This window comes from Mixophyes fleayi, chromosome 9 (genome assembly GCF_038048845.1).
Source record: "Mixophyes fleayi isolate aMixFle1 chromosome 9, aMixFle1.hap1, whole genome shotgun sequence".
NCBI classification, from domain to species: domain Eukaryota; kingdom Metazoa; phylum Chordata; class Amphibia; order Anura; family Limnodynastidae; genus Mixophyes; species Mixophyes fleayi.
In genome coordinates, this window is record NC_134410.1 from 6,894,023 (window position 1) to 6,995,346 (window position 101,324).

A 101,324-nucleotide genomic window follows, 5' to 3' on the forward strand; every position below is an offset into this window, starting at 1 on the left:
ACTGTCATGTTTGGGTGATTGATCTCAGGAAAAAATCTTATGACCGTTATGGTGACAGGAAACATTAATTTTTTTACTTAAAAGAGCTTAGAATTGGCGACTGTCTTTGTACAGGGTTGTTCTGCTTTCTTCTGGCTCTACAGAGAACTTATAAATGTAAAACTTGATAGACTTTGACGGTGTCTGTTTTCAGTCCCAATATCAATGGAAGATTTAGTGCTTCACAAACTGTTACGTTGACCTTCATTTTCGATGAGGCCCAATTGTCTCTATTAGATATACACCTAGGGGTAAATGTATCAATGTCCGGATTCTTCCACTCCGGCGAGATCGGCGTCTTCAGCGCTTAAATTTAAAGCGGCGCTGCCTTGTAGAGGGAAGTTTCCCTTTACAAGGCAGCGCTGCTTTAAATTTAAGCGCTGAAGACGCCGATCTCGCCGGAGTTGAAGAATCCGGACATTGATACATTTACCCCCTAGTTGTCAAAACTCCCTGAAAGTGCAGGAGGCTCAGGAATTAGGGGGGAGACCTCCTGGATTCCTGAGAGAGGTTTGGGGAGAACTTGCCTGCTTCGTAGTGGTTGCATGGCCATCACGCAATGGTGTCATTATGCTCTTGAAGTGGCGTGCTTGATAACATGATTGCAAAATCAAGGAATCCCTTTTCTTACCTTGCCTCCGGCTCACCTGGAATGAAGGTTCGCTTCCCATCTCTACAAATACTACAAATATTTCACCCAAACGAATCCTATATTTTTTGGGACCCATTAATAAAATTGTTGAAAAGAGGACAATTAGCTGGTTGCAAAACAGATTAGCATATCAGCACACATCTTTAAGTGATGTCACTGGGAAGGGGCGTTTTGGCAAGGAAAGAAAAAGTTTAAAACAGCATTAAAACACCCTGCAAATTGGTAGTTTTTGTGGATCAGTCGGCTACTGAGAAGTTTTCCAGACCTTCTAGCCGCTGGTGGTACTCAGCCTTCCCTTAGAGGTATTTTACGCCAGTGAGTACGAAGTGTAGCTCTTCTGTCTTTCTTTGTTTTCTTTTTAAGATACTGTTTTGCTTTTATATGTATGTCAGCTTATCACTATTTTTATTAAAATTTTTTTATGTGACTGTTGTCATATCCCATTTATTAATGATCTGTCTGTGTTTTTAACAAATCTGTGTGCGTTTTAAGTCAAGGAGTAACTGAATGCTTCTTAAGAGTGTCAGCTCTTGAAACAAATTTTAGCAGTGGCAGGATATTTTGTTGAATAGTGTGTGAGATATATATTTAGGGGTTTTAGGCAGACAGGTTTGACCTTGTTTGAGCCATTTTGCACATGTGCAAACCAGCTCAAATTTCTTTGAGATTACATTGTTAAGATTTTTAACTATTTTTTATTTGGAGACCGACAAACTTGTAATGCTAATTTCAAACACCGAATTCTTTCCATTTTGCATTGCAGTAATTTTTTAAAACATTTAAAAACATCTTAGTGCAAATGGCGAACTTCAACTGCAAACCTCAAACAGCGAACCACAAATTTCTAACAACAAATTCGAAAAAGCATATATAGATGATTCTACTATGGATATGTTTGGGGTCTCAAAAGTGTGAGATTTGATCGAATTTTAAACCAGTTTGAGATTGTTGAGCATTACAAATATTCAATGTTGAGTTTTATTCTGATTCATACATACAAACTGATTCTCGTACCATTAACCTTTTCTTATACAGCCCAGTTCAATAAATTTGGGTGTGTTATTCTACAATTATTTGAGCCACGGGGGATTTGTGGGGTGTAATACTCGAGCTATTTGCTGCCTAGTACATATACATACATAACTTATTTTTGGGTAGGATCCCAAAATTTTACCTTGCCATTGTTCTAGAACACCAAAAGAAGTGTTTCCCAAGAGAATTTAATAAAAACCACCGACCCCAAAACAGTTGGGGAAACATTCTCACAGATTTTGCAACTCTGATGTCACCGTCCGTAAATATCACATGAATAACTGCAAAAATGAACTTGTTTATTGAACTAAAATATCAAATACACACAAAACATTAGAGAGCCCCATCAGGTTGGATTTGTTAGCATATTAGGAGAAGTGGATCTTTAATGTTAACACTTTCACCATATTAGTTTCTGCATAATACAATGCTCCCTCTTTAGGAGACCAGAGAGGGGTGTTATAATCGAGGGTGAGTTTATAAAGAGGGTGATGTATAATGGAATACATCATAATGTACATTTATACAGTTATTATACTTGGTGGTAAGTGTGGCATTATAAAGACAGAGCAGCTTAATAAAATTTTAACAATACCATTACAAAATGACGTTCGAATGTAAAAAATATTGTGCAGTATAAAACCGCACTTATTGCATGACTAGTTTAATCACAAAAGTAAATTATAAATCTATTTATTTTTTATTATTACTTAATGTAACTGTGTGTATTCCAACTTAGCAGATCTTAATTTGCATAACAGTCACTTTATTTCCTTATTACAAGAAAACTCTCCAGTAAAAAGTTTTGCTTTAAGAACAATTGACAATTCTAAGCTTTTCTTTAAGCAGAAAATGACAATAGAACGGTGGGGAAGGGATGGGGTAGAGGTGCATTTTTTGACATCATGTCAATTGTTTCAATTACATCATGGGAACTAGTTTAGAACTTTACAGCTTGATCCTTAAATACAGTAATCTGATTTGTCTAACAAAATTCTGGAAGGTAAAAAAAAATAAAAAAATTAACACTATTATCCACAGAGTTAACAGTTGCAGATTAACCTTATAGAAGTCACATATACCTGTATGACGGGTTCAGTCCATGCCGATATTCTCTCTCTCGTGGCTGAAAGATACGTCTATAAGAGGAGATCCTATTAAGGCTCATGCTCCCTGTAGGAATCTGGATGTTGACATCGGCAGCGATATTACATATTTATATCTCAGCCAGAGAATCTAGCGTACCTGCGAGACAATTCTCACCCTGCTACTGAGAGGTGCTGAGAATTCCTTTGGTCTTACGCCTCTTCCAATCTAAAAAAAAACAACATTTGCCATTCCAACTAATGTACTATTATATAATAAAACGTGGAATTACGGTGATCTACTTTGACACCATGAGGCTCTTAAGTGATATTATGAAAGCAGTTTAATTGACGGCAACCCATTGCAAATTCTCTGATAATAACAAGAGCATACCTGACATCTCTATCTCTGTTGATAACATGACCATAAATCCCAACCCACAAGCTCACTGCCTAGGTGTAATCCTTGACTCACACCTATCCGTTGTTCCGCACATTGACTCTAGATCTAAATCATGTTACATACATCTAAAGAACATTTCCAGAATTCGCACATATCTCACACCAGACACTGCAAAAACCTTAATTCATGCACTTATCTCCCACATTGACTATTGCAATTCCCTCCTTACTGGTCTTCCCCAAGCAGACTCAAACTCCTACAGTCTATTTTGCATGCTGCGGCAAGATTGATTTTCCTTGCAAATCGTTATTCCTCTGTTGAATCACTGTCAGTCTCTACACTGGCTGCCTGTTTTCTACAGAATCCAATAAATAATACTTCTACTAACATACAAGGTCATCAACAAAGCTGCACCAACATACATCTCCTCACTTGTCTCAAAATATCTCATAACTCGGCAACTCCGTTCTGCACAAGATCTGCGTCTCTCATCCACCCTCATCACATCCTTCCATTCCCGGTGACAGGACTTTTTTCGGGCTGCACCCACTCTATGGAATTCTCTCCCTCGCACAGTAATATTCTTCTCTGGTCTATAAACTTTCAAGCGTTCTCTGAAAACCCACCTCTTCAGACAAGCTTATAATATTGCTCAACTACCCTCTTAACCTCACTACATTACCCTATTACCACCCGTTACACAATTTCGCACAAGACAACTACCCCCTGACCAAATTGTTGTGTGACAGGATCATTTAGCTTATGAGTCATTTTTACCTTTGTAGTCTAGCTGGGCCGAAATGCAAAATGTAGACTTAACCATATGTATCAAACTCCCATTGTCCCATAGATTATAAGCTTGCGAGCAGGGCCTTCTCACCTGTCTGTTTTACCCTGTTTATCAGTTTACTGTGTTTGTCCCCATTTGTAAAGCGCTACGGAATATGTTGGCGCTATATAAATAAATTGATGATGATAATAGCTTTGAACCATATATTAAAGTACACAAATACAAGGTAATGTGTGCTGTGGTGATTTATAGCATAATTGCAGTATTTACAACAGGTGGTAAAAGAAGCCTTTACTGTGATTTCGGAACTACAAGTCCCAGCATGCTTTGCCAGCCTTTGCAATTTCTACACCGCTAGGCTCAACATTGCTCAGTAAGTAGAACTTACATAGAGGTGGGCAGAAGACAGTGGAAACAAAGTACTGTCTAGTTGAAGTATTATAGTACTGGGAATGCTAATTGCCAGACCATGTCCCAGGCAAATGGTAGCTGTGTGGGATTTAATTTTTCCAAAACGTTTGTCTATGCTTAATGCTAAATTAATAAAAAAACGATTTCCTCTGGCGAGAGGTCCTCTTTAAGGGCAATTAAGATTGCGGAGGCAACAGAGTACGGCATGAACAAACCAATCTAAATATTGCTCTGCCACCAGGATCATTGATCTCAACCCTCCACCACCGGAAACCACGAGCTGCCACCAAATGTCAAATATTGAGAATGCACAAAGACGCCATAGCCAAAAACATTTATATACACACTCTTAGTGTAAAGGTGTGTATCTTGCTCTTTTGCTTTTAACGAGTGAAAGCTATGAAAAATAGCAAATTATAGCTACCATTCATTTCTTTTCCTTGATTTACTCCATTACTACAGTCATGACCAAAAGTTTTGAGAACGACACAAATATTATCTTTCACAAAGTCTGCTGCCTCAGTTTTTATGATGGCAATTTGCATATACTCCAGAATGTCATGAAGAGTGATCAGATGAATTGCAATTAATTTCAAAGTCCCTCTTTGCCATGACAATGACCTTTATCCCAAAAACAACATTTCCACTGCATTTCAGCCCTGCCACAAAACAACCAGCTGACATCAGGTCAGTGAGTCTCTCGTTAACACAGGTGTGTTGTCGAGGACAAGGTAGAGATCACTCTGTCATACTGATTGAGTTAGAATAACAGACTCAAAGCTTTAAAAGGAGGGTGATGCTTGAAATCATTGTTCTTCCACTGCTAAACATGGTTATCTGCAAGGAAACATGTGCGGTCATCATTGCTTTGCACAAAAAGGGCTTTACAGGCAAGAATATTGCTGATAGTAATAGATATTGCACCTAAATCAACCATTTATTGGATCATCAAGAACTTCACAGAGAGAGGTTCAATAGCTGTGAAGGCTTCAGGGCGCCCAAGAACATCCAAGCAAGCGCCAGGACCATCTACTAAAGTTGATTCAGATGCGGGATCGGGGCACCACCAGTGCAGAGCTTGCTCAGGAATGACAGCAGGCAGGTGTGAGTGCATCAGAAGACTTTTGGAGGATTGCCTGGTGTCAAGAAGGCCAGCAAAGAAGCCACCTCTCTCCAGGAAAAACATTAAGGACAGACTAATATTCTACAAAATGTACAAGGATTGGACTGCTGATGACTGGGGTAAAGTCATTTTTCTGATTAATCCCCTTTCAAATTGTTTGGGGCATCTGAGAAGGAAAGGTGAGCGCTACCATCAGTCCTGTGTCTTGCCAACAGAAAAGCATCCTGAGACCATTCATGTGGGGGGTTGCTTCTCAGCCAAGGGAGTGGGCTCACTAACAATTTTGCTTAAGAACACAGCCATGAATAAAGAATGGTACCAAAACATCCTCCAAGAGCAACTTCTCCCAACCATCCAACAACAGTTTGGTTACGAACAATGCCTTTTCCAGCAAGATGGAGCTCCTTGCCATAAGGCAAAAGTAACTTCAATAAAATAATTCTCTGATCCATCTGGAAATTACTTGTTTAAAATGAGCATAACCTTTCCGAGGAATAACAAGAGGTTATGCCGTTCTAAATCCTTCTGTTCTGGATATATGGAAATTTCTCCAACCAAGTCCAATTAATTAAGTTACCTTTCCTATCCGCATCAGGTTGTGAGCAAGAGGACGGCAGTAAGACCACCCGATTAATGTAGATACCACTTTTGGCAGAAAAAATGGATTGGCTCTGAGTGCCTCTTTATCTGCATATTCTGAGTGTTCCCAAGCACAATAATGCTCATAATTCTCCAACCTCTACTAGAAACACCACCTTTTTCAAAATGGGTCAGATAGAGTTTTGATTACAACATTGAGGTCCCATGGAACCCCAAGTAACCAGAGAGATATGTATCCACTTCACTGCTTGGAATAATCAAATAATTCATCTGAAGCTAATTTGGTATCTAGAAAGATACTCCATGCCAATACTTGTACCTTGAGTGTAGATAAGGCAAAACCCTTACTGAATCTGTTCTACAGGATCTCAAGGATTTGCGAAACAGTCACAGCAATTTGATTGAATTTAGGGGGAGTCATTCGCCACAAGCAATCTTTATGTGACTGGGCAGTTCCAGATTGCTAGGGAGAATACTAAGCTAATTTTAGTGAGTTGATGTTGTGGTTTGAGCCACAGTAAGGTAGAGGCGAAGAAACGGTTTAGTAGTATACATTGGGTAATATGCGTTGCTCTATAGTATTTGATAAAATTGGGCATGCAGTGTCCCCCCAAACCAGAATGGGCTTATAGACAGGGTCCACATGGAGTCTAGTGGCTTTTTCCTGGAACATTTTGAAGTTATTCACAGGCACTCTGGAGGGGAGTTCTATCCATTTCTTACAATGTACAAAATCCATCGATCTGTAATAAAGTGGATCCATATTTCTAAATATTGTGTGATTCTGCCCATACTAGTGTCAAAGGGGACTGCTATTTGCAATGCTCATTGTGAAGTCTTATGACTTGTCCATCTCTCCTTACGTCTGAATACTCAAAAGGACTGTTTGGATGTAGTAGGAGCAATCTGCCTGGTGCACGATCTCATGTCTTTGAAATGTTGACAGGATGAGGAAGAGGGAAAGTATTTTGCTCTCCAATCCTGAGGCATGCAGTTAGATTTACCCCTAGAAGACTTCTTTCTCAGTGTGTCTAAGTTATATCCAAAGAGTAGGGACTATTCAAACAGAATATTGACTATTTTTTGACTGAGAATCTGCTACCCATGAGTCTTATCCACTGCTGCTGACGATACTGTACTTGCTGAAATAGAAATATTGTCCAAAGATGCTTTGCACATAAATTCTGCGCCTTTCTGCATAACTGCAGCACATTTCACTAAATGCTTGTGCACCTCATCTTGGACATCTGCAATGTACCTCTCCACATATTCGGCACTCTGAAATCCGGTGTGGCCATGGCCTCAGAAGCCAATGTTGTTCCAGATGATACAAGAAGCTTTTTAAAACAACTCCATCTTTTTATGCATTGGTCCATAATCTTCAAACGTGCAATAATTGTGTCGACTTTTGAAATCAAGCTCCACTTCTGTGGCTCTTCATCAGTGAATGGATACATATGTTCTAATCTCTGAGTTAGACTGGTGCATTTCCATCTCTGCCCATTTCTTATGGATCTGTTCTTTCACTACTTGATGTACAGGAAACACTCTACCCTTTTTACTGCTATCATCACAGAGGGATTCATGAGCCACTATGGCGTTGCGTCTTCAACCATAGCCATAGCCTTGTATATATGCTTGAGCAAAATTTCCACATTATCTAGATCATCCTAGTTCAGGGTTTTCCAAACCCAGTCCTCAGGGCTCCCCAACAGTGCAGGTTTTCTGGATCACATGTGACATAATTAGGACCACCTGTGGATCTGTTACAATGTGTCAGTCAGTAATGAATACACCTGTGCTCCAGTAAGGAGATATGGAAAACCTGCCCTGTTGGTGAGCCCTGAGGAGTGGGTTTGGGAAACCCTTTCCTAGGTGTTTATTTAACATCTTCAGATTCATTTCTAAACAAGTATTCTAAATTACCTTTTTTTTGCCTTGCATAGCACACAAATCATCCTTGATCAGAAAACATTCATCCAGATTATAAATTACTTAAACTGCTGAGGGGGCTGCCTTTATCCTTTCGTTTGAGAACTATAAGATGTCTTCAAATTCTGTTGTTAAAAATTTATCACAGGCTCCACAAACTCTATGCTGTTGTAAATTTGCTCTCCTTCCCTTACAAGAGTAATGAAAAGACAGACTATTACCAACATCAAGCTACAAGAGTAATGCAGGAACAATATAGAACCTCTTAGGATCTTCCCTACAACGGTTGCTCTTCGAATGTTTTGTTTTGGACTCAGACTCCATCCTGCACCAGGTATTAAGCTGTTGCACACCAAAACACAGTGAGGGTAACAGCGTTCCCTGTAATTGAAGAAAGCAGTTCCTAGTTCTAAACCAGCTTGGTCGTCCATCATGGTGCCGTGTAACCGTGACACGGTGCGCATGTGCAGAACCCCGATGTCAGAGAACTGGCACACAGTTTGAATTACAAACTAGACCTCCCCTTGGGGGAGCAGACTGGCATTCCCCGCAAGCCAACCCAGTCTATAGCTTACATCACAGATGGTGGGTCGCTGGGACGTACAAAGCAGGTAAGCCCCCACAAAAATAACAAACACTATATGACATACCTAACTAGAGACAAGAAAAGATATAGAAGCTGCATTATATACTGTCTGGGGGTGTTTCTGTTATTTGTTATGGCTGCCATGAAGGATTGAAGAGGAAAAAATATTAAAGACAGGTTAATATATGTTGGCAATATTGCATTCATATTCTTTATTCAAAATTGACTTCCATCGAGGAATTGTTATTGTGGTTCAGGTTTATACTCAATATTTATCTGTATTTAATAAGAGGTAATTATAGGCCCTCTCCAGCATCTCTAAAATGTAGCCCCATATATCAAAATCTCAGTTTTAAGGTCTTTCTCCCTGTTTGAAAATCACAGAGAAGAACAATTCCATCTTTAACTGTCCCGCTGAGAACCAATTTTGTTTTTTTTGGGGTGATCAGCAGTTGCGTACATAAAAATTACTTGCTGAGGGCAATACATTTAGGGATGTGCCCTGGGAACGATTAGTGCCCTGGGGAGGTAAATTTTGACCTCAGGGAAGTTAGGAAGGCTCCACTAGTTGGAAGGTGGGGGGGACGGGGTACCTGCGCAAAGAAATAGAGACTAAAACAATCAACATGCAGCAACACATGCATGTAGTACACACATTCATACACAGATAACATTCCTGAACACTCGAATGGCTTAACAAACCGCCAACATTCCAAAGGAACAATCATGAAGATGTCCTTTACAAAAAAACAACAAAAAAAGAGACACTAAAAATCAACCACACATACTGCAATGACATAAAAGTACTTTATTCATTACACAATGCCTTTAAATTTGTCTATACATTTTCTGTACCAAATAAATTAACTACATATAAAAATAATCAGTGACCCAAAAGATACATAAAGTTTCCACTAGCCTGTACAAAGGATGCTCATGTAGAGAGACAGAAAGCCATAAATAGCACGTACCGAGGAAGCTTGTGTTTGGGGAGGTGCACAAAAACCTAAAGAAATATTACAGACAACCAGGGATCTATATGCAGGGTTATAAAAGTATTACCAACCACGTGTTAATAAAATCGCACCGACAACACGGAGGACATGACACCGAATGTGACGTGAAAAACATCAACCTTAACAAAGGGATAATGTACAATTTACCAGGACCAAAAGTCTGACGAGTTATTAGTCTAACACTGGAACTTGCAGCTGTTATCACTGTAGATGTTCTCCCTCAGTAACTGAGAGTAGTCTACAGCAATGGATCCCACAACAAGGTCGAGTGAACGGAGCCGATGAGTAACGTGTGGGTCTTCTAGATATATAATCGTTGTACACTACACACTACCAGGTATGTCAAAGTAAAGAACATGAAAAACTTCTTATGATCTATATGTGGTGGCTTATTTAATGAGTACCTACTGACAGGCAGCAGGAATATAACAATATATAGGTTTCCTGACCTTATGGTAATGCTTTCTACAGCCTTGTGTAGAATAAAAACACTTGACACATTTGTAGTCCGGCTACAAAGACTCGGGAAACCATTATAAACCAGAAATCTGAAATACTACAAATTCTAGGACAGCGGATTGTTACAATTTCATAAGATTACATTACTTTTGGATGCATCGTGTTTCCTGGACTGCGTAAATAAAGACAAACCATAAGTAAAAATGCCGCAACAAAAAAATGCACCTATTGTTTCGCTACAAATGGATGGTAAATTTGACTCCTGTTCTGAAACACTAGACAGATACAAACACAATTTTCTATGCTACAGGTCAATAACCAAAGAACAGGAGCCATCAACAGGGAAAGGGCTATTTTTAAAAATTTATACAGTTTAAAGTCCATGTCTACATCAGGAAAACTTAAACAATCAATGTTTTTTTGTTTACTGCCGATGCTATATTCTCCAACATAATTATTAAAGGATATGGGGTTTCCCTATGGCCAGACCTTGCAGTATAATCATGAGGTGCAGTCTTTGGAGAGTTTGAACTACAGAGAGGTGAAGCACTTTGGTAATGATTGTGGCATTTTTTTAAAAAAAACATTCTGATTTTAAGAGAAAGTCAAAGTAAAACAAGTTGAGACGCATCTAATCATTTACATGATTGTGACATGGTTTGACTAGATTTAGGAAATATGGCACTAGTTTTAAACAAAGACTCTCAGTAACTGGAAAGTAAAGACTCTGTCTTTGGGATGGGGGTATATATGCACTTTGATACTTGCCGCTGTATCAAGCCATGTTTTCAGAAGTTATCAGTGGATAACATGCCCACGGAGATGGATATGTACTTGGTCTGCTCCACTGAGGAGAAACGCGTCACTTTCCAGATACTGTTAGATACCGCCTTCTAGAAAATGCATCTAACAAAAGATCAAAGATAGGCAAGGACTATAAATTAGAATCACAATCCTTTGGAACATTGGACTGCTTCTATAATTTCTTTGGGCAACCGGTTTAAATCTAATATTACAGTTATTTTAGTACACTAGATAAATGAGTTATATTACAACATCTAACTGAACAGAAAACCTATTAAAACTGCGTATTCAGACACTGCATGGAAGAGAAGTCAGAGGTCTCTTCAAGAGACAGCAGAAAGCAGAGCTCTCCAACCGAACCGTTTAGGCAGTAACCAAGCAAATATTCGTTTTGGCAAAATATTGGTGACAAAGACTAAAAGTGCACAGCGTTCAATATAAAACAGAAGGGCATCACTCAATCAGGGTATGACCTGGGAGTGTAATAATCATTAGACTAAAAACCTAATACAATTCAGTTTCCAATCGCACTATAGAGCTCTCCCTTTCTATAGGCTGAGCGTGACACGATATCCATGGCGTAGAAGAAAAGACCGTTGACATTTGCTGACCTGCTGCATAATGAAAAGCGCTAATTATTCTCTTTCATCACATGGTAAGAATCACTTCCGAGAAATCCTGCTATTAAGGGTTCCCGTCACCTACACACAATAGAAGCAGCCCAATTAACCACATTGTGGTCTAAGACATAAGTTGATGCGAGCGATTCCTAGTAATTTGATAGGCTGCATTTTAATGAATGTTGGTTTAACCCCTAAAAAATGTCTGGATCCGCTGTACGTGTGTAATTGGAAGTTGGACTTTAAAGTAGCCAATATACTGAGCTCTCCTAGAAGATGTTGTACGGTAGGATTTCTACACCACATACAATGTTAGGTGAGCGACATGAGAATCAAATATAAATATAAATATTATATATATATATATAGAAAAGAAAAGGGCTACTGAGTGTCGGAAAGCAAAACAAGCCACTAAAATACATATTTAGAACACCCCCATTATCCTTTTCCTACTGTACAACTATTAACCACACGTGGACACTGCGTATGGTGAGATAATATCCAGACTTTAATCCGACATTTTCAAAGTACCAAGGCTGCAATTACAAAACGGGGTGGATGAAATGTGGGCCTGTCCCAAGCAGCCAAACTCAAGCAAACCCCACCTCCATGGGTAGGTTGAGGGGTGCTCTTTGAAAATACTTATTTAGCGATCGATTTTCAGCCCAGGAAAGTGAGGATTTGCTCAGTCAGCGTGTCATGTAAGTGCCTGGGAAATGATGTCCTGTCACTCCGAAGAGATTGCTGCATGCAGAGCTTGATAAATTAATCTGTTTGGTGTCACATGAGCAAGCATTACCCATTCACTTTCATTATATGCTGACTCAGCTTTTCCTGGTCTGAAAGACATGCCGTGAAGAGGACCAATACAACACTGCTTTAGAGCGGCTGGTCGTCAGACACTAAACTCAGTCGCTAGGATTAAGGTCAGTCTATTTGTGTTTTGTTAAAGAGGGGGACAATCTTATCCTTTTTGAGACCATAGGGCAGGTTCAATTCGTTGTGCGATGTCGCAATGTGTCTCAAAGAACAGTCCACGGAGACGTACCGCGCTGATATGAAACTCAACTCATTTTTTCCTTGCGCCCTAAAGACATGCGAGGGAAAATGAGCAGAGATTCCTTACTGCAATGGCAGGCAATGTGCGCAACCAGACATCGCGGCCAATTTAACCCGCCCCTAAGTGTCAGAAAAAGGCAACTATATGGTTGCATTCAAACTGGGGAACATCCCTCCAATCTTGTGGATCTTACTAGGTGATATATGGCATGATCAGTCAGTGGTGTACCAGGATTGGGTTGACTTACTGTACATTGACATCATCACTGTACTGACTTGGCTAAAACAATAATTAGGATCTGTCAGGGGTGAGGAAGTTAATGAGAAAATGAACCAGTCAAACATTGGTGAATTAAGTAATGTGCATTTAAGAAAACCATCCACAAAATCTAGATGTAAGCTCGATTTTTAAGTTAGGGGGAATGATCACCCATTGATATTTACAGTAACTGCTCCCAAAAAACAGGTCATAGAAGTCAACTTTCAGTTCGGTTCCCCTCCATTTTATATCTAGGATCCAATACTTCTTTAAACAAGCAACAGACATGAACATGGAGAACTTTAGAACGTTTCTTATTACAAGCATCCAATAAGATTTTTTTGCATTTCTTATTCCTTATGAAATGATTAACGCATTGAAATGCTTCAACATTTTTAATTCTTTAAACTAGAAAAATAAATAAGAACCTAAATAAAATACCTTTAAAAAGCATCTATCACGTATGACAAGCAAAACAATGACACAAGTTCAGTTTGTTTCTTTACATAAATCTGCTACAGTGACACTTACATCATATTCTGCTTCAACTCCTGGAACTGTTATGTATCAGTAACGACAGGTGAAATAGATGTACCGTAATGAGAAATATTTTAAAATGGAACTAGAGGTTCAGTAACTTTACCCGACACAGTATAGGCAGTAATATCGTGTGCTGAACCAAAGACACACGGCAATGCAGGTTTAACAATGCACCAGGAACCAGTGATATCACTGAGGCACAGGGCACTTCGATGCCTCAGTGAGGTCACTAATTCCCAACGCACAGACAGACTGAATTGTCATAAACATTGGTTCATTACACCAAATGGTTGCTCCCGTTATAATTGACAGATGCAGTTTAAAATGGAAAATCAACTTGGCACGTAGCTAGGGCTTATTGTGATTTTGCGGAACATAATTCCCAGACAAAAAAAAAATAAAAAACAAAAAACCGTTTGATAAGTTTTATACATACTCCCATGTAGTTTTTTGGAAGTCACGTCATGTAGTGTTTTCAACACAGCCTAAAAGTTTTTTTTTCCCCAGAAATATAAAGAACGCATGATGCTAGTGATAATTGATTTTTCTTACATGAATCGGCAGAAAACAGAAATTTAAGACACAGTAGTCGTTGCTCGGAATGAAACAAAAAAAAAAAAGAAGAAAATGAACGTGAGCAATTAATCTGTATTCTTGGGAAAAAGCAGCACATTTACACTATAAAGGGGCAGGCGGTGATTCACATAATTGCCGTGTGCTTTTATAGGTAAACTACATTAAGCGAACTGCAACAGAGACTAGGCGGAGGGCGTATTACAGTAATCTTGTTTCCTGCTTCCAAAGAATGTCTTAACCACACAGAACACGAGAAGGAGCGAGAGGGAGTGCTGCTAGTGTTGTAATTGATTGTGTCAAACGGGATGGAGATTGCAAATAAAATGGAGAGAAAAAAATGTAAAGCATGGTATGTCACAAGCACAGACGATGACCAAAGACATCTGACAAATATTATATATACTGTAGTCTTCATCACTTCTCTAAGCGAGAAACGAGTGCAAACTCAATGAAACGCGACGGGACAATAGTCACTTCAAATGTACTGGGAGATACGTCTGCAGAACGGGGCAAAGGGCACTTTAATTGAACTGTGTCGCACATGAAACGAACATAGGCTATGGCACCAGTGTTAAGAGCGGACAAAAGTTGAGGATCAAAATGTTCAAGGTAACGTAAGAAGCGACCCGTGTTTCACATGGACCAGACAAGATCCCTGCAAACTGTTCTGCACCATTATAATATCACAGCCTCTAACGGAGAAGACATTGAACGGGTTTTTGCTCCTGTGGGATTATTCAGGGAACGGTATCACGGATGACTTTTGTCGGGTCTTCCTCTGGACTCTGTTACATCCTCGTACAGAGCTTCAGAGTCACAGTTTTGTGCCGTTTATTTCATTTATTTGCCGGAACGCCTAACAGCCCTCATTCCTCGTCACCTGCCAGCAGGAACCCCAGGATAAAAGTGCTCCCTCGCTGTCGCTCACTTGCAGTCTGTTTCCCCACGAGGTTTGGTGGAGGTCGGAGAAGGAGACTGGTGAAAACAGTAGCTGTATGCAAAAAGAAATAAGTTAAATAGACTTCAGATAAAAATGATGTTATATACACAGGTTAAACATCAATATCAAATATCAAAATCCAGCTATACAAGGTCCATCACAGAATTAAAAGTATTACTTGCTAACACTCGGTGTGCTACTAAAACACAGTCATGTACAGTGATGGAAAGCTGCGGTGGAACAACTAGTCCCAGCATGCAAATGACAAATGTTGCCTGACTGTGTGGGACTTGTAGTTTCATAGGCAGGGAATAGTTTTGAAACATGGGGAGAAAATATAAGTGTCCTCATTATACTAAACATGACAGCAGGGCCCACAGAGGAGCGAGACTTGGCGTTCAGTAACGGAAGCCTCGAGAAACCTGTACGGCCCAATCCAGTGTACAATCCTTACCAATCAGGCTGGCGCTCAGGTTGTTATCACCAGTGAACTTCAGCAGCTCTCGCAGAAACGCCATTAAATAACGGAACACATTTCGGTGACATCGTGGAAGTTGAGAAATCACCTAAATATGGAGGGGGTGGGAACATAGCAATTGTAATGACACACACAATAAAAGGAAAGACAACACACACAATGAACTGAAAGAGATGGACTTTATTAAAGGCACACATACTGTGTTACCAAAAAAACGTATGCATTGTTTTATACTAGCCCCCTGTTCAGGCTATGAGCAAATTCACTGCTTCCTCTACGCCTGATCCACGCCATTTGTAATAACTCCACCCACACCAGTCCTCACCCCAAAATACACAATATGACACCCTCTGCCCAAGGCCTTTTAACCCAATTTAGTGCAAGAGGACTGTAACACATGAATAAAGAGGAGGAGGGTTGTGTATGGATTATGGGACAGAGACAAAAACAATGGCACTCTATGCAATATAAACTCTACAAGCTAACACCGTAAAACATTTACAAAAGGGTAAGGTTATTCCTCAAGCATTAATATTGTGCTTTTATTAATAGGTACATTAGGAAAACAGTGAGTAAAGAAAGAAAAGGTACTAGGTTACTGTGCTCTTAACGCAAGGTAGCTCAATATAAATATATATCAAGCCGCACTCTAATACTATACTCTCGACATTTCCATTTTACATTCCCTGCACCTCCTACCATTTCTTCCCCATCATATGTATATATATATATTCCACACATCTTCATGAATGTGCTAACATGCGTTCAGTCTACCACTATGTTGTTCTTCCTTTTCAAGCCCCATTTCCACCCGCAGCTCTTCAAACAACTACTAGAGATTACTTCTAATCTCCCCCTGCCTCCCAGTATCACATCTGACAGCCGCTCACTATATCACCAACCATCCCCTACACACCCCATCTTGGAGAGAGTATCATCCTAATATTAATGTTCATCTCCCAATGTCACTGCGGGGAGGTTAGACATTCATACAGACCTGGCGGCAGAGCCGTGTGTCGTGCGAGCAGTCAATGCACCGTTGGTACAACTCATAGCAGATCACGGGCTCTGGCAGTGCTTCCAGGAAGATCAGCAAGGCCTCGGCTACAGAATGGTTGCTGCCAGCTGGGGAGCGGTGTCAAGGTAAAATTTAATATTTTATCACTCAATAAAGAAAACCGTACACTCCACATATAAAGAGTTAAAAACCAAGCAAAGCCACTATTTACTTTGGTATATATTGTGCTACATCTGTCAAACGTGTTAACTTTACCTTCCCTTGATGAAAGCTTAAATATTAACACTGTGACAAGAGGACAATAACCTATATCTGATCTATGTAGCATCGCTCTGGAGAGGCCAAGGAGGGGGACACTGGTCCGCAACTGAATAATTGCAGTTCACTAGGTAACAATATCCTGTACATTATTGTGGATTCACAAACAGAGACAGGGCCAGTGATGCCACTACAACTTTGAAGGATTACAACTGACATGCTGTGCTTGGCCAGTTGAGCTTTTTTTTTTTTTTTTTTTTTTTAAACTACAAAAGCCACTGGCCAGGAACCGTGGAATAGGTCATTTGAATTTTGTGTGATGGGCAGGGAGTAGGAGAAGTTCATCAAAGTTTATGGTGTACAAAAGCAATAATGAGAAACATAGAGTGCATTGACGTTTCTGCATGTCTGTGGACATCATCCAGATGCCCCAACCTCTGGAAAGGCCCGTTTTGGTTTCTGGTCTTATAACTGAAGTTTCACTATGTACCACACCTGCTACTCTACTACTTTACTGGGATCCCAAACTCTAAGTAGATCAATTTTCTGTTCGCATGCCGGCAGGTAATAGGCAGCGTGTAAATAACCATCACCCGCATCATTCTGCTATTTTCTTTGCATTAGCTCGCAGTGTAAAGCTCATTGTAGTTGTCAAGGATACGGATGGTGTCTGGAATGCTGGTGTCTAAACAGTCGATGATTTGCTGCAGTTCTTCCTGTTTTCCCGGAGTTTGGAAAAGATCTTCCTGCAAGAGAAACGTTGTACCTTAAACACTGGAACACGCAATATAAACAGTCAGATGGGCTAGAATGGCGAGCAAACTAAACATCTCCTTGTGTATGATAGAAGTATGTTACGATTTGAGCACATATATAATTTAAACGTCATGTGTGTTTTGCAACGAGACATGAACGGGGGCATGGTCACATTTGTAGGTGCATACAAACCTGGCGACAGGCGCTCTTATACAAGTGATCCACTAAGAGCCAGATCTCTTTCGGGACTTTCAGGGGTTTGTCAGTAGTCCCGTCAGTATCTTCAGGCAACATCTGCATAACCGCCTTCTCCTGGGGAATAAATAGGCGGAAAAACAAAAATGAAGATGTGTGAAGATCGCCAAGGTGTACATTAAAGAGTAGAAGTGACTTCTAGAAGAATAACAGCAACCCCAAGTCATATAAATCACATGTCAGATAGAATGTAGGCCAGACAATAAGAAAAAAATTTCCTTCATTATATGACAGCACTGAGTCTATACCAAGCCATTTAAACTAGTAATATCTCTCATCTATCCATCAACACACTCCACCTTCTGAAAAGCGCCTTAAAGTGGTCTCAACTCTGGGCCAAACATAATGTACATCTGTGCTCATCCGCCTCATGTTTATTCCATTTGATTTTTAAATGCTGGACTGAGGGTAAAAAGGCGCAGAGTGATTCTTAGGAAGCAATACACAGCGTACAGTCATGGGCAAAAGTTTTGATATTTTTCACAACGTCTGTTGTCTCAGATTTTATGATGGCAATTTTCATATATTCTCCAGAATGTCATGAGGAGTGATCAGATGAATTTCAAAGTCCCTCTTTGCCATGACAATGAAGTTCATCCCAAAAACAACATTTCCACTGCATTTCAGCCCTGCCACAAAAGGAGCAGCTGACATCAGGTCAGTGATTCTCTCGTTAACACAGGTGAGAGTGTTGACGAGGACAAGGCTGGAGATCACTCTGTCATGCTGAATGAATTAGAATAAAAGACTGGCAGCTTTAAAAGGAGGGTGGTGCTTGAAATCATTGTTCTTCCTCTGTTAACCATGGTTACCTGCAAGGAAACACGTGCAGTCATGATTGCTTTACACAAAAAGGGCTTTAGCAGCAAAGGATATTGCCGCTAGTAAAATTGCACTTAAATCAACCAATGATCGGATCATCAATAACTTCAAGGAGAGAGGTTCAATAGTTGTGAAAAAGGCTTCAGGGCGCCCAAGAACATCCAGCAAGCACCAGGACCATCTCCTAAAGTTGATTCAGCTGCAGGATCGGGGCACCACCAGTGCAGAGCTTGCTCGGGAACGGCAGCAGGCAGGTGTGAGTGCATCTGCACGCACAGAGAGGCGAAGACTTTTGGAGGATGACCTGGTGTCAAGAAGGCCAGCAAAGAAGCCACTTCTCTCAGGGAAAACATTAGGGACAGACTAATATTCTGCAAAAGGTACAGGGATTGGACTGCTGAGGACTGGGGTAAAGTCATTTTCTCTGATGAATCTCCTCTCAGATTGTTTGGGGCATCTGGAAAAATGCTTGTCGGAGAAGGAAAGATGAGCGCTACCATCAGCCCTGTGTCATGGAAACAGTAAAGCATCCTGAGACCATTCATGTGTGGGGTTGCTCCTCAGCCAAGGGAGTGAGCTCACTCACAATTTTGCCTAAGAACACAGCCATGAATAAAGAATGGTACCAAAATATCCTCCAAGAGCAACTTCTCCCAACCATCCAACAACAGTTTGGTGATGAACAATGTCTTTACCAGAGGGAGCAGCTTGCCATAAGGCAAAAGTGATAACTAAGTGGCTCGGGGATCAAAACATCAACATTTTTGGTCTATGGCCAGGAAACTCCCCAGATCTTAATCCCATTGAGAAATTGTGGTCAATCCACAAGAGGCGGGTAGACAAACAAAAACCCACAAATTCTGACAAACCCCAAGCATTGATTAGGCAAGAATGAGGGACCATCAGTCAGTATGTGGCCCAGTAGTTGATTGACAGCATGCCAGGGCGAATTACAGAGATCTTCAAAAAGAAGGGTCAACACTGCAAATATTTACTCTTTGCATAAACTTAATGTAGTTGTCAATAAAAGCCTTTGACACTTATGAAATGCTGGTAATGTTACCTCAGTATAACATAGCAACATCTGACAAAAAGGTCTAAAAACACTGAAGCAGCAAACTTTGTGAAAACCAATACTTGTGTCATTCTCAAAACGTTTAGCCATGACTGTACACCCACAGGCTCCCTAGCTAAACAAGAATACCAGAAGAGGAGAAATATTACAAAAGTATTTTGCAGTCTTGTGTAAAACTTAATAAGCAATAAAAAATATGGAAAAAAACAAACCACGTGCTACATTTTCTTAGTGTTGTGTTCTAACGCGCCTATGGTGTCTAATATGTCAATTGTCATGTTACAACAGGTCATTACAGCTGTCAGCCACAGGTTATAAACACAGACAGTGAACTAATATCATATAGAGAAACTGTATTTATAATGAAATAAAATTCCCCAACTGCAGTTGCATGGAACGGACTCCGTGTAAGCACACATACGTGTTTGGTAGCTGAATTAAGTAGCGGATTAAGTTCATGGAGAGACATGAAAGGTATACAAGATGTTACTACGATTTCAACGCCTAAAAATAAGCCTTGCATTAAGAGTCAAATGGAACACAAATTACATTTAAAACTCAATGAAAAAAATCCATCAATGCTGCATCAGGAAGCAAGAATGCATCTTGAACTAACAAAAACATACTAACAATATTGTAACAACAACTTGTACTCTTTTGCACGCATTTATTTCCTACATGAGTTAGTCAATTTCCAAGAGGATTCTCATATACCTGTTACAGCCTACAAGTGATATTTAAATGACAGCCAATAGTAGAGATATATTTACTCCTCTGGTATAATTTTAAGAATGGTCACTAAAACACAAGTTGATTCACACACTATACACATAACTATGACAAAATAAAGATTTGCTTGTAAATAAATACAGACGTGACATCTAGCTGAGATATAGTCATCATCTGTACTCATCGGCCCGAGTCATTAAGGAAAACAAAGCAAAAAAAAAGGAGTAACTTTGCACCTTGGCAAAACCATGTTGCATTGGAGGGAGAGATAAATTTAAAATGAGGGGACAGATTTATAGTTGGGGTAGGGCATGTCCTAGATCAACTTTAAATTTCAGAGTAAACATAAAGCTATCAAGTATTTATGTGCTCCATGAAAGAAAGCCAGTATTTAACTTGTATGCAAAATAATAAACTAATTTGCACCCCTTGCATTGTAACATGGTTTGTCCAGGATCAAATTTACTCCTTTTTTGTTTGTGCCTTGCTCTCCTTAATGACGCAGGCCCATCATGTTTAGGCTCCAAGTTGCTCCCTTCAGTATCCTCCAATTTAATGTCTATCTTGAAATTTGTTCCCAAAAATGTACCCACACACTTGTAAACGTTACCCTCTTTTATACAAATCAACTTGTATTTTAACTTTTGTGGCCTTTTCTTGTTTTGACGTTAAAAAGACAAATAAAATACGACCTAATGACAGAAATATATTTTGTTAATAACAGTGTTATGAACACAAAACACACAGCAAGTCAAAACGCCAAAGATTATTTTTGGATCACACAGGAGTACAGGACGGCTGTACCCCCTTCTGATGCTCTTTGGGGTGTCCGTCCTTTGTGCAGATCAGCAGAAATTTACATAATTGACACGTTTACACCAATCCGCTCAAGACGTCACTTTCCTACAAGAGCTTTGACTGAAGGACTTAAAGAGCAAGGAAAGTCATAATCTATATCGGAGCCTTATTGGTCATTGGTAAACAAAGGATGTATTGATTCTTATTTTGATGGTGGTGGGAGAGAATACATCATACTTTTCTTAAACAACAAAGCTTTAGTGGAGTAACAGCATTTTACCTGCACGTATCAACAGTTCAATACATTAATATTTATGCTTCATAACTATACAGGTAAAGCTCCATAGCTTTGTAACGTTAAAGTTGCAGATATTACATATTATAATAATGCTGACACTTCAGTCAAAACTGTCCAGGAAATGCAGACAGCAGCAGCGGGGGTTAATAGAGAATTAACCAAGCAGGAATAAGACCGCCTGGGCAATGACAGCACACCAGCCCCGGAAGGGTTAAATTTCACACACAGCAAATCACATTACAGACAACAAAGGACCCACAAAGCCACAAGGAAAGAAGCAGCTCCTAAATCTGGAGATTGTTTTACCTTCTCTGAGAAGCTGTCTTCTCCCTATGAGCAGAGTGGAAGTGGAGGAAGGAAAAGATCAATGAGATGTTAATAGATAGAAAGCAGAAGACAGAGCAGAGATCAATTCCCTCATGTTTATCTCACAGTGATGAGTTAGTGGACAGTTCAATAACCGTCACCTTTACCTAAACACTGTCAATAAGCAGCCTATCTGCTAACCTGGTTTACAGATTATGGAGAAAAGTTTTTGGTGTAGTTCTGGCACATTTTATAATTTGATTTGATTTTATAAACAGACTAAAAATCTTGTACAACATTGATACGATGTCGTTCAAATCCTGCAGTGTATACGTACTCAGGACCGGCAGTGTCCATAGATCTCTATGGAGTGTGCAGAGTCACCATCTTTTCAGCCGATGGTTATGACAGCTGAAGATCACAGATCTGACTGTAAAACGTGTACAATGTGTACACAGGAATGAGCGTGCTGATCGGGACCTTCAGTTAAATATATCGCATCCGGAGAAATATTCTATAGTGTGTACCCAGTCTTACACTGCAATCAAACACTTTCAAAGCAAAACCAGACAGGCTTATCGTTAGTGGCGGTAATTACGGAGCAGAGTTGTATAAAGGTGTCCATGCAAAGCTGCAATTTTCACTGCTAATTGGGTCATTCTACAACCAACTAAATATGAGCATGTAAGAGCCAATGCCGCCAATCCAATCAATCTCTTGCAGATGTTGATCAGGACAGGCGGAAAACATGGCAGAATGACAACCATATCTTACTATATGTGTCCTGTAAGTTCATCTCAACTGCTGAATATTTAGACACCGATCCGGTAACATTTTCCTGTGCTCATTACTCTGCTTAAAATTCACCATACACTCGACTTCTTGTGCAGACACACTAAACTACAACTGTCCTATAGCTGAACTAGGTTTGGACAGAGACCGTAGACTATAAACGGTGCCAGGGGCAAACACAGGATTTGTAGAGGGGGTTTTCCACACCAGACGTCGCCAGTGGGCGTGACCAGCATGCATGGGGGTGTGCCTATAATTGTAGACAGTGCTTGGCTGCTCTCCAACTCTTCCTATCCCTATAATATACATGGGCAATGCTGCGTGCACTACTGTTAGGTGCATGCAGCTCTCCCTTTTCAAGCAGAGCCGTGGTGAAGCGGGGGCAGGGTCCAGCCACTTCAGTTATACAGTTCCTTATGGTTGGAGGGGGGTTTCCAGGCACTCGGTTTGCCTATGGGTGCAGCTGAGGACTGACAGACTAGTGTTAAAGTATAGGCAGCGAGATTTCAAACTGTTTGGTTCTGGTGACACTGAGCACATATTTAATGGAGACCTTGCAATGTGTGTACACGGAATCATTCGCTCTTAGATTGTAACCTCATTTGGGCAGAGTAACTTTTACCTTCTATTTCACGTTTATGTATGTTATTTGTATCCTCAATTTATAGCGCTACGTAGTAAGTTGGCGCTTTATAAAGGATAAGAAACAATAATAATAGCTATGTGAATGAGGACAGAAGTTAGGCTACTGGTTTTATAGGTTTCCTGTTCTTAGGTACAGCAGCCTTCTGATAATTCATCATGGTCACTTTAATATCCTGGCTGTGCTGAAGGTTTATCACAATGTCAATGGGAAAAAGCGTTTTCATGTAGTTGTACATACTTCTATGTTACCACTTAACTAAGCAAATGTCACATCTGCAGTTATAAGGAATCCGGGACATGGCTCTGAGATCTGACATTTAAACTGCAGTAGAGAACTTTAAAGACTCTGGACTGAGCTGTTACAGGGAAAAGTACAAAGTAAAATGTGTGATATTTTTACAAATATGTTCTTTAGATTTTATACCTGTAACTATTTTGATATTAAAACAATTCCAGAGAGATTCGTATCCATAAACTGTTTCTTATGAAATGCGAACATTCTATTCGCTGCAACAAGTTGCATCTAATCCTCAATCCTACAGATGCATGATACGCAGGGCTTGCATAAGACCATATATTTAATGAATGAATGTACTGACTAAACCTATAAAAACCCTTAAACAGCATTTATGTAGGTTCTCAGGTGAGAGAAGGGGTCAATACGACTTGTCTTATCTTTCCTATCCCATGACATAAGAAAACGCTTTTTCCTCACCAGGTCAATGAGTTTGGTAACCGGGATTTCACGGATCGGCCTCTTCATTCGGCACAAGGCTTCCAAGGACGTGCCGAAGGAGCTGGCTAGATAACTGCCACAGATGGTTAGGAAGTAATCCTTGCCGCGGTCCAGGTGAAGGACTAATATATCTTCAATGCTGTCCTGACCAGAGTTGAGTAAGGTGACGGAGTCTTTACTGACATAAACATCCAGACTGATCTCCACGGATTCATCTGAGGAAACAAAGTTGCCAGGAAATAGGAGTGAAACATATACAAAGCATATTTCACTTATAGATCAGCCAAACAGTAGACAAGTCCTCATCGATAAGATGCGTGTCGTAAAATAACTATTGCATCGCCAACAAATCTAATATTTGTAAACACCATGTCTAATTTTATGTCATTAACTCAATAAAACAACCTTTGGGATTCCGTTGTAAACCGAACTAAATATTCTGTAAAATGTAAACTGAGATGAGATGGTAAATTAATATAGTAGATGTGTTTTTTTTATTGGTGACAAATATATGTCTGTGTCCCTCAGATGGCTAATACTAACTAATGGGGACAGTCCCAATGGATTTGGAGAAGAAAAGGAATTTAAAAGTAACACCACAAAAAAAAAAAAAAAAAGTTCTCGTCTCAAAAAGATGTAATGAGGTAATCCGATTTAAATGCACATTAATCCAGTTTTGCAATGCTTTCTTCTATGATCGCTCTAAGAGAATTAAAAAGAGAGATATATATATATATATATATATATATATATATATATATATATATATATATATATATATATATATATATATATATCTATCTATCTCATCATTTATTTATATAGCGCCAAAAAATCTGCAGCGCTGTACAGAGAACTCACTCACATCAGTCCCTGCCCCATTGGAGCTTACAGTCCAAATTCCCTAACATACACACAGACACAGACACACAGACACACACACAGACAGACAGAGAGAGAAAGAGAGAGAGAGACAAGGGTCAATTTGATAGCAGCCAATTAACCTACCAGTATGTCTTTGGAGTGTGGGAGGAAACCGGAGCACCCGGAGGAAACCGGAGCACCCGGAGGAAACCCACGCAAACACGGGGAGAACACACAAACTCCACACAGATAAGGCCATGGTCAGGACTTGAACTTATGACCCCAGTGCTGTGAGGCAGAAGTGCTAGCACTAAGCCACCGTGCTGCCCTGTAAATATATATATGTAAAAATAGGTACAGAAAAATGCTTAGATAGATTATGGGACAGTGTCTGCTACAATCTACAAGCAGTATCATTATTCTTATTGTCGTTCCAGATAACACCTCCGCCTGTGTGAGGTACCATCTCCCACCTCCATATCCATCTATCCCCTTCCCCAACAGCAGACAGCTGTACTTTACGTTCTTATCACACTTTCGTCTAGAGGGGAAGGAGGAGGAACATGAGCAGTACATACATGGACATTACGTATATATTGCCTTGAGAAAGGCTCTAGAGGAGCCGAAACGCGTTGGCTGACGGGAGATTTGTAACGTCAGACGTGAGACCTGCAGTGAGAGGTGTTCCTGCTTCCGTTGATCGAGTGGTGATTACTGGCAGAACGGAGCTTTGTAGTGAGTTTCCCGGGACTAGACTCATTACATTGAGACACGCTTTTTGCCCTTCTGAGCACGGTAAGGGTCCATCTATCCCTACTGATCAGGTCCCGCCTGACGTTTTATTTATTTGTTCATCTGTAATTGTCTGTAATAAATTACCCATATGTTGTCACACTATGGAGCATTTTTCCTTTTTTGGAGTCCAATTTAATTGAAGGAAGCTCTGCATTGCTGGATCGATGTTTGTGGGGAGCTACATCTTGGACATAATCTGATTGCGCTGCCTGTCCGTTATTGTCGAGTGATATTGTGGATTGGAGGACCGACGAGCCTGGGGAGTTCTATCTTATGTACAGGCTTGTTTTTATTATACTATTTGGTATGACCTATGAGGAATATTGGAACACTTGACTTGATCAGAAGATTCCATTACTGTGCCTTTTGGAACATAGGACTTCCTCTACATTTATACATATATTTTTCTGGACTTTTTTGATTCTATATATTTTGGTGAACTTACAGATGATTGGCGCCTGTTTGCAAATTTGCTGTGTGTATATATATATTTGATAGGGATTGGTGTTTCCTATATAGTTTGCTACAGGCTGCCTTTCGGATTTGATACATTGTTTTGCGCCGTGGACTTAGTCATTTTTTGATTTGTTGATTACGTATATATTACATAAGGATATCTGGAAAGCTTAGGAAGAGATGGGGTTAAAAGAAACCAAAAATTCCATTAATACTGTAATGGAAGTTTCAGTGATATTTTGGGATTCTGTGCACCTTTTATTAACCCCAAGTTGTCTAACAGAATGTAAGCGCTACAATAAAAGGAAACGCGGATACTTACTTGGCTCCAGGTATCCCTCGCAGGGCTCAGCGCGCAGCCAGGGCTTACAGTACTGCATGTCGTTCAGTTTGGGGATGAAGGAGAAGTGACACGGAACCTGTCCGTCATTCTGGATGGCAAATTTCTCTTTATGTAATTGCCGAAATCTCACCCTTTCAAACTTGAACTGTGAAACAAAATAAAACGCATCAGTAATAATACTGCATACAGAAGATACACATGTAATACCAGTTACACTGTACACAATCTGTCAGGCTCATCGGCAACACCCAATCAAGTTACTTTTTTTTGCAGGGTACCTGAGATACAGCGAGAAAAGATTTGAACAAATTAACAAGTAGCTGACACCGGGATTCAAACTGGTTTCTAACAGCTCCCTTAGTACTAATGTAAGTTAATGTATTGAAGCAGTGAGTTACTCCTCCAACTGTAATATATCTGTATATCGTTATACACTGCTTGGTGTTCAGCTCTCTTAACTGTTTTGGACCTTCCCATACTCACATATAGTAAGTTTAAGGCACTGTGAGAAAGGAGAATGATTTGCAATAAAGGTATGGTAGTGGGAGAAGTCTTTATCCCTACAGAATGATTGCAGCAGGACCCCGAGGAAGCATTTTGGGAGGAAATCATTTTGAGACATACCGTTACAATTTGCATTTTTTCAATTCCTCATTTTTTATTTTAGATAGACCTGTTAACTGCATTTATCTATTAATTTATTTGGGAAGAAGGGGGGCTATTAAATGACTCAAAGGTTTTTTTGTAAATATAATCTGTACCCTGAAGCTAATCTTTTGTTAGATACACTCTCTAGCAGGGTTGTACTACTCACTCTTTTCATTCTAATTGTTTATTAGTAAGGAGCCATAGAACTCTGCAGCGGCGGACGGTATGACAAATCATACAACACACAAATCCTACATAAACATAAAACAAGCACATCCGAGGACGAGGAAAGAGGAGCAGACGTGAGACAGAGGGCCCTGCTCCAGAGAGCTTACAGTCTAGTTTTACTGACTGTTACTTTACTATATATGTTTGCATGTCTGTGTCTGCTGAGGAGGGTTTAGAACTATCCAATAAAGCGACCAATTAAAAGAGGAGCTGTCAGCAGAACAGCAGCGATTTATAACTGGACAGATAAAAGGGGCTTATTATATTAGTGTACATCCAAACGCAAGATGAACACAGTAACCTACATATTGTAAGAGCCGCTGCAGAGATGTCTGTAAGTGTATTTATGATGCTAAAACATCTTTGTAACCACTGCACGTGTACTTTAAATACAGCTGAATAAAATAATCTAGAACTCACATCTCTCCTGCTGAGATTTAAGGAAGGAAGGAAATCATTCTCCATTCTGTCCATCATCCTCACAATGTCCTCAAACGCTTTTCTGTACCTGCGCTCGACCACAACCTTCACCTGCAGAAGTAACAGTTCGGTTAGGTAGAAAACACAGAACAATCATGAAACGGACTGTACGTCTGTATTTACATCACAGCAAAGCTTCATTTGTTCTGTCTTTTTTATGGGATATCTATTTGCCTTGTATACTCTGCCACCTGGAGGTGATGCAGATGGGGACTACTCACTATATGTACAGTATTATGAGACGTAGTCTGCATTTGCGCTTCTGCAGGAAAGCACATTAGTAGAGCATGGTGGACATATTTCATTAACATAACCCCCTTTAGTTACTTCGGGTATAGTTTTCAGCTCCGTATACACAGCCTTTGATATACATGTCAAATAAGTGCTTTATGTGTTCTTTAATGGGTACCACCACTTAAAGATGTTCCTTAAAAAGTAGCATTCTACAATGTACTACAATATGCTGGAATAATGTTCCATATGTGCAACAGGACTTCTGCTTGAAATGTCCTGTTAAAGACTCAAAATAACACTGCTGCCTCCATTTAAATGATAGGTTGTGAATAGGCCACCTTCCTAAGCAATAGCTGTAACCATGGAAACAACTTTTGGACTGGACTGATGGTTTCCATAGCTACAGATAAGTGAGGTCAGTTATTCACAACTTGTCAACAGGCAATTTCAGGCCAAAGTCCTACTTCAAGCACCAAGAGTTATTTCAACAGGTTGTAGTACTCGGCAAAATGATTTTAATTAGGGAATTAGAATTTTGAGGAGGGTTATCCTTTAACTTACATTTTCTGCCTTACTGATTGGTTTGTTAGATAAAACAAAACAGAACTCAGACTCGTGCACCAGGAACGTCCTGCAAGTGACACATTAATTTAATGTTATTAGAAAGGTAGTAGATATACGTGAGGATTACCCCGATGCAGAACAGCGAGCTGACAGGCTTGTGATCGCTGGTTTTAAGCTCCATGTGGCTGCGGTATTTTACTTGCTTTATATTGGTTCCTCTCCACAGTACGCGGTCACACCAGGCCGGCACCCGACACTTCCCACTACGAGGACAGAAGAGAGACATCTGTACAAACCGACTGCAGATGGAGCAGGCTGTGTTGCACTGGTCATTGCAGCGGCTCAGATTAAGCCCTGTGCTTCTATGGGTAATGCACTGTATGCTCCGACTTATCAGTGTGGTAGGAAATTCATTTAAGGGAACAGCATCCAAAAAATGTGCTGTACAGCCACCGTCACTAATTTAATAGATTATTGTGTACATTTTGCAGCCCTGAAGCTTTAGATTGATGATTGCAAGATTCTTATTTATAGGTTAAACAAACAGTACTTCATCCTATTACTGACACAATTTCCAGATAAATCCACATTGGTACCGACGTTAAATGCATAAACATTTCTAATATTTTAATCATCTCCTTAAAGCTACAGTGTCCTATTATGTTCAATCAGAATGCCTAGTGCATACAATGTCATAATAACCAGCGACAAATCTACTTTTAGATTTTAAAAAACAATAAAAACAAAAAACACAACATCATCATAGCTAATAAGATTTACTGCCGTGTGCAGTACACAACGTTTAAAGTCCAGAGTGCAGGAGATAAGTATTTATAAAAGGTGATTATTTCCGCAGTGTGTAAAACAGAATAGAACTAGACACAGGCACAGCTTTGATATTGCAGCATTCTGCATTCCTTCTTGTGTAACATTGGTCTGTAAAGGGCGACATGCAGAAGTCAGCGTTTCTAGCGTCTAAATATCTAACAATTTCCACAGACAGCAGCATAAAAAGCAGGAAGCATCAACGTAACCAAAGCTATGCATGTCTCTCTTACAGAATAAACTGCAGATCATTGTAACATTAATATGCATGTTATACAACGCTGAGATCCCGACAATGGTTTTCACATAAAAAGAGCGAGCAGGGCTTGTAAGCTGAATGCACTTGGATTTTATTTGTATCAGTCTGGTCTTCAACCTGAATCTAGATATGTTTCAAAGGGTTGAACCCACTCAGTTTAGCACACAGCACCACGAGATACCATGTGTCTTATTAGCTGATGTGCTGCACGCAGCACTGGATTATGGGATCACAAATAATTATAATACACATTTAGTTGTAAGTGGTTAGCACTTCTGCCTCACAGCACTGGGGTCATGAGTTCAATTCCCGATCATGGCCTTATCTGTGAGGAGTTTGTATGTTCTCCCCGTGTTTGCGTGGGTTTCCTCCAGGTGCTCCGGTTTCCTCCCACACTCCAAACACATACTGGTAGGTTAATTGGCTGCTAACAAAATTGACCCTAGCCTGTGTGTGTGTGTGTGTGTGTGTGTGTGTGTTAGGGAATTTAGACTGTAAGCCCCAATGGGGCAGGAACTGATGTGAGTGAGTTCTCTGTACAGTGATGTGGAATTAGTGGTGCTATATAAATAGCTGCTGCTAATGATTAGGACGAGTAGCCGGATCACAGACAATCTGTATCTCCAAAATGTTTATGTAATGCAGCCTCTACTTTCTATGTAGTAAGATATATATGAATAGGATGACCGTTCATGATTTGTCATTTGCAAGTTTTTATTACAGTTTGCTTTGTGTATCTGTTATGGTGTGATTGTACAGGTTGCTTCTTTTAGTGGCGCTATATAAATAAATGGCAACAATAATAATTTGTAGAGAGGAAGTCAGATGCGTGAGGCTTGGAGAGGCCATGTAAGTAGGGTAGACCACAGGGGGGAGACAGAGATCGGGTGAGCACAATATATGTTTGAGGATGTGATTAAAGCATACTGCTCCTGTGTAATAATGGATATAATTAGTGTAGAAAATGTCAAAACCAAAAATGTTTGTGGTCAAATATAACATGAAAGGAGATGAGAGGCAGGAAGGTGGATATTGCGTAACTAACAGCCATAACTGGAGCGGAGATGTCCGATGTAAGACAAGGATTGTACTCACGACACTATAACCATGCCCAGTGTGACAGGCTCTGTACGGATCAAAGGCTTCTCTCATGTGACTGGTATGCAGCTAACATGCGTGTAGCAAAGCATTCCCAGTAAGAATTCCAATGCTTGGTCATGCCACAAGAGTGGGCACACATGATCTCCTTTAATACCCCAACACTTCCAATAAAAACACACACTTTGGACCTGCCGTCCGTCAGCTGTTGCAGAGTTTGGGGCCCGACTTTAGAAGTAAGATCACCCTCCAAACCTCAGCATCGGTTAAATAGCCATTCTGGGTGTATAACAATGATTGATCCTCATAACAAAGTAGGTCTTGTGCAGAGAGAACAGATGGGAAACCAGTGCTTAGTAACATGATAAAGTAATACCTTGTTGGTCTGTTTAAAAGAGAAAACAGGTTGTGTTTACCTTGAATCCCAGCGATCTGTTTTAGGGTCAAACTTGTATGTTGGGATAAAATTGACGGTGCCCTCCGTAAAATCGGAGAAGACGTTTTTCAGGTCCCTCTGGATATTTAGCTAAAAGGGAACAGGCAATTATGAGAGAGGTTAATACTCTTATATAAATCTGTGGCATAGCAGTAATGGAGAGCGACTATACCATAGTGATTTGGGATCTCAGGGTATAGACAGGATTTGAAATGCTCAGTAACTGATATTAACATAGAAATGTTCTGTGTACCTGGTCGAACTTCAGTAGGGTGCTGATGTCATTCCTGGAGATCATGCTTTTGACTTCAGTGGCATCATATTTGCACAGTCTGTAGTTCAAGTCTCCCAACCAAATAACAACACTGCAGAGAGGAATATGAACAATACACCAATTACAGAAAATGTACATAGCAGTTTATTAGAATGCGTCATTTACACGAAGAATAGACTATACAAAGCAATACATGAATCATTCTACATTATATGGTTTTATAATTATCAAGGACATTTGCCTTCATTAGTCTCTCTTGCAAACTGAACGCTCAAAACTAATATCCGATCTGTTCCCCAACTCTGTGGCTCTTCAGGAAGTTGAAGGGTTATATTTACTAAACTGTGGGTTTGAAAAAGTGGAGATGTTGCCTATAGCAACCAATCAGATTCTAACTGTCATTTTGTAGAATGCACTAAATAAATGAAAGCTAGAATCTGATTGGCTGCTATAGGCAACATCTGCACTTTTTTAAACCCACAGTTTAGTAAATATAGCCCCAGGTAAGTCTACCATGTCCTGTATTTAAGGGTGAGTCAATGGTCGGGTAACACTGGGTTGAGGGCAAATTTACGTGATCAACCCCATGTTAAAGTATTTAAATGTGACATCACAAAAAGTCCAACTACACAGAAGCCAATATATCTGTTCTGTCAGACGATGTCTAATAGCAGATTTATCTACCATACTTTCGCTAGCTGCACAATCTGTTTACACTAAACAGCTATGACAACATACAAACAAACCCAGACAACCCCCCTCAGTCTCAGCAGACTCTTCTCGTCCACCATGGTTATGTGACATGATAGTGACTCACTCATGCTTCATGATGTTTAAGGTAGGTATATTTCGGTCCGGGAGGTAGAAGTTCAGCCGGGCACAAATATCCTTGTAGTCCTGATTCCTTCTCTCAAAATCTTCCACGTGCGCAGCCAAATGGGAGTTGACGAAACAGAAGGACGTGTTGTGGAAGGCAAACCTGACAGCCACCCCGCCCTTGTTACCCTAAAGGGGGTGGAGACCACGAGAGCTTAACAATATAGGTTTTAATGACGTGACTTTTTCCAGAGCTGAAAATCAGCGATAATCCCAATGTGATTCTATCGTAACCGTCCTAATTATTCTTATCCGGAAACACCAGAGGCCGCTGGACGCAAAATTACTCTAATACTGACATTCCTAATGGAGGAAACTATGGAGAACTTTGAATTTTGTTTTGTTTTGTCTTCTACTTTTCATTTCTGGTTTGCATTTATAGCCTCAGAGTCAAATGACTAGTGCAAGTATATACCGCACCAAAGAACTTCAGACCAAGTTATATTGTACTTTAGTGTGCTTAGAAACCATATACATACATGTGTGTGTATGTATATATGTAATATATATTATATATATATATATATGCATATATACACACACACACACAAAAAACACAATGTATTTGATACATAAGCATACAGATAACCAGGCCATGTCTAGTGATTCCTGTGCAATACTGAAGAGATTTTACTAGGACCCTAAAATATTTAAGATTCACATCCCACTGACTCAAACTCTAAACGTAGTTTTCTACAGCGCAAAAAAAAAAGAAAGGAAACTCTACATGAAATATATTATTACATCACTGCACCACTGTACAATGTCTCCACCGATAGACATTCTGAAACTAGAACAAGCTGATACAAGAGGCAAACCAGTCTGTCTTTCTGCAAAACACATTTTCATGGGAAAAGCTGAATGTTACCTAAAGGACTATGAGAACATATATAACTGGATGGTAAATTTCAGCAATACATAAAGGTGGAGAAAGTCTTTTATATCCCGCAGGAAGGTAACTTACAGGTCTGTTCTCTGTGCCCTATTGGCTCTTATGAATATAGTATTAAATTAACCAAGATTGATAGAACTATTTTTGTCAATTAACTATTAAGACATTGTCGAATGACTTATCTGTAATTGTATCTGTTGGAAGCGATAAATATACATGTCCTGCATAATACAATAGCAGAAAAACATTCATAATACAAGTAAACAGACTTATTCACCCCCGATATTTATGTAACGACAGCTCTACCTGTATTTTAGATTCAGTCACCAAAATAATACACTATATTAGTTGGATACAGGAATCTCCTATTCTGTAAGCTCAGTAAAATGTCATTTTAGAAGCGGCTGACCATACTTTTATAAGCACAACTTAACAGCCCGGCCTTATCTAGCAGGATGGTCAGTTATGTGATAACAAAACTCAGCCTATATAAGCCCGTATTCTCCAGGTAAAGCAACTGGGACTTAATGTTCCCCAGGCTTTGTACCTGGAGAAGACCCTTGTTCCTGGGCTTTGTTAGACTCCTGTTAGGCAGTGGATAAGGCTACAGACGAAATTAAGAAAGTGTCAGGTCTTCCAAGTTACACAGGACTGGATAAGAAGAGACATTTATCGTTAGTAAGGCGTTTCGAGAACGCTGAAGAACATTTACCATTTTCCCCATGATACCGGTTCCCACAGAATCAGACGCCACCTCCTGGATGTGTTTGAAATGTTCCTTCTTGGCGAACACCAGCAGCATCATACCCACGAGTCTGATCAGGCGGATCTAAAAGGTGCAATATACAGGACTGTGGTATGTGTAAACAATGCCAACACTGCCAGTAAGCTAAAATCAGACAATGAATGGAACAACACTGTATCCCTACAAGAGTCCTGCACAGTAGTCAGTCTCTTCCTCTATTCACTAAAACAGTCTCTCACGCTGACCATAAACACTGCACAGTCAGCAAAGTGTTACAGTAATATCACCACGTACGGTATGTGACCTAAAACTGATCCCACACCCCCAAAATCAAATAATTTTTGGGCACACTCATAACCGGTCGGCAGATGGCCACAATCAACCTACAGAGCACACACGTTGGCCGCTGTGTAATCCGGCTGTGTACAGTGAGGTGAAGTTGGAATCTGATACAGTCGCTGCCACGTGTGTGACGGGTTTTAGCTACAGATAAACACACATAATCACAGAGGTCCCAAACACGCTTGTAGGCTGATTAGACTTCTGATTGGCAGATCAGTTGTTTTGGTTCTCGGATGCAATAATTTCAGTTCAATTTAACAGAAACTGGTAAAGTGCCATGCTTTTATGTGTATATCTATGTGTAAATAAAGATATAGATTATATATATATATTTTTTTTTTCTCCCCTCGCTCTGTAGGGAAAAAGCTGATCTTTAAATACCCACTTATACTAAATGGTGGTGTGTGTGTAACCTGAAGTAGGAGGATAATATTGCAACATAAATTAAATATTTACATAACGATATGTTGCATGTATTGTGTAACTTTGTAAAATATTTCAATGATGCACTGTATATAATCTCCATTCCTCCATTCCTGGCCATCTACCCTGTATACCACATGACACTATGTATTAAGGCAGATAAATTAATACAATTCTTAAAACAGTGAAAATAGTAATTATAATTATGAGACGGGCCAAGTCGGACAGATGGACCTGTTCTACGGTAAGCTAACAAACAGGTTGTTAAAGTGCGCTCCTTGCTCCCTCTCTTCTGATTGGTAGACTCCCTCAAACAGGAGCATAAGGAGGTCACCGGCAAGACCACCTGGTCCACGGTTTACTACCAATATTCAATATTACCGTACACTCCTAAGGTCTACTGATATCCCCCATATGCGCAATCAAGTCTGATCCAAATGAATTGCATTTTGGCAGATTAAATGTTTATGAAAACCCAACACATGGCGTAACATTTGGTCAACCTGGTTGTATTGGCCAACCATAATGACCGCTTGTGAGGAAGGAGACACAGTTCTTATTTGGCAAAACTGGTAACCTACAGTTCTGTAAAAGAGAGACTAAAGTTCCATACATAAAGTGTTGTATTATTTCACTGCGTTATGTGCTTATAAATAAATGTGTTTGCCAGATCCATTGTTTCAAAAAATAAATAAATAAAATTGCAGGTTCTATGACAAGGTCCCTGTCGGTCAAAAAGTAATTGTTCGTTAACTCACTTTCTTATATTTAGCCTTCAGGTGGAGGCTCCTCTCCACAGCCTCCAGCCACTCCTGTTCCTTTCCTGAATCAAAGTAGAAGAAGGCTTCTGTGCTGAGGTCCAACTCCTGGAACCTGGAAGAGAAGTCAACATGGCTGGAGAGGACATGGACAATAACCCCTGTGCACCTTCTGACTGCACCATCCTCCTGCGCGCACACACTGGGAAGAACTAAATTATACATCAAGAGGACATGGAGAAGGTTCCGTACAATTACCCAGAGAATCAGATTGTTCTAGCTGAAACATTCTTAATTAGGATTATTTTAGGGATTCAGACACATCTGCGTCACCAAGGCTTTAACGAGGAATGTCCTGGGATAGAACAATCCTTAACTATTTGCTTCATATAACCTAAAGCATTTCTGTAGTAAATAGTCCTTCTATTGATAAGAATGAACAGGCTGAGGCCTAGAGATCCACAAGCTCACAATGAGATACAGTTCTCGACTACAGAGAAATTAGGGGCATGCCCGGGGAAGGGAGGCCGTACGCTGCCTCTAAAGAAAATATTTGAAAGCTTCTAGACAAACTATATAATGTGTGGACTAATGAAGTGCGTAGTGTTATCTATGCTAACTAGACGATACATTTGAAATCTGGAATGTGTATATATTTATAGTCATGGGACAGAAAAATCAAAGACTCTGTTGTGTGCAAACAGAGAAACAAAAAGGGGAAAGGGGGAGGGGCGGATTACAACTTTCAGAATGTTTTACACACATCAGACACAATTGTGTCCTCTACTGACCTTAAATAAACCATGGCAAGAGATATGTGAGGACATTTGTGTAGAATCTTATAGCTTGTAATGTACAGCTGCAGAAACACAAGTACTACTACAGTAATGCAGTACCCATGTATGATGCATGGACGTGGGACCACCATGCGTGTCAGCAACATTCTACTCAGTTAGAAGTGGATAGAAATAACGTATTCTTTAAGAATATAAGATATGATGCGGGATGATACATTCATACATTTAAACTAACTTGTTAAAAGAACACAAATACAAAAACTTCTAGGAAATGACATTAAAAGGGGCTACTGTCTGCACAGATTTTACATTAAAACTTTCCAATAGAAAACAGAACATTTCTGCATTATTTTATTAAGCACAAAAATCAAACCTGGCAGCCGAGATATAAAAAGCAGCAATCCAGCAGCGGCTCTGACAGTTCACCTGACTACAGTCTCTGGACAGCCAATCACAATACAGCAAGGAAGGGGGAGCGCTAACAGCTAGGACATGGACAGCCAATCATAATACCGCAGGAAGAGGAACACGCTAATAGCCATGACATGGACAGCCAATCATAATACAGCAGGAAGAGGAGTATGCTAATGACTACGACATGGGCAGCCAATCATAGTACCGCAGGAAGAGGATCATGCTAATTGCTATGACATGGACAAACAATCATACTACCACAGGAAGAGTAGCACGCTAATAGCTATGACAAGGGCAGCCAATCAAAATATAGCAGCTAATGACACAGATGATTAGTATGAAAATGCTGAGCTGTAGGGCAGGGTTTTCATAAAAATGAAAGGTTTGCAGTTTATCCACACGCAGACAACTTTAATTATTTTGTACATGCCCTCCTATAACGTTTGCTAAATACGTTGCTTTAAGTTACTGGTTTATTTTAGTGTGCTTTAGCATCACCTTTCCACATTCCAGGCAGGTTTACTTTTGTCACCCTTGGATACAACACATTAAAGTCTGCAGAGCGGTTCTTTGCCATATCCAAGGACAATAAAAACAACTCTAACTATCAGATGACATACAATAAGCCCCCTCTCCTTGGTAATGGGAGGGGGGGCAGACATTTTATATTAGAAAACAAATTAAACAAAAAAAAATCCCATGTTCCCTCTTGGTGACAGGATCACTTTAAATGTGTTTCGTAACAACACATTACTAAAAGCTTTGCATACATATTTATGAATGTGCAGCACCTCCTCTATGTAAAGCAGCTTGTAAAAGATTTTGAATTTACTATCTTGGGTGAAAAAAACCCCACAAAAACACATTAAACAAAATCTAAATCCCCAAAATTTAATTTTCAGATATGAACCATGTGGGTAAATTACAATGTTGAGAATTACTCAGACATCAAACTACAGCTCTGTTAAAAACTAAAGTATTACGTTCTCACGCCTTAATTAGATCTCATATTGACCAAAAGCTGAGACTGCAGCAATTTAAGCTACTGTGACATCATTAGCCAAGCCCCTTTGTGTGAATCCAACAATTCAAACAATGCATTTGTGCAGAGCATGTCTGCAAATCTGTCAGTCACTCTGTCTGCTTAGATACCAAACCCCCCTACATTCTAACATGGCAATCTGCTGCAGACGAGTAAAAAAAAATTAGCGTACTGGACTGAATTACATTAACACTCCAGTTTTGACATGTATATTATTCAGTCTTTGCTATATATTAATGACAAATCGTGTCTTTACTGGATTGAGATATATGTGCACACTTACCCAATAACATACACATCAGGAGGCTCCACATCTGCGTGCAGCCATGCCTCTAGGCCCCCATCTGGAGACTGGCCATTTACATTCCAGGTTCCTATAAAAAACCTATAAAACAGAAGCAGAGATTCCTCAGGCCCCTTATATGGGGGCAGCGCAGTGACAGCTGCATTATTTAGCAACATCGAGGGACATTTATAAACAAGCTGCAGTCACGTAAAAAAGAGCAGTAACAGCCTCCAATCCCAATTTTAAAATTTATCACAACAAAAACCATTGGCAAAGAAATGTAGTAACTTTCAGCAGAATATTTGGGAATAGATTTTGGTCTGGGTTAAGGCGCTTAGCTGAGATGCGAGTACCTATTGCACTTGTGTTTATTAGGTGATGTCTGTGTGTGGGCACAAATGTTTCTGAACTGGGAGAGGCTAAAAACAAACTTTTGCCAATCAGAGCACTAGAATGTTCAGCAGAGATAGAGCAACCGGAAGCCAATTAATGTTTATAAGAGACCAAAATAATACACATCTTTGTAAACAGTAAACTACAGACTCTGTGCATTCTTTTATTTATTTCTTAAGTTGTGGTTTATAGACTATGTGCTTGATATGTATATTAGCTATCAACAGTTGACTGATAGTTACCATAATGCTGCTAAGTACATGATAATTACTTTAATGAGCTCCATTTGTGTGTGTTATTGGACATTCATTGAACAGAACATGTGTACAATTAATTACCACTAACTCTGTGCCGGCCGCAGAACCTCAATTATGTCACAATCGAGATCACAGCAATGACTACAGTCCACTTACTGTCTAAACCAATGATAGGTGTCTATTTCAGGTTGCCTATCTGTAATCACATACCAGCAGACACCACTGATGCAATTATCATCTCCAGTAGGGTAACATAAAGATGAGAGTAAAGAACTAGGACTTCCATTTGCACATTGGTTTGTAATAAAAATTTAGGATGGTAAAAAAAAAAAGAAGAATATAATATATAAGTAGCAAATTCATTCAATAGGGATCACTGATGGCCACAGCGTAATGTTTAGTTCGGGACGTAGGTAAAAGCGGTTGTAGAAACATTGTGGATCCACGCACCTGTAGTTCTCTATGTTCACATATTCACTTTCTTTCTTTGCCAGGATGTGTTTGATTAATCCTTCCCTCTGTCCAGACTGGCTGGTGGGAACAAAGAGTTTCCGCATGCTGTTGGTCATTTTCGGCTTTTCCCATCCGTCAGGATCTCTCTCTCTGGGCAGTCTGTAGAAAGAGGAAACTTGTGAGAGTGTCATGGCATAATGTGTGTCATATTCTGGACCAGTATAGTGTAGGGAAGGCTATAATATGACAGGTTACATAACAAGATAAGTAGCACCAATTAGCTGTCTATATATGCAGCATTACCGAGAGAGCATTTTTTGTTGCCTGGTGCTAACTTTATTACATGAATACACGTTTGTGTAATGTCCTAATTTTTAGAAGGGAGAATGTAGAAGGTTCAGCCGCACACAGCCATTATTAAGTGAGAGGCATTTAAATTCCAAAAATGAATATGCACAGCCTATGGAAATTTGCTGCGAAGTGAGACAAGAATCTCTCAAGCAGGAACAGATTACATCCAGGTATAGATAGCTGTGTAATGTACTGCTTGTTACATAGTTTCTTACAACCTTGTTCTCTTGGGATTTACATCCCCTCAAGCTATTAAATCTTTTGAGGTTCTCAAATTCTTGTGACAGGATATTATCAGCATTCTAGTCATTATTGGTAAAACTCACAGCTACTTGACTTAAATGGGCGCCTCTTTGGTGAGGTTTATAAACTGGTTAGAGAATGCAGAACAACTGAGTTAATCTTACTGCACCAGAGGAAAATAAACAGTGTTTTGGTGCAGTTGTATGATGCCGGCAGGATCAGTAAGATTCTCAGAGAGTTCAGTTGCGCATGTATAGTCTGCAAACCAATATAAAGAGGTGGTGTGATGAAGACATCTACAAAGTAACACTGCAGAAGAATGGCAAGAGCACTCCTGGTCAGGACAGCTTAAGTCGGAGTCTTCACCCCACCCCCCCAAATTTTCCCTTCAAATAAATTCCTGTGCTCATTTGCATTTACACCTAGCGAACCTACAATGGAGCATTGTGCCGACCATTTACATACATAAATAGCACTGGTTCCTAATTCACTATCCTGTCACCTCCATCCCATTTTCAGTCAATGATCACATTTAATTTTGTATGCTTAGAGAAATGTACAACCATAAATGGCTTTGTCATAATAGATTTAAAGGGGTAAAGATGATGCCCACTTTCTATATGTTCAACAGCCGTTCTTCCACTGGGCCCCCCACAAAGTGATCAGGTCCCATTTTCTCTCCTTCTAAGCAAGGCGAGAAGTCCAATCAGATCTCATCTTTCACGCCACACTGTACAATTAGCATCAATAGAGGATCCAGACACAGGTAATAAATGCATCCTACTTATTGGTGCCCAGGAGAAACACCTCTGACAAGCTGCCACCCGGGGGGGGGGGGGGGGGGGGGGGGAAGTAGGGAGCTGGTGCAGCCTATGCTTTCAGTTGACACCACTTTCAAATATACCCTTGTGCCTTTAAAAGGGTTTTAATGGGAATATTTCCTCCTGCAGCTTAGTCGCAATACAGTTGAGGATCATGGGAAACGCAAAGCAAAGACAGTAGGGAAGCAGTTAAAGATGCATGTTACTAATTTATGCAACTACCTACAAAATGTATATAAACTAGACAATAAACACATTACAATAGACAATCAGTACTTACGGCCTGTCCAGGGGGGCCGGTGGTATGGGCGGAGGCGGGGGTTCTCTGCGAGCGAGCTGCTGTTGGTTTTGTAGATTTCTCTTTCTTTCCATATTGGCCGAGCTAAAATTATCATCAAACCCCATATTCCCTGAGATGTAAAAGAAGGTTGGATACAGGTTAATAATAGGAGGTGTGAACATGTCGGTGTGACAAGCAGCAGAAACTTGGAAGTGACCGGGGGGATTACGGTGCACCTCTTACCTACACAAAGCAACACTCTGCCTGACAGTTTACCAGGAAATACTTGTGACTATATACTGTGTATAGTAACAGGGACACATTCAGTGCAGACACAGCCAAGCTTCTGTACTAAAAGGAGCATCCAAGATTCTATACGTAATGTTGTAAAAGATAAAAGCAATGATAATGGTGAGCAGGTGATCACATACTGCAAACATGAGAGGGATATTTAACCCCAAAATTGCAAAATAAAATTTCTAAACTAGTAAAAATGGCAGCTGCATAATTTTTTTATTTATTTTTACTATGAAGTCAATTTTTATTGATATAAAAAACTAAGGCTGGTGTCAGCGTTTTATATGTCGGTAAAGCCATCAGATGCTGTTATTCCACGTCACTGAAGTCTGAATGCTATGTAGGGCTTTAACCTAGCAGATAAATAGGCTGCTGAGATCCAGGTCCATCTATGCACACGTTAGAATGATTTACATAACTTGTAAACAGCTACTAAAGTACAAAAGGAGCGATTTCCCAAACAAATAAAAATATTCATGAAAACGTTCCAAAAACCGTGTGCTTCTAAAAAGCAGCGTTGGCACCAGGTTTAGATGAAAGGTGTAAACTAGACAGAAACCAGGCTTAACGCCACTGGAGCATCCAATGATACATTATTCACAATTTATATTCTAAAAAAAAAAAATCATGTCTAAAGAGTAAAGAAACAAAATATTAAAAATGTAATTGCTAGCAGGTAATTGTTTTATTGCAAAAATAACAGGGAATTATACAATTATTTTCATTTTTAAGGGTAAGTCAATACATATATTTTTTCGGTAAGGTCATAGTCTTAGTTTTAAGGGGAATGACACAGAACACTGTACAATCTGTAATAATGTTTCAACAAGAGAATTGGAATTAATTAGAATTAGGCATCCACAAGCATGGACATTCTCTACTTTGTAAGTTCAGCTGTTACAATTTGTACGGTGCCAAGTCGAATGTTGTCCGAAATACACATTTTCAGTCTTTCTCTTCTGTTACCTAGGAGACTGCAAACCAGCCACACAAGACCTGGCTTCTGAAGTGCTTCAGAGTGATGCAATGTAGAGAAACACCATCGGCTTAAGCAGCTCTTGTGCTACTTATAAATACATACCAAATAACTGATCTTTTAAAATATTGTCAAAATAGGTTAGACTATTATAGTGTTCCCCAACCATAGATTTAAGTAAATATATTGAAGTTAGGGAAAGGAACATACGGACTCAAGTATAATATTTTCCGGTATGTCATTACAAATATTAAAATTACAGCCCAACTTGGATTTTAACACTTCACACTTAACCTGAGCCTTCGCCAGAGGAGGACCTGACTTGCCTTTATGAAGGGTAATCCCACTTCAAACACCACATAGCTGGTCCTCCGTCACTACCTTAAGAGTTGTGTAAATTTCTGCATTGGAGGATGTGAACACAACGAAAGTTGTTGAACTAATTTCGGATATTGCTGTACAAGTACCTGAGACAGCAGAGTTAGACGAGGTCACCGGTACGTTCTTTATCTTTTCGGCCGGCTGGTACCAGTTAGAGGACTCTTTCCTATCTGGAGGAATGGGCTTACCGCGAACTGCACCTTATATAAATGGAAAAAAAAACGCGCCTTTGTTACCATGGAGAAGCTGAAAGGTACAACACTGTCGTAGCATAAAAGTACCTATAACCCCTAAATTTAACATCACCTTAAAAGTAAACACGTCCTAGAATATTGTTCTGCGTAATAGGTCAGTTTAAAATGGACAATACTCTCATTGATGGGACACACAGTGGTTAGCACCGCCGCCATGGGTTTTGTCACTGAACTACCTTTGCAGAGTATGTTCGAGCTTCCTCCGGGTGCTACAGTTTCCTCCCAGGATCCACTGGGGCTGAGACTTTACAAGGAGCGATCAAAACATTCCTTGTAAAATGCTAGACAATATGTTATTGTTATACAAATATAGAAAGATCATTTAAATCAGAGGGATTCAAAGACTGGGAAAGAGAGATCAGCTGGAATCTGAAGTATAACTTTTTTCCACCCCATCTACACAGCCTGGAATTCCCATAAACTGCGGGATATTTAAACACTGAGCAGATGCTTAACATGAAGAGGCAGAACTCACAGGAAGTTATAAGCTACTCATACTAGGATGTCAGTTTCAGCAGACAAGGCTGAGGCCCACCAATAAAAAACAGCTAGGATATAATACTCAGATCTACATCAGCCGCCAGTAACAGCTATAATAACAATATAAAAGGTAAGTAACTCCAACAGAAGCTGGAACACACAGTATATCATGCATACATAGTGCAATCAGAGCAAAAGAAGCAACATGTACAATCACACCATAACATATACACAAAGCAAACTGTAATAAAAACTTGCAAATGACAAATCATGAACGGTCATCCTTTTCTATTCATATATATCTTACTACACAGAAAGTAGAGCTTGCAATACGTAAACATCTTGGAGATGCAGATTGTCTGCGATCCGGCTACTCGTCCTAATCATCATCACCAGCTATTTATATAGCGCCACTAATTCCACATCACTGTACAGAGAACTCACTCACATCAGTCCCTGCCCCATTGGAGCTTACAGTCTATATTCCCCAGACACACAGAGACAGAGAGACTAAGGTCAATTTGAAAACAGCCAATTAATCTACCAGTATGTTTTTGGAGTGTGGGAAGAAACCGGAGCACCCGGAGGAAACCCATGCAAACACGGGGAGAACATACAAACTTCCCACACATAAGGTCATGGTCAGGAATTGAACTCATGACCCCAGTGCTGTGAGATAGAAGTGATAACCACTTACCCAATGTGCTACCCAATCTTGTCCAACATGGACCAAATGGACATAATTGCTGGTGCATGCACTGAGCGGTAGGATCAGCCTGTGTGTGATCAGCTTTACTGTAACATACGCAATACATAAGATGCAAAACAGATTGCCATTTTATATATCCATCTCTCTATATATCTATCTCAGTTACGCTCAAGGACGACACAGAAAAAAAGTAAATTAGTCCTGATGAAAGAATGATTTTCTATTATGAAACACAGACATGTCATTGAAACGGTATCTTAAGATGCAGTGATCCTGCCTTTACTGCATTCTCTATATGTTATACGATGTCAGATTAGTATTTTCTTCAACAAAATCCCTGAGTGAAGGCCTTAAGCATAAATGGTTTATGAAGGTTCTTGGGAAAGGAATCTCTCAAATAAACAAGCTGAGTACCGTTAATGAAAACTGGTGCACATGAAAAGGCGCTATAACGTCCAGAAACCAAAAATGTCTAATGTTCGTCCGAAAGAGGTTGATCCTAGGGTGAGTAGACAACTATAAAAATGAAAATGCTTTGGCGAAACTTTTTATTTCCTACTGCAAAATGCTAGAACGTGAAATGTTCTGAACATGGCAGTTTATTTATTCTGGAACTGCCCAGACACACGATGGGATCGGGGGTAAACTGACCGATAACAGGGTGCAGGCAGCATTCAGACAATGGAAACATTATCTCAAATTTGTGGCAGTACGCAGTGAACAAATGATCCCTCAATCTCCATCAAGCGTCAACCCTGCAGAACCACGTCCAAGTCAGAGACGTCCCATTACACCACCATCTACTTCTGCACTCTGTATAATGACACGCGGGATGTACTTGCAAAGTCTAAGGGCAACTAGTACACGACCTGTACAAAAAGGAATTTCAATCCGATTTCACAATGAGCTTCAGGTCCATCTATTAGTATTGTGCAACCCAATAAAACCTTACACATCGGAGAATCTAAACTAACATTTAATAAACATTTCTTAAAATGCCATACTTGGATCCAATCTACTTAATACAAAGACATAGTCCACTAATAAATATTCAAACTTTTAAAATCACACAAACGTCTGAACCAGACTCATAACGGTGATAATTTAAAAATAGATGTAAACATTATGTCTCAAAAATTCCTAAAAAAAAAGAACTGGAGTTGCAACCAAATAATTAGGAACCTCTCAAATCCTTGAAGTAATAATAGTCTTAAATCGTAAATTCATTTGTTAGAAGGCATCTCAAATATGGAAACAGCTCCGTTAATACTTGCAGTAGATATACCGTCTTCTCCTTATGAGTAAATCCTCTTTCGGGGACTCGTCACCCCCTTCGATAACCTCCCATTAAAACGTTTTCAGCTAAATAAATATATATGGTAAAAGCTCAGAAATCCACACACAGTATACATCGCACCCGTCCAATGATTGGGAAATGACAAACCCTTTGTTAACAAGCCTCTCCTACAGAAGTATGTAACTGCAGGCTCTAGTCACAGCACTTATAGGGGGCATGTAATTAATCCAGGCCCCATGACAGGCTCCAATTTGTGGCCTGCAACAGTGTACTTGTGTCACTAGAGCATGATATAATGACATACAGGGAAAACAAGGGAGATAAAAAACAAGAGATACAAAGAACAGGCAGATTGTTTTTGCCTTAAGATGTTGGGGGCTGCACTTAATTGGACAATATTGCAGGTTGAACCAACTCCAAGGAATAATTTGTGTCAAGTGAGGACAGTGAAGGTTCGATAATTACAAAGTGATGGAGGATGTAAAGTAGGACAACGTGTTGGGAACAAATCTATGATCGATTCAGATTAGCTTACTAAATCAGTGACCCGTATTAGATACTAACGTTTGCTTTTTTTTGGTGACCACAAATTAATGCAGGATATTTCTTTACATGTCAGAGTTCCATGGCCAAACCACGCAGAAACATTTTAAACTTTGAAGTCCACCCTTAACCAACGCCTAGGGTCAACACATCAGTGCTGATATCTAGACCTGTAAGTAATCGTACTCATACTGGAGACCGGAGCAGAGACTCACGCTATGTGGATCAACTGAGACAATTCCCGGTAGCGACACTGACTGGAACCCAACAGAAATTCTCAGTCTCTCATTTCTATGCAGAAGAGGGAACGGACTGCGTCTTTCTTAAAGCGTATTTTGTGTTATTGCATTTGGAAGTATAAAAGTTGACAATTTCTAACTAGGAATACTACATAGTACACCCACATAAAAACCCTGCTTTCATTAGAGAGACAACAGTATTTCACACCTAGTTATATATAAGGCGGCACGTGGGAGATTTACATTTATTTCATAAACTCTTTATTTATACAACACAACACATCACCTGGCACAGAGGGCCTGATTAATTTAAAAAACGAAATGCAGATACGTGCTGTATTTTGTGCAAAATCGCTCTGCGAATGTCCAGAAGCAGACTATACGCCAGTGAACACAGCAACATCCAAGTCCCAGCGTCTGATTCTAACTTTGGACATGATTGTGAGCAGTATCACTTGCACCAGCTACAGGTCAGGTGTAAGTGCTGAGTGATAGTGATGACGGCTGTGTATACAGCTAGAACATGTGTTTGCAATCAAGTGTCACTGTAAAAATGCATTTTATGTACAGTAGACATTAATAACATCCTGATAAATGCATTTTATGTGGGAGAAAAAAAACGGTTTCTTTTTTTTTTTTTTTTAAACAGAAAAAAAAAAAAGTTTTTCCATAAATGACTATATTAATAACAGGTGACAATAACCGGATAGTTTTTTTTATATTTTGTGCGTCCTGCTGGGATTTTATATTCCACATATGTATTGTACATATCCAGCAGAGTATTGTCCATATAAATCTGCCAATTGCAATATATGCAGAGCGTAGCTACACCTGTAATCAACAGGAGACGCTTCTTCAGATCCGCTTCTAGTTGAGCACGGACGCGCACATACTAGAATTACGTGCGTTTAAATCAAAACACAATATGTTTGCTTTGCGTGCATCGCTCACCGCGCGCTGAAACCTACATGGACGCACAGAATGATTAGCATACACGCGCTGACAGTCCGTTACCTTCCTGTATCAGTCGCATCTCGGAGAGTAGCTCTAAACACTTCTCTTCATCCGAGACCTTGAAGAGGCGCTCCGCGGACCAGGGGTCGGCCTGTATTCTCACTTTGCAGCCACCTGAAAACAAAGATGAAAGCCATAAGGATATCTGCTGGTTGGGTCTTCGTTGGTACCGATACTAATATTCTCATTATCAAGATATCCGGTGCTGTAATCGGGTCAGAGGAAAGCCGGGTATATTTTAAGGCTGCCTGTATGAATTACTAAAGTTAGACGGGAGAAATATTTTGATAATACAGCCCTGGTTTCTATTCTTTATTTATGAAAAATTGCATAGTATCACTTTGCTTCCCTGCATGCTGGAAAATATAATATTATTTACATTCTGAACGTGTTCAAAACATGAGCCTCTCCCTCAGTTACAGTCACCTCGTATGACCACTTCATCATCATCTATTTATATAGCGCCACTAATTCCGCAGCGCTGTACAGAGAACTCACATCAGTCCCTGCCCCATTGGAGCTTACAATCTAAATTTCCTAACATACACACACACACAGACCAATAGAGACTAAGGGCAATTTTGATAGCAGCCAATTAGCCTACCAGTATGTTTTTGGAGTGTGGGAGGAAACCGGAGCACCCTGAGGAAACCCACGCAAACATGGGGAGAACATACAAACTCCACACAAATAAGGCCACGGTCAGGAATCAAACTCATGACTCCACTGCTGTGAGGCAGAAGTGCTAACCACTAAACCACAGTGCTGACCACTTACAATAGAATGCACTTGGCAAGCTACAACATGCTCAGCGTTTTATAGCGTGGTCACTTTTGTTCCTCTACAGGTTTAGTGTGGTGCTGATCACCCAGACACCTTTGTTTTTTCTTTAGAGATGCGTTGCAGAGGCTGCATTGTCAGATTTCATACAGAGTTTGACACAAGCTGTTAAAAGAGTTCAAAAATAACTTGACTACAAACCGAGAACCATGTCCTAGGCTGTAGCTTTCTACTAGAACTTATATGTGATACATGAGGGATGAGGAAAGACTCACTGATGGATTATTTGAGAGGTTCCATGTATGAACTTTAATATAAGGTGTATTAGTGATCTAAAGGCCCCCGTACCTGTTCGTTAGCTACAATATCTGTTCTATTAGACAGCACCAAATCCAGCACTGCCCGGTCATGACGTTCATCCAACCAAGTCTACGTAATAACCACCACATCTAAGTCTCTGCCAGCGCCAATCATTTTAATTCACCTATATTGTTTGGTAGGCTCTAGGCGTTTGTTACTATACTTCTTCTATTTTTACTGTCACTTTTAATTGTGTGTATATCCTTATCACCTCTTCTAACAACCCCCCCCCCCCATCTCCATTTCCTTTGACTAAGCCCCGTTTCCTGGTTACAATTTCCTGCAAGCTGCTTCTCTTATCCTAACCCACCATCTCCTCCCCCAGGACAGTTACTGTAGAGTATGTGACAGAAATGGTCCCAATTTCAGAAAAAACCCAAACCCTGCTTATTACACCAATTTACCCCAATACTCTCCTGCTGTCTTTCAGGTGCATCACATGGCACATTCATCATCATCATCATCATCACCATTTATTTATATAGCCACTAATTCCGCAGCGCTGTACAGAGAACTCACTCACATCAGTCCCCGCCCCATTGGAGCTTACAGTCTAAATTCCCTAATATACACACAGAAAGAGAGAGACTAAGGTCAATTTTGATAGCAGCCAATTAACCTACCAGTATGTTTTGTGTGGGAGGGAAACCAGAGCACCTGGAGGAAACCAACGCAAACACGGGAAGAACATACAAACTACACACAGATAATAAGGCCATGGTCGGGAATTGAACTCATAACACCCAGCGCTGTGAGGCAGAAGTGCTAACCACTGAGCCGCCGTGCTGCCCACATTAAGTACAACCCAAGTCCCCAAAACAAGGTTTATGGACTGTCCATCTGCCTCAGACCTTGTCACTGGACTATCCTGGTAGACAATCTTCTCTCCACCTCTTCTTCTATATGTGACACAGCTGCCTACATCAGGACCCTCCGTGTCTCCAAACCCTTGCCCCCTAGTGCCAACCAGTGTCTGCTAAGAGCACCCTCCTGTCCATGTTGTCAATCGGGCTCAGTGTTACTAGTTGTGCAGACACTCGCTCACATGTTACACACCAGTATATATACACAAGACCACACTTTCACGGAACACACAACGACTGCAATTGACTTACATTATACGGGGATACTTACTTTAAACTGGAAGCAATTTGTATTAGTTAACTATAATTAATGCAATATGAGTGTAGCACCACAAAGCATTTATACAGTAGAGTTATAGTAATAATGGACCAATTACAACAATAAAGTCATTTTTAAAATTGGTTAAAGCAAGTCAAGAAATGTTCAGAACAAAAAAACAAATTACAAACGTACCACAAAGAACAAAAAATATAAAAGCTATACTTTGGTCTCCTACATTACACACTTATCAGACGGGCGGAAAGAAAATGAGAAAACTCTCAGCACAGAAAGCTTGTTCTTATTAGGATTTAAGAGGTAAATGCCAAATGTTACAGCATGTTTGTATGTGAAAGGTAGAGATATGCTGCCATCACAAGCAATGATTTGTTCTATGAATTCCAAGGCTCACTATAATCTGACAGAGACGTGTGGCTTTTAAAAAAACAAAAAAACAGAAACAAATCTATCTCCACCTCTCTCTCCTGCTGCCAATTTCCATCTAATGTCTGTGGCAGCAGAATGCAAATTTGAAGTTGGAAACATAGAATTTTGCAGCAGGAAATAACCTGTAGGTCCACCTAGTACCTCTATTTTGTGTTTGCACTGTAATTCTTTAGTGTACAAGACACTACAGCTGCTGGGAAACAATTTTATGGATCTATCATATCACCCCTTCTGTAAAAAAAATTAGTCTTCCAGTCCCTTTTTTGTAGAAAACCTTATTTTTAAAACCACCACCTACCTGCCCTCTGTTAATACGGTTGATATACTTGACCATCATGTCACCTCTGTCCAGTGATAGACAAATTAATACATTTCAGGGTCCTCTAACCCTCATAAGGTGCACATTACCTTTAACCTCAGTAATAAGTAAAAACAATACATCAAATCAAAGAAAGAGACACTTATCTGTAATGACATATCAGCATGTTATACAAGTGTTCCACGCTATAGCAAACAAATCTGGTACTACAGTCAGGTAAAAGCTGGGGGCCACAGGGGACGGCTCGGAGGGCCGCATGTTGCCAATCACTTCCGCTGACCCTGCTCTCCTCTCAGCTGGACATAGTCAGCTCTACAAATAAGCTGGAACACCTGCTGGGTTCTTTTTATCACCTCCAGCATAGTGACTTGACAATACAAAGATGCCTTTTCTTGCTGGCTTTTATTTCCAAGACAAGGACAGCAAACCACATGTGAAGTATAATACAAACTTGCCTCTTTCCTTATCCTCGGTCTGAAAACCAGGAACTTCGCTTTGCATGTGTACCGGGAAATTGAAAGGCACAGACAATACAAAGTCAGTCACCTTACATGACACAACTCCTTACTAAGAAAAGGACAATTCAGCAGACATGGTGAAACACTCTTAAACTAGAACATTTTCTGGGTCACACAGGAGTGTTCAATAATGACCACAAGAATGTGTCTGTACAGATCTGTCCACTTACAGATGTGGGCGACTATTCACTGCAGTTTCTGTCCACTCGGCTTAGTCAAACCTACACCCAGTATACCTCACTCAAGGCCATGTGTTACAAATTATGCTAAATACATTTAAATATTAAAACTAAAAGATATTACATTTAATATAATGCTGAATCTATCACTGAGCATTCATCCACAAAATATTTCCTGATAAGTTGCCTTATTCAGCCCATGCACAGCATGTCAGTAGCCTCTTTTAGATTTTTGTTTTGTATAAATAGGAGATGATGCCTCCAGAACTGTACATTGTGTTTGAGGTGAGGTGTTACCCAGTGACCTATAGAGCAACCAAAACATCTTCTTATACAACCAAGTCTTCTACCGGCTGCTCAATGTCATCTCTTCCTCTGTTACTGACAATATTACATCACCTCCATTCTGTATCCTGCTGTTGTATTTGTGTCACCATGCATTATTTTACATGTTTGATGTATTATCCGGTGGAAACACGATCTGCACACACACAGACCAGTAGTTCTCAGAAACATATTTTTTTTACCAGGCCAATTATTACCATAAAGAATCAATTCTCCGTCTCGTCAACATTAACAATCACTGAACCCATAAAAAGGCATGTACAAATACCAGATTTTTCTAATGCAGATAAGAGTAGATGGCAATAAATACAGTGATTCTGGTACTTCGCTCCAACTTAATGCAACATAACAAAATATATTGCCATTATTATACACAAAGCACACACACCTATAGTAGTTCCTTATATCTGTCTTTTACATCTCTCATTCCCTAATTCAGCAGTATGTATATTCCCATTTCCTTTCTCCCTATGGAAGGGAATTCAATTACCCCCAGAATACCGCCGCGGTAAGTGTAGTACCGTTAATTCGGTAAATTTAACCTGGCTTTCTGCTCGCGGAAAAGCCGGGGTTGAAATTACCGCATTGACAGCAATTGTGCGTACTATAACCGTAATATCGGTAATAGTGCGCAGGCCAAGTTACTTTTTACAGTAAAGCGGCCAATTGAATTCCCCCCATGTCTTATTGAGAACAGTGGACCTTGAGAAATCAGCCATCTAGGCAATTCATTATATGATGGTTTAAAGACACCACAGTGGTTTTATGCAACGTGACATGTCTAACGCTCTATAATCTGAATATATAGGTACGGCATTGGCCACTTCCCAATTTACTGTCCTGTACAGATAGCATGTAAAGCTGGGTCCACACCTATGCAATATTACTGAACATGCAATTTCTGTAACGATTTCACAAACAATTGAATGCCCGCAGGAGCATGCCGATTCATGTGTACACACCTACACAATTTACCTTGAGATCTGTGATCTATATCTACCGAAAAGATGGTGACTCTGTATACTCTACAGATATCTGCCTACACTGCTGGTTGTGAGTGTGTACACACGGCCACATTTGCCCGACATCGTTCCATCACTGTGATTTTTAGGAAGTTTATAAAACCAAATCAACAGGTGCGATGTGTGGGAGCATGATGGTGAGAACGTACACACTCTTGGAATATCTGACCAAACAGCTGTTTATCATGTGATCTGCACCATAATTGCATTGGAGTGTACCCAGCGTAACTATAGGTACAGGATCTGACCCCAACATGTGCCAGGATAATCTGTGCTTCCTGTTAGTTTATGAATCATTAAAATCTTCACAATGGGCAGATACTGAAAGCACGGAACAAATTCTACACTTTTTGCTGCTGGTAATTTGTATGCTTCACCTACTGACCAGAGTTCAATGCTGCTACTTCTACAGAAAAGATTTTATCACAGCGCTTATTAAACTCTGCTGTACTTCACTACATTACAATAAACCACACGGCTGAGCTGGTCTGTCCGTGACCGCATTACATTTACAGCCTGCACGACGGTTCGTTACACAAGATGTGTAGCAAACTCTGATGACAGCAAAGTGAACTATTAACTTTTAGGGCAATGAAATATTCAAAAAGTGGAAACTCAAGTTTACTGGTCTCAAAAGAGTTAAAAATATAAATACAGTGGGGGGGGGGGGGGTGTTTGAATTGTCTGCGAGTCCCCCCCCCCCCCCCCCCCCACCCGCAGCATATAAAAAAAATAAAATCTCTCAAAAAACGTCTAGCGCACCCTGCCCAGCAGCGAGGGAACAAAACAGCACAGCAGAGCAATGTGCAACAATACGCTAGTCATAAAATCTGCACTGAGCGTCATTATAAAATGCCCCAGGGTTGGACCTGGTAGGTGTATTTAAAGAAGCAGTTTTTCTCTTGCAGGTGCTGCAAAAATATTGCCTCTTAGTAGATCATTGGTGCCACAGAAGATCTTTACATGTTCCCAGTATGCCCGTCTATCACAACATCCGTACCTGTGCACCCACTATCCGCCTGTACAACCTCACTGCCTGCACACTGACACAGAAGGGAGCGAGACACAAGAGATGAGTCACAACACTGCGCACATCATTAATTACCACAGACTATAACACTGGGCACCAGCAAATCTCACTTGAGTTGCATTTATGTTTTTAGTGCTACAAAACAGACTATAAGGCAAATATAACCTCTATTTTATCTGGTAATCTTTGGTATATGTTTAGTAGGGCGCACATCGCACTTACCATCATCACTGGGCCAGTCATACCAACTCCTCTGTCTACGGTCGGCCCTTTTCCGACAAGTCACAAACTCGACATCTTCAAGTTTAACCAGAGCTTATTGCTCGTAGGGCTACTCTGTTCAAAGCCAATGACATGGGGCAAAATGACAAGGCGAAGAGGTATGGCCATAGACAGGAGAGATCAGGAGCTGGAAATACTATATATACTTTGCTAGAGAGTGTATTCAGCAAACAGCTACAGGTAGGATAGGGGTTATATTTGCATTCTTTGGGGCTGATTCAAGGTTGAACACAAAAAGGGGTAAGAAAAGCATGAAAAACAAGCTTAATTACATTTACAGAGCCATACACATCTCGGGATGCGTCTGCCTCTGATTCAGCAGCAATTCATCATCACCATTTATATAGCGCCACTAATTCGCAGCGCTGTACAGAGAAGTCACTCACATCAGTCCCCTGCCCCATTGGAGCTTACAGTCTAAATTCCCTAACACACACACAGACAGACAGAGAGAGACTATGGTCAATTTGATAGCAGCCAATTAACCTACCATAATGTTTTTGGAGTGTGGGAGGAAACCGGAGCACCCGGAGGAAACCCACGCAAACACGGGGAGAACATACAAACTCCACACAGATAAGGCCATGGATTGAACTCATGACCCCAGTGCTGAGAGGCAGAAGTGCTAACCACTGAGCCACCGTGCTGCAATTGCACCTTGTTCTACTCGGAGGGCGTAACGGACAGAATCACACAAGAGTGCATGGGAGCATATGCATACACCCATCATCTGGGCATGCGCAGAGGTACGCTACGTAACCTGGTGTACGCCCCACTCTGAATCAGCCCTATTGTGTATAATTTTACACTTTAAACCTCTTCAAACAAATCCACCTAGGTGTATCAAAGTCTGATAACAGATGGTGCGACAAAAGCACCCACGTAAGGTACCGAGATGTCATTCACTCTGAGGGAGAACAGGACAAACTGGAAAGTATGAGTCATATCTGCAATTACAAAGCAGCTTAGTACAAATGATTTCCTCTGACAAAAGGTTCATATTTCACGAGAATAAACACAAGGAACAAACAGAAAGCAATTAAAGTAAGAGAGATGTACAAAGTTTTGATACCCCGCTGGATATTACCAGAGGTATTATGAATATCTTATAATTATTGGTGTGCTGCACCCCACTGCGTACCAGCCAGAAGAATAATCAGCAATACAAGCGGCCGCATTAGGATACCAGAGACGGAGGCACTGGAGCTGAAACAGAATCTGTGCCCTGAGGTGCTTGTGTTATAAATGAGCTACTCGCCAGCTCTCTGTGTCTCCATTATGAACTAGCTGTAGTCTAACATCACCTTACAAAGCAGCGAGAATATGCCTAATGCAAATAGAGCAGCGTACGGCAGTTGTTCCAGACGTTACCAGCAGCCTGGGGCTCCGTCCTACAGTGGACACGTCACCTGCACAGCATAGGAAGCCATTTTGGGTGAGGCTAGAAATTCACCAGCAACGAGTGAAGACATGAGTGACCCCAACAGCGCCTAGTGACTTCAGAGGCTGCATTCTCATGAATACACGGTAGCTGCTTCCACTAGAAGTAGGCAACAAGTGATCTTTAGTCTAGAATGCTTAAAACCCCCATTTAAACTTGCAGTGAGATGTGCTGGAGACGATGCATCAGGTTTGGATTACAGGAATGGATGGGAAAGTCCCATGGAGTTCTGGTAGGAATGTATGTCTCATCTTAGCATCCTAAGTGTGAGACTGTCCGTAGATGCACAGTGTAAATCTGCAGACTACTACTGTACTTCAATGGCAAGTAAAAAACAAAACAAAACACAACAACAATAAACAAGAGTGCATGCTTCTGCTTCACCTACACGGACGGCTACTTTACCTGTAGCCAGGTACCTCCATATTCTTAGAGGAAATCTGTTCCCCTATTCTAATCTGCCGAGCCCCCTGACATCAATGCCTTGAAGAGACTGTAAACCAAGCAAGTTGTTTCATTGCAATTAGTATTTATGAGGGGACATTTTCAAAAAACAAACAAAAAACCCCCCAAAAACAATACAACTTGGCAGAGGGTGACTGACAGCCTGGCAGACCTGATTTGCAGAAACAAGCAGTGTGGGTTGGTTGAATAAAACCCAGGGGCAGAGTCAGTGATGTCACAGCAGCACAGTCTTTCTGATGTGGGAGGGGCTTCAGCTGTCTAAAGGGAGGTAATACTGAACAGTATACAAATGTCAATCTTGCTGTCTACTAGTCATTTTAGTACCTACAGTACAAATTCCAGGAAGTGACAAGACCTCATGTCCACAATAATCAAGAAACAAATAACTATGGATGGACCAAAAAATCTGAGATTAACCAATTTAGCAAATCTGTAATTATTTTTGTTTTCCATTAGAAAAAGGCGGATTCATTGATTAAAAAAAACCTGTTGGGATTAATGAATTGAGGACTTCAACCACAAAACCATATATGGATCACAGTATCTGTATAAAGTGCATATTTTAAGTCAGAACACTTCACTGAAACGTTGCATTTTTTTCTCTAAATGGAGAGACTTCAACAAACCAGTCACAGCACAAATAAAGAATGAGGGAAAACAAAGAGTTAACAAATGACAAGTTTCAGGATGCAAAGACGTCTGATCTAGAAGCTGCCGGGATACTGCGTGTGACGTGCCACTTTATTATCACTCAGAGGGAAAATTTGCTTATATATATATTATATAATTTCCATTGCCCTTTGGAGAAAGAGAGGACAAATGTTAACTAGCTCCATTCAAGCAAGGTTTTTCTTTTTTTTAATATTGCTCTGTCAACTGAGCAGCATTAAAACCTGCATTTAAAACCCAAACCCACTTTGCACTACACATTTATATTATTAAAAAATACTTGAATGCGGCACATCGTACTTCACAGGCGTTGGTTAACGTGTGCAATCACCACAATAGATTGCATTAGTAAAAGCACAATGTATAAAAAAACCCTCTTCATCAGGTGTCAACAGACAGAGAACAACAATGCCTCTGTTCATCTTTAAAGAACATGTGCAGAGACAACACAAAAGGCGGCACTATGGGGACTCTTGTATACTGATCTTTTATATTTGTCATGCAACATTTTCTGTAACAAACCTGCAATATATTTTTAGGAATGTCACCTGTGTGATAAGGAGAATGTTGTTACACCGTCCGAAGAAGCATAGTGAGTAGCATCAAACTCTTAAGAAGTCCAAAATGCCTTACAGGAACTAAATCTTTACAAATATTTGGTATTTTCACATGCCAGAAACATGTATATAAAGTGTATAGCTGTGACTGGACAGTAATTGTGACTGTAATTGCAGAGTCACTTATATTCCGTTGTCCTTGCTAAACATCAGAAAATGCAAGAAAAAGAAAACCCCCAAACATTGAGGAAGTTGAGCAAAAATGGTGAACGGCAGCAGAGCTGTCAAAACTGCAACGAGCAAAAGGGACTGATGGGTTTGTGTGATGGAAACACAAAGCATCCTGAGACTCAAACTTTAGAGTCACGAAGGAAGATTTGGAGAGATAAAGGACATCCGTCACGGCTTCAACAATAACAGTATACATGTCAATCATCAGTTTAGGTCACAGCAACAGATTCTTATCTTGAGCTAGTACAATTTTACAGAAATACAGTTGCTCTGAACCCTGTTCCATTGGTATAACACGGAGGATATACCAGATTGTCCAATAACCTCTTTCTCCCATAAACTGTACTTATTGGGGCTAAATTCAGGAATGACTAAGTTCAAGTAGAACATCTCTTATAATATTTACATCCTTCCAACTATCACAAAGTCTTCCAGGAAGCGGATCTCCAACAATTAAATTCTTCAAGCCTCGCTTAGGGGTCTAGCATCTCAATGGAGTCCGCTTCACTAAACTCAAACACTACTGAAATATCATCACCATTTATTTATATAGCGCCACTGATTCCGCAGCTCTGTACAGAGAACTCACTCACATCAGTCCCTGCCCCATTGGAGCTTACAGTCTAAATTCCCTAACATACACACAGATAGAGAGAGAGAGACTAGGGTCAATTTTTGATAGCAGCCAATTAACCCACTAGTATGTTTTTGGAGTGTGGGAGGAAACCGGAGCACCCAGAGGAAACCCACGCAAACACGGGGAGAACATACAAACTCCACACAGATAAGGCCATGGTCAGGAATTGAACTTATGACCCCAGCGCTGTGAGGCAGAAGTGCTAACCACTGAGCCACCGTGCTGCCCAAATACATAATTTTCTCATTTATTGCTCGTAAAGTGGAGGTAAGATTACGCAAAATGTACCAGGGACTGTTCCTATGAAAGAGGTCGGGTCGCTTCCTGCATACTTTAAGACAGGATGATATATTATTTTCCCATCCCTGAGAGTTGTCATGTAACTGAGTAAGTAGCAGCCTCACTAAAAGGAAGGTGAAAAGCACTTACTGTTAGTAGGAATGTCAATGAGAAGAGGCTCCTCTGCCTCTGAAAGACAACAGAAGAAAATAGATTACAAAAAAAAAAGAGGCAGATTAAACAATTAGAAAAAGGAACAACAGCCTTTGGGGAAGGATATTACTGCACATACTTATGACGCGTGTTATATATGAAGTTGCTCAATAATTACTTTATGCATCTTTGGATAAAATGACCATCTCTCGGGACGATAATGTAAGAGATAATTACACCACTGAAATACGTGGCTGTAGTTACTTGTGAATTAACAGGCAGCAATGTCATTAATACTGGCTCATACCACATCAATGGCTTCATCCACAGTATGTACGTGACAGATGTACTAACATGCAAATACAATCAAATAAAATGTTTTGACACAGAACAATTTCAACATCTTAAAATGTTTACAGTCCGCGTTAGCATGCTTCAAGTGTGATAGTTGGATAAATGTATTATTTGTGGGACAGGACATTGGACTTCAAGGGATGGAGTCATCACATATGTAAATTTTTGGTGCATTAAATCCTCTCTACACCACAGACACCTCCCTGCATTATTACACACGTCCACAGCAGCCTTCAGGAGACTATTTTACAACAAACAAATATTTGTTTACCACTGTCTTAATAAAACACCTAGCTACATTGCTTTAGGACACATTAGGATAACAAATGTAGATTTTCATCACATAGTATTTAGCGTTGGTACCCAGTCTTAGGACACATAGGGAGGTATTCGATTGTTAGCGAGTTTCTCTTTTATCCGCCGGGGGGGGGGGGGGGGGGGGGAAATCTCCCGCGGGTTTTTGACGGCAATAGCGACCGTTTGAAGTTAGCGCATCGGGAAAACTCGTGCAATTCAATTGAAAAAGAGGGAACCCTGCCCCCCGCGCTTAAAAAATTGTGTTTGCGAGATTTTAGGGGAGTTTTAACGCAGTCATGTATAACACAAAAAAGGTTTTGCATACATTTCCATACATTAGATTGCATTGCACATTGATAATATCTACATTACAGTATTTTCTTTAACATATTTTTTAATTGAACTATTTTTTACTATAGAATCATATATACCATGTCAAAACACATTACTACATTCATATTTGTACCAAAAACATACATAAATATAATGTAATGTAATTTTATTTTATTTATTTTATTTATTTTGTTATTTTTTCACAAGAAAATCAACTTACACAAGTTAGACATTAGTGATAAACATAAGTTTAACTTTTTTTTTCCACATTATTACATGATTTCAAATACTTTTCAGAGGCTTTTTATTTTTAACACACCCCAAAAAGGTGCGAGATAAAACAGCATATTTGCCTGTTTAACGCGCCGTGTTAAAAAACAATTGAATAGCTTTTAACGCGGCTGCCTCTCCCACACCCTACACTTTCATTAGACCTTCTACTGGAGCGCGAGAGGACCGTTTCAAGAAAAAAAAAACTGAGCGTTAAAAATGGAATTGAATTGCGGGTAAAGTTAATCCGCTCAAAAATGACAAAAAAACAGCGTTAAAATGACTTAGCGCGGTCAAAAAAAACACAAAAAACATGCTGACAATTGAATACCCCCCTAAGGCATAATGACTGCTTTCCATTACAGGATTCATATGAAAAAGGCACAATAACCGCTTTTTTAAGATCTTTCCCCCATGATTTATCTAATGATGACACACAGCCAATTTGAAGCATCACCGTTGTTCTTTCCAGAGAAGACCTTCTCTCTGTGTGCTGTAGAACAACACCCAGAACACTTCTCTACTGCAGATAGAAGGGTTTTAGGATGACGCGAGGGGGAGAGAAAGGGCCACTCGGCATCTAGCTGTATATAATAAACTCCCTGACAACACAAATGTATTTGTACAAAGACAAAACACAAAAACAGGCAGTACTTTCAGTTTTGCTTTGTTGCACACAATACAAATAAAGAGAACTGGTAACATTCACACATGTGTACACTGGTTTGAATAAACTATTACAACACCCAAGCAGACTGCAAAACAGCGATCTGGGGAATGGAGACAAACAAACTTATTCTATGGATCTTTTAAGGTATATAGAGGAAAATAAGCACACGATCTTACAAGGTACCTGGGCCGCTCTTACCGGACAAGTGTATATTTTATATTCTTATATTTTTATATTATTTTATATTCTCCAACTCACAACTTTTTTTTTTGACAACAACAAAAAAATATTTATAATAATGTCACCACTTGTGTTAAGACAATAACACCAAAGGTTTGGCAAAGTCTCCCATGTTCACCATCAACATCCAAGATAACTCAACTGGACCTGGAAATGATCTAAATAAGAAACTAAATATGATTTATATTTGGTAGAGATGCTCACTGACCCCTGTGAACTGGTTTTGGATCTGGATTAGCTTTGTGTTATGGCAAAACCGCCCTCGTGTGTTTTGGATTTAGATTTTTTAGGAAAAATCCTAAAATATGCGAAAATCACATATCTTTGCTCTTTTTTTGTTCCTACATTATTATTAACCTCAATATCACTAATTTCAAGTCATTTGCAGTAAATTTTGACCACCTCACAGTTCACAATATTATTTTCATACACTTTTGGACAAATACTGCAGCGACCTGGCTGGATGGTAAGCGACAGAGCATTGACACAAACACACGGCTGTTCCTAGCACATCTAGGACACATTGGCACACAGCAGTGGCAGAAAAGAAAAATGGGGGTCTGTCCTCTCTCCCACCGCTCGTGATGTTGGGTCTTAAAAAGGAATTCAAAACTCGCGAGATCCGACGACGTAACAATGACCTATAACAAGTTTTGCCTCGTTTTTGATTCCGAGGGAGCGCGAAAGTACCGAGCCGGTTCGGCACGGAACTCGGGATCCCCTAAGTTCGGGTGTGTTCGGTTCTCGAAGAACCGAGCCTGAGCATCTCTAATATTTGGTGCACGTTACCTCTCACAAACACTGATTCACAGATATGAGCATAAGTTATTTAGGATACACGACGACAGACATCTAACAACTCCCAACCACTCTAGGGTTATCTGCAGGAACACATTGTGGGAATATTTGGGAATTTATCAACTCACATGAGCAGCCTTTAAAGTCCAACATCTAGAGCCACTGAAAGCTATAACTTTGTCTCAGGAGAGTAACAGCATCAACTGCAAACTCCAAATAAAAAGTCGTACCTTGGACACATTTGAAGCCACTTGTTATAGGTAGAACTTCTTCACTGGCCGAAACTTTACCGGGTGTACGGATAACCAGCCTAAACAAAGGCAGAGAATATATTATATTATTATTACCAACGTGCTGTTAGTATGTTATGGTTTTTTTTTTTTGTTTTTAACGAAAATTGACCTAATAGAACCAGAGAATGTTTAACTGAAACAAGTATCTGTCTTTTACCATGTTACATAAACACGGTAACAGGTTGTATCTAACATAACCTGCAGCTGAAGACTGCTCTTTGCAGTAGAGGAGAAGGGGTCATATATGGGGGTCGTCTGCATATATCCGTGTTTGTTTCTTCATAGCAATAATTATTATTCAGTACTTCAACAAAAGAAACCCTTAGATGTCCATAAAAAAAAAAATGATGTAGAGGTTAAATAATAAGGATGTATGCTCAATGTAAAAATACAGCATATAATAACATTTATGAATTAATGATCAACAGGCAACTGCATCTATAGCTGAAGGGCTTAAATGACCAAAATAAACATTGGAGTTAGCAGCAGACACTTGGTTGTATAAACAGATAGGGTTATACCCATTATAAGGCTGGAGAACACATAACATACGTACGTATACTGTCCATCTCGCTGCTGGTTTAAGATCAGCATACACGGCACCTCGTTCCCCAACGTCACTTCCGTACCGTCAAGAACATGTGCACAGAGTAAAGGAAAGCATTCAGGAATTACGTCAGGATTTAGCTTTCACATAGTACTGAGAAAACACCTCAGAAAGCCAAGTAACTAAACACTGTACTACCATTGTCTGTTTTCACCAGCCGCATGAATGTGAAGTCTGTATTTAATCATATTTATTCTATTAATCACACTTCCTGAAAGTGATAGTATAGCATTGGACATTAAAATCAACATATGCAGTGGTTATACCATCACTTTGTTTTGTACCACAGTACATAAACAAAAGATAGAAAAGGAAATATTAATGGGGAATTTCATTTCAGTCGATGTGGTGCACGGACATCGTGCTGCAAACATTGCCGGCAATTACCGTATAAATTTTCGATCATTTTTGAGAGGAGATTTCTCTCAAAATCTCTGCCGCCAAGTGTATCCGGAAACATCCGTGAGACACGTCGCGACTAACTGAACCCTCTACCCCCCCCTAAAAAAAAAATTGGTAAAATGGAACAGGTCCCTCCCTAAGGAGTCTGATGTCAAATGTATAATCTTGAATACATTTGCATAATCAAAGCATATATATCATTTATATATATATATATATATATATATATATATATATATATATATATATATATATATATATCAGTCACTTTCTCCTATCCCCAATATCAACATTTTCTGTGCATCCAACGGTCTGTTTCTGTGTCCAGACAACTAGAGGTGATTTTCCTCAGATGCCAAACTTTTCCACATTTTCAACAGACAGCTAACAATATCGCCACAAAACTGTGAAGATAACCACTCTACGCGTTTCGTTTGAAGTTCAAGGAACGAAGCGCATAGGGTGTCATTTTATTATATAAGCACAATATTTTTATAAAAAAAATGTACGCTACTTTCAATTTAATTACGATTAATGGTATCTAAAATACGACACTATGAGTACCCTTTTTTTCTTCATTTTATATTTTTAGAATTATTTACACCAGATTGCTTAAGACTGGAAAGAAGGAGCTGCTAACAGTTGTAAATTGGATATTATAGATGTGAACTGAGTTTTAAATCTGGTAGAATTGGGGACTAATATAGGGATTCATATTTCTAACTGTTTACTGGTGATTGGTGTATTATAAAGCGTAAAGAAAACGTACAACCCTGCTTAAAACCGTAAGTCGCATATGAAATAAATAACTAATGATAAGATCATATTCAACTTTGGCTTTCCTTGGCAAATGGCAATAGAAAACCTCAGCTAAATGATGGAAACAATACAAGAATTATTGATTTGTTCTAGAACTAAAATAATGTTTATGTCAATATATAATTCAGCAACAACATCTGAAATCTATGATTAGAAATTAAAAATAAAATAGGCGTTCAATGTTCAAAGTAAAATATACTAAAAAATTAAGTTTCTGAGCAGCGTTGACGTCACTTTACTTCGTGCAAATTTCAACAAAGACGCTCAGTACAATATAATGGGGATCACTCATTAAGTACATAGTATAATATGATGCAAAGGGCTTTACAAACATGTTTTAAAGACTCTATTAAAAGCAAAGACAAAGTACAAGGTTTTATCTTCGCTTGTAACAGGTGTTATTTTTCCATAATAAAACCACAGACCTGGGGCTCCCTCCCTCCATTAATCACACAGAGAAATGGTTTGAAATTATGTGAACACAAAGGAATGTGTCAGGTTTAAAAGCAATTGTGACACAACTACAAACTAACGTCCACTGTACAATGATTCCTAATATAGTGCATATAAAATAAGTGTGTGACATGTATACAATATAATACAGTGTGTGGCATGTATACAGTATAATACAGTGTGTGGCATGTACACAGATGTTATATACACTACAATACAGAATGATCTATACACTGTGCAGTATCCCACACATACATAGTGTAGGATAGAGTGTGGTATATACAGTAACATATTATACATACAGTATTGTGCAGAGCTGAATACCACACACTGCAAGTGCTATGTACAGTACAATATCTACATTATATATAAAGTGTGCAGCATGCACATCATATACTGCATTGGGTATATATCATACTGTACTGTAATGTATAATATATATTATATACATTACAATACAGCATGATATACATCCAGTGCAGTATCCCACACATACATGCAGTATACGATGTGCGGTACATACATTACATTATACATACAGTACTGTAGTGTATATGTAAATGCATTGTGCGTGTATATATATATATATATATATATATATATATATATATATATATATATATATATTTCAGTAAACAATATAAAACTATACTACAATATGATAATGGAAACAGTACAGTATTACCCACACAGTACATATACATGGCTATATATAAATAGTGCAGTACATAATATAGTGTGGTAATTACAGTACATAAACATGTACACAGAGGTATATAGTAGATAACAGTATTGCACAGTCATATATATATATATATATTACACAGTCTGCGGTATATACACTACATATACATGTATACAGCGCTGTACATATAGTAGATAACAGTGTGGTACAGTCTATACACACAGTGCAGCCTGTGCTCTGAACACATGACACATACATGTATCACACACACACATACATACATATGACACACACATGACACATACATGTATCACACACACACACATACATACATATGACACACACATGACACATACATGTATCACACACACACATACATACATACATATGACACACACACACATGACACATACATGTATCACACACACATACATACATATGACACACACATACATATGACACACACACACACATGACACATACATGTATCACACACACACACACATACATACATACATACATATGACACACACACATACATATGACACACACACACATATATGACACACACACATATATGACACATACATGTATCACACACACACACATATGACGCCCCAGGCTGCCGGTAAAGGATACGGGGATGTCCCCGGGGCGGTGCCGCGGTCTCTCCATGCTCCGGGCCCGGTCACTGACTGGACGGTCCCCGCCGCTCCCTGTCAGACCTCCCGGCCGCTGAGCGCTGCGTGCTCCCCCTGACGTCATCACGTACAGCCGCCTGCTGCCACCTGCCGGCCGGAGGAGGTCAGTGCAGCCTGCTGATGGCTCAGTGTCATCATATCAGGGGCTCAGCCAGCAATCATGTTACAGGTCTGCCCCTGACTCTGCATGTGATCATCTGCCCCTGCATGTAGTCATCTGCCCCTGCATGTAGTCATCTGCCCCTGCCTGCTGCCCCTGCATGTAGTCATCTGCCTGCTGCCCCTGCATGTAATCATCTGCCCCTGACTGGTGCCCCTGCATGTAATCATCTGCCCCTGACTGGTGCCCCTGCATGTAATCATCTGCCCCTGCATGTAATCATCTGCCCCTGACTGGTGCCCCTGCATGTAATCATCTGCCCCTGACTGGTGCCCCTGCATGTAATCATCTGCCCCTGACTGGTGCCCCTGCATGTAATCATCTGCCCCTGCCTGCTGCCCCTGCATGTAATCATCTGCCCCTGACTGGTGCCCCTGCATGTAATCATCTGCCCCTGACTGGTGCCCCTGCATGTAATCATCTGCCCCTGATTGGTGCCCCTGTATGTAATCATCTGCCCCTGACTTTAATCATCTGCCTGCTGCCCCTGACTCTGCTGATCCTGCATGTAATCATCTGCCCTTAACTCTTCAGCTCCAGTCCCTGGATGTAAATATCTACCCTGGAAGTTTTCCTTCAAGTTTTTCCCCCAATTCTTATCTTGTATATTGAATGCAGTTCTTACCATCTGTATTTATACTACCATGGTGTATAAAATAATACTATTTGGGTGTCACAAGCCGCGGCGGCTCCAGGCACCGCCGCGACTGTCTGCCACAGTGTCCCGGCCGTCGTCATAACGACCAGGACGTCACTTCCGGTTTGTCCAGGCTGTTGCCAAGGCAACTGTCGGGAAGCTCTCTAGCTGCAGCCCCGCTTCCTGGTATCTAGGTCAGCCGGGCTCGTGCGCCAATTGTATTAGCCTCAGCTGGTTTAACTCCTCCCTGCAGTGCCCAAACGTTTTCCATTGGCCTACATTAGTATTTAAGGCAGGAAGGGGCAAAGACTTCCTTCCGGTTATAGTCCCTGCTACCCTGCATACTACCGTGCTGTGTTATTGCTCCTTGCTTGCTGTTACTCTTGATTACCGTTGCTGACCCTTGCCTGGATATTGACTTTGTGGATTGCCTGTGACCCTTTGACCTTTTGCCTGGATTCTGACTCTACTTATTTGCCTGTGACCCTGACCCATTACTTGGATACTGATGCTGCCGTATTGCCTGTGTCTGGACCTAGTCGCTACCGTTTTTCCGGCGACCCTCAAAACCTCTGCTGGGATCTTCACTCCACCTCTGCGTTACACCAGCGCTACGTTCTCAGGTTATCAGCTCCTACTACTAGAGTACAAGACCTGGGGGCATCAGAGTACCTGTGAGCGCATCTAGTTCTACGGGAAAAGTGGTTCCTATAGGTGAAGACCTCTGAAGCGGTTCTAGGAGCTGATACCTGGGGCGTGAGTCGTAACATTGGGTCTGCGGAACTTTGCATACAATAATAATCCCATTAGGTTACAAAACTTTAAATTTTAAAATCTTTATTCAGGCCATAAGGTATAAGGCAATTAATTAGGCTTGCATATCCATGCCATTTCAGTTCTGGCTAACTGATGCACGGCTATGGGTACCAGGCTTGCCCCAAGCTATGCCAATCTATTTGATTACTAGTGCATGGTTTTATTGGGATTATTTGAGCTGCATTTGGCTGTGGTGCGCTGGTGATATCCACTTCTCTTTCTTTGATCGGTATACAATACAGACAGCATTCTAGTGACCTCTTTACAATACAGACAGCATTCTTGTAACCATTATACAATATAGACAGCATTCTAGTGACCTCTTTACATTACAGACTGCATTCTTGTGACTGTTATACAATACAAAGAGCATTCTAGTGAGTGATATACAATACAGAGAGCACTATAGTGACCAATATACAATACAGGGAACAGTCTACTGACCATTATGCAATACGGACAGCATCCCAGTGACCAATATACAATAAATAAATAAAAACAAGGCTACAGACATCTATTCCGATAAACACAAGATTGCCCATGCAGAACACAAAGTGACAGCCTCCTCTAGTACCAGAAGAGGAAATATGTTCAGCTAAGATAAACTTTGATGGACAGTTATGGCTGCCAGCAGTTGTCTATTTTAAGATTTCTAGTTCATATTTCATGTCTCCACCTCAGACAGTCTCTCATTCCATCCGTACCACACCAGAAATGCCAGTTGCCATTAATTGCCATCATATTGCCATCATATCAACTAATAATGCTGCTGCCATGCAGTAGCCGCACACACTTTCCCCACCGACAGCTACAAGTGTTATTCCGGTACCGTATGTATCAAGTGTTCCCCACTAGATTGTAAGCTCATCTTTACCTTCTGTTTTATGTCCCTGCATATCATTAGTGTCATGATCCCCTCTTTGTACAGCGCTACGTAATATGTCAGCGCTTTATAAATAAAGGATAATAATGATAATATTACACAGAGCATTACAGAGACCTCTATACAGTACAGAGAGCATTCTACCAACAGCTATACAATACAGACAGCATTCTAGTGACCTCTGTATAATATAAAGAGCTTTCTAAAGATCTCTATACAATATAGAGAGCATTATATTGACCACTATACAATACAGAGAACAGTCTACTAACAGCTATACAATACAGACAGCATTCTAATGACCTCTGTACAATACAGGGAGCATTATAGGAACCTCTACGCAATACAGAGACCATTATATGGACCTCTATACAATGCAGAGAGCATTCTACTAAAATCTATACATCACAGACAACATTCTAATGACCTCTATGCGATACAGAGATCAGTCTAGTGACCTCTATACAATATTGAGAGCATGTTGTACACAATATAGGGTGATGTGGCGCTTCACTAGAATTGCAGCCTAATACGTGGTGTGGAGAGTCCACCTCTCTCCAAAAAATAATATTGTAAAATCATAGACCACGTACGTTTTAAGCGCAGACTTTCACACATAGAAGATGTTCCATATCAATATAGATTCCTCCCACTTGATGATAATTATTCCGTGTCTATGGATGGATATACCAAACCTATAACGAACTCGAACGACACAAGAAACAGGGACAATAATAGTGCAGTATTTTCACAAATTAATAAAAAAAGTCCCAAAAGAAGTCCCAAAGGTAGATGGTTTATATTCATTTACTTTGTGCAGGGAACGGAAACGACACCAAAAGAGAATCCTGTGTTGTTCATATCCAACTCCCCCAATGGTATTATGCTTACAAGAATATAACAGGTATTGGGCATCTCGTGGATATATATTCAGAAAACTCTCCTTAACATCCCATCTCAGGGTACACTCCACCGGTTAGATGATGCAAAATAAAATAATAAAACACAATCTGGTGCATTAACTTTAAAAAAAACATGTTTATTACATAACCAACATGTCATGCTTCACAAATTAAAACATGTATAAAAGACAATGCATATATTCGTACCAGATTTAGCTGTGATCAAACATATCTGTTCAAACGTCGATTCTATCCAAAAAACGTCAGGTAACAAGAACCCAAATCAGCTTACATCCTGCCCCTGGGATGTAAGCTGATTTGGGTTCTTGTTACCTGACGTTTTTTGGATAGCATCGACGTTTGAACAGATATGTTTGATCACAGCTAAATCTGGTACGAATATATGCATTGTCTTTTATACATGTTTTAATTTGTGAAGCATGACATGTTGGTTATGTAATAAACATGTTTTTTTAAAGTTAATGCACCAGATTGTGTTTTATTATTTTATTTTGCATCATCTAACCGGTGGAGTGTACCCTGAGATGGGATGTTAAGGAGAGTTTTCTGAATATATATCCACGAGATGCCCAATACCTGTTATATTCTTGTAAGCATAATACCATTGGGGGAGTTGGATATGAACAACACAGGATTCTCTTTTGGTGTCGTTTCCGTTCCCTGCACAAAGTGAATGAATATAAACCATCTACCTTTGGGACTTCTTTTGGGACTTTTTTTATTAATTTGTGAAAATACTGCACTATTATTGTCCCTGTTTCTTGTGTCGTTCGAGTTCGTTATAGGTTTGGTATATCCATCCATAGACACGGAATAATTATCATCAAGTGGGAGGAATCTATATTGATATGGAACATCTTCTATGTGTGAAAGTCTGCGCTTAAAACGTACGTGGTCTATGATTTTACAATATTGAGAGCATGATAGGGGACTCTATGCAGCATATACAGTATTGTAATGACATCTATACAGAAAGCATTTTACAAACCTCTAGACAATACAGAGAACATTATAGGGGCCTCTATACAACACAGAGAGCATTACACTGACCTTTATACAGTACATAGTGTATTCTTGTGACCATTACAAAGAGAAAATGCAGCACGGTGGCTCAGTGGTTAGCACTTCTGCCTCACAGCGCTGGAGTCATGAGTTCAATTCCCGACCATGGCCTTATATGTGCTGAGTTTGTATGTTCGCCCCGTGTTTGCATGGGTTTCCTTCGAGTGCTCAGGTTTCCTCCCACACTCCAAAAACATACTGGTAGGTTAATTGGCTGCTATCAAAATTGACCCTAGTCTGTGTCTGTCTGTCTGTGTGTCTGTCTGTGTGTGTGTGTATGTTAGCAAATTTAGACTGTAAGCTCCAATAGGGCAGGGACTGATGTGAATGAGTTCTCTGTACAGCGCTGCAGAATCAGTGGCACTATGTAAACAAATGGGGTTTGGGGTTGATGATGATGACTAGTAACTACTATTCATTAACAACCCTGTTCTGGTGAACATTAAAAAATGAAGACCCCAAAACCTAATTCCTACTGCCTAGAAACAGTTTACCTTTAAATAGATACAGGTTTTCAGGACAAATGACATACTTGCCAACTTTATTTAGGTCAAATGGCAGCTGTAGTGGGGGGCGTGACGTGGCAAGCTGAGTCATTTTGGCGTCACTGTGCAATGAGGCCAAAATTACGTGATTCAGAGCGAATGGCGTTATTGAGTCCTCCCCGTCTTGCCCACTTCACTAGGAAGTGAGCAAGATGTGGGAGGGTAGCCTGGTGTCCCAAGAGTTTGGGAGAACTACACGTCACCTGGACATTCTGGGAGTGTAGCAAGTAGGACAAATGGGGTAACCCAAGTGAGTTGGATTGATCCTAGCTAGGAATGGCAAAGTGTCCTCTCTGACTGTAAGGGGGTATTCAATTGACCGCAAGATTTTTTTATCCCTGCAGCGTTACAAAAAAAATTAAATCACCCGCAGGTTTTTAACTACTATAGCGACCGTTTTTAGTTAACGCAGCGCGAAAATTCGTGCAATTCAATAGAAAAATAGGGAACACTGCCTCCGCGGATTAACCATTGTGTTTGCGAGTTTTTAGGGGAGTGAAGGGGAGTTTTACCGCGATCATGTATAACACAACAAAAAGGATTGGCATACATCTTATTGCATTACACATTGATAATATCTACATTACAGTACTTTCTTTAGCAGATTTTTTTATTGAACTATTTTTTAACATAGAATCATCTATACCAGGGGTAGGCAACCTGCGGCTCTCCAGGTGTTGTGAAACTACAAATCCCAGCATGCCTTGCCACCTATCTGCTGGTTATCTACTGGCAAAGCATGCTGGGACTTGTAGTTTCACAACACCTGGAGAGCCGCAGGTTGCCTACCCCTGATCTATATCATGTCAAAACACATTAGTACATACATATTTGTACCAAAAACCATACATAAATATAATTAATTAGTGGTTTTAAATTTTTTTATTTTTTTTTTCCAAAAGAAAATCAACTTTTACAAGTTAGGCATTGCTGATAAACATAATTTAACTTTTTTTTTCTCATTATTACATGATTTCAAATAGTTTTCAGAGGTTTTTTATTTTTATCACACCCCAAAGAGGTGCGAGATATAACAGCATATTTGCCTGTTTAACGCACCGCGTTAAAAAACAATTGAACAGCTTTTAACGCATTTGCCTCTCGCACACCCTATACTTTTTAATAGACCTTCTACTGGAGCGCGAGAGGACCGTTACATGTAAAAAAAACTGAGCGGTAAAAATGGAATTGAATTGAGGGTAAAGTTAACCTACTCGAAAATTATAAAAAACAGCGTTAAAATGACTTAACGCGGTCTTAAAAAAGATCTCGTGGTCATTTGAATATGCCCCCTAATTTATTTTTATGAGCCCTGGACTTGTGCTTACAACAATCTGAAACCATGAAGAGGAAGAAGGTGGAAAGGGTGCACGGATCTTGGTATCATCAAAATATCAGTATGTTGCAATTCTGCAACATATTTCCCATGACTTAAAACATTTGTTAAAATGAATAATCTATATTAATATATCTAAAAATATTAAAACCAAGTTACCAGCGAAATGCACTAAAATTGTACATATGTGTATGGTGTGTTAAAATGACACAGTGGGAGCCATAAATATTAATATGAACAATTTGTGTAGCATAATGAATCCTCTTATTCAGGTATTGTTCATATCGATTGGAACACTCAATGTTCTTCCTAGTTTTCTTTATTTATTTACTAATATCTCTCTAAACAAATAGATTAATCACACTTGTATAAGTTGTATTCATGTTTCACATAGGATTCCATCAGCTTAGTAAAGTGTAGAAAACATTCTTTGTGGAATAATTTTAATTAATAATAATAATTAATAATAATTTTAATTAAAGTATCGACACAGTTTATTTATCGAGCATGTTCTTTTTGGATGGAAAATATAGTAATTAAATAGGAGGTTTAATCGTTATATTCTTAAACCCTCAATACTAAGTCTTAGACCATTGTGTATCATTTCCCTTAGTATTATATCTAGAAGAAGCGTAAAGCACAGGATAGTGTAACGTTATCCACTAAAGCATTGTCTGGTTATTTTGATTTAATGAGCATGGTTGCTCCCAGAGTAAAACGGCAACACGCGTTTCGCCGTATCAGCTTTGCATCGTAAAAGCTGGTACAGCGAAACGCACGTCGACATTTCACTCTGGGAGCAACCGTCCTCATTAACATTAACATATTCCTTGTAATACCAGTCATTAGTATCAGTCAGTTTTTTCTCATATTCCATGTATTATAGGAAAAAGGACCACACTGAAAGAACAGGAATGACTATTTTAATGAACTTATTACTTTGATATTAGGCACGTTTTTTTTAACAGTATTTGTGCCTTATCTGTTATTTTGTAATGAACAAGCCCGTCAGCAAAGTAACCTTGGAAACTATAGAAGTCCCGACAACTTCGTCATCATCGTAGGTGTGGTTCAACACCGTATGGAAAGGTGATTGCATGCAGTAAACATTTACATTCATTTCCAGAAGATCTGTGTGAGAAACTGAGAAGCCTATACTCAGTGCACACTTTATTAGGTTCTCCTCTCTAGTATTGGGTAAGACCCCCTTTGCCCCGAGAACAGCTCAAATACTTCATGGCATGGATTCAATGAGGTGCTGGGAGCAATCCTTAGAGAATCTGGTCCATGGTGACAAGACAGCGTCACACAGTTGCTGCACATTCATGCTGCAAATCTCCCGTTCTACCACATCCCAAAGGTGCTGTACTGAATTCTGAGGAATGTGGAGGGCATTGGAGTACATTGAACTCATTATTATGTTCATGGAACTAGTTTAAGATGACGTATGACCTGACGCATTCTACCGGCAGTAGCCATTAGAAGACGAGTAGACTGTGGCCATAAAGGGAAGCACATAGCAACAATACTCAGGTATTAAAGCAATGCTCAAAATGTGTGCAAAAGAAAACATTCCCCACACCATCACACCACCCCCAGCCTGCACATTGACACAACGCAGAATAAATTTCTGACCCTACTATCTACATGTTGCAGAAGAAATCGAGATGCGATCAGACCAGAGAACACTTTTCCAATTTTCAACATATAGGCAAACCGAGTGCTTGGAACCCCCCCCTCCCCCCCCCAAGCCTGGGGCACTGTATAATTGAGGTGGCTGGACCCTGCCCCCGCTTCACACGGCTCTGCTTGAAAAGGGAGAGCTGCGTGCACCTAACAGTAGTGCACGCAGCATTGCCCATGTATATTATGGGGATAGGAAGAGTTGGAGAGCAGCCAAGCACTGTCTAATATTATAGCCACGCCCCCATGCATGCTGGCCACGCCCACTGGGGGGCATGGTGTGGAAACCCCCCTCTTTACAAATCCTGCATTTGCCCCTGCAACGGTCCAGTTTTGGTGAGCCTGTGCCCACTGTAACCTCAGTTATCTAATCTTAGCTGCAGGAGTATAACCCGGTGTGGTCTACTGATGCTGTATCCCATCCACTTCAAGGTTCCATGGGCTGAGTGTTCAGAGATGCTCTTCTGCATACCACTATGTGACACCTGGTTATTAGTGTTTCTGGCAGCTTCAACCAGTCTGGTCATTCTCCTTTGATTAATCTCATCAACAAGGTGTTTTTGCCCACAGAACTGCCCACCCCCGACTGGATGTTTTCTGTAAACTCTAGAGTCTGTTATGCATTTAAATCCCAGAAGATCATCATTTTCTGAGATGCTCAAAGCTATGTCACTTACATCACATTTTTTTTCCATCCTGGTGCTTGGTCTGAACAACAACTGAACCCCTTGACCACGTCTGCATACTTTCATGCATTGAGTTTCTGCCACATGATTGGCTGACTAGATATTTGCATTAACAACTAGGTGTAAAAATGTATCTAAAAAAGTGGGCAGTGAGTGTATTTCATCTAATGACACTTCTGGTATGAATATCTGATATCTGACAGCTTTACTGGACCAATGATAATCTATAATATAAATGTCTAGTGGCGTGTGTTAGTCTGTCTGTGTGTGTGGAAAAAATAAAACCAAGCTGCAGCGCCACCTGCTGGGCAGAGTTATACACTGACCTATATATTTCTTGAAGGAGAAGTGACAGAGGGAGTGGTTGGTGGTTGCCGGGGGTGACAGTGGGGAGTTTTTAACACCTCAAGTAGCTTGATGAAGGATGTGGCGATGAAGATGAAGGATGAGGTGATGGAGAAAAATGATGAGGTGGTGACATGTGGACAAAACCACGTTAATAAAGGGCGCTTGCGTCGGGAAGTAACGCTCTTCCCCTGAGGAGGCCTGGGCTAGGCCCAAATGCATGACAAGAACCTTTTTAACACCTTAAGTAGCTTGATTTGACTAGAATGCATGAGTATCATGCACAGGTTAACTTGTGTGTATATATATATATATATATATATATATATATATATATATAAAATCATATATATTTTTATAAAAATCAAAGATGCCAGACTTAAAAAACTACAGGTAGTCATATATGACTACGAGGGTCCTGGAAGGGAGACGGACAAAGCTGTCGTCTCACCTCGCAGGACATTTGGGTGAGGTCAAACAAGAATATGTGATTTTATACACATTTCTTTTAACAGTATTTGTATTTTGCTGTGTATTGCTGTATGTATTATTCATCGCTGTGTATTTTCTGTGTGTCCCTGGTATCGCTGCTTATTTGTTCCTGAATGCAATAACATTTTGAAGGATTCTACAACACTCTCATTGAGATTGCAGGTGTCTGTGATGTAAAGCCTGAAGTCAGGATGAATCATTTCAGACCTTTTTTCCACCTTTATTGTGACCTTACAACCCATGGATTTCAAGTGAAAAACAAATAGACAATTTTTAGGAAAAAGAAGTGAAAAAACCCTTGCTTGCATAATTGTTCAGACACTTTCATAACGAGGCTGTAACTGTGTTCAGCGTTAATCAATCATATTCAAGCCCCCCCCCCCTTTTCATAAGGATATTGATTCAACCTATTATTAATAATTTACAGTTTGCTAATTGTCATGTGATTACCATGGCAACCACAGTCACATGAAATGTGGAGTATAGAGGCTTTGGAAGATTCACAGCATAATACCCTGAACCCCTTCTTCCTTTGCCATCATATGACCACAGAGGATCTTGTGACTGACTGGCTCATGCCAAATGACCAGGTTATCTTTCCCCGGAGACAAACCGAAACCAATTGGTTCCAGGAGACGGCAAATTGATCACACCCAAAAAACAAAACCTCTTCTATATATTTAATGTTATTTAAAACAGAATATAAAGCAGGCACATCCATTTCCATTTGGGGTATATTTGTTGTGTCCCCAGGACATATTTTACTTTCTTGTTAGAGTTTTTACACTTCCAATATAATGTTTCCAAAAACACAGTCACAGATTCTAATTAATACTGTAGATCCAATGAAGCAACTAATTAAAGGTACAGAACGTAAACGGCGTCTCCGGTACTAGTTGATGAAATTACTCATCAGCGACTGAAATCTAACAGATGGTTTGGTTTCCACAGCACATAATAATTACATTATAGAATTGGGCTCCAGACCAGCTCATTGTACAGGGCAGACACAGTACTTTATCGTAGATGATCTGACGAATGCCTCTTTGGCAGCAGCATTCTGAGAGCCAGCTGGTAAAGCCAGTCTTTGGTGCTGTGAATATATGCAAAACTTGTTTTAGAGTCTGAGAGTTGTTTTGTTGTGATGAACTTTTTTTTTTTTTTTGCAAAAAAAGATCGTAAAATAGATTGTGGAAGAGGAAGAAATGTGAAAGAGGAAGAAACATATTTAAAAAAGATATGGCTTCCGTGGGAATGCTTTAATTAAAAAAACAACAACTTATAAAACAACTCCACCTAAAATATAAAATTTAGTTTTGGGTGGAGTTCATTATGTTAAGATAAGAAGCAGAGTTTTAGTTAATTGGTCTGAGTACCCCGTAGCCTCTGACAGATCCGTGCTGCTATTCTACATACTAATCCTGATGATTCAAACAGGCAATGGTGTTGTCTCATATGCATGCTATAACATGTGTTTGCAATCACGAGCAACTGTAAAACTGTATTTTATGTTCAGTAGACATTAGCCGCATTCTAATAAATGTATTTCATGGATAGAAAAGAAAAACTTTTATTTGAACTGTTTAATCAATTGATTAATTAATGACTATATTATTAGCGTGTGACATTAGTTACATTTTTTTCTTTCCTGTGTGTTCTTTTGCAAATTTATAATCCACATAGGCATTAGCTGTATCCTGCAGCGTCTTGTGTAATAAAGCACAGCAGACCTACAGTCATGGCCAAAAGTTTTGAGAATGACACAAGTATTGGTTTTCATTAAGTTTGCTGTTTCAGTGTTTGTAGACCTTTTTGTCAGATGTTGCTATGGTATACTGAAACAAAATTACAAGCATTTCATAAGTGTCAAAGGCTTTTATTGACAATTACATTAAGTTTATGCAAATAATCAGTATTTGCAGTGTTGACCCTTCTTTTTGAAGACCTCTGCAGTTCGCCCTGGCATGCTGTCAATCAACTTCTGGGCCACATACTGACTGATGGTCCCTCGTTCTTGCCTAATCAATGTTTGGAGTTTGTCAGAATATGTGGGTTTTTGTTTGTCCACCCGCCTCTTGAGAATTGACCACAAGTTCTCAATGGGATTAAGGTCTGAGGAGTTACCTGGCCATGGACCCAAAATTTCAAAGTTTTGATCCCCGAGCCACTTAGTTATCACTTTTGCCTTATGGCAAGGTGCTCCCTCATGCTGGAGAAGACATTGTTCATCACCAAACTGTTCTTGGATGGTTGGGAGAAGTTGCTCTTAGAGGATGTTTTGGTACCATTCTTTATTCATGGCTGTGTTCTTAGGCAAAATTGTGAATTCAACAGCGCACGTATCTTGAGACTGTGCCTTGATGTACGTAAGACCTAAATACCTGCATTTAAGACTGAATGCGGGTTGTGGTCAGATCACTTACCTTGATGAATCAGGCCCCTAGTTTGTAAAACTACTCTCATTTCCATACACACCTATGATCTGCCACCACCTATTGAACAAGGGCAATAGGACCCCAATATACTGTCGCACTCGCGTACTGTCTGACAAACACTGTGCTCCTTGTTACACACGGGTTAGCAATGCACAAACCAGCACTCAAAAAGTTAACACATCAAAACTCTGCTACACAAATGTGCACACTGGCACACACTAGGCTTGTTAGTCAAATAGGATTCCCACACCAGCATTCAAAGGGTTAACACGGTCAAGCATTATTCTTCATAAAAGCCTACTGGATTTGTTAGATCAGTGTTTCCCAACCCTAGTCCTCAAGTACCCCTAACAGTGCAGGTTTTCCAGGTGACCAGTGATATAATTATACCACCTGTGGATCTTTCAAAATGTGTCAGTCAGTAATGATTACACCTGTGCTCCATCAAGGAGGTATGGAAAACATGCCCTGTTAGGGGCACTTGAGGACTAGGGTTGGGAAACACTGTGTTAGAGTATCAAGGACAAAACGTATTCAATTTTAGATTCAGTATATAAAGGTACAGGGCATTTGGATCAAATAAAAAAGAACATATAATAAATGACTTACGAAAAATAAATGCAATACCGTTGTAAAAACAGATGGGGTGAAATTACAGAGAATGCAATCTACGTATCATAGTCTGTATGCCTGGAGCATGGCAGAATCAAATGAACAGTCCTTCAATTAAATTGAGCCCAAAAGCTGGCAATCTGCCCTCTTGCACACAGATTATTTAAAGAGGTTTCACTAGGAGGGCTTTCAGAGGGGCATTGTATATGCTAATGTTAGGGAGGACGTGCCCCCTGCATGTCAATTATGGTTCAAAAATAGTCCAAAAGTTTTGATCTCCCATAACTTTTCTCAGACATATCCCAGAGACATAACTCCCCCTTTCAATAATCTGGTCATAACCTCCTGCACATTTTCATATCAAATATGATGGAATTACAACAATATCACATATCATTCCGAAAGATTTGTGACTACTGTGGTTTTCCTGTACAGTTGTTATCTGTACTTCACATCTCTTGTGCGGTTTTTGACCCTAAGTACAGAGTGGCACACTGATTTCCCAAAATGTGAAATATGAAGGTATGCTCTTTAAAGTTAATATTTTCTATATTTTGTATTGACCTTAAAGGTTCTCTGGCTAGCATACATCCTCTCTAAGATACACCTTGGGCTAGATTTACTAAGCTGCTGGTTTGAAAAAGTGGGGATGTTGCCTATAGCAACCAATCAGATTCTAGCTATCATTTTGTAGAAGGTACTAAATGAATGAAAGCTAGAATCTGATTGGTTGCTATAGGCAACATCCCCACTTTTTCAAACCCACAGCTTAGTAAATCTAGCCCCTAGTGTGTTACTGGTTTTTACAATGCCCCAATTAGACAGTCTAAGTGGGAAAGGACATGTATGACCAGAGGGGATGGCTGTGATCTGCATATGTTAAGTGAGTTTCCTGAAAGAATGTCTGAGCTTCATTCATGTTTATCAATTTAATAATTTATTTAGCCCTCACCGTGACAGTGAACTCCACCCAATACAACATTTTTGAATTTTGACTGGATTTCTTTAAGTTGATCTTAAGAAAAAGAAAAATAATCATCTTAAAACAGCATATAAGAAGCATCTATTCATATATCTAACAATGACTAATTGATATTAAATCATTAGCCCTATGTGTATACCATATATCAAACATAAAACACAAAACATCCCGAGTAAAATAAACGTGACATTTCTGAGGTGTTTATAGATAGCTAAATATGTCCATCAAACTCTCTCTCATGCCTCTGCAGCAGATTGAATGTTAGGAGGGAGGGGCTTCTCTAACTAAGCAGGCAGACAGTGACTGACAGTTGGACAGACTTGCTTTGAAGAAATGCACTGTGTGGATTGGTGGATTAATACACAGAGGAGGAGCCAGTGATGTCACAGCAAGTCAGATGCCTAAGGATCTAGCTTTCTGCCCTATACCAGATCCCTTTAGGACACTGTCTTAAATATGTGGGAGAATCCTCTGCTGTCTGTAATGTAGCGGGAAGGTGATATTTTACTCAAGTAATAAAAAGTAAAAATAATATTATAAATATTAATAATAATAATAATAATAATAAAAATGCTGGTACTTTTAATGGTTGCAGAAATGCATTCACAAGCGTATTCGCCCCCTGTAATAATAATGTCGCCATTCAGGACTGTAAAAAAATATTTAAGAAATAGGCAACGTGCACTCACCCAAAACCCAAAATTTTGTTTTGTGGATTAATGTATTGAGATGGGGGGGGGGGAGCATTTTCTGCGGTGTTCCTTCCTGTGCGGAGGGGCTCACGACCATTAACACCTTGAAAGGGGTTTTCACTCTTGTACCATCTTAATCCTGGTAGAATAACTAAAAGAGTAAAGTAGGAAATAAAACACAAGAGAAACACATTAGGCCAGGTAAAGAAAGGCGTGGCGGTATTGCAGCCCCATTAGGCGCGGACCCGAACAGCACAGCAGGAATTGCCCATCATTCTTGTAATTTGAGAAGCATTCTCCGTGACACAATGGATCTGCCTTGAACTGGCCGATTGCCCTATACACACAGAGATGCAATTGTTTGTGAATAATGGACAGTGGGAATTTTACCAACATTCCAGTAAATCTTTCTGATTTAGTTGTTATGAATTCATAATTTCCAATTATTTGTCGGGATTGAGTGGAAGCCTCCGGTCGTTAGCGACCATTGATACTTGATGCACCACTGTGCCCAGCACTCCTGGATACCCGCTGGACAATGGGATAAGTACTTACCGGGGAGGTAACACTTGCCCCTCCACCGCACTTTCTATGGCACTACTGAAAGGAGGACCACCATAGCTGAAGGGGGTGCGGCTGCTACGAGTCCCTTACCCCAGCTGCAGATGCTGAAACAGCTGTAATCCTATTAACCACAGTAGTTGCCCCTTTTGTACTTTTGTACCTCTTCCCCAGGACATTTAAAGTTAAGTCCTCTACATATTTTTGTATATGGTCTTTGTTAGCGTTCCCTCCAGTAATTAAGCGTCTTTGCTGACTATGAAATAGAGTGGGTGGAGTCCTGAGTGTGCACTAGGAGGTTTTAATATTTCCTCATATCACCAGAGTCCTCCGCTTGGTCTCCAGACACATTAAGACTCTGTGGTGGGCAACAGTCCCGGAACTCGGTGGGTATTGGTGATTGTCTCTATCACTATTGTTGCCCCTTCACCATGTGAAGGCGAGAGATGACCTTCAGCTTCCATAGACAGTTCCTGTTTTCGTGACGTTGTGGGTAGATTTTGTGCCCCCCTGGTCTGACAATGTATCACTGGTATGGAGGAAACTTGGTCTTCACTGCGAGGTTGCAGAGTCCCTCCGTGGCCACTCATATTGGCAGGCTCAGTGGTCTTTCATCCCAGTACTACAACAGGTTCAACAGTTTTGTCACCTCCTGTCCCTTTATGTAAATATTTTTGGCAGTATTTCTTAATGGCCATATGGTGGATGAACATATTCTGTTAGGTGGCATTTTGATGAAACCAGTACACCCATTTGATTTCGAACTACCATTCCTTCGATTTTTATGGACAGTACTGGTTCTGGTTGGATGTTAGCTCAGGGTAAGACGCATAGCACAATCATCCTGTTTTTCACATGAGGGGTTACTAATTTTGGCTATATGTGCATGGGCCACACGTTCCTCCTGGCCACATGTCCTCTTTCCCTACCGCCTCCTTCTCTACCTCCATTCACCACCCACCTCACCCGCATGTCATCCAGTTCCTATCCACTTGTCCTCATGTCCCATCCCGGGAGCTTCACCCCTGTCCACCTCTTCATACCACCTTCTTTTCCACCACTCTCCTGGCCATACCCTAGCCTCAGCAGTCAACTGGAGATCCCTACTGATCCCTGGTGGCTGAAAAAGGCAGTCGACATGTGGTCCTAGCGACTGCTGATTGTTGTGCACTACTGTGTCCAGCATTCCTGGATGCCTTGACCCTTCAAAACTATTGCACCTGCTAAAGTCCAGGTGAAAATACATGCTGATGATGATGAAGGTCACCAGCACTAGAAGCTGCTTCTAATTGGCTGATGAGAATTCACCTCTGAAGCTGATAGGTGCTTTCTGCAGCAATCCTGCCTATATGATAGGATTTTGTGGGCGTATTTTAAAACTCATTTTTTTGTTACTTTCATTCATAGCGAGAAAGAATATTATATCTGCTGTATTATATCACGCAGAACAAATGTTAACAAACTTTTCTTGTGCTTATAACCTGGGTGTGTTTGTGGGTGTATTTACACCTGGCGTAAACCTGGCGTATATGCATAGGCAAACCGAGGTGGGTTTTCTAGTGCCCGGAAACCCCCCTTCCAAGCCTGGGGCACTGTATAATTGCGGTGGCTGGACCCTGCTCTCGCTTCACACGGATTTGCTTGAAAACAGTAGTGCACGCAGCATTGCCCATGTATATTATGGGGATAGGAAGAGTTGGAGAGCAGCCAAGTACTGTCTAAAATTATAGCTATGCCCCCATGCATGCTGATCGCGGCAACTGGCTGCGTGGTGTGGAAACCCCCCTCTACAAATCCTGCGTTTGCCCCTGATATGATACAGATAAAGAGTTCAATTTATTCTCAGATGCCTTTGATTAAGCTTATGAGTGTAAATACGTTATTTTTATGATTGCTTTTTTAGCGTCAATTACGACCATTTTGCTTCCAAGTCAGTGTCAGGACCAGTATCTGTCTCAGTGCTTCAATATCAGTTTGGCTCTAGAGATACCCAAAGAGTTCCCAGAGAAAGTACCCAGAGAGTCAGCGCTCACTTAGTGATGGATCAAAAATGGGGGTTTTGAGCAATTTACAGCGCTAGCTCTGCTTTTAGCAACAAATTGTCGCTCAGTGCAGACATCAGAAAACAATCACCCCAAATATCTTTCAATGCCGAGAATATAGATTCTATTTTCCCCGAGGTGAAAGGTATTTCAGAGTAATGTACGGTCTCCTGTTGACAGTAGACCGCATTGCTCTGAAATCCCATTCAATGCTGGGAAAATATAATCTACGCTCTTGGCAATGAAAGGGGTATTCTGTGTCAGGTACCACAATTTATTTGACCAGTCAGCGATGGAACGATGAGACTGAACATTTCACTGCCCTTCAGGTGTGAGTGGGTTCAGTGACCGGTTGGGTTGAGATGGGTTTTGTATTCGACCTGTAAACACAAGTATAGAGACGTATCTGAGATCACGTAACCAATTTAATAGTGAAGCTACAAGAGGTGAGCTCCTAATCGAGTGCTGACTGCCACTTTCTAGAACCTCAATGACAGTCCACCACCATCATTATTGAAAATGCAGTTATCATGGAAGTCCTCAGCAGGTAGACTTCTAAGTGCTGGGAGTGAGCTGTTAAAGTGACACAGTCTTCTGATCTCTTATTTCCCAGCAGTGGGTGAAAGAGTCAGCAGTGAGAGGAAAGGGCCCTGAGAACGGGATGGGGGAAGCTAAAAAAAGACAAATGGAATTTCGGCTCCATCTGTCCCTCCACGACCTCGTCTGACTGAGCCAGCACCGCGGTGCCTACGGTTCTTGACAAATCTGCACGCGCAGCCAAAGGGGATCTGCCCGGTTACACCCCCTAGAACGCACTTGTAGCCACAGTCCAAGAAGCGGTCAAACTTTTTTAGTGCTGGGGACTCACTTTTCCTTATGACAGGAGCAACAATTATCGATTTGCTTGAAAAGTCATCATACTGAACTTGACAACTCTGGTTGGGATTTAATATCTTTGTTCTAGCAAAACTATGAAACTCAATGCACAAATTAGAATGTAGGAGATTTGAATCATAACCCTACAGTGCACTAAGCACCAAAACACTTAAACATTTGATGTAAAACAAGAAACCTTTATTATTGTATGTTTTAGATGCTCTTCATAGACATTATCCAAGTATATCTGGATAATCTAAGCTTATGTGGATAATGTGTCTGATATCCACAATCCTGATATCATCAATTAAAGGTTTGTTTCCTACCTGCTCATAAATGCAAGTTCTCGCATTGTAATGCAATCTTCTCTCCTGGCTGTTTTTTGGGCAGGGGGCCAGTGAAAAGCAATGTTTGTGTGATCAGTGTCTTCAAACTTCATTATTTTTCCTATAGTCATCACAGCCGATGTAACTTTAAAAGTGCTGAATGGGCTGACAAACTCCGAGCCGCAGGATTTTGTACAACACTCGGGGGGGCCATAAAATAATGCATCTTTTTTGTTTTCAAAAGACAAGGCTGGGATCAGCTTTTCCCTTAAGGAAACTGGCAAAGATGCTTTTAACATTTGAAAGTGCTAACCTTTACCTCCAGTACACAATGCATCATGTTAGGTACAGCGCGTCGGAGTTACAGCAGGTATTGATCATGACAGGCTGGCGTCTATGCTAATATTAGAGGTAAGGGTGAGTTCCACATAACCCAGACTGATCAGAATTACCATTCAACTGTCCCTACTTTAGAGGGACTGTTCACTCGAACGTTTGGCCCAGGAGATGTCCTCATATTTCAGTATTGGTCAACTACACAATAAATATTAATAGTCACTATTCCCATCTGTTCTATTTCTCAAATCCTCAAAAGTTGACTTATTGCAGAGGACTTTCAAAAATAAAAAAAACGTGTCATCAGGTACTGTAACTATGACAGTATGTGAATCGGATTTCTGGGGGTAAATGTATCAAGCTGAGAGTTTTCCGGTGGGTTTGAAAAACCAATCAGATTCTAGCTATCATTTATTTAGTACATTCTACAAAATGACAGCTAGAATCTGATTGGTTGCTATAGGCAACATCTCCACTTTTCAAACCCGCCAGAAAACTCTCAGCTTGATACATTTACCCCATGATATATTTAGACGCATTGGACTGATTCATTAAGAGCCAAAATGACTATAATTGGCATAAAATGTGCTCAATTACTCTGTTCATGGCCAGAACCGACATGTCAGGTGTAAGTGCTGATTACTAGTGATGACAGCTGTGTGTACAGCTAGAACATGTGTATACAGCTAGAACATGTGTTTGTAATCAGGACCAAATGTAAAAATATATTTTATGTGCAGTAGACAAATAATAACATCCTATTAAATGTATTTTATGGAAAAATGTATTTGTTTAATTGTATAATATTTTGTCATTAATGTCTACATTATTAGCAGGTGACATTTATTGATTTTTTTATCCTGTGCATTCTTTTGTGACTGTATATTCCACGTATGTATTGGACGTATCCTGCAGTGTATTATCTGTTAGAGCAGAGCGCACCTAGACATCTATCCCTTGTTGAATACGGATGTGTGTATACCTCATGTACGTGCGTTTTTTTAAAAAAAATGCACTTTGGGCCTGCTCCATTAAGGAAAGTAAGGCAAAAAAAAGTTAATTTTCTCCGGGACAAACCCTGTTACAATGCAAGGGGTGCGAATTAGTTTATTATCCTGCACATAAGATAAATACTGGCTGTTTTTTCATGTAGCACACAAATACTTGATAACTTTATTTTTACACTGAATGTTCATCTAGCACATGCCCTGCCCCAACTATAAATCTGCCATCACATTTTACATTTACCTCCCCCTCCAATGCAACATGGTTTTGCCCAGGTGCAAAGTTACTCCTTATTTTTGCTTTACTCTCCCTAATAAATCAGGCCCATTGACTCTAAGGTAGGGTGTGGTGTCCTTATTATCAACTATATATCCTATTATAGGGAGACTGTGTGAAATGTGATTCTCTATTAAATATATATGAAAATTGGGGGCCTGAGTCATTAAGGAAAGTAAAGCAATAAAAATTAGTAACTTTGCACCTGGGCAAAACCATGTTGCATTGGAGGGGGAGGTAAATTTCAAATGTGACGGCAGATTTATAGTTGGGGTAGGACATGTCCTAGATCAATATTGAGTGTAAAAATAAATCAAGTATTTGTGTGCTACATGTAAAAACAGCCAGTAGTTATCTTATGTGCAAAATAATAAATTAATTTGCACCCCTTAACATAGGGATCACCTTTATAATCTCTATTTAACATTTCTTTCAGTGTGCTGTGATCAGAGGGTCGTATTATATGATCAGTCCCCATTGTAAGAAGCTTTGGGTATTAGCATTGTAAGATTGTAGTCAGCATATTGGGCACTGTGACCGTCTTTGAACATGGGCAAGTGGACTCCAGGGGGTTAATGTATCAAGCTGAGAGTTTTCCGGCGGGTTAGAAAAAACAATCAGATTCTAGCTATCATTTATTTAGTACATTGTACAAAATGACAGCTAGAATCTGATTGGTTGCTATAGGCAACATCTCCACTTTTCAAACCCGCCGGAAAACTCTCAGCTTGATACATCTACCCCCAGGTGTGGGTAATTTTTGTCCCTATTTTTCCCTGGAGGAATTCACTTGGGCACGCACCTTTCATCATAAGTTTTGACCTAAAGGGGACGTCCAGCCTTAATAAAAATATGCTATGAATTTACATCTGTTGTTTTCCTCTTTCTAAATCAAATGAGAATCGTTTTTCCTGTCACATTTAAGTAATGTCAGTCAACGGCTGCAATTCCATATAATAAACGTGCTACAATAATGAATTGCGCAGTGGGAGAGGTCAATACGCAATCAGCTAGTTAGCGCTGATTGTCGTCATCGTCACTGCGTTTCATTGTACCAGTCCTCTACGACATACGCCTCCTGATAGACGCATCTGCCTCTTCGTCTAGATTTCCCTCATTCACAATTACACCAACACGCCCTTACATCCGCCCCATTCACCCCCCTATGTGTAAGGAGCCGTAAGTGTAATATGCAAGAAAATCTACATAGAGACTTATACGCATTTTTTCTGTAAAGGCGTAGTACAGAATAGTGTATTTAATGCAATTCTCAATTGCAAACTTGTAAAGGTCGATGCAACTGAGTCTTAATAGCTATTTTGTACGTTCTAGCTCCTCTCTCAGATCCATCCAGCATCCAGACAGGGCTGATTGTACTCACAAGGTTGTACATCAAATATAGTTTTAGTTAGTGACCTTAAAAACCTCTAATAACAATATTGTAACAATGGACTCAATCAATCCCAGAACAATTGCTTGCCTTACATTTTCACTATCCACTTTTCTTAGAACATTTTTGATGAAGCCCTTAAATGACCACTAGATGTCACTGTTGTCCCAGTGAACTCATTCCTGGATCACATACAGAATAATGTGCTAATATTTTTTTGATATATTCAACCATATGTAAATTGATTTGAAAACAGCAAGGCCATATTTTGAATCTATTACTTGTCATTATGGCTCTCACCTTTACACCCCCCTCCCAAAATGCCACATTCAGCTGGGAATCCAACGCTGTGCAGACTCTGTGCCCTGCATAATAGTTACAATTCAGCTGATAACGTTTGGATCTGAGCAGCCTAAAATTAAATCACTACAAATTTTCTAGGGACAATTTTAATGTAGAGGTGAACAGGCATTTGGCTACAAAGTTTTGAACATTTACCTGTGAAATTTAGCCTTAGCCAACCACAGGATGCAACAAAATAAATGGACCATTGTCATCTACGGTTCATTCGTGGATTATTGATTCCACCAAATGCAAATTTACAAACGCAGCGCAGAATGACGTAGAGCGTACTTGTCAACTCTCCCTGAATGTCAGGGAGACTCCCTGAACTAGGGGTGATCTCCCTCACTCCCTGAAGAGTTTGGCATTCTCCCTGATGCTGAGCCAGTACAAGACGTGGTTGGCTTCGCCATCTGTGGCATGATGAAATTGTGTCCTATGTCCATGTATTGATGCCTATGGAGGTGGCCATTTTCATGGAGACCAAGATTTAATCAAAGACTAACAGGTAAGACAACATGACTTCAGTAATGGAGACAGAAATGTAAAAGACACTTCAGTCTCTAGAGATTCATTAGCTGCTTTTCTTTAACACATAGTGGCCTACTCTCCCGGAATATCCGGGAGACTCCCGCATTTCTGGGAGGCTCCCGGGAGAGTAGGGCAAACACTCACCCCATAATAGATAAGTTGGGGAGGCTTAATGGCACAAATATCATGTTATCTTAGCCCCGCCCCTGCTGCAATTGGTCAAAATTGTGACAATCGTTTAGGGGCGGGGCCCAAATGATGCAAATTGTCAAGCCCCGCCCCCACATGCTTACCTCCCCCGGGATCTCCCTGAAGCCAACGAGGAAGAGTTGTCAAGTAAGATGTAGAGTAGAACGGCAAAGAAATCGCGGAATTCCTTGAGCATTGCACCTCTGTGAAACATGGTTTCACTTTGATTTTGCAGTGATTTTGCTCATTAGTGTAGTTAATGAGCAAGTTCTGACTAATCTATTACTTAATGCAGTGTTTCCAAACTCTCATCCCGGAACCCGCAGGGGCTAAAGACCAGGAGACTTATTTAGAGCCTCACACAAATTGATTCAAGCATGGATACCCTAAAAAGTCTGAACTGTTGGAAGGGGGGGGGGGGTCTGAGCACAAGTGTGGGGAACCACTGATACAAAGTTTGTATCACCTCAATTTATTATTGAACTACCGTCCTGGAGCAATAAGGGTTAATGTACCATTTTGGTCTCAGGGGATATACACACGCGTGACCCTGCTCTCCTGTTCATACATGTGCGGTGAGAATAAAATGCCCAGGATCCAGCTCTTCTTCAATTTCACTCAAATTTTTAGTCTAATCTACATTTCATTTAGCACAAACTCTTGAAAATTAGAACCACTTTGAAAGAATTTTAAGCTGTTTTCATCCTGTCTCTTCCAATATTTTCATATCTCTAAATGTTGTCCAAGTTCTGTCAGACATCGTGGCCACATTGAGGGCAGAAGCCACAAGTACCGGTTGGGGTTATTCAATAATAAACTGCAAAGGGCTGTGACTGATCTAATGCAAATATCTGAACATTGTTCTGTGTATTACGGCACATGATCATGTTATTAGTGAATAACCCCCAGTAATACTTAATTCCTCCATCATTTTGACACATTGAATGTCTTAATATTATAAAGATGATTAAAGCAGAGGACATTGAATACCTAGCACATTAGTTGCACTGAAAGATTTATCCCAACAAAATTAGAAATGGTGACACATCTCAATCTTCTATACTCTATGACAAATAGCAGTCATGTCATCATCATTTATTTATATAGCGCCACTGATTCCGCAGCGCTGTACAGAGAACTCACTCACATCAGTCCCTGCCCCATTGGAGCTTACAGTCTAAATTCTCTAACACACAGACAGAGAGAGAGAGAGACTAGGGTCAATTTTTTAATAGCAGTCAATTAACCTACTAGTATGTTTTTGGAGTGTGGGAGGAAACCGGAGCACCCGGAGAAAACCCACACAAACATGGGGAAAACATACAAACTCCACACAGATAAGGACAATGTCGAGAATTGAACTCATGACCCCAGTGCTGTGAGGCAGAAGTGCTAACCACTGAGCCACCGTGCTGTCCTAATGAATAGGTCTTCAAAAAAAGTCTGACTAGTGATATGTATTGTAGGATTAGTTGGTTCTAAGATATGATGTAAATAATTGGTTATTCCAGCTCTGATAGTTATGAACATCAATCCTATTCATCTGCACTTTAAGATCTCTCCGTTCCCAGTTACTGTCAGTGGTGCACATACATGGGGTTAGGACTAGAAGGAGAATTTCACAATTTGAGTTTCATGATGGAACAGATTATTTTGCCGGGCTAGGACTGGGAAATAACACCAAAATCTGCTGGCAAAACATTCAAACTTTTGCGTCTAAATGTGGAATAATTTGAATATTTTGCAGAATAGTATAGAATATGTCACTTATTTTTACTATTTATACTATAACATTAAAGGTGCTTCTGGGGTTTTGTTTTAATAAAGAAGCACACGGGAGATCTCCCAAGGGCCCACCGAAGGGTTTCCATCTCTTGAAAATACACTTCACAATTTTTTTGGAAAAAACACGCTTGTATGGAGATAAAAAAAAGTACGTTGCAGTAATAAGTTTAGATTTACATTTTTAAAACTGTTCTGTAGAATATTCGCCTCATTCCACATTTAGATGGAATTTCACAGGTTTTTCCCAGAGGATTTTGACCTTAAGTGTTTGTGCAGAATTCTCCCAGCATTACTACTCCGCCCGGAATTCCCAATTCCCAGTCACACCACAAGGCAGAATGAATTCCCAGTTCCTTTTATAGACTATAAATTGGCTCTCTGCTCACTACATCATATGCCATTTGACTGTGGTTGCCATGCTAGTCACATGATGCTTTGTAGAATTCTGAATCGTGTAAAATGCCAATTTTCTTCTTATAGCCAGAGTGGTTTATGTTCACCTTTTCCAATGAATTGCTGCTTTAAGCAAAGCTTAATGTTAAGAAATTATTTGTCTTATCGTTATAGGTTCTGACTCATATTTCCTGCATTGGCTCAGGGAAGATGCCTATATCTCTAGTCACAGAACGGATCTGCATATGCCGGCACAGCAACTTCTAGGTTCTAGGTAAACAATAGATATTAGGTGATTACAGAATGAGGATAGTGGCGACACATGTATGACAATGCCAACAATATTTGATAAATATCCCCCTTGTTCTGTATCAGATATGCAGATAGCACCTAAATATCTAATGGGGGGAAGGAATGACTAAATCCATCCTTTAGAAAATGTATATTTCCTTCAAAGTTCATATTAGAAAAGTTCACTGACCCCTGTGTTTTTGTTTTGGTTTTAGATCTGGATTAACTTCGTGTTTTGGTTTTGATTTTGGCAAAACCGCCCTTTGTGTTTTGGGTTTAGATCCCGATTTTTTTTCTAAAATCCTTATATTTTTTGTTAAAATCACATAATTTGGCTCTTTTTTATCCCTACATTATTATTAACCTCAATAACATTAATTTCCAATCATTTCCAGTAAATTTTTGTCAAGTGACAAGAACACTGTTACCACTCCTGTTTCTGTGTGAGCAATGGCACTGAGCAATGTGACTGGAGACTGGAGAGTGACAAGAACACTGCTACCCCTGTTTCTGTGTGAGCAATGGCACTGAGCAATGTGACTGGAGACTGGAGAGTGACAAGAACACTGCTACCCCTGTTTCTGTGTGAGCAATGGCTCTGAGCAATGTCACTGGAGACTGGAGAGTGACAAGAACACTGCTGCCCCTATTTCTGTGTGAGCAATGGCACTGAGCAATGTCACTGGAGACCGGAGAGTGACAAGAACACTGCTACCCCTGTTTCTGTGTGAGCAATGGCACTGAGCAATGTCACTGGAGACTGGAGAGTGACAAGAATACTGCTACCCCTGTTTCTGTGTGAGCAATGGCGTTGGATCTCCTGGGGAGGGAGGTACTTATGGAATCCAAAATCCGCTAGATCGGAACAACGCGATGATAACGTTTTGCCTTGATTCAGATCCGAAGACGGGCAAAAGTACCGAGTCGGCTCGCGAGCCGACCCGGATCCCCTGAGTTCAGGTGGGTTCGGTTTTCTGAAAACCAAGCCCGAGCATCTCTAGTTCATATATGAAAATGTAAATGTTGGGTTTAGCTATGTATTAATATTTCTTATAATCCCTTGTGGAAATACAACATTCAGTACCTCAATCTCTCATTGCAATGTACCACATAATTCTTTATTATGCAAACGTAATCACATTCTGCAAAAAACACACTTGTGAGTATCTGTTACCGATATGTATGGAAATTGGGAATCCTAACATAGCACAATGGTGGACTTCAAATACCGGCTTCTAAATGGTAATCTTCAAATAGGCTGAGCTATGCATATAAATGTGATATTTTATGGAGAGAAGAGAGAATTATCTCAATATATGTGCAAATGCCACAGTCCTGCTTTATGGAACTGATGGAGATCTGGACTGAAATTTCTCTTGAATCAGACAGGTGGCATGCTGGGACTTGCAGTTCCACCTCAGATGGCGAGCTCTGTTGCCGACTGCTGACAAGAGTAAGAGCCAGTATAGCATTCCTACAGGTTATAAAAATTACATTTCCCTGTGTAAAGTATATATTGTCTCCTTGTGAGTGAGGTTAATAATCAAAACTGGAAGAATTAAATACTAAGGTGATATAATACAGAACAGATATTTAGTATCAGTGGACTTTATTCATACAAGGAAAGTTGGGGGACACTCAAGGGTTAATGTGTAGCAGAGGAGGTGTTGCCCATAGTAACCAATTCGATGCTTAGCAACTCTGTCAGTCTCAACATTGGCTGCCTGTATTTCAAAGTATACAATATAAAATTCTTCTACTAACATACAAGGCCGGCAACAAAATTGCACCGACATACATTTCCACACTTGTCTCAAAATATCTCCCAACTCGACACCTCCGTTCTGCACAAGATCTACGTCTCTCCTCCACTCTCATCACATCCTCCCATTCTCCGTTACAGGACTTTTTTCGGGCTGCACCCACTTTGTGGAATTCCCTCTCTCGCACAGTAAGACTTTCCTCTAGTCTCCAAACCTTCAAGTGTTCACTGAAAACCCACCTCTTCAGACAAGCTTATAATATTCCTCAACCACCATCTTAATCTCCCCTATTACCACCCTCTACACAGCTAACACAAGACAACAACCCTCTGACCAACATTGGTACACACACAGCCCACTCAATACTGTTACCTTTGCGTTCTAGCTGGTCCAGTGTGCAATATGATGTAGCACGTGCCCCTGTGTTTCAAACTCCCATTGTCCTATAGATTGTAAGCTTGTGAGCAGGGTTCTCTTACCTCTCTGTCTGTATGTATTACCCAGTATTGTCTTATTAATGTTTGTTCTCAATTGTACAGCGCTACGGAATTTGCTGGCGCTATATAAATAAATGATGATGATGCCTTCATTTTGTATCCAGTACTAAATAAATGACAGAATCTGATTGGTTGCTATGTGCAGCACCTTATTCTACGCCACTAGGGGGGTAGGGGGTTTTAGGATTCGCTGTTCTGTATCTGCCTCATGTCAATAGTTTAATCAATACAAGAGGTCATCCTTTCCTTGGGCAGCATGACATTGTTTTGGTAGGGTCATGTTGAGTTGACAACTCTGCCCCAGTTTATAAAACATTTCAACAAACCAAAGTCAGGTTTTAGAGTCAGTTACCTCCATGGCACCAAAGTAGAACATATCCTGATGCAGGACCCTGGGCTTCTGGTACCGTGTATGTAATTTACCATCTCGCTCTTGGGTGTACATCAGTCTTACACATTTTGATCACAAAGAATGCAAATTGTGTGCACCACATCATGATTACACCCCACCAACATAATACCCACAACCCTTCAGAATACTGTGCACTGCCCGCTTTCCCACGTGCCATAGAAAAGCTCTACCACCCCATATACGACAAGACAACCTCTTTTGAGAATCCAGCAATCAGCAGGGAAGCCTAAGGGTTAATATTGGCTACTCCACGTCTCCCCCACAAATATATAATACGTGAACTGTGCTTGGGTGTGAGTGACTTCTCCAACAATGTACATTACAGTCTCCCAATCATCACCCCATCCCAACATCTCCTCAATACCATCCTCACTTATGTTTCACTATGGAGCGTGCGGGAAGTTTTACTGTAAACAATTGTAACTGTGGTTACGTGTTATGTTTAACTGGGTGTTTGTAATGATAGCAGAGTAGCCCAGAATAACTAAAGGATATAGCAGTTTATTGAAGCACAAACACACTGTTGCAGAACATGACGGAGCAATTCAATAAACAAACACAATCATCATCATCATTTATTTATATAGCGCCACTAATTCCGCAGCGCTGTACAGAGAACTCACGCACATCAGTCCCTGCCCCATTGGAGCTTACAGTCTAAATTCCCTAACATACACACACACACACACACACAGAAATGGATCAATTTTGATAGCAGCCAATTAACTTACAGTATGTTTTTGGAGTGTGGGAGGAAACTGGAGGAAACCCACGCAAACACAGGGAGAACATCCAAACTCCTCACAGATAAGGCCATGGTCAGGAATTGAACTCATGACCCCAGTGCTGTGAGACAGAAGTGCTAACCACTGAGCCACCGTGCTGCCCACAAGCCAGGAATAGCAGGTAATAATCAGAACAAAGTCCAGGTATAGCAGAATCCAGGTGTGGCTTGATAGAAATAAACAGTCTCTGAACACAAATGGGATAAAGGTAATTTGCAGGAACAAAGAACGAAGGAAACTTACAATGAAATAAATTACTAGGCATAGGCAAATGCTGTGAACCAGATGAAGAAGGAATCCAAGTAAACTGCCAGGAACAAACAATAGTGAGTAGAATTATCAGGGCCCAGGATACGGCAAACAATGACCTGCAAGGTGCATTGTGAGGGGCAGGAATAAATAATCAGGGAAACAGAAGCAAGTAATCCAACTGGGACATAAGGTTAACTCTTACAGGTGATGAGAAAATGTCATAACAGCGACACCTCTGGTGACACAGAGGTACTGCAAGCTTAACATTCTGTCGATCTTTCCTTACAGAGTTGACAAGGTCAATTTCACTTTTTAAAAAGTAATTTTTATAAAAGAACTAAGCCCCCCTCCCTAGGACCACCTCTCTCTCTGATGACAACTGATAAAACCATACCTCTACAAACAAGAAGTCCATGTGCTAAGTTTGCCAAAGTGATGTCTAAAGTCAGTCCCGCCCGCTGCGGCATACTGCCGCACCGTCCGGCCAACGCAAAATTATTTGAAAGTCTCAGTGCGGTTACTATTGATATATTATTCCGTCAGCTGAGTGAAGAGACGGCATGACGCAATGGAGGGCAGGGAGCACGTAGTAGTCTATCGGTCGTGAGCAAAAATGCTAAAAAATTAATATATACAAATAAATAAAAAAATTATCTGTACAGACTTGAGCGTATGTATTTTACAAAACAAGTATAGAAAAATAAATTAAAATAATACGTGCATGTACAGACTGCATGCTTTCCCTCTAAAGTAGATTTGTTCGAGCAATATTCATTTTTATTTACGTTAGCATAGGGGATGTGTAAATCTATGTGCAGAAAATGTGCATCAGAGATTTATGGAATTAGCTTATTTTCATTGCCATGGAGATGGGAACTAACAGTTTTCTTAGATGCCAAATTAGTTTGCCGTGTGTTCCGTGTAAACACTCCCACACAGAACACATAAACAGCTATAACAGACCGAAATCACAAAGACTACACTTACAAAAGGTAATGCGGTAGGAGGACGTTCCCGAGCGTCAGACAGACTTTTGTAGAAACCGCTTATGTGGCAGCAACACTAAAATCCATTCAGCACTATTTCAACTGTTTCCTGACTAGTGGAAACTGATTAAAACATCACGGGCCTTAGGTAAGAAATGGAATTGTGCCTCTTTCCCACTTTATTTGTGGGGAAGGGCAAAAAAAGAAATAGAAAAAACATAAAAACTAGAGATGTTCAGGCTCGGTTCCTCGGAAACCGAACACATCCGCACTTAAGGGATCCGAGTACCGAGCCGAGTACTGAGCTGAGTACTGTTGAGGTGCCCTCGGAATCGAAAACGAGGCAAAACGTCATTATGACGTCGTCGGATCTCGCAAGTTTTGAATTCCTTTTAATATCCAACATAGCGAGGGGTGGGAGGGAGGGCGGACCCCCATTTTTCTTCTCTGCCACTGCTGTGTGCCAATGTGTCCTAGATGTGCTAGGAACTGCCATGTGTTTGTGTCATTGCTCTGTAGCTTACCATCCAGCCAGGTCGCTACAGTATTTGTCCGAAAGTGTATGAAAATAATATTGTGATCTGTGAGGTGGTCAAAATTGACTGCAAATGACTTGAAATTAGTGTTATTGAGGTTAATAATAATGTAGGAACAAAAAAAGAGCCAAATTATGTGATTTTAGCATATTTTAGGATTTTTTCTAAAAAATCCAAAACCAAAACACACGAGGGTGGTTTTGCCAAAACCAAAACACGAAGCTAATCCAGATCCAAAACCAAAACCAGTTCATGGGGCTCAGTGAGCATCTCCAATAAAAAACAGGTTTGAGTAATCTGGGCCCCTCAGTGCCTAATGGCCCTAGACGTGAGCCTAGTTCGCTTAGTGGATAATTCTGCTCTGCTGAGCAGAAAACCATCCTGCGTGGAAATAAACTGTTTTTAAGTTTTTTAGTTGAATTTTTAAGGCAGATTTAATAGACATATTTACCCTGCAAACTTCCTGTTATGATTTCTACAGAATTTCTGGGTTTTCCGCTGTAGTAACGCATTTCGCATATCTACAAATACTGGCTAGAAAAACAGTACGTTAACACCTAACGCTCCGGGCAAGTATCGCTAGGGTAGCTAGGTATCGCTCAAAAGTATAATCATATTATAGTACGATTATTCAGCAGAATGCAGTTATTTTATGTTCACAGAGTATTCAAAAACGCTGCGATTTTTTTCTTCCATGATTAAAAACGGGAAGTTTATTAAATGAAAAACCAGGAGGATTTCCAGCCCAACACCTGGGGTTTTGCATTTAATAAACTTTGCCGTTTTTAATCATGGAGGAAAATTCATGTAAATTCTTTTCACACCTTATAGAAATGTGAACAAGTAATTAATCTGTCTTTAATGTAACGCATTACGTTCTACACAACCCAGTAATAATTAGACAATGTTCAAAACTGTCCAAGTGGAGGTTTTATCAATGTAGAGAATTGTGCGATATTTTTTCACACATTGGTTAATTTTTGTTTAATTATTATTAGAAAATGTACAGATGGAGCCAATTTTAAAGGAACAAGTGGTGGGTAGATAGGTAGATATGCCAGATTGCACCACATTAACCCCACCCCGTCCATTCTAACTCAGTAACAGCGGGACGGGAATAAGTGTGAAATGGTTTCGGTCAATGTGCCACTCAAGCGACGCTTGATCACACCAATTGTCTCAATAAATGTGCTCCATCTGTTCTCATACTTACCAACTTTTGCAGCCAGCTGTACGGGACGGGGCTCCATCTTGGGGGTGTGGCCAAGTGAATTACACTATTAGGCCACGCCCCCTGTCAATCGTTTGCCATTTCAGCCCATCGGTTGGTTGGGGGCGGGCCAGGATTACATGTTTAGCCCCGCCCCCACCCACTCACAAACAAGGTGAGCTGGACCCGGGAATTTGCCCTGCTCTCTCGGGGGTCCGTGAGAACTCCCAAAAATTCGGGAGTCTCCCGGACATGTGTCAGTCCACTTCAGGTCACGAGTGCTATTGTAGGTGAAGTATTGCAATGTAACACTCCTGAGATTCAGATAAATATTCTAGTATACAGGTGTAGCACAATTTGGTTAAATGGCGTCATGGAAATGTATAGGGTCAAATTGCACTAACTCTCCCTACTCCTTTGTTGCATGAGAAGAGAAGAATGGCGCCATCTATGGGCAAGTGACAGGCACTGCGCTCTTCACCTAAAACAGTTGTGACAAAACGAGTGTGATATGTGAATTATAGCAAATACTTTTTATAGCCTTCTTTTGTTTCCCCAGCTCACCAGACTATAACTGCATTGTCCAATAACATGTGGCTAAGGGGACATTTTAGTTCAGTGTACATATGTATATTGTTTATTGTATATTGATAACTTGAAGTAAGGTTGCTATTCATTGTATTTAAAGTAAAGCCAGGGGGATTATGGGTAGGGATCAGGTTGCCATGTGCCTGAGTAGGAAAACTAATTAGTGTCCATTGTTCTCACCAGGCTAGTCAAGACAGGCCATCTAACAGGGGAGGTTCTCTGAAAGGACAGCTCATCTTCACTCCCCTGTCCAACTCCCCCCCCTTTAGTCCAGCACTGACCAATGGTTAAGTAGAATAGACGCAGGGGTTTGCCCAGGGAGGGGAAAGACTGTGGAAATTAGACCTGTGATATATAAGGAACAACTCCAGGGGGGAGGGGTGCTCATGCTTGGATTTCATTCAGGAAGGTGCAAGATGGAGTTTTGAATTGTCGTTTTCTAACTCAAGTCTATATATGCAGCTGAGAGGGATCCATGGGTCATGAAGTCTGGACAGCAGGTGACTATATCTCCTTAAGTTATTGGGGTAAGGGACAGATGATGTGGTAAATCTGACTGGCATTTATTTACTGTGTGTATATAATATTCTAGTGTTGTTTGTATAACAATAAATATACTGTTGTATTTTTATAACTGCATTTTGCCTGAGTGACCATACGAATCCTAGAAGGTACTGGGTAGCACTGGGCCAGATATACCCGGTATCTTCACATTTTTGGTGGCAAGCAGTGGGGTCACTCAGTCCCAGGTCCTATCTGGGTAGAGCTGCAGGGGAACTGTATCGTGATACATTCCAGGGCTCTGCAAAGCAGTTAGCACTAGAAACCAGTTACCACATTATCCTGAACTTACTCCTAAAGGCTTTAAGGTAGAAAGTGTCACGAAAAGCGTTGTGGGCTTTAGGCGAGGGAAGATGCCGTCTAAGTGCCGATTTGATAAGGGGAAGCGCACCCCGCCAGAGGAGAGCGGAAGATGGAACCGTGTCTCAAAGAGAGGAAATCACAGTGAGGTGATCCCTGGAAGTAAAATGGGTGTGAGCTCTAGGAGCAAGAGAGCAGATCACAGCTCAGTGTTGAAAAAGTTCCCAAAGGAAGGGATGAAGCAGTCTAGTACACCCAGGAGAAAGGCGTACTGGGATGAAGGACTGTGGCAGTGTCTGCAGGATGGGGATATGGATGTGTTGCACCACCCCACCACAATGCAGCACATTTTGGATTATTGGGATGAGGAGTGCCCAAAGATTATTATGTGGGAAGGAGCCAGTCTACAGGAGAAATTGGAGAACCTGTTGGATGTGTTCCTAATGTTGAAAGAGGAGGCAAGTGCCTGTAATTTTCGGGATGAACCAGCATGGGATGATTTTACACATGAAGTTATTTGTACTATGCAGAATCTGGCCAAGGGAGAATCCAGATACAACAATAATCAGCAATACAAACAAGACGTAAATGGACTATTACAGCACAGGGACATGCCTGATGAATCCCCTGCAAATGTATTAATAGAATCTGTCCCATTAGCAGATTCTACAGATCCACTAGAGACAATGAGTATGGAGGAGCTGATAGTGGAATGCCAGATCCGGGGTGTACCTTACCTGTACTGCACGCACATGGATATCCTGAAACGTTTGTTAAAAGATCAGGAGAATCCCATCAATGCCTTTAGTGTTTATAGAAAATGGATGCTCACTTTAGGTCCCCACATACCTCTCTGGGAACAAATGCAATGTCTGCAACAGAGTTTTGAAGAAGCAGAGGATGAGGTATGGCGGCAAGGATTTACAGACACTGAAATGTGGCAGGATCAGTGTTATCGAGTGAATACTGAAAAATGCCAATTGGAATATCTTTTGTCACACTCTAAAAAGATGGCTGCTCAGTCTGTTAATCAGGGGGAGGTCCATCCCAGTGGATTAAATACAGTTGCCCAAGCTACTATCTTGGGGGAGACTGGAGAAGAACTGCTTGGTGAGGATGTTGTACCTCCGACTACTCAGAAAGGATTAGGAGAAATTCTCCCATTTGGTGACTTGGATCGAAAAGAGCTACCAAGTAAGTACCATGTAGTAGCATCTTCTGATAATTTGCCAGTGTTATTGGAACCTGAGACTGTGTCTGAGTTAGAACAGAATTACAGAAAAGACCAGTTATCCATCCCTGTTGTGCCTGAAAAGAATTTGTTTAAGGAAGTAACGCAGGATACCGCATGTGTGCTCTCCGGGGCAAGTGATGTACAGCTTTACCCAATTGTGACAGAAGAGAATCATAAACTTGCGCAACATATGATCTCAGCAGAAATCATGTTTACAGACTGTAGGACAGAATTAATGGGAGAGGATAAAGGAATTGTCATGTCAGAGGCCACTACCATGGGGCCCTGGGAAAATTACACTTATGCCTTCCCCTATGCAGAATTGGCAGATGAGGAGATGTTGACTGAGTGGGTGTCTGAGAGGGCACCAGTACAGCAAGATTCACCAGCCCCACCAGCTTTGATGCATCGCACTCCAGCTCCAAATCTGGGAATCCAGGACCCAATACCAGAGGCCTGCACTGGACCATCCACTTTGTTTTGCTGCCAGGAGGACAAGTCTGTGTCCAATGAGGATTCACACTACCCCGATGCGCCAGAGGCGAGGGAAGTAGTGCAACAGTTGGATGTGGTAGCAGGGGAGGGGAGATGCACACCAACATACTTACAGGGGCACCCACATGTGGTTTGGGAGGGGGACAGAGGATTCCCCATAAGCAAAGAATTAATGGAGCCCCCACGCTTGCCTGCCACTGGGCAGTTGTCTCTTGAGTGTTTGGGGGAGGGGGGATTGGATCTTTGCCAGAAACAAACGGACAAGGTGCCAGAAAGTTTTCCTGCCACTTGGCAGTTTTCCCTCGGATATGTGGGGGAGGGGAGCATGGCCTCCAGAAACAAAGGACAGGCCAAGGGACTATTTTCAGTTGGGCAATTAAGGGTGGACAAGGCACCCAAGGGATGGTGGACTACAACTCTCCTACCATGGATGTGTGCACCGGAGTGGCCCAGTTTTATTGTTGACTCATCTTATGACACAGGACAGCATAAACCCCCACTCCAGCTGGGTGGGAAGATATGCCTGCAGCCATGGGACCCTGGTGGGAGAAAGAGGAACTGTGTACTGCTATCTACCTTACCATCAGACCCAGGAGAAACCACAGCAGGCCAGAAACTTTGGACTTGTAAGAAATGATTACTTGGGGCTAGGGAGCCACTGGGAAACAAGGGCTAAAAAAAAGTAGGGGAGGAATGTGACAAAACGAGTGTGATATGTGAATTATAGCAAATACTTTTTATAGCCTTCTTTTGTTTCCCCAGCTCACCAGACTATAACTGCATTGTCCAATAACATGTGGCTAAGGGGACATTTTAGTTCAGTGTACATATGTATATTGTTTATTGTATATTGATAACTTGAAGTAAGGTTGCTATTCATTGTATTTAAAGTAAAGCCAGGGGGATTATGGGTAGGGATCAGGTTGCCATGTGCCTGAGTAGGAAAACTAATTAGTGTCCATTGTTCTCACCAGGCTAGTCAAGACAGGCCATCTAACAGGGGAGGTTCTCTGAAAGGACAGCTCATCTTCACTCCCCTGTCCAACTCCCCCCCCTTTAGTCCAGCACTGACCAATGGTTAAGTAGAATAGACGCAGGGGTTTGCCCAGGGAGGGGAAAGACTGTGGAAATTAGACCTGTGATATATAAGGAACAACTCCAGGGGGGAGGGGTGCTCATGCTTGGATTTCATTCAGGAAGGTGCAAGATGGAGTTTTGAATTGTCGTTTTCTAACTCAAGTCTATATATGCAGCTGAGAGGGATCCATGGGTCATGAAGTCTGGACAGCAGGTGACTATATCTCCTTAAGTTATTGGGGTAAGGGACAGATGATGTGGTAAATCTGACTGGCATTTATTTACTGTGTGTATATAATATTCTAGTGTTGTTTGTATAACAATAAATATACTGTTGTATTTTTATAACTGCATTTTGCCTGAGTGACCATACGAATCCTAGAAGGTACTGGGTAGCACTGGGCCAGATATACCCGGTATCTTCACAACAGTGTTTCCCAATCTCAGTCCTCAGGGACCCCTAACAGTACATGTTTTTCATATCTCCTTGCTGGAGCACAGGTGAATTCATTACTGACTGACACATAATAATTATACCACCTGTGGATCTGTTACAATGTGTCAGTTAGTAATGATTACACCTGTGCTCCAGCAAAGAGATACGGAAAACCTGCACTGTTAGGGGTCCCTGAGGACTGAGTTTGAGAAATACTGACCTAAAGTAATCCTACTCCATCTGTGCATTGCACGTGGTTTGTAATTTATGCCTTTGTTTAACTAGTTATATTGTGCAATAAGTATCAAAGTTATTTATAGTTAATAGTTATAAAGATTAATAGAAGAAACATTATATATATATATATACACTCAGAATGACCCGATCAAAGTAGCTACACTACCAATAATGGACATAGGGGGGAACTCAATTATGCCGCGAGTAACGCTGCGCTAAATCTATTACCGTTAATACAGTAATTTTAACCCTGATTTCTGCTTGCGGCACCCTAAACTGTGACCAAAAACCAGCGTTAAAGGTTACCGTATTAACTTTAAGGGGAGTATTCAATTGATGGCGGGATCGCCGAAAACCCCGCGCTCTAAACATATTACCGTTAATACGGTAATATTGCGCGTAAATACCGTTAATACGGTAATTTACTCGCTGGAGCTGAAATTCAGCGAGTAATTACCGTATTAATGGTAATATTTTTAGAGCGCAGGGTTTTCGGCGATCCCGCCGTCAATTGAATATGCCCCTAATAATGCGCACTATTACCGTAATGTTGGTAATAGTGCACAGGCAGCGTAACACAGCCAATTGAGGTCCCCCCAGAGTGTT

General features: G+C 40.4%; 1 protein-coding gene across 4 annotated transcripts; it reads right to left on the reverse strand.

Annotated features, from left to right (window-relative positions):
* Nucleotides 1-13,250: 13,250 nt before the first annotated feature.
* On the reverse strand, nucleotides 13,251-64,782 carry OCRL (OCRL inositol polyphosphate-5-phosphatase). Of its 4 annotated transcripts, none has more exons than XM_075186245.1 (24): nucleotides 64,654-64,782; nucleotides 61,607-61,687; nucleotides 60,988-61,067; nucleotides 57,793-57,831; nucleotides 46,960-47,073; nucleotides 42,510-42,617; nucleotides 40,770-40,899; nucleotides 39,072-39,233; nucleotides 37,969-38,070; nucleotides 35,433-35,547; nucleotides 33,877-33,993; nucleotides 32,214-32,401; nucleotides 31,376-31,487; nucleotides 31,103-31,212; nucleotides 28,632-28,767; nucleotides 27,647-27,757; nucleotides 26,330-26,495; nucleotides 23,872-24,107; nucleotides 21,720-21,743; nucleotides 17,629-17,748; nucleotides 17,342-17,426; nucleotides 16,402-16,529; nucleotides 15,381-15,492; nucleotides 13,251-14,977 (listed from the first exon to the last, which is right to left on the reverse strand). In XM_075186245.1, exons 1-24 carry the CDS (start codon nucleotides 64,779-64,781, stop codon nucleotides 14,853-14,855), a joined length of 2,829 nt encoding a protein of 942 aa, XP_075042346.1. In that variant the 5' UTR covers nucleotide 64,782; the 3' UTR covers nucleotides 13,251-14,852. The 4 variants fall into 4 exon arrangements, with proteins under 4 accessions (XP_075042346.1, XP_075042345.1, XP_075042348.1 ...); XM_075186244.1 differs by having other exon boundaries at nucleotides 42,510-42,623; XM_075186247.1 differs by lacking the exon at nucleotides 21,720-21,743.
* Nucleotides 64,783-101,324: the final 36,542 nt, after the last annotated feature.

Excerpts from the sequence above, each read along its gene's own strand:
- OCRL (XM_075186244.1), bottom strand. The coding sequence starts at position 64,781 with ATGACGTCAGGGGGAGCACGCAGCGCTCAGCGGCCGGGAGGTCTGACA. Across the intron at positions 42,624-46,959 it reads GATGCGACTGATACAGGAAG|GTGCAGTTCGCGGTAAGCCC; the intron begins GTAACGGACTGT and ends CATTTATATAAG. Across the intron at positions 40,900-42,509 it reads GTCTAACTCTGCTGTCTCAG|GGAATATGGGGTTTGATGAT; the intron begins GTACTTGTACAG and ends TTTACATCTCAG.